This window comes from Pongo abelii, chromosome 4 (assembly GCF_028885655.2).
Source record: "Pongo abelii isolate AG06213 chromosome 4, NHGRI_mPonAbe1-v2.0_pri, whole genome shotgun sequence".
Lineage (NCBI taxonomy): Eukaryota > Metazoa > Chordata > Mammalia > Primates > Hominidae > Pongo > Pongo abelii.
The window spans coordinates 156,837,482-156,981,660 of NC_071989.2; the positions used below are offsets into that span (position 1 = coordinate 156,837,482).

General features: G+C 36.8%; 2 protein-coding genes and 1 long non-coding RNA gene across 11 annotated transcripts; 2 read left to right on the top strand and 1 right to left on the bottom strand.

Annotated features, from left to right (window-relative positions):
* The first annotated feature begins 45,240 nt into the window (after positions 1-45,240).
* On the top strand, positions 45,241-61,671 carry SPINK13 (serine peptidase inhibitor Kazal type 13). The gene is made up of 4 exons (XM_002816053.4): positions 45,241-45,447; positions 49,674-49,711; positions 57,441-57,568; positions 61,426-61,671. The coding sequence occupies exons 1-4, from the start codon at positions 45,378-45,380 to the stop codon at positions 61,472-61,474; spliced, it is 285 nt and encodes a 94-aa protein (XP_002816099.1). The 5' UTR covers positions 45,241-45,377; the 3' UTR covers positions 61,475-61,671.
* Positions 50,973-68,633, bottom strand: LOC134761439 (uncharacterized). Its single transcript, XR_010140050.1, has 2 exons — positions 68,116-68,633; positions 50,973-58,926 (listed from the first exon to the last, which is right to left on the bottom strand). It is a non-coding gene; the product is annotated as an uncharacterized LOC134761439 (long non-coding RNA).
* Positions 66,924-94,726, top strand: SPINK7 (serine peptidase inhibitor Kazal type 7). 9 transcript variants are annotated; one of them, XM_054556041.1, is made up of 7 exons: positions 66,934-67,137; positions 77,803-77,909; positions 79,069-79,190; positions 84,314-84,483; positions 92,180-92,205; positions 92,910-93,034; positions 94,443-94,726. In XM_054556041.1, the coding sequence occupies exons 4-7, from the start codon at positions 84,447-84,449 to the stop codon at positions 94,486-94,488; spliced, it is 234 nt and encodes a 77-aa protein (XP_054412016.1). In that variant the 5' UTR covers positions 66,934-67,137; positions 77,803-77,909; positions 79,069-79,190; positions 84,314-84,446; the 3' UTR covers positions 94,489-94,726. The 9 variants fall into 9 exon arrangements, 7 of the variants coding, with proteins under 7 accessions (XP_054412015.1, XP_054412016.1, XP_054412014.1 ...); XM_054556039.1 differs by having other exon boundaries at positions 79,069-79,132; XM_054556038.1 differs by lacking the exon at positions 77,803-77,909.
* The last annotated feature ends 49,453 nt before the right edge of the window (positions 94,727-144,179 follow it).

The window sequence follows — 144,179 nt, forward strand, 5'->3', positions numbered from 1 at the left end:
AGAACATACAATTATCCCAGGCCACAATTCTTGCTACTAAAGACAGAAACCGAAGCTTTGCAGCCATGCCACTCCTCATTTTCCCATGAAACAGGTATGCCCAGCTGCTGCACCTGTGGTAAAAGCACACTTCCCACTCATCCCTCAGTTTTGGCCAAGCAGTTTTTTCTCACTTGAGATCAGATTGAAAACTTAGATTGGGAGACACTAGAAAGTTCAAACCTGTGACCACCACCTGAGTTAACTGGCAGACATCTCCCAAGTCTGGTAAGACGTAGGATCAGGAATGGCTTCCTTCCATCCCTGATGGGTTCTGGGAGTGCATGCAAAGCAAGTCCTGATGCTGCTCCTTCTCATATACTCTCCACCCCTCACCAGATCAGCTCCAGTGCTGGGTATGGTTAAGGTACTCCACTGTGGCCTGGATTGCCCAGCTCCCCCATAGGAGATGTGTATCCCAGAGACAGTCTCCCCCATTTTCACTCTCTGAAGACACAGTTTTCCACTTGGCTCACAGTGCAGGTTGCTGATCACCATTTCTCTCCAAGAGTCTGTGATTTCTTTCTTTTTTGTTCTGTTGAGTTCCTATGTTTCTTCTTGGTTAAAAGTTCACAGCATGAATTTATGAATTTCTACACAATCTTATGCTCTGTCCAAGTAGGTGAGGCATGCTAATGAAGACTTCAATCCACTATCTTGGAAAACACAAAGAGTTAAAAAATATTTAAGTGAGCATTTGGACTGTTGCTTAAGCATAATTCTCATTGGCTGAGAGGTGGAAACTGACTACCACTGGTATGGTACCCCAAAATGTGAGACTTTGTTTGTGGATGGCAGGGCTTCCTTCACTCCAAGGCTAGCAATGTATCTTAGACCCAATACATAAAAATAAAGTAACAACACAAATTAGTTCAGGTGCATACTCTTTCATGTCTGTTATACTGACTATGCCTATAGCTTAACAAATGCAGTACAGTTTTCCCAAATTCTGCACCAAAGCTGGATTTTTCTCAATGCTAAGCACATTTTAGGACTAAAAGTCTATATTATTTTTGCCTACCTTGGATGCTGGATAAATTTTAGGCACCAGATCTTTCTCCTGAAGATTCTGATTCATGAAGACATGGGGGGTCTTAGGTATCCATACTTTTTATAGACACCAAATGCAAGTTTTAAGAAACATTGTTCTAAGTAACATTCCTGTATTATACATGTTTGTGACCCTATCCTGCAATCACAATAGTCAAAGTCAATTTAATAAAGTAAGTACCATGAAACATGTTTATTCAGCAAAGTATTCAATGATTGAGAAATGTGTCTGCTTCATCATTTAAACATATAATTAAACTACTGATTTTTCAGAGCTTCATCAAATATTTGGACATCAACAGAGAACTAACATTAAATTTTGAAATTGCAAGAATATTCCAATTCTTATAGTCCAATTCCAAGTCTTATAGTCTATCCTGTTTCCAAAGCAGGATTCACCTCCTTGTGTAGGAAGGCACTATGTTATAGCATTCTCTAGAATCCAGCAGCAGAAAAGGATTACGAGAGGAGTCATAGGAATGTATAGCACCACATCATAAAGGTCAACATGGGCCCCAATGGTCGTAAGTAATTTCACCATTGCTTTCTCAGAGAGAAAACATAACAAAATGTGTCAGATTCCTTTATGGTGTCCAAAATGCTTCTCAGTGACTTGGAATTGGAAGAGTACATGAGCTGGAGAGCTTGGATTCTACTTCTTCAGTAGCTGTACTCTGCTATTCCCCAGACCCTTCACATATCGTTTGTCCTGTTGTGGGGCTATTTTGTCAGTCCTGATTCAGTTTGGAGACCCATCCTGAGTTGAGGAAGGAGAGAATGAGAAGGAAACAGTTTAACCCTCAGGTCTCCCACTTTACAGCATATTGACCCAGTTCTGATTATTATAAAAGATTCTATTCTGTTAATCCCAGCACTTTGGAAGGCCTAGGAGATCTCTTAAGCCCAGCAGTTCAAGACTAGCCTGTACCATACAGTGAGAGCTTTGTCTCTTCCAAGAAAAAAAGAAATAGCTGTCTGTGATGGCAGCACCTGTAGTCCCAGCTACTGGGGAGGCTGAGATGGGAGAATTGCTTAAACCTGGGAGGTTGAGGCAGCAGCGAGCCATGATTGTGCCACTGAATTCCAGCCTGGGCAACAGAGTGGGACACTGTCTCAAAAAAACAGTATAAAAATAAAATAAGATATTATATCAAATTAAGTATGGTTAACCTGAGTGTTTGAAAACAAGCCAGCATCATCATGTACATAGTTCAACTTAACCTACTTTTGGAAGTAGGGGGATCTTGGGTAAAGTTTGAGTGTTTTCTCAAGCTTTAGTGGGGAAAAAAAATACAGCTGTTTACTGTGTATATGATTGTACATTAAAAGGAACTCAGTAATTCCTAGGATATTGACACTGTTTTTTTCTATACGAAGAGAAAATGTTTACCATTGTGCCCTTACCTTTCTGTGACACAAAACAGGCATGGGTTTTCATAGGTTTTGCCATTGGATCCACAGATAGAAGGAAATTTCCTGGTGCAATCAAGTTCTGGGTGTTGGTATATGTCACAGTTTGGCTATAAAATCCAAAGACAAAAAAAATAATCAGAGAGTGCACATCTAAAAAGTATTCCTAACATTTTCATAACTTTTGTAGACTTCTCTATCAATTGGTCTCCTCAAAATCCATTCCACTAACTTTTGTAGACTTCTCTATCAATTGGTCTCCTCAAAATCCATTCCACTCCCATCTGAGAAGTAAACATTAAACACAATTTTTAATTTATAATTCAGTTGCTTTTCTAATACTTTCACCACGTATGCAGTTATTCTGAAAATTATGTGTTACTTAATTTTAGAAGTTTTTGAAATGTATATGCATAAATATTATAACTTTCTGGTTTTCTAAAAATATTTTTGCAAGTATAGGTTACTTTCATTGAAACCTTATATAATTGCTTATTAAAATAATACGTTTGCTCATCTTTAACACATTAATATGGTAAATCATTATATACTAATTTGAGTATATATTTTACTAACAATAACAAACTTAGTAAAATGAACTTTCTTATAAAAATAAATTTCGTTATATTTTGTCAACTTTTTATACATTACTGTATCGTGTGTGCTAAAATTTTATTTAATATTTTTGAATCTATGTCAATAATGACATTTTTATCCATTGGTAAAATTGAAGGGTTGGCTGTGAATTCAATTGTATAAATTTCTAGATAATTGATCGTTCTTTCAAGCTACTCTTAAGAGCACCTCTTAGAATTCGTTGGTTAGTTGTTTTGTTACAATAGGTTTAAATGTAGATTCTTATATAATGGTTTTGTGGTTAGAATGCATTGAGACCCTTAAATTATTCACAATAGCCAAAAAGTAGAAACAATAAAATGTTCTTCAATTGATGAATGGATAAATAAACCTGCAATATCATCCATCAAAGGCATTCATGGATAAAAAGAAATGAAGTACTGATTAATGCTACAAAATGTATGAATCTTGAAAACGTTATACTATGTTAAAGAAACCAGTCACACATATTGTACAACTCCATTTTATATGAAATGTCTAGAAAAGGAAAATCTATAGATACAGGAATTGCATTAGCAGTTCCCTGGAGTGAGAGATCCTGAAATGGTGGCCAGTAAATGGGCATTTGGAACCTAATAAGAGTAACAAAAATGTTCTAAACCTGAACTAGAGTGACAACTTTACGAATTGATAAATAAATTTTTAAAAGATGTTAAATTACTTATTTTAATTGGGTTAATTATGTAAATATATTACAGTAAATTTATTCATAAAAATGTATACTGATAGTATAAATTTAACCAGACTTTAAAAATTTACTTAACTTCCAAGCTGCCCAGAAGTAATGAGGATCACATAAATCTCTCTGTGGGTCCTCCAGACTTATATAAGTATCAAGAAAAACTAATAAAATTGCACAAATCACTTGTATTATACATAATTTGAAGACAGAGTAAAAGTACTCACTTCCCATTAGCTGTACATATAAAAATGAGCGTCAAATTTTGGAAGAATTATTACTTAATATCCTAGTGCAAGCAAGCTTCTTACAGAGAACAAAAGGTGAAGGAACGAGCTTGAATGGAGGCCACAGAAAGAAAAAAGAAAACCTACAAAAACCACAAAAGAGAGAAATGGAAAACTGAAAACACAATTCAGGTAAAATCTAGGGAAAGTCTATAATTCATACTAAAAAGCGTAAAAAAGACTTGGTAGGCAAGAACATGTTTAGCATGAAAGATATTAAAAGTAAATGAGATTCAAGATGGAGGTCTCAGAAAGGCATCACCTCTCCATGAGAAAAAGTAAAAAAGAAAAAAAAAGGAGGGGGAGTAGAGAGAGTGGAGAAAGGCATCTTTCGGAAACAGTGTGGAAAAAGTAAAACGAAGCACATAGAGGACCTTTAGAATAAATGCAATACAATAGAGAACTAGAGTAAAAGGATAACACCACATACACACACACACCCCTCTCATTACTCCAGTGAAGTAACTACAATTTGCTTTAGCGACTGAAAAGGACATTCTTTCAGTATGAACCTTGTAAACCAAGCCACATTGACAGCTACTGTTTCTACAAAAAATGTAAGAAAAAATGTCGTCTTCATATAAAAATTTATAAAACTCTTACAAGATGAAAACAAATCAGCAACAAAATTGGGAATCACACAGCTTCACCTGAAACTCCCTGGCCTTGAAAATAGAAAATCACAAGTAAGATGAGACTTTAATGAAACACCTAAAACAAAATGAATTAAATAATCTCCAGGAATCATTTGCAGATGTTAAAACAAACCCCTTGTATCTAAAGTCGAACTCCAGAAAAAAAATCGGTATCTTTAAAAATGTGTGAAATAACACTTGATTGAAAATAGAATAAAATCAAAGTTAATGCAAATATATTTCAGAAATAAATATTAAATTGAAAGGTGCCCAATGAAGGATAGATTTCAATAAACATCTAAGACAAAAGAAAATGTACAGTTAGTGAATATTGGGCCTTATTTTAGCATTTTAGTAATGAATGCCCTTTAGCCAAATGAGAGATTATTGGACAATGTTTGTCAAAGGAATGATTGCAAGTATTTGACATATTTATTTTTATTTAATATAAAACACAGATAAGACATAAAAGAATGTAGAAAATTTTATACATTCTAAAAATTTTAAAACAAAATTTACCCAAACAAGAAGAGAAAGATAGACTATAAAGAGGTTGTTGATTTTCTATAGGGAATAGATAAAAGGGAAGTAATTCCAGGAAACCTAGAAAAAACAGACATAATAAATAAATAAACAAATAAACAAATAAATAAATAAATAAATATTTTTAAAAACAAAGAAGTGCATTAATTTAAAAAGTAAAATGAAACTTTTCTAAATGTGAAAGGATTTATAGAGCACCAAAACAAAGAAATCACATAGGCTAGAGATAATAATAGCATAGCATAATAAACATAGTAATTTTAACAATGTATTATATAACATTATTGAGACTACATTCATTTGTTATATTAAGCATGAGTGGAACATACTCACGAATTAAATTAAACAGATTTTCAATTTGACACACATAGCAAGACCCGCTGTATGCTATAAATGCAATATGCACCCAAGTCTAAGTGAATTAAAAGCTTACAAATAAAAAAATATGCAAATGTGTTCCAAGAATAAGGATAAAATTAGAAATCATGTATTGCTCTTCCATTATCAAAGAAAGTATAGTTCAAGCCAAATGTCATTAACTATGGCAAGGAATGATACTTTATAATGGTAGAAGGTACAATTCACAATAAAAATAAGACAGTTCTGAATATCTATATATTACACAGCTAAGAAGGCATATCTATGAAACAAAAACTAAAAAAGGTGACAGAAATAGATAAAAACAGAATAGTAATAAGAGATTTCAACATACCACCCACGGTGAAAGACAGATCAGTGCATAAATAACAGATTAGAATACAGATTTAAAAATGTAATCATAAATAGGTTTATGGATATATCAAGTGATATATTCTGATAATAAGCATACATCTTCTTCTCTAGAACACATTGGATGTACACAAAAATTGTTCTATATTAGATCACAAAAAACCATCAGTAAGCTCCATTGGGTAAAGGTAATATAAGCAAAATTGTAATCACAATTGAATAAAATTAAAAATTAGTATCAACATAAAACAGTCCATCACACCGAGAAATAAATAAAAATATTATAAACAACACTTGGAATTTTTTTAAAAGTGAAAGAATTAGATTATTCACAAAATATAATGAAAATGATAATGATCTTTATTAGAATCAGTCTGATGCATTTTAAGCAGTGAACAAAAAAAAACCTCATAGCATTAAACACGTGCATCAACAAAAATAAACAGAATAAAAATAGAATTAAAATTTCCATTAAAAAGCTTGAAATGAATAATGAAACAACAGAGGGCACAAAGATAACTACAAAATAAAGCCAAAATTCAATACAGTATATTTTATTAAGTGTAATTGATAATCCAGGGTTTTTGAAAAAATAACAAAATAAAGAAACCAACATAATGAGGAAAATAAAGAAAAATGTGAGAGACATAACAGTGCAATGTATAATAGGAACAGTTATTGAAGTGTAGAAAATTGAAATAATACAAAAGACTAATTTGCATACCTCATTACAAATAAACTTGAAATTCCAAAAGAAAGAAATAAGCTTTTACAAAACCACAATCTGTCCAACTTAACCCCCTGAGATGTAAAAAACTTGCAAAGACTAGTTTCTTTCTCTTAACAAATGTTCCAACATTTATTAAGGGAAAAACCACACAGAAAAGAACAAAGCCCCAATGGATTTCAAAAAAGTTCAACTCTCAAAATTAGACAGCCCTCTATGTTGTATAAACTGCTTCAGCAAATACAAAAATCCAAGAAAATGTTCATATTTTAATGAAGCAAGTAAAATATACATACCTAAACTTGATAAAAAGAATACATGATAGTAAATTTGCAGGCTGATATCACAAATGTTAACAAATAAAATATTACTGAACAGAATCAGAAATAAATTTTTACAAGTAAGCAATGTCCATATGGGATTTACCATCATTAAAGGTTGATTCAATATTAGAAATTCATTCATTATTACATATTAATAGTTGCTAAGAAAAAAATTATATAATTATCTTTATAAGGGCTATAAAAGTATTTGAAAAACTAAAGACAACTTTCAAACAAAAATATTTAGGAATACAGCATTTACTTAACAATTTCCAGTCACACACATACAGTCTCACACACACACACATATCTCTTCTTATGTCAGCACCTTACTACAAGCGTTTTTGCTAAATAGAAAAACAACTAAAAGAGCAAGGATGTTCGTATCTATTGTTTAGCTATTAGCCAGTGTATTAAACAATATAATTCAATTAGAGGCATAAGAAAGAAAAAAATAAAATTGCTAATTGCATCTGTTTGCAGATACCATTACAGTGCAACATGGAAATATGGGGAATCATTGAAAATGAACTTCAATGGTGAAAGAACATAGTACTTTAATAGAATATAAAGTTAACATACACGACTTGATGACTCCTATATATATAAATCTAGTCTGTTGGAAACTATAATTAATGCTAGAGAAAGCCTCTTTAAAATTACATCAAAGATAAAACAGTTAGGAATACAATTAACAAGTGATGTGCAATTTTAAATAAAGAATAATTGCTGTGATTTTGCAAGATGGCCGACTAGATGCAGCCAGATGGAATAGCGGCCACTGAGGGACCAGGACGACTAACACACTCCTAACAGATCTTCAGGGGGAAGGCACTGAGAGTGGATGAAAGGAAGACACAGAATCTGGGCTGCAGGTGGAGGAAGCTGGGAACACTGCACAGGGCTACCATGTACCTGGGACTCATTCCTGGGCCCCAGTGACTCCAGGAGACCAGGTGAGTTGAACTAGCAAGCAGCAACCCACAATCATCATGAGCCTCCAGAATCCTGGCAAGATTTCATGGTGCCAGGATTTTGATGAGGTGCGTGAAGGCAGGCACTCCAGCACCCATTAGCACCCTGTAGCAACTGATGATGAACATACACCCTGCATGGACGGATCCCACTGCCACCACCCTACAAACACATTGGTCGGCACCACTCAACCACCACAGATAGCTGAGTTGACAGGGAGACCTGCTTAGAGAAGTGTTAGGGAAAGCAGGCCAGCCTGTGTGGAGCCCAGAGGGTTTGGTATAGGAGTGTCTGTAGCGGAGCATGGCCCAGAATGTCCATCCCACTAGGTTTCACTTGCTCTCCTAGGATTCTTTAGCCTTAGGAGAAATGTAGGACCTAAACTCTGCAAGGCAGTCTTTCCCATCAAATGGGGCCAGTCTGACCCAAGCACCCCTTGGTCTGGTGGCCTTTCCCAGGGCCCTGGCCTGGGTGCACCTGCTTGCAGTGCAGCCTCAGGTGCCTTGGGGCCTGCATCACAGCTCCTGCATTGGTGGACCACATCTCCTGCATAAGTGGAGTGCTCCACGGAGGCATCCTGGAAGCCACACACAAGCCCACCAGCTCCATCCTTCAACTGCTGCTTCCCCAAGGTCCACAGACACACCCCACATCACTTTTCAGGCATCTGCAAGTGCAGGCAGATTTAGCCTTTCTTTCCTTGCCAGTGCATGTAGGCACATGCCCCCTCACCCTGCACTGCCTGTGCTGCTGGTGTGAATGAATGTACTCCACCTCCCTCACCCCACTTTACCACCATTGCAGTAGGAGCCTTGTCAGGCATAGCCTGCCAGCCCCACCCTTGCCAGTGCCCTGCCCCAGTGCCAACACTGCCACAGGAGTGAAACTAGGCATGGAGAACAGCACATACTCCCCTGCCCTGAGTGGTCACCCTCACCTGGATAAACAGACCTGCAACCACCACATTAGCACCCCACCCCTGTACTAACACAATCACCAGCAAGACCATGCACACAGTCAGCAGGGGCCCTCTGACCCCTGAGCCATGCTGCTGTGAATGCCTGCATGAAGGCAGGCAACCCCAGCACCCACTAACATCCTGTAGCAACTGATGATGAGTATGCACCCTGCATGGATGGATCCCATTGCCATCACCCTATGAAACACATTGGCTGGCACCACTCATGGAATGTAGTGATCAGTGGTCTGGGAACACTAGTTGATGCAGCACAGCAGTTTCCTAAGGTCAAGGAACCGGAGAACAAAGTTGGGGCCTGATACAAGTCTCTCAGCATTAAAGCACACAGTAGTGAGGAGCTGGGAGCTGAGCCTTGGCCCCCTAAAATCTGCCATTAATGAAGCCAGTGAACTAAACCCACCTTATACCACAATCAAACCCTCAAGGTCATCAAATAAAATCAAAGTAAAAAAATTTTGAAGGACAGAAATGTCAAAGATGGATAAAACATTAGCCCACAACATGAGAAAGAACTAGCACAATAACTCTAATAACTCAAGAAGCCAAAGTGCTGTCTTTTCTCAAAACAACCACACTAGCTCTCCAGTAACGGTTCTTAACTGGGCTGAGGTGGCTGAAATGACAGAAATAGAATTCAAAATATGGATAAAAACAAAGGTCATTGAGATGCAGGAATACATAGAAACCCAAGCCAAAGAAGCTAAGAATCACAATAAAACAATAAAATGGCCATACTGCTCAGAGCAATTTAAAGATTCAATGCTATTCCTATCAAACTACCAATGACATTCTTCACACAACTAGAAAAAAATTATTTTAAAATTCATATGGAACCATAAATGAGCTCAAATAGCCAGTGCAATTCTAAGCAATAAGAACAAAGCTGGAGGCATCATTCTACTTTACTTCCAACCATAATACAGGGCTACAATAACCAAACAGCATGGGACTGGTACAAAAACAGACATAAAGACCAATGGAACATAATAGAGAGCCCAGAAATAAGGCCACACACCTACAACCATCTGATCATTAACAAAGCTGACAAAAATAAGCAATGGGGAAAAAACTCCCTATTCAATAAATGGTGCTAGGATAACTAGCTAGCCATATATAGAAGACAGAAACCAGACTCCTTCTTTACACCATATACAAAAATCAACTAAAGATTTATTAAAATCTTAAATGTAAAACCCAAAACTATAAAAACCCTGGAACACAACCTAGGCAATACCACTCTGATCACAGAAACAGGCAAAGATTTTATGACAAAGGTGCCAAGAGCAATTGCAACAAAAGCAAAAATTGACAAATGGGATTTAATTAAACTAAATAGCTTCTACACGGCAAAAGAAACCATCAACAGAGTAAAGAGACAACTTACAGAATGGGAGAAAATATTTGCAAACTATGCATTTGACAAAGGCCTGATATCCAGCATCTATAAGGAACTTAAATTTACAAACAAAAATCAAACAGCTCCATTAAAACTAGGCAAAGAACATAAACACTGTTCAAAAGAAGACATACACACAGCCAACAAGCATACGAATAAAAGTTCAACAACACTGATAATTAGAAAAATGAGTCAAAACCACAATGAGATACCATCTCACACCTGTCACAATGGCTATTATTAAAAAGTCAAAAAATAACAGATACTGGCAAGAGAGCAGAGGAAAAATAATGCTTATACACTGTTGGTGGGAGTATAAATTAGTTCAACCACTGTGGAAGCCAGTGTGGCAATTTTCCAAAGATCTAAAGAGAAATGTCATTCAACCCAGCAATCCCATTACTGGGTATATACCAAAAGGAATATAAATCTTTCTAAAGACACATACTCACATATGTTCATTGCAGCACTGTTCACAATAGCAAAGACATGTAATCAGTGTAAATGCCCATCAAAGGTAGACTGGATAAAGCAAATTTTACACATATCATGGAATACTATGCAGCCATAAAAATGAATGATATTATGTCCTTTTCAGGAACATGAATGAAGCTGGAGGCCATTATCATTAGCAAACTAACACTGGAGCTGGAAACCAAATACTGCATGTTATCACTTGTAAGTGGGAGCTAAATGATGAAAACACATGGACACATAGAGGGGAACAACAGACACTGGGGCCTACCAGAAGGTGCAGGCTGCAAGGAAAGAGAGGATCAGGAAAAATAATTAATGTGTGCTAGGCTTAATACCTGGGTGATGAAATAATCTGTACAACAAACCTCCATGACATGAGTTTACCTATGTAACAAACCTGTACATGTGACCCTAAACTTAAAATAAAAGTTAAAAAAAATTTTCTGAAAAGCACAAACACAAAGGTATATTTGGACAATAAGAAAGATATTTTATGTTCTTGGATAAGATGATTGAGCATCTTTAATTGATATCTATTTTACAGGGAAAAATAGATATTTGACAATAGTTAAAAACTGGAAAATAAAAACTATACGCTTGATGAATTTGCTTTACTAGATGTTCAACATTTTTTAAACTTCTATAATTTGACAATATCATACAGATCAAAGAGGTAGAGTAAAATAGAAAGTCAATAAATAGATCAAAGTGCATTTGGAAATCTAATATATAATAAAGGTAGTTTCTCAAATAACTCAAGCAAAGGTGTACATTTCAATAAATTATCCTGGGAAACCTTATTTGCTTCTTGGAAAAAGATAAAATTGAAGATACATCTCATGCTATATTCAAAAATACACTCCCAACATATCAGAGCATTAAGTGTAAATCATAAAACAACAAGAACATTAGAAGTCAACAAGGGTGAATTTCTCTAAAACCAGAAAGTTGGAAAGTTTCTAAATATGACTTAATGTCAATATGTTATATACCTAAAGAACAAAAAATTTAACCACATAAAAAATTTGCATGGCAAATAAACGCCATAATCAAGTTATAATGCGTTGATATTTTTAACATATGTAGCATAATATAGTGATGATATTATTGAAACTCATAAATAATAGAGAGATATTTAAAACGCCAAAGAGAACAGTGTTCAAAATGTATGATCAAAAATTTCCTAAAGGACCTGGAAAAGTGATTCTGTAATATAAGAAACGATGTTAAATTTTACTTCTAATTAGAAAAATTAAAACATAATATTCACTCCCACATACAAGATCTACAGAAATTTTAAATCTTTGAAAAAGAAGACAATTTCACATACAATAGACCCAAAAACGTTAAATATCTAGGAATATAATTAACCAGGGAGGTGAAAGATCACTACAAGGAAAACAATAGAACACCAATGAAGGAAACTGTAGATAACAGAAACAAATGCAAAAACGTTTCATGCTTATGGATTGGAAGAAAATAATTAAAGTGACCATAATGCCCAAAGCAAACTACAAATTCAAGTTAATCCCTAACAATGTAAAAATATACCAGTGTCATCATTTTTCACAGGATTAGAGAAAACAACTCTAAAATATATATAGAGGCAAAAAAGCCTGAATAGCCAAAGCAATCCTAAGCACAAACACGCAAACAAAAACAGCATCATTCTAGGCAATGAATTTGTGACTAAAACCTCAAAAGCAAATGAAAAACAAACAAACAAACAAAAAAAACCCCAGACAAATTGGACTTAATTAAACTAAAAAGGTTCTGCACAGCAAAATAAATAAACAACAGGATGAACAGACAACCTGTAGAATCGGATAATGTATTTGAAACTATGAATCTGACAGAAGATTCATATCCAGATTTTATAAGGACCTCAAACAACTGAGAACAAAAACAAACCCAAAATAATAATCTCAATAAAAGTCGGCAAAGACATGAATAGATATTTTTCAAAAGAAGACATACAAATGGCCAAGAAGCACACACAAAAATGCTCAACATTACTAATCAGGAGAGAAATGCAAATTAAATCCACAATAGGATATCATCTTTCACTAATTAGAATGATTATTACTAAAAAGATAAAAAATACCAGGTGTTAGTGAGGATGTGGAGAAAAGGGAACTCTTATATACTGTTGAAGGGAATGTAAATTAGTAGTACATCTCTGAAAAGCAACATGAACTTTACTTAAAGAAGTAAAAATAGAACTACCATTCAACACAGCAATCCAGCTTCAAGATATCTACATAAAGGAATAGAAATCATTACGTCAAAAAAAAAACACATGCATCTATAGGTTTATCACAGTACTAATCACAATAGTAAATATATAAAATCAATCAAAGTTCCCATCAATGAATGTTCGGATAAAGAAAATGTAGTATACATACACAGTTGATTTCTATGCAGCCATTAAAAAGAATTGAACCATGTCTTTTGCATGGATAGAACTGGAGGCCATCTTACATGAAAGTCAAATGAAGAAAGACAAATACCACATGTTCTCACTTATAAGTAGCAGCTAAATAATGTATACTTGTAGACATAAGAGTATGGAATGATAGAAAATGGAGACACATGGAAGAGTGAGGGGGTGGAGAAGAATGATGAGAAATGACTTAATGGGTACAATGTACTTTATCTGTGTAAAGGATACCCTAAAAGCCCTAGCTTCACCACTACACAATCTATGTGCATGTAACATATAAATGTACCCAAATAAACAGAAAATTTTTGACAGCCCACTATGGTGACAAGACTATGGAGATCAAGACACTCTCATTGTTAATGGGAATAAAAACTAGGAAAACTCTTAAAGAGGATATTGTTTCCAATATGGTAAAATGTATAACAAAATTATCTATAGTTTTACATTTCATACTAGCATTCTCACAGCTAGAAATTTAAATCATAAATATATATGCACAGATTATTCACTGAAATATCATCTGTAATTGCAAAATCTGGGAAACAATTTAAATGCTGAAATATAAAAGATTGAATTATCTCTTGAAATTCTGCAAAATAGAGTACCATAGAGCTAGTAAATAAGGAGAAATGTCTGCATAAGTAGAAGCACTTCTGGGATGCTGAGATTGCTGTATCTCCTCCCGGAGAAGGGCAATAACTTAGTGTTTTACGTTGTAATACATAACTTTTGTTGTGAACATTTTCCATATAACAGTTAGTTTTTGGCTAACAGTTTTTTAAAAAATTTACTTAAAATTTTAGTGATTCCCCCTCAAAAATATAAAATAAACAAGAAATGATTATTTTAGCTTATTATGACCTAAGAATCTGGCGCCTGACAACTGTGCTAGAAGTTTTGAATATGAGGCATAACAAGTGAATGATCTTGTAAAATTTCATATATCCTCTGGGTATAAGCTTGTACTTATGGGTATGTCACTTGTACAGAGGAATAAATATAGCATGCTGCTCATAATTATTAAATGATTTATTGTATGTCAAATGCTTTAAACAGTGCCTGACATAATGCACACACTACATAAGTGTAGAATACAATTCTAAAAAGAAATTGACTTTTAAGTAGTGACTGAAAGCTTATTATATAAGGCTATATCATTTATTGACAACATATCAGCAAATTAAATACAGTAATGCTTTTTTTAAAAACTATAATTAGTAGGATTTTTTTTGCAGGAATACAAGACTATTGTAATATCCTAAACCTGAGAAATGTAATTCACTACATACACAGAGTAGAAGAGAAAATCATATGACCACATCAATCGACAGCTTATTAATGATAAAGGCATCTTAGAAACCAGAAATCATGTTGGATGTATTTAATCTTATATAGGATATCATGAATCACCTAGAGCTAACATTATAATTTATCCTGAAATCTTGTTAGATTTTTTCTATAACATGAGGATATCCATGCAGTGAAATAAGGAAAGAATTTAAAAAGCAAGTAGGAGAGAGGTAAAGTATTCAAGATTAAAAATCAGTCCAGGCAGGGTGGTTCACGCCTGTAGTCCCAGCACTTTGGTAGGCCAAGGTGGGCGGACACCTGAGGTCAGGAGTTTGAGACTAGCCTGGCCAATATGGTGAAACCCCGTTTCTACTAAAAATACAAATACAATAATTAGCTGGGCATGGTAGTGCATGCCTGTAATCCCAGCTACTCAGGAGGCTGAGGCAGAATTGCTTGAAACCAGGAGGCAGAGATTGCAGTGAGCAGAGATAGTGCCACTGCACTCAAGCCTGGGCGACGGTGTGAGACTCTGCCTCAAAAAAGAAAAAAAAAAAAAAAAAGAAAAGAAAAAAAGATTGAAAATAAAACAAAGTAAAGTAGTCACTATTAGCAGACTGCTTAAAATAGTCACTATTAGCAGACAGCTAGAGAGTTAAAGTGTTCAAAAAAATGTATATTAAAATATATAATTACCAGAATTAAAATGAAAGTACATTATGGTAACAGGGTATAAGGTCAATATACAAAAATAAATTCCATTTCAGTATACCTGCAAGAAAAATTGGAAAATAAAATTTAATAAAATTAACACTAGACAGCCAGGCAAATAAAGAGTGAAATAGAACATAGCTTTCACCAAATGGCAAAGTTGAAGCAAACTGGCTCTACTGCTCCATGCTCGAAGAAAACCAAAAAACAAATATATAGAACTGAGATTATTTCTAGCAACATCTCAAAACTCAAATATGAGAATGAGACATTTCCTGAGGCCATAGAACAGTGAAAAAACTTTGTACAGATTACAAGAGAATCAGGCTTTTATATCCACAATGTGTCTCCTCCAATCTCCCATGCACTAAGTGTGTGTAAAATTTCCCCCCAACTCAAGGTTGAAATAAGTGAGATTGAAGGGGACAGCCAGCCTCCCCTCCATCTTGGGTTTTGTGACAAGAGACCTGTCCTTTCCTCAAACCACAGGAAGCATCAGAAGTGCTTAAAGGGAGAAAAATTCCTGAGGACAGAAGGAAACAAACAGGGGAAGCAGGACTGGCGGCCCCAGCTTTGGAAATTCTGCTCTGTAACTCAGCCAAAGGAGATTCCAAATCAGATTGGCTGTTCAGCATCACAATATAAGATGCATATTCCATGATTCTCCAGGATATGAAGACCTGGCAAGCCTTCAACACTACTGTGGTATTCACTTTGGGCCCACCCACAGATGGACGTGCAGTGCACTGAACATTTTGTAGAGAGAAGGGAAATCTGGGCTTAAAGCAACATCATGTGCCAAAAAGGAGGCAGTGACCTAGCAAAAATGATAGTCAATATCTAAATTGCAAAGAAATCTTGAAGCAAATGTATTCAATAAAAACCAAAACAAACCAGACAGAGAAGACTGGAATAATTAGCTGATCTTTGAACGCAAAGACATTGGTGTATGTCCACAAGAAACAATAACAAACAGGGGAAAATGAACTCCCCATTTGGACAAGGAAAGGAGCCAGTGACTAACCCTAATGAGACGATGATAGGCAAGCTCTCTGATCAATAATTTTAAAAAGTAGTTTTAAAGAAATTAAGTAATCCCCAAATTAATACAGAAAAGCAATTCAGAAATTTACTGGAGAAATTTCGCAAAAAGATTGAAATAATTTTAAAAAACAAAGAGAAATCCTAGAACTGAGAAATATATTTACTGACCTAAAAAATTAATTGTGGTCTGTTAACTGCAGAATGGATCTGCAACAGAGGAGAGAATCTGTGACCTCAAAGACAGGCTACTTGAAAATTCACAGAGAAAAAAAGAAAGAGAATGAAATGGTATAAAGAATGCCTAAAAGATATAGGAAATTACCTAAAGGAAGCAGATCTAATAATTATTTGTTTTTAAAAAGAATCTGAATAAGAGCATAAGGTAGGAAGTTTATGTAATTAAATGATAAGAGAAAACTTTTCAAAACTTGAGAAAGATTTAAATGTCCACATAGAGGAAGGTCAGAGATCACCAAAGAGATTAAACCCACGTAAGACTGACTCAAGTAATACAACAGTCAACTTCTCAAAGGTCAAGGACAAATAAAGTATATCCTAAAAGCAGCAAGAGGAAAGAGGCAAATAACATATGAAGGAGCTCCAGTTAATCTGGCAACAGACTTCTCAACAGAAACCAAACAAGCCAGGAGGAAATGGGATGACACAAGGTGCTTAAAGAAAACTACTTCAACTGAGAATACTGTACTTAGCAAATTATCCTTGGAATATGATAAAGTCTTTCTCAGACAAACAAAAACTGAAGGAATTTATTAACACAAGACCCATCTCACAAGAATATTAAAGGGAGTTCTTCAACTTGAAAGAAAAAAATATTAATGTGCAAAAAGAAAACATCTGAATGTACAAAGCCAATTGGTAAAATTAAGTACATACACAAACTCAAAATACTTTAATACTGTAGTTGTGTTATACAATCTATTCATAACTCTAGTATGAATATTAAAAGACAAATGTATCATACATAATAATAACTATACAACCTGTTAAGTGATGGATAATATGAAAATACATAGAGACAACAATAATTCAAAATGCAGGTATGCAGTTAAATATGCCTTTTTTTAGTGTTTCATCATTTATTTGTATCATTTTATTTGTGATCGGATATAAATTATTATTTGTTTCAAATGACTTGAGATATATATATACACATTATATATACATATATACACATATATATATACGTATATATATATATGATGTTTTTGCAAGCCTCATGGTAAACCAAAAGGCAAAAACCTATAATAAATATACTAAAAATAAAAGTAACAAATTAAAACGTCCCATTAGAGAAAAATCACTTAACCAACGAGAAAGACAGTAAGAAATTAAGAAAGGAAGTGAGAAGTTACAAAACAACCAGAAAATAAGTAACAAAACGCCAGAAGTACATTCTTATCTAGCAGTAATAATATTGAATATAAATGAACTAAGTTCTCCCATTAATGGACATAGACTAAGTGAATGGATAAATAGACCCACCAGTATGCTGCCTTACAATCACTACACCTGTAAGGACATGCACCTGTGTCATTACATAATAACACAGGTTTCAATTCAACAAGAGGCTATAATACTTATAAATATCTATGCACCCAACACAGAAGCATAGAAGTATATAAAGAAAATATTAATAGATCTATAAGGAGAGCTAGATGGCCACAAAATAAGAAGATAATTCAACACCTCACTCTTACTAATGGACAGATTCTCCAGACCAAAATCCAAAAACATCAGAGTGAAACTACACACTAGACCAAATGTGTTTAACCAATATTTACAGAACATTTCACTCAACTGCTGGCAAAATACACGTTCTCCCCATCAATACATGGTAACTTTTTCAGAATAGACCATATATTAGGCCACAAAACAAGTGTCAACAAATTTTAAAAACTATAAATCATATCATGTATCTTTTCTGAGCATAATGCAATAAAACTAGGAAAAAATAACAAGAGGAACGTTGAAAGCTACACAAACACATGGATATTATACAACGTACTTCTGAATGATCAATGGGTCAACAAATACATTACAAAGGAAATTAATGAATTGTTTGAAACAAACATGGAAATTCTACATGTCAATATCTATGAGATACCATAAGAGCAGTGGTAGTAGGGAAGCTTACAGCAATAAATGCCTGTATCAAAAAAGTAGAAGGCTTAAAATAAACAATCTAATGATTTACCTCAAGGAACTAAAAAAGCAAGAACAAACCAAACCCAAATTTAGTGGAGAAAAGAAATAACAAAGATCAGAGCGGATATAAATAAAATTGAGAATTTAAAAACATACAAAAGATCAATGAAACAAAAACTTGGTTTCTTGAAAAGATAAGCAAAATCACAAATCCTCAGCTAGAATAATTAAGAAAAATAAAGAACACGTAAAAAAATTAAAACTAAAAAGTTCATTTATTATATGAACATCTACATGACATCAAATTGGAAAGCCTAGGATATATGGATAAATTCCTGGACATACTAAACACAACTAGATTGATGGGATCTGCTTACTTGTTATTGGTTTGTCAAAGTTTTCTATTTCTTTATAGAAAACCAGGCCGGGCGCGTGGCTCACGCCTGTAATCCCAGCACTTTGGGAGGCCAAGGCGGGTGGATCACCTGAGGTCGGGAGTTCAAGACAAGCCTGGCCAACATGGTGAAATCCCCATCTCTACTAAAAATACAAAAATTAGCAGAGCATGGTGACACATGTCTTTAATCCCAATTACAAGAGGCTGAGGCAGGAGAATCGCTTGAACCCAGGAGGCAAAGGTTGCAGTGAGCCAAGATTGCACCACTGTACTACAGCTACAGCTTGGGCAACAGAGAAAGACTCTGTCTCAAAAAAAAAAAAAAAAGAAAAGAAAAAGAAAAAAGAAAACCAAAGGTTTCTCTTTCTACTTAAAGAAATAGAAAACCTTGACAAAGCAATAACAAGTAAGAAGATCCTAGCCATAATGAAAAGTCTTCCATCAAAGAAAAGCACAAAATCTGAGGGCAGCTGTGCTGAATTCTACCAAATATTTCTATACACCAATAACGTTCAAGCTAAGAGACAAGTCAAGAACTCAATCCTGGGGGCAGAGCAAGATGGTAAAAGAGAAACTTACACAGTTTGTCTCCCCCAACCCATCCACCACCCACAGGAACACCAAATTTTAATAACTATCTGCACGCAGAAAAGCACTGTCACAAGAACCAAAACTCAGATGAGCAATCAAAGTACCTGGTTTTGACTTCATATCACGGAAAAAGGTATTGAGGAGGGCAGGAGAGACAGTCTTGAATTGCCAACACCACCCTTCCCTGATCCCCTAGCAGCAGCCCTGTGGTACAGGAGAGAGAATCAGTGTAGAACCTTTGGAGAAGGAGAGCACATCACTGAACTCAGTGCTTCCCTGTCACATCAGAGAATAAATATGTTATGGACTCAGCCAGTGCTCACAAATGGAGCAGCATTTGGACCAGCCCTAGGAAGAGGGGAATCATTCATCCCAGCAGTTCAAACTTCGTTTCTCAGCAAGCCTTGCCATCGTGGGCTGAAGTACTCTGGGATCCTAGGTAAACTCGAAAGGCAGTCTAGGACACAAGGACTATAATTCCTAGGCAACTCCTAGTGCCAGGCTGGGCTTAGAGTCAGTAAACTAGGGTGGCATGTGACCTAGGGAGACACCAGCTGGCATGACCATGATGGAGGGACTTGTACTATCCCTCCCCAAAACCCAGGCAGTGCAGCTCATAGCAACAAAAGTGACTCCTTCCTTCTGCTTAAGAGGAGACCAAAGAGTAAAGAGAGTAAAGAGTACTTTGTATTGCATCTTGGATACCAGCTCAGCCATAGGGCACCAGGCAAAGTCATGAGGTTCCCATTACAGGCCCTAGATCCTGGATGACATTTCTAGACACACCTTGGGCCAATGGGGAAGAACCCAGTCCTGACAGGATTCATCGCCTGGTGTCTAAAGAGCCACTGGGCCCTGAATAACCACCAGTGATACCCAGGAAGTTTGCCATGGGCCTTGGGCTGTGAGATGTGCTAGCTTTAGTGATGACCCAGCACACTCCCAGCTGTGACAGCTATGGTGAAAGACTTCTGTTTGAGAAAAGTAGACAGAAAAGTAAAGGGAACATTGTCTTGCAACCTCGGTATCAGCTCAGCTAGTTGGGTAGAGAAGCAAGCAGGCTCTTGGGGTCCCCAAGTACAGGCCTGGAATCTTGAACTCATTTCTGGACTTGCCCTGCACCAGAGGGGAGCATATTGCCTGAAGAGTGAGTCCCGGTCATGGAAGCATTCACCACAGGCTGACAGAATTGGCTGTCACTTAAAGACCCAGGGGCTTTAAGAGAACATCAGTGGTGGCCTGGCAGAAACCTCTATGGACTGGTGATGCTGGTGGCCACAGGGAGAGGCTCCTATGCCTGTGGAAAGAGTAGGGAAGAGTGAGAAGAACTTTGTATTGTTGTTTGAGTGTCATGTTAGCCAGAATAAAATAGAATATCAGGTAAATTGCTAAGGTTTTTTACTGAAATACTTGGCTCCCATGCAGCATCTCCGGACGTGTCCAAGGCCTGGGGGAACTCACCACCCTGAAGGAAAGGACCATGGGTAAGGCCTAGTGCTGTGCTGGCTTCAGGTCTGACCCACTGCAGTCCCAGTGGTGTTGGCCACAGGGGTGCTTGCATCACCTGCCCCCCAATTCTAGGTAGCTCAGCACAGAGACAGAACCTCCATTTGGGAGAAAGTAAGGAAAAAGAATGAATCTCTGCCAGGTAATACAGAAAATTCTTCCAGCTCTAATCCAAGACCACCAAGGTGATACAGGTGATACCTCTATGAGTCTTCAAAAAACACAGCATTATTAGGCTTGGGGCCCAAGTCTCTGAATACTTGGAAAGCTTTCCCAAGAAGGACAAGCACAAACAAACCCAGATTATGAAGACTATAATGTATACCTAACTCTTCAATGTCCGGACACTGAAGAACGTCTATCTACAAGCATCAACACCGTCCAGGAAAACATGACCTCACCAAATGAACTAAATAAGGCACCAGGGATAAATCCTGGAGAAACAGAGATATATGACCTTTCAGACAGAGAATTCAAAATACTTGTTTTGAGGAAACTCAAAGAAATTCAAGATAACACAGAGAAGAAATTCAGAATTGTCAGATAAATTTAAATTTAATAAAGGTTGAAATAATTAAAAATAATCAAGCAGAAATTCTAGCATTGAAAAATGCAACTGACATGCTAAAAAGTGCATTAGAGTCTCTTAATAGCAGAATTGATCAAGCAGAAGAAAGAATTGGTGAGCTTGAAGACAGGCTATTTGAAAATTCACAGAGGAGACAAAAGAAAACAGAATACAAATAGTGAAGCATACCTACAAGATCTAGAAATGGCCTCAAAAGAGGAAATCTAAGAGTCATTGGCCCTAAAAAGTAGGTAGAGAAAGAGAGGAGTAGAAAGTTTATTCAAAGGGATAATATCAGATAGCTTCCTAAACCTAGAGAAAAATAGCAATATTCGAGTATGAGAAGGTTATAGAACACCAAGCAGATTTAACTCAAAGATTACCTCAAGGCATTCAATAATCAAACTCCCAAAGGTCAAAGGTAAAGAAAGGATCCTAAAAGCAGTAAGAAAAAAAATAATAACACATAATGGAGCTCCAATGTGTCTGGCAGCAGACTTTTTAGTGGAAACCTTACAGGCCAGGAGAGTATGGAATGACATATTTAAAATGCTGAAAGAAAAACACTTTGCACTGGAATAGTATATCCAGCAAAAAATATCCTTTAAACATGAAGAAAAAAATAAAGACCTTCCCAGACAAACAAAAGCTGAGAGATTTCATCAACACCAGACAGTCCAGAAAAGTGGGACAATGCAACATCCTATGCCAAACCTGGAAGCTCTTTACAGAAAAGCATCACTCAGAATCATCAGAATTAATCATCAACAGGTGTTTGTGGGTACATTTTCTTCTTGATCTTGACAGGGTCTCAAGACAGTGGAGGAAGGAGAAAGCAAAGGGTGGCATCATCCCTTCAGAGAGAATAGACGCTCATAGAGCATTCTACTTGACAGAATCAACATTACCTGAAGCACTGAGGCATGGAGAAGCATCACCTTCCCTGAGAACAGTGATTAGTCTCAAGTGTTTGGAGTAGCTGCTGAGTTGGTGGGGAAGGCTGGAAAGAAAAGGCTTTTAAAAAAATTTATTATACTTTAAGTTCTGGGATACATGTGCAGAACATGCAGGTTTGTTACATAGGTATACACGTGCCATGGTGGTTTGCTGCACCCATCAACCTATCATCTACATTAGGTATTTCTCCTAATGCTATCCCTCCTCTAGCACCCCACCCCTCAACAGGCCCTGGTGTGTGATGTTTCCCTCCCTGTGTCCATGTGTTCTCATTGTTCAACTCCCACTTATGAGTGAGAACATGCAGTGTTTGGTTTTTGTTCCTGTGTTAGTTTGCTGAGAATGATGGTTACCAGCTTCATCCACGTCCCTGCAAAGGACATGAACTCATCCAAAAAGGCTTATTTTTTTTTGAAATGTACATATACCTCAAAGAAACAAAGAATTTATAACTCAAAGTGATCTAAAATTAATGATCTAAGAATAGAGAGGGAGGAAGCCTCTTCCCTTATTTTCGACAAGCATTTTTTAATTGTTCAATATGTATTTATTCATCCCACAAAACTCAGAAACCTCTCCAAAAAAGTAGAAGAGAAAGAAAATAGTATTATTGTTGAATACGCATTAAACAAGAATGTGATATGCATCTTAGGCAACTTGTTAAAGAGATTTCAAAGACAGAAAGAAATCTTAACCTTTTTATGTAGTCACGCAAACATGACTCATGTCAAACCTTTTCTCAAAAGAAGCAATAACTCTTTTTCAAGTAAGAGGACTGGAAGTACTATTTGTCACATTATCATAATTCATCCCAATTTCATCTGGTAACTAGGGTGGAAATTTGTTTTTGCTAATTGCCTTTATATAAATAATGGTAGAACTTCTCATATCTTACTTTAAATTTGCTTATGATTTCACATGATTAATTATTATTTTGAAGGTATGAAATCTTATCTAATGCAAGCCTAAAGAGTACGAATTCTGGAGCTTGATGATCTATATTTTTAGATAAGAGGGCATTTTTTGTTATTTTGTTTTGTTTTTGCAATACCTAATAACTTTCTTCTGAATTTCATTTGATCACACTTATGTTATAATTTAAGCTGTTCAAAAATTGTTTTATCTTTCCAAGCAATGCTTCTTGTGTATGAAACAAAAGCGCCCACAGCTATTATGTAGTATTAAGTGTTTATTTTGAAGCACCCATTGAATAATATATATTGAAATTCCAGTGTTTAATATACATGGCTTTAATTGTTCTAAGTCTTCAGAACAAACCCACCCTATGGCCTTTTCTGTGCATTGATGGAAATTAATACTTATATTACTTCAACAGCCAACTAAATGACTATGAATAATAAACATTCATCTGTGTTTTTATATTTACCCTGGTCAAAGAGAGAATTTGCATCTCTGTCTTCTGCAGTCTCTACCTGTGCATGTCAACTATTAATTTGACAGTATTTTTTTTTTTTGCTACATCATTCTTTTATCTCCTATGTTACAGGAATTGTCCCAATACATAATTGTTACCTTAAATATGACATATCTATAATTTTAAACTAAGATGATGTTTTGGGCTTTTTTATAGCTAATTGTTGCTGGATTGTACAAGTAGGTGTCTCTGAAAGCTTTACAAAATTTTCTCCCTTAGCATTAAACGACTAAGCAATCCAATGCTGATTTGTAACAAACCACAAGCTTGTTTTCCAGGAAGATGTGACTCTTAAGTACTTGAAATAACTCCACTGTGAAAAGGACAGCACGGATGTCCATAAGAATAGTAATGAGTTTTCTAGAACTCATCCTTTCAGTTACATTCAGAAACAGGATCAGCTACTCAAAAAAAGTTAAGTTTTATGTCCTTTTTTGGAACCACAGTCTAGTCCTCCTGCAGAGCTGGCTTCTTATGGGAAACACAAATCCAAAAGGATTTCCTTTTTTAACTTTGATAACCACATGGATGACTAGCAGCACCAGAAAACTTCTCTCCAGCATGATGACAGCATCTCTTTCTTGCAAAGCACTTTTAGGTGGACATAATGTCCCACTGACTAAGATTGGCAGACTTCTGGAAGGTCCTTCCAGATTCTTGCAACTTAATGTCTTAAGGTTTCTAGAGATGAGAAAAGTCCTTTAAATATTGCACATGACTGTGGCAGAATTAGATTAAATCAGGCACAGGAAATGTTCTCATACACAAATTCATAGCCCTGCCAAAAAGAAGTTTAAAGGAAGAGATTCTGTGCTTTATTGTGGGATTACATCTAACGGCAATAAGTGAATGGTAAAACTCTAGGTCTTCATAGTGTAGCAGGTACAGAATCTTAACCAATGGGCTTTGCAGTTTGATTTATTAGCTCTGTCTTTCAGAGAAATAAAGTTTATAAGAATCTGCATACTTATGCATAATTCCTGATGACAATAGAAATAAAATTATTTTCTCTGTATAATTTAATATGCTTTGGTATCCCTGAATCAGGAGTTATGTGCATTAAGAGAGCCTTTATCACTTCCTGAGCATTAGCTCTTGACAAGGGTAAGGCCTCAGGCCATCCAGACATCATATACACCAAAACTAGGAAAAATCTCCCACCTTCCATGTCCATTTATTCTATGAATTCAAGTGTCATCATGCTTCTAGCTAAACTAGCTCAGAAGAATGTCCTGTATTTGCCTTGGGAGTGGAGTGTAAATAAATCTGCTGACAAATAGTACATCTCTGTTGTTTTAAATGGTTTCATCTCTTGTCAAGTATATTAAGAGTCTAGTGCTCTTAAAATCATCTTTTACACAGATGATTTTGTTGATAGCATGACAACATCGTTACAGAGAACATCTCCTGGGAAGGAATGAGAGTCATTTGTGATGCTTGTGGAATGGAGTTTCCTTCAGTCTAAAATACATGTTCAATTTCTAGGAAATGTTCTTTAGTGGAGGGATGTACACTTTTTAAAGAAAAATCAGAATTTATTAGAAACTTTGAGGACTAATAATCATTAAAAGAAAAAAATCAGTCTCAGAATTTACAGGAACTATGGCACTTTTGGAGGTGATAATGCAGGTTTTTATTGATAAATATGGAATATATAATTTAAATAAAATTTAAATATATTAAAATAACAAATTTGAATAATTTTAATAGCTTTATTCGGATGTCATTGACATGGTGGATTAAAGACTTAAATGTTAGACCTAAAACCATAAAAACCCTAGAAGAAAACCTAAGCAATATCATTCAGGACATAGGCATAGGCAAGGACTTCGTGTCTAAAACACCAAAAGCAATGGCAACAGAAGCCAAAATTGACAAATGGGATCTAATTAAACTAAAGAGCTTCTGCACGGCAAAAGAAACTACCATCAGAGTGAACAGGTAACCTACAGAATGGGAGAAAATTTTCGCAACCTACTCATCTGACAAAGGGCTAATATCCAGGATCTACAAAGAACTCAAACAAATTTACAGGAAAAAAACAAACCCATCAAAAAGTGGGCGAAGGATATGAACAGACAGTTCTCAAAAGAAGACATTTATGCAGCCAAAAGACACATGAAAAAAAGCTCATAATCACTGGCCATCAGAGAAATGCAAATCAAAACCACAATGAGATACCATCTCACACCAGTTAGAATGGCGATCATTAAAAAGTCAGGAAACAACAGGTGCTGGAGAGGATGTGGAGAAATAGGAACACTTTTACACTGTTGGTGGGACTGTAAACTAGTTCAACCATTGTGGAAGACAGTGTGGCGATTCCTCAAGGATCTAGAACTAGAAATACCATTTGACCCAGCCATCCCATTACTGGGTATATACCCAAAGGATTATAAATCATGCTGCTATAAAGACACATGCACACGTATGTTTATTGTGGCACTATTCACAATAGCAAAGACCTGGAACCAACCCAAATGTCCATCAATGATAGAATGGATTAAGAAAATGTGGCACATATACACCATGGAATACTATGCAGCCATAAAGAAGGATGAGTTCATGTCCTTTGTAGGGACATGGATGAAGCTGGAAACCATCATTCTCAGCAAACTATTGCAGGGACAAAAAACCAAACACTGCATGTTCTCACTCATAGGTGGGAATTGAACAATGAGAACACTTGGGCACAGGAAGGGGAACATCACACACCAGGGCCTGTCATGGGGTGGGGGGAGGGATAGCATTAGGAGATATACCTAATGTAAATGATGAGTTGGTGGGTGCAGCACACCAACATGGCACATGTGTACATATGTAACAAACCTGCACATTGTGCACATGTACCCTAGAACTTAAAGTACAATTAAAAAGTACATACTTAAGATGTACAATGTGATGTTTTAATATACCTATACATTGAAAGATTATCCCCACAATCAAACTAAGAAACATATCCCTTGTCTCTACATAGTTACCATTGTGTGTCTGTGTATGTATGTTTAATGAGAAGATTCAACTTGGTTTATCCTATCCTCTTAGCAAATTACAAGTATGCAATACAGTTATATTGCCTTTCTTCACCATGCTGTGCATTTGCTTTCCAGAAATTATTCCTTGCATTACTGGGTTTTGTACTGTTTGACCAGTGTCAGAGGGGTGTGCAAATCTATCTCTCTTTTCTCCTGCTGGCTGGTGTTTGGAAATAAAAAAAAAAAAGTCTTTACATGTTAAGTTTGAGATATATGTTAGATATATATCTTAGTTTGGATTCCTCCAGAAGATGATTCTGTGTAAAGATTTGACTATAAAGTAGTCTGTTTGGGAAACATCAGTAGGAGATTCAGAAAGTGAGGCAGAAAAGTGAAGGGAGTCAAGGAACAGGGTGTCATCCAGCAGATTATCACAGTGGGAAAATGAGTCTTTCTTCCACAGTGGGATTCTAGAGATAATATGAAGCATCAACACCAGGTTTATCCTACCCAAAAGGCAAGGGTGGTGGCATATTTGTACACCAACTCTCATCACTCATTGATGGAGAGATGCTCACAGGGTGTGTTGACTGCATGTAGCTTCTGGCACAAGGTACATGGACAGAGTATTCAGAGAAAGCCCATTAACAAAGAGATACAAGATGCTAGCAGTTGGAAGTGGAGCCACACAAACCGATGCACAAAACCCAAAAAGATATAAACAGAGCACTGACAGTGAGGTGGAAAATTAAAGAAAAATAAAATTAAAAAGAAATAGAAATAAGCTTTTCTGTATTAGGCTGACTTGTCCCAGAGGCAGCAACAAGCACAGCTCAGACCCGGGAAAAGTCTTACTAATATTATCTAATGTGCTCTGGAGACTCTCCCAGCACTCTCTCAACACAGGGAGAAGAAAAACAAATTTTCCTTTGTTTTATGGTATGAGTTTGTATATTCTTGTTCTCTGTAACTAGTAACTTCAAGTACTCTGTTTTATCTAAGAAGTACAGCGAAGGTCATGAGAAGCCTGAGCAGGCCTGAACTACAGCTGTCTAGGCACCATAGTGAAGGTTATAAGACAGACCTGTGCAAGCCTTGTTAGAGCAAACCTAGATAACAGACATCTGGGTTGCATAGCAATGATCATGTGCAATCCTGAGTTACGAACCTGTTACAATTTGATTAAGAATCTTTGTCCTGCCTCTGTATCCCTGCTTTCACGCCACTGTAAGCTTGCTTCAAGCTAGCCCACTCCCTTTTGTGAAGTGTGTATAAAAGTCAAGTGCTGTCTTTGTTTGGCGCCCAGTCTTTGGACGTTGAGTCTGCTGAGCCTGAGTGCACTCAATAATAAAGATACACTCCTGTATACACCCCAAGGTCTCTCTCTAGTCCTCCTGATTCCACACCAACAGCATTACAACATCATAGTGGGGACATAAGAATCTGAAGTTCAGGAACAGTCATTGGAGATATAAATTTGGGAGTCACTGACACATAAGTGGAGTTAAAATTCATGAGATAGATGTGATCACTTAGGGAAATAGAGAAAAGAACTCTTTTCTTCTAGCACAGAAACAACAACAGCAGAAATTAAGATCTTGTTAAAAAGAAAGAAATTATACATTATATAATTATATCATTCAAGATAATGAGAACTATAAACAAGATTATATATAATACATATACATGTGTATATATATGAAGGTATATATACATATGAGTACATATGTATTCATATACATGCATGCCTAAGTATACATACATATAAGTGTTACAAAACTCCTTACAGCATTTTTTAAGTACAAATTAAGTATAATAATGTTATGACCAATGTTTTAAAAATAAACCACGGAAATATCTAGCATATATTAAGCTATTAATATATGCTTTGATTTTTTTTAAGTTTAAATCTTTCAGTTAAATGCTAGTATTTTCAACTGTAATATATAATCCCTCTTTGAGTAATTAATTTACCATTAGTTCCAACTAAGGTTTCATAACTCCTAGATATATCTTACTCTTGCCCAGCTTATATACAGGCTATAAGAAAGTTTCCTACTGGACATCAGATGAAATCAAACCATCAACTTCACCAGAATGAACTGGGATATTTCTATTAAATCAATGTATGTCAATTTTGTTTGATTATCCAAATAATTTCTGTCCTTAAACTTTTAAATTTTATTTGTTCTTATGATTATAGTCATTAAAATATTTGTCTTCTAGTGATACCATGAGTTCTTATTATTTAGCTTCAACCTGTAAGTGAGAAAATGCCGTATTTACTTTTCTGTTCCTGCATTAGTTGGCTAAGGATAATGCCCTCCAGCTCCATCCATGTTCTTGCAAAAGACATAATCTCATTCTTTTTTATGGCTGCATAGTATTCCATGGTGTATATGTACCACATTTTCTTTAATCTGTCATTGACAAGCATTTAGATTGATTCCATGTCTTTGTTATTGTGAATAGTGCTACAATGAATATACACATGGCTGGGTCTTTATGATAGAATGATTTATATTTCTTTGGGTACATACCCAGTAATGGGATTGTTGGGTTGAATGATAGTTCTGTTTTTGGCTCTTTGAGAAATCGCCTACTGCTTTCCACAATGATTAAACTAATTTACACTCCCACCAATGGTGTATAAGTATTCCCTTTTCTCTGCAACCTCACCACCATCTGTTATTTTTTGACTTTTACATAATAGCCATTCTGATTGGTGTGAGATGGTATCTCATTGTGGCTTTGATTAGCATTTCTCTAATGATAGGTGAAATTGAGTTCTTATGCTTGTTGGCTGCATGTATAGGTCTTCTTTTGAAAAATGTCTATTGATATCCTTTGCCTATTTTTAATGGGGTTTTTGTTTCTTGTAAATTTGTTTAAATTCCCTATAGATACTGGCTATTAGCCCTTTGTCAGATGCATAGTTTGCAAATATTTTCTACTATTCTGTAGATTATGTTTACTCTTTTGATAGTTTTCTTTGCTCTGCAGAAGCTCTTAAGTTTAATTAGATCCCACTTGTCAATTTTTGCTTTTGTTGTGATTGCTTTTCTATTTGATGTTTTATTTTCAATAATGAATTGTTTGAATTTAATTGTACTTTTTATTTGTCCTGATATATTTGCATACTAATTTAAATTATTAAACTGGACAGGTTAATTCATTTCTTTGGAGAAAATTAAATACCTTAAAGCAAAAGACTTGTGATTGCTTTTGACATCTTTGCCATGAAATCTTCGCCTGTACCTACGTCCAGAATGGTAGTGCCTAAACCCCAAGTCCCCTAGGGTTTTTATAGTTTGGGGTTTTACATTTAAATCTTTACTCCATCTTGAGTTGATTTTTGTCTATAGTATAAAGAAGAGGTTCAGTTTCAATCTTCTCCATGTGGCCAACCAGTTATTTTAGCACTATTTATTGAATAGGGATTCCTTTCCCCATTGCTGGTTTTCATTAGCTTTGTTGAAGATCAAATGGTTGTACATGTGTGGCCTTATTTTGGGGCCCTCTATTCTGTTCCATTGGTCTGCATGTCTGTTTTTGTACCAGAATCATCCTGGTTTGGTTACTGTAGCCCTGTCATACAGTTTGAAGTCAGGTAACATAATGCCTTCAGCTTTATTTTTTTTTGGCATGGGTTGCCTTGGCTATTTGGGCTCATTTATGGTTCCAAGTGAATTTTAAAATCTTTTTTTCTAGTTTTGTGAAGAATGTCATTGGTAGTTTGATAGGAATAACTTTGAATCTCTAAATTGCTTTAGATAGTACAGCCATTTTAACAATATTCACTCTTTTTTTAAATGATCATGGAGTGTTTTTCCTTTTTTGTGTGTGTATCATCTCTAATTTCTTCGAGAAGTGTTTTGTAATTCTCATTGTAGAGATCTTTCACTTCCATGGTTAGCGGTAGTCCTTGGTATTTTATTCTTTTCGTCGCAGTTGTGAATGGAATTGCATTCCTGATTTGTCGGTCAGCATGACTGTTTTTCATTTATAGGAATGCTAGTGATTTTTTTATGTTGATTTTATATCCTGAAACTTTGCTGAAGTTGTTTATCAGCTGAAGGAACTTTTAGGCCAAGACTATGAGATTTTCTAGGTACAGAATCATGTCATCCGAAAACAGAGAGAGTTTGACTTTTTCTCTCTTCCCATTTGGATGCCCTTTATTTTTTTCTCTTGCCTGATTGCTCTGGCCAGGACTTCCAATACTGTGTTGGATACGAGTGGTGAGAAAAGGCATCCTTGTCTTGTGCCAGTCTTCAAGGGAAATACTTCCAGCTTTTGCTCATTCAGTATGAGGTTGGCTGTGGGTTTGTCATACATCCTTCTTATTATTTTAAGGTATGCTCCTTCAAACTTAGTTTTTTGAGAGTTTTTAACATGAAGTGATGTTGAATTTTATCGAAAGCTTTTTTGCATCTATTGAGATAATTTGTGGTTTTTGTCTTTAGTTCTGATTATGCGATCAATTATCTTTACTGATTTATGTATGTTGAATCAACCTTGCATCCCGGGATTAAGCCTACTTGATCATGGCGGATTTGCTTTTTGATATGCTGCTGGGTTTGGTTTACAAGTATTTTGTTGAGGATTTTTACATCAATTTTCATCAAGGATATTGGCCTGAAGTTTTCTTTTTTTGTTGCCTTTCTGCCAGGCTTTGGTATTAGGATGATGCTGTCCTCATCAAATGAGTTGGGGAGAAGTCCCTTCTCCACGATTTTCTAGAATAGTTTCAGCAGGAGTGGTACCAGCTCTTTGTTGTACAACTGGTAAAATTCACTTGTGAATCCATCTGGTCCTGGGATTTTTTTGGTTTGTAGGCTATTTATTACTGATTCAATTTTGGAGCTCATTATTGGTCCTGGTTCAGTCTTGGGAGGGTGTATGTGTCCATTTCTTCTAGATTTTTAGTTTGTGTTTATAGAGTGAACATAGTACTACTATATTGACATTTTTCTTTCTGTGCAATCAGAGGTAACATGCCCTTCATCATTTTTAATTGTGTTTATTTTGATGTTCTATCTTTCTTTCTTTATTAGTCTAGCTAACAGCCTATCTATCTTAGTGTTTAAAAAGAAACCCAACTCTCATATCTGTTGATCTTTTGAATGTTGTTTTGTGTCTCAATTTCCTTCAGTACAGCTCTGATTTTGGTTATTTCTTGTCGTCTGCTAGCTTCAGAACTGATTTGTTCTTGCTTCTCTAATTCTTTGAGTTGTGATATTAGGTTGCTAGTCTGAGCTCTTTCTAACTTTTCAATGTGGGCATTTAGTGCTAAGAATTTTCCTCTTAACACTGCCTTAGCTGTATCCCAGAGTTTCTGATATGTTGTATCTTTCTTCTCATTAGTTTCAAAGAACTTCTTGATTTCTGCCTTAATTTTATTATTTACCCAAAAGTCATTTTGGGAGTATGTTGCTTAATTTCCATGTAATTGCATTGTTTTGAGTGATCTTCTTAGTCTTGACTTGTATTTTTATTGTGCAGTGGCCCTAGAGTGTGTTTGTTATGATTTTGGTTCTTTTGTATTTGCTGAGGATTCTTTTATGTCCAATTATGTGGTCGATTTTAGAGAATGTGCCATGTGGCAATGAGAAGAATGTATATTCTGTTGTTTTGGGGTGGAGAGTTCTGTGGAAGTATATCATATCCATTTGGTCCAAAGTGGAGCTCCAGTCCTGAATATCTTTGTTAATTTTCTGCCTTGATGATCTGCCTAAAACTGTCAGTGGAGTGTTGAAGTCCCCACCATTATTGTGTGAGATTCTCTGTCTCTTTGTAGGCCTCTAAGAATTTGCTCTATGAATCTTTGTGTTCCTGTGTTGGGTGCATATATAGTTAGGCTAGTTAGGTCTTCTTGTTGAATTGAACCCTTTAATATTATGTAATCCCCCTTTTTTGTCTTAGTTAATCTTTGTTGGTTTAAAGTTTGTTTTCTTTGAAATTAGGGTTAAAACCTTTGCTTTTTTCTGGTTTCTTTCATCCCTTTATTTGGAGTCTGTGGGTGTCATCTCATGTGACATTGGTCTCTTGAAGACAGCATACCATTGGGTCTTGCTTTTTTATCCATCCTGGCCCTCTGTGCCCTTTAAATGAAGTATTTAGCACATTTACATTAAAGGATAGTATCGATATGTGTGGATTTTATCCTGTCATTGTGTTGTTAGCTGGTTATTATGCTGACTTGTTTGTGCGGTTGGTTTGTAGTGGCGGTGGTCTGTGTACTTAAAGCGTGTTTTTGTATAGACTGGTAACAGTCTTTTATTTCCATATTCAGTGCTCCTTTCAAAATCTCCTGTAAGGCAGGTTTGATGGTTAAAACAAAACAAAAACAAAAACAAAAAACCTCCCTCAGCATTTGCTTATCTAAAAACAATCTCATTGCTCTTTGGCTAAGGAAGCTTAGTTTGTGTAGATATTAAATTCTTGGCTTAATAATTTTTCTTTAAGAATGTTGAATATAAACTCCCAAACTCTTCTGGCTCGTAGGGTTTCTGCTGAGCAGTTCACTGTTAGCCTAATGGGCTTCCCTTTGTAGGGAAATGGCTGCTTTTTCTTGCTAGCTGCCTTTAACATTCTTTTTTTCATTTCAACATTAGAAAATCTGATGGTGATGTGTCTTGAGGATGATCTTTTTGTGTAGAATCTCACAGAGTTTTTCTCTGTTTCCTGAATTTGACTGTTGGCTTCTCTAGCGAGGCTCAAGAAGTTTTCATGATGATATCATGAAATATGTTTTCCAAGTTGTTTGCTTTCTTCCTGTCCCTTTCAGGGATGCAAATGATTCACAGACTTGTCTTCCTTACATAATCCTATATTTCTCAGAGTTTTTGTTTCTTATTTTTTATTCTTTTATCTTTATTTTTGTCTGACTGTCTTATTTCAGAAAGTCACTCTTCAAGTTCTGATGTTCTTTCCTCAGTGTGGTCTATTCTGCTGTTAATATTTGTGATTGCCTTGTGAAATTCTCATCCTGTAGTGTGTTTTTTGCTCTATCACATTAGTTAGATTATTTTTAAAATTGGCCGTTTCATCTGTCAGCTCCTGTACACTTTTGTTGTGATTCTTAGTTTCCTTGGATTGAATTTTGGTCTTCTGCTGAATCTCGATGACCTTTTCTATCCAGATTCTGAATTATATTTCTGTCATTTCTCCAGATTGTCGAGAGTTCACAAGGACCAGGGGCCTGGAGACAGCAAGGACAAGTGTTGTGAAACAGCAAAGACCACAACCCACCCTTCCTACTTGGAGCTCCAACCCAGGGAACTGCAGAGCTACTACTGGTTTGATACCCCTGGTTGGGGGAGTGGCTGGAGACTCAGCCCAGGAAGGATCCACTCAGTGAGAAGATATGGGATGGGGACCCACAGAACAAATAGTCTGGCTGCCTTTGTGTAGGGCTGCTGCAGTATGCTGGGGGTCCACCACACTCTCTAGTCACCTCAGATTTTCCAGTATCTGAAGGTATCAACAGTGAAGGCTGTCAAAGAGCAAAGATAGTGGCCTGCCCCTCCCTCTGAAAGCTCTGTTCCAGGGAGGTATGGACGTGTTGTCAGCCCAAACACACCTGCAGGATGTGGCTGGAGACCTCAGTCAAGAGAGGCCATCCAGTGAGGAGAAACAGGATTGGGAAATTGCGTAAACAGGATTGGGAATCTGGCTGCTTTTTTTGTAGCACCTGTGTGCTGCACTGGAGGCCTACTCCAGCCTCCAGTCACCTCAGACTTTCCAAAGCCCAAAGGCAAGAACAACTAAGGCTGTCAAACATCACAGATGGTTATCTGTCCCTCCCTCTGGGAGCTTCATCCTAGGTAGGTATGCAATCACTGTCGGCTGGAGTTTGGATGACTGGAGACCCCAGGTGGGCGATTTTGCCCACTGAAGACAAACGGGATCTGGGATGCATGTGAATAAGCAGTCTAGCTGCCTCTCCATAGAGTTCCTGGGCTATGCCCTGGGACCACTCCAGTTCCTAATTGCCTTGGACTCCCACTTCTTTGGGTTGGGGAAGCTCCCCTGGCTCCGGGTCACTCTTGGTAGGATTATCATCCTGCCTTGCTTTTCTCCCTTCTCCATGGGTTATTTATTTGATGAGTCCCAATGTGTGTACCTGGATCTTTCAATTGAAGGTGCTATATTTATTATTACTTTTCCCTTCCTTTTCTCTTCATGAGAGTGGCACACATTAGCTCCTTCTAGTTGGCCATCTTGGCCAACCTCCTTATAATTGTTTATAGTTTCATATTTTCTTTTTCTCTCTCAAACTCTACAAGTACTTGACCAAAGGATGAAATTTTTAATTTGGTTTTAACTTTATTAATTTGAATTTTAAATCAGCAGCAGAAAAAGCTGAGCACTGGGGCAGAGTGCATGACATTTTTATGTGTGAGGATTATCTGGAAAGAGGGGGCTTATAGTGAAGAGAGAGTCAGAAGCTAAAAGTTCCTGTCTTGCCTCCCTATGTGTTTAACATGTAATAGGTGAAAGATCCCTCCCTACTTTGAGCCTTCTGCTCCCCGCATGTCCAATGAAATTAACCTCGATTAGGGCTGTCAAATTTTTATTCAGCAAAACAATCCTTTCCTCAAATAAATCATCCTCAAAACACCTGTATACATAACAGATTAATATGCCTGAGAGATGAAGGTCAGGCTGACTTTGGATGAGATTGGAATCTTACAACTGGATACTTTTTTCAAACCTAACACACACTCTACTCCACCCACAATGCTTTCACAGATTTTTTGTAGTCATTTTTGTATTACTGTTTTAGATTTGGCAGACTAGCTCTAACCTTTTATATTTCCCCTCTTTCCTTTTTCCTTCCATTTGAAACATGGTATGTCTAAGAAACTTAACACTTTTTTTTAAATTGTATTAATTTAAATCTAAATTTAAATTGTCACAGGTCCTTTGGCTAGTGACTACTGTGTTGGATGTGCAGGTCCTCAGTTCATCACATGAAACTGAGAAAGGGTACAAGCTTTATTTCTGAAAGCTTTTTTTCTGAAAGCTCTTTCCTGAGACACTCCTGCTCTACTGTGCCTCCTGTAGTCCTGGTAGGCTAACTCTCTTCTGCTTTTCCTCCTTTTACAACTGCTCTCAGTTCCCAGAACCTGAGTTTATTCTACTCCATTATTTTATTTTATCTTATTTTTTGAGACAGAGTTCCATTCTTGTTGCCCAGGCTGGAGTGCAATGGCGCTATCTTGGCTCACTGTAACCTCCACCTCCTGGGTTCAAGCGATTCTCATGCTTCAGCCTCCTGAGTAACTGAACCCCATCATTTTTTCTGCTGTTTTTCAATCATAGGTTGCTTCCAGGTCCCATCTGCTCTTGCATATGGAGCCACTTCTAATTCTTGAATTTCTCAAATACCTCACCTATTACAATTTCTTGTGTTTTCCTATCATTTCAATTCTCATTTTTTCATCTTCTCTTGTCTCCCCTGTGGTATTCTTCTTCAAAAATGTTCTCATAGCTTTACTCTTTATACACCCTCAAAATCTTAAAATGGGGTCTTAAAATAGAAATCATAAGGCTAAAATAACAGATTCTTATGACAATAAGATACCAAATTCTAAACACGACCTAAGGCCATGCCAGACAAGGGTCAATCACATACCCCTATAGGTCACCCTGACCCAGTGTATTGGTTAATAGACTTCCTGATTTTAACTTAAACATTCATTTCTGCTGACTCCATATATTTAGACTAAGCTTTATTCCTTTAGCCAATAGCAAATTAAATGATTTCTGAAACCACATATGACCTGTAAGCCATTTCAAGATATCCCATCTTTTAGGCCAAACCAATATATACAGTTCATGTATTAATTTATGACTTTGCCTGTAACTTCTGCTTTCCTAAAATGTAAAAAACAGTTGTGACCTAACTGCCTCAAGACCTCATACTCAAGGCTTCTTAGGTTTGTGTTGCCCTCTGGCTGTGGTCACTCATGTTGGCTCACAATAAATCTCTCTAAAATATTTTACATGGTTTGGGTTTTCCCTGAACAAGTCAAGTGATAAGAGTGCTCCCTACTGAATTAATAAATATATGAGTATTTTGTATTGCTCAATTTATTTGAGAAAAGAAGATATTTTACACTGAATATTGCCTTAATCACTCTTCCATTCAGGAGTCCTAGTGACTTCTTCATTGTCTAAATTTCAGTCTAGGGAACATGAGGATGATAGTCTAAATTTATTGAACACTGACTATTCACCAGGCCTTGCAAAAAGTGTTTTAAATCTGTTATTACACTTACTTTTCTCAAAACTACTTTGAAAAAATACAGTTATCTTCTCTTCTTTCTATATGAGAAAACTGAGGTTTGAAGAGGCTAAAAATATTTCTTAATTCCAGAAAATTGGTTAATGATAGTGCTGTTCCCGACCTCATTCTTCTGACTTTAGAGTCCATATAATTACTTGCTGCAGTCTACAATATGGGTACGTGAATGCTCCTTTTCTCCTTGCAGCTGGATTGTGAGAGATATAATTCAAGGCACAGGAACATCTTGACATTCTGAGCTAATCCTCACCTCTGTGTGTGGTACAGATAGAACAAATCAGGATAATCCTAGCCAACTCTCCATGGAAATCAAGTGAGGATATTAATAGGAGTATGATGTACAGTATAGGCTAATTATGCATGTCTACTTAGAATTCTTGCTTTTTAGAGCAGGAAGAGAGCCAGTCAACCACCCCATTTTACAGATGGACACACTGAGCTCCAGAGAGGGAAATGATTCCTTACTCATATTCCTTACTCATAATGATTCCTTACTCATGTACATTAGAACTAGATCCCAGGTCTGCTGACTCCCAATTGAGGGCCCAAGTAGTATTGAGGTCTGCATCATGAGACAGTCAACTGTCAGGTTGTGGACCTGAGACACAAGGTGTGTTATATTTCTACTGAATATAATCCTAATCTCATCAGATTGTCTAAATATAAATTCTTTCCTTTTTCAGTGATTTTGTCATCTGTGGCAACTTAGTTTCCTTCTTTTTAGCTAACCTTGGGAGTGACTTTGGCTTATGATGGCTGTATTTTCTAAGCCTTTGACAGAGACAGTTCTTGTGTCCATGAGTAAGCCATAAAAAGGCTTATTGATATCAGTCACATTCAGCATGAGTATACTCTCTGACCTTCTTTGTTTGAGGAGTATTTTGAACTAGAAATTCTTTCTGGTGTTTTCTTTTGAGGCTTCCCAGTTTCTCTGATCTATCCTGCTCCTACCTCAGAAATTTCTCAGTTGACTGGATCCCTTCTCCTCCTCTTCTCCAACCCCTGCTGACTGTATGCTCCACTACTATGACACCAATTCTGTCCACTTTCTTCCTTACTGATATGAATATACTAACTTTAAGCCCTCTGCCTCCAATGGGTTCAGTTTTTGAGAAATTCAGAAACCCCAAAAGCAATCACATATGGCCAAAGCCATTTTCTCCATCAAATTATATGTTAGAACAAAATATTATATTAAGAGTCTCCTCCATAATATTAGAGGAAAGTTTTCACCCTCATTTAAGCAGATAACCTTAATATGTCCAATCTTCCAGAGAAAGAATTCTAATAAAAATGTAAAGTGGGAACAGATGAGAACCAACTTTTATACAAATTAGTAAGTTTTATGCTTTTGCATTTGTACCTAACTCATTACTAAAATTTTTAAATGAAATCTGTAAGGTTTCTATTTGTGTCAGTCTATATGTTTATACATGTTTGCTATGTATATCTGACATTTTTCTACCCCCAGATGGTATTGTCTTTTTTGTTTGTTTGAGACAGAATCTTACTCTGTCACCAGGCTGGAGTGCAGTGGTGTGATCTCGGCTCACTGCCAATCTCTGCCTCCTGGGTTCAAGCAATCCTCCTGCCTCAGCCTTCTGAGTAGCTGGGACAACAGGCACACACCACCACGCCCAGCTAATTTTTTGTATTTTTAGTAGAGACGGGGTTTCACCATGTTGGCCAGGATGGTCTCGATCTCTTGACCTCATGATCTGCCTGCCTTAGCCTCCCAAACTGTTGGGATTACAGGTGTGAGCCACCATGCCCGGCCTGGTATTGTCATATTAATTTATAAAATATCTGTATTAGTCCATTTTCATACTGCTGATAAAGACTTACTCAAGACTGGGCAATTTACAAAAGAAAGGTTTAATGGACTCACAGTTCCATGTGACTGGGGAGGCCTCACAATCATGGTAGAAGGTGAAAGGCATGTCTCACATGGATGGTGGCAGGCAAAGAGAAAGAGTGAGAGCCAAGTGAAAGGGATTTCCCCTTATAAAACCATCGGATATCATGAGACTTATTCACTATCACGAGAACAGTTTTGGGGAAACCAACCCCATGACTCAATTATCTCCCACTGGGTCCCTCCCTCAACATGAGGAAATTATGAGAGCTACAATTCGAGATGAGATTTGGGTGGGAACACCGCCAAACTATATCAATCTCTTAAAAAGAATTCTATTCTAATAGGCTTAGAAAAAAATAAGCACTTCCTTAAAACTCCCAGAAATTTAGTAACTAATCCAAATGTTTTTCAAGGGTATGTAATTTGTGTAAATCTTTGATAAATAAGACAGATTTGATAGTATTGGCTAAATAAAAGCAGATATGTGACTGAATTGTCAGCATGAAGTATAATGGAGACATACATTTTATTCTACTTGGGTTTACTAGCCAAATAAGCTAATATTATATTTGCTAGGTGTTTAATATTATAAAACTTATAAATCTGATTTTAATCAAAGTGAGTAATTACGCTAACAACTTTTTTTAGTGATGATTGTGTTTTCAGCTAACATTGTACTCAGTGGTGAAAATTGAAAGCTTTTCTTCTGAGATCAGGAACAAGACATGATACTCACTTTAACCATTTATTTTTGATGTAGTAGTACTGGAAGTCCTAATTGGAAAATTAAGCAAGAAAAAGAAATAAAAGTTACCCAAATAGGAGAGGAAAAAGTAAAATTGTCTCTGTTTGCTAACGACATTATTATATATATAGAATCCCTAAAGACTTCATAAAAAAAAACGTTAAAACTGATAAACAAATTCAGTGAAGTTGGGTGCAGGATACAAAGTCAACGTATAAAATCAGTAGTGTTTCTGTATACTAACAACAAACTGTTTGAAAAGTAAATCAAGAAAATAATCACTGCCATGGTCTGAATGTGTCCTCCAAATTGTGTGTAGAAAACTTAATCCCCAATGTAACCACGTTGAGAAGTGTGGGCTTTTGGGAGGTATTTAGGTTATGAGGATTTTGACCTCATGAATGGATTAATGCCATGATAAAATGGGCTTCAGGGAATGGGCTCATTCACTTTTATACATACACCTTCTGCCATGTGAGGATGTAGAAAGAGTAAGAAGGCCCACATTAGATGCTAGTACCTTGATCTTAGACTTCCCAGCCTCTAGTACCATTAGAGAATAAATTATTTTCTTTATAACTTATTTATAGCAGCACAAAATAAACTAAGATAATCTCACTTACAGTAACATAAAACAAATAATAAAATACCTAGGAGTAAGTTTAAACAAAGAAGTGTAAGATAAGTATACTGAAAACTATAAAACATTGATGAACAGAATTAAACACAAGTAAATGAAAAAATGTCCCATGTTCATAGATTCAAAGAATTAATATTGTTGCAATATCCTTATTACCCAAATCAATCTACAGATGCAAAGCAATCCCTATCAACTTTCCACTGTCATTCTTCACAGAAGTAGGAAAAAATTTCTAAAATTCATATAGAGTAACATAAACCTCAAAGAGCCAAAGCAATCTTGATCAAAGAGAACAAAGCCAGAGGAACCATGCTATTAAATTTCAAAATATATTACAAAGCTATAGTAATCAAAACAGCATGGAACTACCATAAAAGTAGACACCCTAAACAATGGATAGGATAGACAGCCCAGAAATAAACCCACACATATATGATTTTCAACAAAGGTGCCAAGAATCTACAATGGAGAAAGAACAGTCTCTTCAATAAATGGTGCTGGGAAAACTGGATATTCACATGCACAGAAACAAAAGTGGATCCTTAGCTCATCCCCTATACAAGAGTCACTCAAAATTCATTAAATACTTAAATGTAATACCAAAAACTAAAACTACTAGAAGAAAACAGAGGGGGAAGAAAGAGCTCCATAACATTGATCTGGACAATAATTTCTTGGGTATATATAACCCCAAAATCACAAGAAGCCAAAGCAAAAATAGACAAATGGGATAATACCAAACTAAAAAGCTTTACACAGCCAAAAAAAAAAAAAAAAAAAACACAGAGTGAAGTGACATGGAATGAGAGAAAATATTTGCAAAACATATATCTGATAAGGGACTAAAACTTGAAATATACTAGGAACTCAAACACATCAATAGCAAGGAAACAATAAACTAACTAAATAGTGGGCAAAGGACTTGAATAAAGATTTCTTAAAAGAAGACACACAAATGGCCAATAGATACATGAAAAAATGTTGAAAGTTATGTTAAGTAACGGATATTTATTAAATACGTAGATCATTTCTAGCTAAGAAACTACTGAAACATTCATTGCTAAACCTAAATTTGAGCTTATATAATTTTGGCTTCTAATTTTTATAGAAATATTAATATTATTAATTACTAAACGTGATCTTTTTCCACATTGAAAAATTGCACTATTACAGCATATTTATAAAATTTGCTAATCTGCTATAAAATTCTTATATATGACATAAATTATGACAATCTACTTTCTCATTTTCTCTGTAAAAGAAAGGTTACTAATGATTAAACATTATAATCAATATATGTGCATAAAAACACTAGAAATAATGAGGGTGAAGGGAAGCAACATGGCATACATGAAAAGTATGCAAGGAATATTGTATGTGTTTCTATTCAGGGGGAAAATAAAGGGTAACTTTATCCTTAAGTAAAATGAACAAGTTGATTTCAGTTACACAAAGTAAAACGTTACTTTTGTCATACCCGAGTATTATTACCATAAATAATAGTACCATAATATAAGCAATAAAGAGCCAATGGAGGACTTGAGTAGGGCAACAAGATCAGATTTGTATTTAGATTTGTGTCCACCACTGAGGTAATATCTGTATATAAATAAAATGGATAAACTACCCTGCAGGTCAAAAAGAAGGCCCATCATATTCATGTATAAAGGAACTATATTATAAAAATATTACTTTTCCAAAATTTATGTGACTCTTTCATCAAAATTAGGTGTTTTTTTTTTTGGTGGACTAGATACAATGTCTCTAAATTACATCTGTGAAAATGCATTTTAAAAAATATCCAAGAATACAGTAAACAACCGAATAAAAAAAGGATGGGTGGACTACTTTATTTCTCCTTATATCTATTTACTGAATACTTACCATGTGGAAAATTCAATGCTCTTCACTATGATTACAAGGTAAAAATTATGAACAGATATAGGCAAGGCCTTTTCCTTAACAGAGCCTATATTTTAATTAATTAGAAGGCAGTATTTTGAAGAGATTAAAATCACTGGCTTTGGGAAAAGCAAGATTTAATGAAAGGAAGAGGGGTAGTTTTTCTTCTTTTTTTTTTTGCCAGAAAGGTGAGATGTGTCATACAAGGCATCCATGGTAGGGTTCTAAGAAGACTGTTGGAGGATAAATTGAAGGGATTTTTTTTTTTCTAAACTTAGAGCAAATGTAGAGATAGCAAGTGAACATGGTCTTTGGCATGAATGTCATCTCTGTCCATTGTAACATGGTTAGTAGCTAGTTGGTAGCTTCAGCAAATGAATTATCCTTTTGAATTATCCCTATCTCAGTTTCTTTTTCTCTTATACAAGACTCAGAGTGGTGTATACCTCATAGTATTATTATGAGGAGTAAATATGATGAGAAATATAAACTCTATAGCCAGGTGCCGACAGAATGAGAAGAATGAATGAAGGTGTAGATCCCTAGGTAAGTTGATATGGAGTGAAGAATAAAAACAGAGGAAAAAAAGTAGATCATAAAAATTCCAGAATTTTAAAGTAAAAGGGAAAATAGTGGACAGGGCTTGTTCATCCTGAAGCTTGTTTACTCAGCAATGAAGAGATGAAGTTTTCCACTCAAAGTCATGTGGGTGGAATGGGATCAGATAGTGGAAACAAATTGCATAAAACAAAGAAAATGGTATGGGACATGTAGCATAAAGTAGGAACATGACATTAAATAAGAAGCTTTCACTGGAGTCTAAAGAGCTTAGGTAAATAATGATGTTAGCAGGATCACAGAGTCCCCTGTACAGAACTTTTTCTATCTTTCTCCACAACCAAGGTCTGGAGCAGGAAAATAAGAAGCTGTATTTATCCCAACTTGGAAGAAAGAAGGAAAAATAGAGAGCAGGACATCAAGAGAGGATGGACATGTTGAGGAGCTAAATATTAACGTCAGACTATGGAATTCAAGCTAGTACAGGAACACAAAGATACAAAAGAGTACTAACTACTCTAGGAGAGATTAAAGCCTGTGAAATAGAACTTTTCCAGATAATGGCGAGTTTTTAGGCTTGCTCATGCTGAAGCTTAATATAAGCTAATAAGTAGAGAAATTAGGAGGCTTGGATATTGCAAACCTTATTGGTTGGGGTGTTCCCCAGGATAATAGAAAAAAAAATATATCCTAGAAAGACAGAACAGGTGCGACTTCTGAGAAGAAGGGTTAGAGAAGACTAGAAAGGCTGGAACCACCTTGAATTTGGCACACACACACACACACCCACACACAAAATCACCAAATGATCTGGAATGTGAGAGGTCATTAATCTGCTTTGCAAATGTCAGAACTTTAGGATCCCAGTACTTCTTGTTCTCAGGATCCACAACCAGAAATCACAAGTATGGAACCTCCAGGTCTGTCTCTTCCTGCTGGAACAGGACACATCAGAGGGGGTGGTTCAGGAGAGGGATCAAACTCAGAAACAGCCATTAAAGTAAACTCATGCCAAGCAATTGGTCACTCAGCTATGCGATGAGTCAGCCTCCACTGCGGCACGTCCTTGGCTACAGACTCCCGGAACAGCAGATCTTATCAAGGCTAGTTGTGGCAGACTCCTGGAACAGCAGCTCTTCTCAAGGCTAGTTGTGACACCCAAAGTGACAAGAGCAGGCCCACATTCAGCCACCTCATCCAGGTAACTACTCTTTGACTTCTCTCTCCTTAGTCCACGTCAGTGGTGGGATCTCTTCAGCTTTCCTCTCTGTCAGTGGGTTTCCCTCTTTTTCCTCTAACACCCTCCTTTTGTTTCCTCTGCATATTAGAGTAGAGAAAACGTCACGCTTATCTATGGTTCTCCTTCATTTCTCTATATGCCCCTGCTACAATTTTGAAAGGAGACAGAATGGATAGAGTAGGGCATGAGTAAGTTAAGGAAATGGACTGGGAAGGTATCTTCTCCCTGGGCCTAAATATTTCACTCCCAGCAAAGAAAAGTTGGGCTAAACAAATTGTCAATTTAATATGTTTAAACTCTACTTATATTAATACCAGTTGATTCTTTCAATATCCTATGAAGTTCATACTTTCTGAGGCCTACACTTCTCAGAGACGTTAAACCAAGAATTTGAACTCCAGTCTCTCTAACTCCAAACTCTCTGATTTCTAGCATCTCACTCAATTCAAGGTCATATGTTTTTTGTTTCTTTTTTTCTGATTCTTGCATCAGGGAAGGTATACACAATTTTTATTAAGCATGACCAACAATTCCATTTTTAACCCATTCTTTATATTTGAGCCCATGTGACTGACCTGGCAAAGAGAAATTTAGCTGGGAAATAAAGGGCTTAAGTGTGGGAGAAACTGGTCCATCTCAGGGAATCACATGTTATAGGGTGATATGTCCAAGATTGCAAAGGACAGCCCTCAGTTTACACCTGTTACCTCAGAATTCTTATGAATTCTTTACATGTCCGTGTTCACTAACAAGAAGGCAGCAGCTTAGGTAATTAACCGTGAGATAATTAGATAATTGTAGGGTGAACCTATGTATACGTAATAGACTTTGAGTCAGCCCTGATGAATCTTGGGCCTAATTTTTCTTCCAGGCCAGAACTGTGATTGTCAGCTAGTTTTAGGCAGAAAAAAAAAAAAAGTCATTTTTTTATGCTTTTCATCTTCCTCTTGAAAGCAAAAGGGCTCTCTCAGGCCTGAGTTCCTGGAGACCAGGTCAGTATAAGAATCACCAGGGCAAGTGTACAGGAATGGTATCACCTTAGGGTATTGTGTTCTCTCACATTGGAAAAGCTAGCTGTGTGGGAAACTAAAAACAAGCAATCTTGGGCATGTTCACAGGCCTTATCAAAGAAAAGTCTTATATGAGATCAAATGGCTGCCTTTCCCCACAAGATTATATTTTTCCTGGTATGCTCTACTTTGACACATGTGGCTTTCTCAGGTGAGTAACCTGAGAGGTTTTGGGAGATAAACTCTGATTTTCTTAAAGTTATAGGAAAGAAAATGAGTAATTTTTTACTTTTATGGGAAATATTTTGCTGAAATGTAAGCCAGTGTAGTCCAAGCTGGGTATAATTAAAATGTATATTCTTAAATAGAAAAACCAGACTTGTTTTCTACATGGTGGAGTCACAACCTCGTGTCTATTCTGTCAATTCAAAAGAAATCCTCTAGAGCAGAGAAAATTGTGATTTTTTTATTGTAAGCAATATACAGTATAATTATTATTTTTTCCTAGAAAAAATGATGCATTTTCTTATGGAGTTCAAATATGATAAATGATATGATAAATATGATAATGAAAAATAAGCCAATGAAAAAAGCTATTTCTGTGATTGATGTTGGGTTGACATGCGTCTTTAGAGTTCAGTAGTAAAAATCATGAATGTATAAAAACAAAACCTATGTTACCTGCTAATTATAGATGGAATAATGCCTCCGCAAAACCTCCAAGTCCTAATCACTGGAACCTGTGTATGTTGCCTTGCATGGCACAGGGGACTTTGCAGATGTAATTTAGTTAAGGATCCTAAGATTGAAAAATTTTACTGGACTATTCAGGTGGAACAATATAATCACAAGGATTCTTATCAGAGGGAGGCAGGAGGGCCCAAGTCAGAGAAGATGTGACAATGGAAGCAGAAGTTAGAATGGTGCAGTAAAAGGGCCATGGGCCGAGGAACCTGTCAGACAGCCTGTAGAAGCTGGAAAAGGTAAGGAAATTAATTCTTCCTTAGAAACTCCAGGAGGAATGCATCACTGCTGACATCTTGACTTTAGGACTTCTCACCTCCAGAATTGTAAGATAATAAATTTGTGTTGTTTTAAGTCACTAAGTTTGTGACAATTCATTACAACAGCAATAAGAAAATAGTACACCTGTGAATAAATTACAGATTAGTAAAGCAGACACTATAACCTCATGTTTGCATTTCCAGATCATCCTTAAATACATGGTACAAAGTAAATGCTCACTAAATGAATGTTTAAAAATGTAGCTATTATCAATTGATTGCCTGCTATGTGTAGGTTCTCTGTAATATACTTTATTATTTTAAATATGCCTCAGTTGGATAGAATTGGATTAATCACAATACTTGATTCAATAAATTTCACTGGGTTCAATCAAAAAGCACCATGAATATATCATTCCTGCAAAAATCTAGACTACTGACAAAAGTTCAAATCCGATAATGTAGTGTTCAATCAACCAATTCTCTTGTCTATCTTCATCCAAGAAAAACACAATTCCACATCTTTTTTTTAAATTTATTTTTTCCCAAAATTCTTACTTCAGTTTCAGTCATTCTAAATCTTGTGTCCATTCTTCTCATGCTCTTATTTTTAATATAGTCTTTTATTTATACACATCATGGAAAATATATTTTTATAATTATTTTAACATTTATGTAACATTTATTTAACTTTTATATAACTTGTCATAGAGGACTTTTTGTTTTGTTTTTTTGGAGATGGAGTCTCACTCTGTCGCACAGGCTGGAGTGCACTGCAAGCTCCGCCTCCTGGATTCACGCCGTTCTCCTGCCTCAGCCTCCCGAGTAGCTGGGACTACAGGTGCCCGCCACCACGCCTGGCTAATTTTTTGTATTTTTAGTAGAGACGAGGTTTCACCGCGTTAGCCAGGATGGTCTCCATCTCCTGACCTCGTGATCCGCCCGCCTCGGCCTCCCAAAGTGCTGGAATTACAGGCGTGAGCCACCATGCCTGACCTATTATTAGGACTTTGTAATTCAATATTATATGAAGAGAATATTTTCATCTTTTGAAATTTGCTTTTTCCTACATATTGTTTAAATTTATAAATATTCATGTGTGCAGTTGTTCATTTAGTTTCACTGATGAATAATATCACATCAATGAATAATATCCCAATGTGCGACTATACCCTAATTTCATTACTCTTTTGTTGATGGACATTTGGTTTGCTTACAAATTTACGATGTTAAGAGCAGAGCTGGCAGAAATATTCTTATACATGTTTTTTGGTGCACATGAACAAGAGTTTCTCTTAGGTATATATCTAAGAGTAGAGTTGCTATGCTACAATGTGTGTGAATTTTCTATACTAGAAGATGATGCCAGATAATCTCCAAATTTACTGCATGAACTAATAACTTTTCATTAGAAAACTAAAATTTAAAAAATATTAGATAATAAAAAATGTTGCAGATGATGGTGCAATATATAAATTGAGATTCTTCTTTTGTTTTCCTTCCAGAAGCCCAATTGTTTTAGTATGGTTTGTGGAAAGGATGATTCTTTTTCCACTAAATTGTTCTTTCTCCTTTTCCAAAGAGCACTTGTCCATAGAAGTGTATATTTTTGAACTTCTTAGATGCCTATATTTCTGGACTCTATCCTTTTCACTGATCTATTTGTTTATCTTTATGCCAATCTGTTATGAAAATGTCAGACCTTTAGGATGTCAATACTTCCTGTTCTCAGGATCCACACAAGAAATCACAAGTACAGAACCTTCAGGTCTGTCTTTAACAAATTAACTAAACCATATTTTAAAAGAAAAATATGTTTACACCAAAATGGGAGGAATGGAACTAACCCAACTTATCTTTGAATCTATTAGTTGAACTATATATTCTTATTCTAAAGACAAAAAAGTCATTTATACATTGAACTCTAATTTGTAGGCTTACATTTTGCAAAAGCATGGAATAAGAATTCTGTAAATGCAGATATAGTTTTGTTCAATATTGCCAAATTTTACTTCATAAACATTCTTCCAATTTGGATTCCCACCAGGAACCTCTTTCTCAACAGCTAATCTGATACGTGATAAACGGTATTTCCATACAGTTTTAATTAGCATTTTTCTTAGCATGAGTAAAGCTGAATTTCCTTTAGAGATTTAAGGGTCATTTCTGTATCTTTTTGAGTATGTATGCTTGCGTAAATTATATTTGCATGTATATTGTCTGCTCTTCAATTAGGTTTCTTATTTTTTTCTTCCCTCAATTTTAATGAGTTCTTTATAAATTAGGCATATTAGCCCTTTATCAAAAATCTTTTTAGATTGTGTATGTTTATTTTTTGCCAGGAAGTTGTTTTTATTTTTAAGTAAAAAAAAAATGCATCTGTGTTTTCTCTTATTGTATTTAGATTAATGAATCTTTATGATGAAAAAGGAATTATGTCATTTTAATTATCGCATAGTTTTATTTTTTTATGTTTAGATCCTGATTTATTTGGAGTTAATTCTTATGTATGATGTGAAGTATATACATGTAATTTTGTTTCATTTTTACTAGATGAAGACCTATATTTTTCTTTTCTTATAACTATATCCAGATTCTTTTGTCATAAAAATATTCTGACCTTTCAGAAGTAGATAAAAGCATTCTATCTTTTTTGTTCTCTGAAAGAGTGTACATGTAATCAGCAAGACCTATTCCTCGAAAGGTTAGTAGTCTTTTCTTTGTGGGAAGATTTCTAAATATCGTGCAGAATTTTTCTTTTAACTTTTGAAAATTCTAACTTTTAGAAAGTCAGAATAGTCTATGATATTTTAAATATCACTTAACAGTGACAGATAAGTAAGAGCAGAATACAATAAGTACTTTCTTATTTCATTTTCCCACAGGCAGCTAGTCACCCTCTGTCCCAGGCAACACCAGCACCCCTCATACAACCAACCCATAAAGTTAGTATCCTGAAAGCCAGGGAACTCCCTCAGTTTTCTTACCATCACTGTGCCCACTTTAATTCAGCATCTTGGTAGGAACTGGCCTGATACATTACTTACTATATCATATTTACTTTTTTAAATTTTAAAAATGCCTGTAATTACCCCAATTGCAGTGAAGAGGAAGCTAAAGCCAACAAAAGTGAAAATAAATAAATAAAATTATTTTAAGTTATATATACAACCTCAAACAGTTTTTACTCTTTCCTCACTGATACAGCAAATTTATAAATAAAATCAATACTGTGAAAAAGAATAAATGGATAAAGTAATTTAAAAAGGAATGTTACTGCAAATTCTATTGCTATTAAAATTCTTTTGTATACATTTTTGTAAATGAGTAATTAAATTAGTTTACATTATTCAATCAGTGACTTCAGTAGGTGATATTATATCCCATGGAGAACTATTTCCTTTAACTTACTGTGTTTGTTCTTTATTAGCAGGAATTTTCAATAAACGTGACTTCACTAGGTGGCCTAAGGTAAATTTAAATTTCTCTGTTCTAGGTTGTAATTCTAGTCTAATCACTCTCCTGACATGAGAGATCTAAAACTTTATGGAAAGTCAGGCACAGTGGCTCATGCCTGTAATTCCAGAACTTAGGGAAGCTGAGGCAGGAGGATCACCTGAGCCCAGGAGTTCAAGGTCGGCCTGAGCAACATAGGAAGATCCTGTGTCTAAAAAAATACAAAAATTAGCCAGGTGTGGTGGGGCAAGGTTGTAGCCAGCTACATGGGAGGTTGAGTTGGGAGGGTCACTTGAGGCCAGGAGTTGGAAACTGCAGTGAGCCATAATGGCACTACTGCACTCCAGCCTGGGCAACAGAGTGAAACCCTGTCTATAAATAAATAAATAAATCTTCATGGAGGTAAAGCAGAACGGAAGGATTCTATGTGACCTTGCACATAGATCTCTCCATATTTAGATTGTCTCCCATGTAGCACAAGCTTTAAAATATAATATTTTAGTAAAATAAGTATCTTTATAGTCAAATAAAATATTGAGTAAATATATCTCTGATCATTAAGTAAAATAATACCTGCCATGTGTTCAAAGTCACAAAGCTAAACCATGGTAAATCCAGGGTTTATTCTCAGTTTTAATAAGTTCTGGGATACATGTGCAGAACATACAGGTTTGCTACATAGGTATACATGTGCCATGGTGGTTTGCTGCACCCATCAACCCGTCATCTACATTAGGTATTTCTCCTAATGCTATTCCTCCTCTTGTCCTCACTCCCCCAACAGGACCCAGTGTGTAATGCTCCCCTCCCTGTGTTCATGTGTTCTCATTGTTCAGCTCCCACTTATGAGTGAGAACATGTGGTGTTTGGTTTTCTGTTCCTGTGTTAATTTGCTGAGAATGATGGTTTCCAGCTTCATACATGTCCCTGCAAAGGACATGAACTCATTCTTTTTCATGGCTGCATAGTATTCCATGGTATATATGTGCCACATTTTTTTATCCAGTCTATCATCGATGAGCATTTGGGTTGGTTCCAAGTCTTTGCTATTGTGAATAGTGCTACAATAAACATATGTGTGCATGTGTTTTTATAATGGAATGATTTATAATCCTTTGGGTATATACCCAGTAAAGAGATTGCTGTGTCAAATGGTATTTGTAGTTCTAGATCCTTGAGGACTCGCCACATTGTCCTCCACAATGGTTGAACTAATTTACTCTCCCACCAACAGTGAAAAAGCATTCCTATTTCTCCACATCCTCTCCAGCATCTGTTGTTTCCTGACTTTTTTTCTTTTTTTTTTTTTGACAGAGTCTTGCTCTTTCGCCCAGGCTGGAGTGCAATGGCGTGATCTTGGCTCACTGCAAGCTCCGCCTCCCGGGTTCACGCCATTCTCCTGCCTCAGCCTCCCGAGTAGCTGGGACTACAGGCGCCCGCCACCAAGCCCGGCTAATTTTTTGTATTTTTTAGTAGAGACAGGGTTTCACGTTGTTAGCCAGGATGGTCTCAATCTCCTGACCTCGTGATCTGCCCGCCTCGGCCTCCCAAAGTGCTGGGATTACAGGCGTGAGCCACTGCGCCCGGCCTGTTTCCTGACTTTTTAATGATCGCCATTCTAACTGGTGTGAGATGGTATCTCATTGTGGTTTTGATTTGCATTTCTCTGATGACCAGTGATGATGAGTGTTTTTTCATATGTTTGTTGGCTGCATAAATGTCTTCTTTTGAAAAATATCTGTTCATATCCTTCACCCACTTTTTGATGAGGTTGTTTTTTTCTTATAAATTTGTTTAAACTCCCTGTAGATTCTGGATATTAGCCCTTTGTCAGATGGATAGATTGCAAAAATTCTCTCCCATTCTGTAGGTTGCCTGTTCACTCTGATGATAGTTTATTTTGCTGTGCAGAAGCTCTTTAGTTTAATCAGATCCCATTTGTCAATTTTTGCTTCTGTTGCCAATTGCTTTTGGTGTTTTTTAGTCATAAAGTATTTGTCCATGCCTGTGTCCTAAATGGTATTGCTCAGGTTTTCTTCTAGGGATTTTATGGTTTTAGGTCTTGCATTTAAATGGTTAATCCATCTTGAGTTAATTTTTGTGTGAGTTGTAAGGAAGGGGTCCAGTTTCAGTTTTTGGCATATGGCTAGCCAGTTTTCCCAACACCATTTATTAAATAGGGAATCCTTTCCCCATTGCTTATTTTTGTCAGGTTTGTCAAAGATCAGATGGTTGTGGATGTGTGGTGCTATTTCTGAGGCCTCTGTTCTGTTCCATTGGTCTATATAGCTGTTTTGGTTACTGTTGCCTTGTAGTATAATTTGAAGTCAGGTAGCGTGATGCCTCTAGCTTTGTTCTTTTTGCTTAAAATTGTCTTGGCTGTATGGGCTCTTTTTTGGTTCCATATGAAATTTAAAGTAGCTTTTCTAATTATGTGAAGAAAGTCAATGGTAGCTTGATGGGAATAGCATTGAATCTATAAATTACTTTGGGCAGTATCGCCATTTTCACAATATTGATTCTTCCTATCCATGAGCATGGGATGTTTTTCGATTTGTTTGTATCCTCTCTTATTTCCTTGAGCAGTGGTTTGTAGTTCTCCTTTAAGAGGTCCTTCACATCCCTTGTAAGTTGGATTCCTAGGTATTTTATTCTCTTTGTAGCAATTGTGAATGGGAGTTCACTCATGATTTGGCTCCCTGTTTGTCTATTATTGGTGTATAGGAATACTTGTGACTTTTGCACATTGATTTTGTATCCTGAGACTTTGCTGAAGTTGCTTATCAGCTTAAGGAATTTTTGGGGTGAGATGATGGAGTTTTCTAAATATATGATCACGTCATCTGCAAACAGAGATAATTTGACTTCCTCTTTTCCTATTTGAATACCCTTTATTTCTTTCTCTTGCCTGAATGCCCTGGTCAGAACTTCTAATACTATGTTGAATAGGAGTGGTGAGAGAGGACATCCTTGCCTTGTGCTGGCTTTCAAAGGGAATGCTTCCAGCTTTTGCCCATTCAGTATGATATTGGCTGTGGGTTTGTCATAAATAGCTCTTATTATTTTGAGATACATTCAATCAATACCTAGTTCATTAAGCATTTTTAGCATGAAGGGGTGTTGAATTTTATTGAAGGTCTTTTCTGCACCTATTGAGATAATCATGTGGTTTTTGTCATGGTTCTGTTTATGTGATGGATTGTGTTTATTGATTTGCATATGTTAAATGAATGTTGCATCACAAGGATGAAGCCAACTTGATCATGGTGGATAAGCTTTTTGATGTGCTGCTGGATTCGGTTTGCCAGTATTTTATTGAGGATTTTCCCATCAATGTTCACCAGGGATCTTGGTGTGATATTTTCTTTTCTTGTGTCTCTGCCAGGTTTTGGTATCAGGATGATGCTGGCCTCATAAAATGAGTTAGGGAGGAGTCTGTCTTTTTCTGTTGTTTGGAATAGTTTCAGAAGGAATGGTACCAGCTCCTCTTTGTACCTCCGGTATAATTCAGCTGTGAATCCATCTGGTCCTGGGCTTTTTTTGGTTGGTAGGCTATTAATTACTGCCTGTATTTCAGAACTTGTTATTGGTCTATTTAGGGATTCGACTTCTTCCTGGTTTAGTCTCAGGAGGATGTATGTGTCCAGGAATTTATCCATTTCTTCTAGATTTTCCGGTTTATTTGAATAGAGGTGTTTATAGTATTCTCTGATGGTAGTTTGTATTTCTGGGGGATTAGGTGGTGATATCCCCTTTATCATTTTTTATTGTGTCTATTTTATTCTTCCCTCTTTTCTTCTTTTTTAGTCTGGCTAGCCGTCTATCTGTTCTGTTAAGCTTTTCAAAAAACCAGCTCCTAGATTCATTGATTTTTTGAAGGGGTTTTTGAGTCTCTATCACCTTCAGTTCTGCTCTGATCTTAGTTATTTCTTGCCTTCTGCTAGCTTTTGAATGTGTTTGCTCTTGCTTCTCTAGTTCTTTCAATTTTGATGTTAAGATGTCGATTTTAGATCTTTCCCACTTTCTCCTGTGGGCATTTAGTGCTATAAATTTCCCTCTGAATACTGCTTTAGCTGTGTCTCAGAGATTCTGTTATGTTGTGTCTTTGTTCTCATCAGTTTCAAAGAATATCTTTATTTTTGCCTTAATTTTGTTATTTACCCAGTAGCCATTCAGGAGAAGGTTGTTCTGTTTCCATGTAGTTGTGCAGTTTTGAGTGAGTTTCTTAATCCTGAGTTGTACTTTGATTGCACTGTGGTCTGAGAGACTGTTTGTTATGATTTCCATTCTTTTGCATTTGCTGAGGAGTGTTTTACTTCCAATAATGTGTTCAATTTTAGAATAAGTGCGATGTGGTGCTGAGAAGAATGTATATTTTGTTGATTTGGGGTGGAAAGTTCTGTAGATGTCTATTAGGTCCACTTGGTCCAGAGCTGAGTTCAAGTCCTAAATACCCTTGTTACCTTTCTGTCTCATCAATCTATCTGACAGTGGGGTGTTAAAGTCTTCCACTATTATTGTGTGGGAGTGTAAGTCTCCTTGTAGGTCTCTAAAAACTTGCTTTATGAATCTGGGTGCTCCTGTATTGGGTGCATATATATTTAGGATAGTTAGCTCTTCTTGTTGTATTGATCCCTTTACCATTATGTAATGGCCTTCTTTGTCTCTTGTGATCTTTGTTGGTTTAAAGTCTGTTTCATCAGAGACTAGAATTGCAACCCCTGCTTTTTTTTTTTTTTTTTTCTTTCCATTTGCTTGGTAAATCTTCCTCCATCCCTTTATTTTGAGTCTATGTGTGTCTTTGCACGTGAGATGGGTCTCCTGGATACAGCACACTGATGGGTCTTGACTCTATCCAGTTTTCCAGTTTGTGTCTTTTAATTGGGGCATTTAGCCCATTTACATTTAAGGTTAATATTGTTATATGTAAATTTGATCCTGTCATTATTATGCTAGCTGCCTATTTTGCCCATTAGTTGATGCAGTTTCTTCATAGTGTTGATGGTCTTTACATTTTGGTATGTTTTTGCAGTGGCTGATACTGGATTTTCCTTCCCATGTTTAGTGCTTCCCTCAGGAGCTCTTGTAAGGCAGGCCTGGTGGTGACAAAATCCCTCAGCATTTGCTTGTCTGTGAAAGATTTTATTTCTCCTTCCCTTATGAAGCTTAGTTTGGTTGGATATGAAATTCTGTATTGAAAATTCTTTTCTTTAAGAATGTTGAACACTGGCCCCCACTCTCTTCTGGCTTGTAGGGTTTCTGCAGAGAGATCCACTGTTAGTTTGATGGGCTTCTTTTTGTGGGTAAACCGACCTTTCTCTCCGGCTGCCCTTAACATTTTTTCCTTCATTTCAACCTTGGTGAATCTGACAATTATGTCTCTTGGGATTGCCCTCCTTCAGGAGTATCTTTGTGGTGTTCTCTGTTTATCCCAAATTTGAATGTTGGCCTGTCTTGCTAGGTTGGGGAAGTTCTCCTGGATAATATCCTGAAGGGTGTTTTCCAACTTGTTTCCATTCTCCCCATCACTTTCAGGTATACCAATCAAACGTAGGTTTGGTCTTTTCACATAGTCCCATATTTCTTGGAGGCTTTGTTCATTCCTTTTCATCCTTTTTTCTCTAATCTTGTCTTCACACTTTATTTCATTAAGTTGATCTTCAATCTCTGATATCTTTTCTTTTGCTTGATTGATTTGGCTGTTGATACTTGTGTATGCTTCATGAAGTTCTCATGCTGTGTTTTTCATCTTCATCAAGTCATTTATGTTCTTCTCTAAACTGGTTATTCTACTTAGCAGTTCCTGTAACCTTTTATCAAGGTTCTTAGCTTTCCTGCATTGGGTTAGAACATGCTCCTTTGGCTCAGAGGAGTTTGTTATTACGCACCTTCTGAAGCCTATTTCTGTCAATTTGTCAAACTCATTCTCCATCCAGTTTTGTTTCCTTGCTGCCAAGGAGTTGTGATCCTTTGGAGGAGAAGAGGCTTTCTGAGCTTTGAAATTTTAAGCCTTTTGGGGCTGATTTTTCCTCATCTTCGTGGATTTATCTACCTTTGGTCTTTGATTTTAGAGACCTTCAGATCGAGTTTTTGCATGGTCATCCTTTCTGTTGATGTGACACTATTGCTTTCATTTGTTAGTTTGCCTTCTAACAGTCAGGCCCCTCTTCTGCAGGTCGGCTGGAGTTTGCTGGAGGTCCAATCCAGCCCCTGTCTGGTTATCACCAGTAGAGGCTGCAGAACAGCAAAGATTGCTGCCTACTCCTTCCTCTGGAAACTTTGTCCCAGAGCGGCACCTGCCAGATGCCAGCCAGAGCTCTCCTCTTTGAGGTGTCTGTAGACCCCTGCTGGGAGTCGTCTCCCTCTCAGGAGGCACGGGGGTCAGGGACCCACTTGAGGAGGCAGTCTATCCCTTAGCTGAGCTCAAGCACTGTGCTGGAAGATCCACTGCTCTTTTTAGAGCCAGCAGGCAGGAACGTTTAAGTCCGCTGAAGACGCACCCACAGCTGCCCCTTCCCCCAAGTGCTCTATCCTAGGGAGATGGGAGTTTTATCTATAAGCCCCTGACTAGGGCTGCTGCCTTTTTGTCAGTGATGCCCTGCCCAGAGAGGAGAAATCTAGAGAGGCAGTCAGGCTACAGCGGCTTTGCTGAGCTGCAGTGGGCTCCAACCAGTGGGAACTTCCCAGTGGCTTTGTTTACACTGTGGGGAAAACCGCCTACTCAAACCTCAGTAATGGCGGACACCCCTCCCCCCACCAAGCTTGAGTGTCCCAGGTCGACTTCCGACTGCTGTGCTGGCAGCAAGAATTTCAAGCCAGTGGATCTTAGCTTGCTGGGCTCCGTGGGGATGGGACCTGCTGAGCAAGACCACTTGGCTGCCTGGCTTCAGCCCCCTTTCCAGGGGAGTGAACAGTTCTGTCTCGCTGGCATTCCAGGCACCCCTGGGGTATGAAAAAAACTCCTGCAGTTAGCTCAGTGTCTGCCCAAACGGGCACCCAGTTTTGTGCTTGAAACCCAGGGCCCTGGTGGTGTAGGGACCTGAGGGAATCTCCTGCTCTGCAGATTGCGAAGACTGTGGGAAAAGCATAGTATCTGGGCTGGATAGCTCTGTCCTTCACAGCACAGTCTCTCATGGCTTCCCTTGGCTGGGGAGGGAGTTCCCTGACCCACTGCACTTCCTGGGTGAGGTGGCGCCCCACTCTGCTTCTGTTTGCCCTCCGTGGGCTGTACCCACTGTCTAACCAGTTCCAGTGAGATGAGTCAGGTACCTCAGTTGGAAATGCAGAAATCACCCACCTTCTGCATTGGTCTCATTGGGAGCTGCAGACCAGAGCTGTTCCTATTCAGCTATCTTGCCTGCAGTTTTAATAAGTTTTAATACAAAATCCTTATTCTGACCAATGACACTTGAGGTCTGTCCTCTAGAAGTTCACAAACACATAAGTATCTCCACTCATAAACGTCCTACTGGAACTGAAACATGAAGGCTAAGTGAAAACTTTGCATTCAAGGTTAAACAGGGATAATAAAATGGTTATGACTTGAAGAGATGATAGGATGGGTGGGGACACTACAATCAGAAAAAGAAACTGGCCTGATAGAAGGCCACAGAACAGTGAATCCTTGATAAGATCAATTGACTGGTATGATTTAATATTATTTTTAAGTGGGGCAGAAGTGACAGGAAGAAATAGATGGGAGAGAGTCTATTATTTGTTACTTTATGGTATCATGTATTTGCAGCCCCGATGTAAAATGTATATCCCACTGGACCTTGATTACGATGCAAACTGCCCCAATGTGACAGCACCTGTTTGTGCCTCAAATGGCCACACTTTCCAGAATGAGTGTTTCTTTTGTATTGAACAGAGGTAAGTTCAGAATAAAATGCCATTATTTTTTCCCTCTACTTCTTCACAGAAATTTCAAAGAAACATAGTCAAGGAATTGGGTTTTACTGATGCATACTTTTTTTAAAAAAATAGCCTCATTATTTACAAAAACTGGGGACAGACTACAGACAGAGTGAAGAAAGAAAGTCTCCTAGAATTTAGTTAGTATTCAAAGTTGAATCATTTAAAAAAGAAAAAAGGCTTACGTAATGTTCTGGGAGAACTATACAGAGATTATATTTGTAGGTAATCTGTAGATTATATTCAAGCAATAAATGGAAATCTAGTTATTTAAAAAAAACACTCAACATTTTTTTATATGTCACATTGACAAACCTATGACTAGCATCTATCAGTGTTTGGTAGTTATTAAGAGGCGTAGAAAAAGATGCAGATGCAGCTATAGACATAGACAAAAGGATAAACATAGATGCAGGTATAGATACACACACGAGTAGCAAAGGGGTTTTGTGGTCTTACATGCATAAAAATTGATAGTCAACTTTTCATATTGTTTTTGCCTTTCAAATAAATTCAGTAGGAAATTTAGACTAAAGAATTAATAATATTCCTTACAATGTATATTTAGCTCCATTCAAAACTGTCTTCACAAATCAGCCCTGTGTCTTGTCAGTTAACTTCTTCATGACCTGTGAGATCTCCTCTGTTGGGGTTCCCCAAGACTATCTTCAGGCTTGAGGATTCAGGAGGACTCATAAAACTCAGAAAAGCTGTTATATTCATGGTAACTGTTTATTATAATGAAAGGATACAAATTAAAATCAGCAAAGACCAAAGATGCATGAGGTGGAGTCCCCGAGAGAGCAGGCACAAGTTTCCAGCTGTCTTCTCCCAGTGGACTCATAGAAGCGATACTTAATTCTCCCTGCTACCAGGACAACACACATGAAGTATTGCTTACCAGGGAAGCTCACCCAAGACTTGGTGTTCAGACTTTTTAATGGGGTCAGTCAGGTAGGCACAGAATACCTACATGGCTGATCTTAAATACTTAATCTCCAGCTCCTCCCCAGCCAGAGATCAAACTGATATGGAGTGCTCCAGGACCCTAGGTAAACAACAACAGGTGCTCATTATAAATTTCATGGCTAGCATAAACTCTTTGGCAGATCCAGGTCCTAGATATACAAACATACCCTATTGTACAGACTATTCCAAGGGCTCATAGGTTATCTCCTAGGAGCTGGTTTGAGCATGCCAAGCCTGCTGAGCCAACTCTTCTGCACAGCTTTCTTTGAAAATAATCCTCATGAGCTTCTAGTGTCATGCTGCCCTTCCATGAGGATTATTCCATTTCAGAGGATAATTGAAATGTCCTTTAAAGAAAAAGAATGTAAATGCAAAAATGTAAGTTAACCAGGTCTCTACTGTTGGCTCTACTGTTCTCATTAAAAGATGAATGAGATACCACACTATATAGAATAATTAAGTTACATTATCCTTCCTTCCTAATGCTGTTACTGTTGATTTCTTAGAAATGTGATAGTCAGAAAAGAGACTTGGAAATGTCTTTGTAGCTCTTCCATGTAATATTTCTGTTATACTCTGTGGTGTCTGTACACACACTACTAAAAAGAGCAGTGTAAGAGAGTCTTGCTCATAATGCCCTGGCCTTTGGAAAATCACATAGATTCAGACAGACACACAATGTGGGCCTTGATCTGCTGGACTATTACTTCACAACTTCCCACAAAGATCATTCTGAGATTCCTTTCAGGCTCATCTAGGCAATGTGAGGAGGCTGTAACCTCACAGAACAGTGTTAGCAGCTCAAAGATCAGGCCTCAGATCTCCTTGGCAAAAATGGGGAAGAGGTTAAAAAAACAATCCCTTCTTTCCTTCCTTCCTCCCTCCCTCCCTCCCTTTCCTTCCTTTCTTCCTTCCTCTCTTCCTTCATCAATTCCTTCCTTCTTTCCATCCTTCCTTCCTTCTTTCCTACCTCCCTCCCTTTCCTTTCTTCCTTCCTTCCTTCCTCCCTCCATTTCCTTCCTCCCTCCCTCCTTCCCTTCCCTTCCCTTCCTTCCTTCCTTCCTTCCATTTTTCCTTCCTACCTTCTTCCTTCCTTCCTTGGGCTTCTAGGTCATCCTCCAGAAGCTGGTAATAATTCCTGGTGTAGTAATTCCTTCCTTCCTTCCTTCCTCCCTCTCTCCCTCTTTCCTTCTTTCCTTCCTTTCTACCTTGTAACTCTGAGAGATGTACTGTGAACTCTCTAGATTTATTTCTCATTCTAAGAATAAATGAAGAGCCCGGCTGGTTAAAATAGTTAAAAACCGTTCAGTAACATTGTAGCCAATAGGAGCACAGTTCATATCAAACATATCTTATTCTGGAACACAGAAAATTAATTCCAATGGCAGGAATGGTGCAGTGACATGCATATTTGCTTAATTCTCCATATGACCTGAATGTATAAACTTAATTTTCATGCCATTTCTATATCTTGGGGCAAGAAGAATAGTCCTAATGCACTTTTGAACAATGGGAGGAGAAGGGTAATTCCTTGGTCTCTGCTCTTGGCAATGTTTTGAGGAAAAAGCCCTGGCAAATTGGACTCACTGCTCTCAGAGATATCTGCCACTTGTGAACAATGTAAAATCTTTGAAAAATAATGATGAATCCAAACTTGGCTAGAATTTATAGAGTCATATTCACTCTCCTTAATGAATCCCTCAAGCCTACTCAGTCTAGCACTCTGGTAATATATGCTAAGAAAAGAGAACATTACATGAAACAGTCCATACTCTTAAAAAGCTTGTGGTCTTATTTGGCAAAAAGAACATATGCATACAAAGTTGATGAAAATACAAAGCAACCTTGGTTTTGTTGGACAAAAATGATGTTTTAATATATTTTGAAATCATTGATAGAATTTACCCACAAATACAGATTTCAAACTTGCTTAGTGATACTAAGCAAGGATTTCTCAGGCAATAAATAAGCAACAGCTGCCTCATTGTAGCTCCCTGTTCAAATGGAGATCATGTGTTCCAAACAACCATAGTTCTTCCTCTCTCTTTTGTGATGGAAGTGGCTCACATCACTTATTTATATTACCCACTAGGCTCCAAGCATTTATGTTTGCAATTCCTGAACCAAATGAGTGCATTCGATATATATCAAAGGTGAACCTGATTATAGGGGTTGGCGTGGGAAGTCTCTTGAAGAACGAGAGGGCTAAAGGAGTTTTAAAGAAATGGAACACAAAAAAGAAAATGGATTGTTCAATCTACACAGTGCCAACTGTTTGGGAAAACACTTGGAATCAAATAAGTGTGCAGTGTCTTTAGAGATGTAATACAAATATGATGCTGAAAGGAATATTATGTATTTAGAGAACAGTAATATGTAAAGATGGACAATAATGCAGAGGCTAGTCTTTTGTGAAACACAAATACCCAAGTAAGGGGAATAGACTACAATCAATGGACAGTGTGAAAACAGTGAAAAATTTGAGCACAGAGTGAATTGTGTGAATTATGCATAGCATTATTGCCGTGGTCATCTTTTACCTCTTGGTAAAAAAAATCTGGTATTTCTATGTTGAATGGAAAGGTATTGAGATGGGAATGGGTTAGGGGATGAAAAACTCTACATAAACAATGTCATAAGACACCTTTTGAATAATCAAGACTTGGAGAAAGAATGTAAAAACTATAGTGGTAACAAACAAAAATGAAAAAAAAAAGAAGGATGTAAAAGGAATTTAAAAGCAGCTCCCTTTTCAGGGCCTCTTTTAGAAGATAAGGAAAAGTACATTCAATACCAATGTTCACTTTCCTTATGATACTAATCGTCTTTTTTTCTCTTCTCTTTAGGGAATTTCATTATCGTATAAAATTTGAAAAATATGGAAAATGTGATTAATGGGTACTGGAGTACCTACACTTGCTTATTCTTTTTCTACTTAATTCAGAATAGTATTTCTTTTGGAGTGTGAGGATGTAAATTAACATCCCTATGCTGTACTTAAATGTCAAACAAAATGGGAGACAAAAACGAAGGAATCAAACTGACAAGAACCAAATATCACATTTACTACAAATAAACAACAAAAGAGCTGATATTCATTTCTGTGTATTGATTGTTTTAAGTCATCTTACTCCCATTTTGGGTAGTTTAAATTCTCTTCACCAGTTGGGCTTAACACTACCTAAAATTATACTTACCACCAATTGCAGGCCTATCTGCAGAATTAAACCCTACCCCACTAATATAATTAAAAGACATGGAGAAAAAGAGAAAATATCCTTCCTACAAAAGACAGAGTCCAAAGGAAGGAATCACTGAGTTACCCAGGTCTATTGCTATTTTTCACCATTCGCAAATGGATGTTATACTTTCTGTGGTTGGAGAAGTAAAATATCATGGAGAGAAGAGGAGTATTAGGCTACTGGATGATTCCTACTCAAAGAAAGAAAGGACACTGGTATGGAAATAAGGAGATATGAATTTTGCCCTCAATTTTGCCACCAATTAACTATAATTTTGGGTCACATTCACTATCAGTGTCTCTGGCCACAGTGGCTTTAAATTTTTCTTGGTTCCACTTACTGTTTTGTTTATACAAAAGAGTAAGTCATCCACTTTACTGGTATCTAGCCTTATATATATTGAATATCCTGATGAAATACACTATGGCTCCTCCATTTGTTAGCAAGATTGGGATTTGAAAATCCACTATAGGTTTACATCAGATAGTAGAAATAGTCTAGCAATGACAATGAGTGTTGTTAGTAGCTAGTATGGGAACTAACAAGTAAAAAAGTCAAATAGAGTAGACATCTTTTGCTGATGTCTCTATATCCAGTCATCCATATTCTAGAAACTAAAATTCAATTATCTTTTTGTGATTACCCGAACCCTCAAGGTTGTGTCTTCATTTGTGTTAACTTCATCATGATCTGGGGTGGAACACATAATCTGGGCCTATGCACATCTACAAATGGAAGTCCCTTGGTTACAGACATTAGTGCAGGCAACAGCACATGATTAAAACAGATCCATTGATATTCTGGTCCTTACCTAGAAATCCTAAGAGAAAGATTGTCACTCTTTTTTCCTGTAATGTGTTTCCTCAGAGCCACAGGCAGCAATCTTGTAAGAACAAATGGGAGCCCCTTTAAGAATGAAGTTAAAGAGCAGAGCAAACAGAAACAAGAGATACAGGGAAAATATATTCTGATGGCATCGATTTTCTGTCTCCAGCCATGCCATGCCTAAATTAGATCCACTCTTTGACTTTTCTTTTATAGGTAATAATACATTTCCTCTTCTCTTACATGGTTGGCATCATGTTTTCTGGTCTCTGAGATAAGCCAAATGATAAATTAAAGAACAATGTACCAAAGGAAAACAGACTCCCTAGATTTTTCACTTTTGCAAAGATCCTTTCCTAAAGCCTATTTGTATTGGAAACCTGAGCCTTTTCCCTGGTTACAAAGGCAGTATAGGCATCCAAGCCCAGACATTTTTTAATATACATAAAATGTTAACATCTAACTTCAACATAATAAAAGTCATATATGAGAGACCCACCGCTAGTATCATACTGAACAAGGAAAAACTAAAAGCCTTTCCTCTAAGTCTGGAACAAGACAAGGATGCCCATTTTCACCACTGTTATTGGACATAGTGCTGAAAGTCCTAGCTAGAGCAATCAGACAAGATAAAGAAATAAAGAGCATCCAAATTTTTTAAAAAGTTAACTATTTACAAGTTGAATATATGTTGCATGGTTACAGAAAGTCATCTTCCTGCAAAAAGAAAGGTTCAAAATCTGTATACTCAATTAGAGAGCTCATAATCAGGACAACAGAGCCTTTTTTGTCCAAGGAGACTAGAAGACCAGCTTGACTGCTGCCTGTGCAGAGTTTTGGCAAGCAGCCTTTTCTTAATCATATTACATTCTCTTACAATTTTGTGCTTCTTCTCCCCAGTCCTTCTTTCCATGGCTCTCTTCCCTCATGAATATTTCCACTGTGTTCTACAGATGTTTTGTGTTGTTTACCAAATGCTACTTGCGCCTCCTTGCCCCTGCTGACTCGGGTGTTTCCCCCAAGGACACTCTTGACTTTGGAATAGTGAGAGTAGGGGATGCCCATTCTCCTCCAGGGTTGTGGAGAACAGACTGGAATCATCTTGATTTTCTGAGGCAGTTTTCAGGCCATCATTTGTGTGCCCTGCTGGAAAAGCAATGTTAAGGCACATGCCAGGTGAATCGCTAATGATGCTTCATCTCTGCTGTCTAGATACTGGTCATAACCCCATAAGTTATTCAGGCCTTTTGGCCTCTAACAAACACAGCCTTTCTTGACAACATTCATGTCATTGTCCTAGGAGGCTTCTATGTCCATGTAGTTTATTCATCCAAACCTTTGACCTCACATTTTCTTAGTCCAGACATTTTAAATGTCAGCCATGGTATGCTTGAGTGTGTTTACATGTTTGTGATACACATTTGTGCCATTCTAATTTAAGATTCATCTCTAGTCTAAGAGTTCATGACGCAGAGAGCTTTCAAGGCACTCAACACCTCTAGGATCAGTACTGGTGGATAAATTTTACTTATGAAGGAAATGCTCTCCCCCTAACAGAAAATAATGCCTGTTCTTGAAAACTGTAAAGGATGCTACCCCAGTGAGTGTCCGTGGGCAGAGGAGGTTTTCTCAGGGCTAAGTGTGGCATTGAGGTGCAGTGAGCTGAGGGATGGACATGCAGAACTGAGGCTTAGGTTCACTTCCTCCTGCCACATATGTGACTTCCATTCTTGAGTAGCCCCTTCTCTACCTTTAATGCCACTTTTTACACCTAATGTATGGGATTCCTGCAAACACTAAAAAGAGCAGGTTTGGGAAAATGCCTTTTATAGAGATGAGTGTGTAATATCACTCACTACATTTTACATTATTAATAATTGGTTTATTTCCATACATATAACCATCTATATCTATATCTATATCTATATCTATAGATAGATAGATATAGATATATACATATATGGCCATTCTTTTCATACACTCAACTCATTTCAAATGGATTCCAGGCTAAAGTGAAATATGTATCTAACAATGCCCTGAGATGCAGTAGAGACATCTGCATTTACGGGCTTACCTGAGGCGGGAGAAGTTTTCTTCTCTCATTTATATTAACAAATGCAAACAAACACTTCAAGGCACAACCTGAAGTGTACTAAAGGATGTTTTGGTGGTAAGGTGACTTTCCCTGCGTGTGAAAAATATCATATTCTTCCATGTTATGAATTCACTTGAGAAACTATAGGATAAAAGACACAAGCTTAAAAATATCTTTTGTATCCTCTTCATTCATTGGTTGTGAAATTATGCATGTCAAGCACTTTACTGAATGTTTTTCATATGTTATTTCATTTAATCCTCACAACAAAATTATGTTACACATGATGCATCTCCACTTTGCATGTTCAACATATATTTATTTAATGAATATGTATCAATCAACTTATAAATTCTGATCTCTGATGAAGATCCAAGGGGAATTTAAAGATAGTGTCACCATCAACATGGAAGAGAAACACAAATAACTAAGGATAAAACATAAGAAGAATAGCACCTTCTATTTTGACTGCTTTATAGTTGAATGACTTATTAGAAATCTAGGCCAAATTGCCCTCTAAATATCTAGATCTGGGAATCAGAATTAGGATGGGGCTGACAAAAAGTTTAGAAGTCATCAGTGGATAGGTATTGGAGCAGAAAAGGTAAACTAAGCCCTCCAACCCCTCCCCCCTCCCTCAACACACATACACATATACACATAGCTGTGGCCTTTCAACTCATTTCCTGGGTAAAGCCCATATTCATTAGGATAGAATAGTGGCCACATGTTAATAAAAGGAAGAAGAAGAGCCAAGCATTTTTGGGGAGTAGGTATGTTTTTGAGTAGGAGAGAGTGAGTTGATATCATTTGGTCCCCTAGTTCCAGCATACCTAATGCTCACTCCATCTCATCCTATTCCAATTATATCATTGTATTACTCCGTTCTTTCACTGCTATAAAACAATACCTGAGACTGCATGATTTATAAAGAAAAGAAGTTTAATTGGCTCATGGTTCTGCAGGCTATGCAGGAAGCATAGGGGCTTCTGCTTCTGGGGAGGCATCAGGAAGCTTCCAATCATGGCAGAAGGCAAAGGGGGAGAGAGGTGCCTCACGTGGTGGGAGCAGGAGCAAGAGAGAGAGAGAGGTGAGGTGCCACACACCTTGAAACAACCAGATCTCATGAGGACTCACCATCGCGACGACAGCACCAAGGTGGATTGCATTACACCGTGAGAAACCGCCCACAATGATCCCATCACCTCTCACCAGGACCCACCTCCAACACTGGGGATTACAATTCTACATGAGATTTGGTCAGGGACACAAATCCAAACCATATCAATCAGTCAATAAATTCATTTACTTTTTGGTTTAATCTTGTTATAATTCGTCACTTATAATGGGAAGATCTTGACTAATACAGAGGAATGAGATCATTATTATGTATGAAGACTGCAGAGAATAAAAAGTGAAGCAGCTCTCTGCCTTTGGCTCCCTTGTGCCCTGGAACATTACCCGTTACTACCTCTAGATGGAAGCCTCATTCTTCTGTCTTGCCTTATTTAACTAGTTCTTTATTTCACTAGAAGGGTCCAGAGAGCTGTGCATAACTACATTCTCCATCAGCTTTCCAGTTAAACACACAGTCCAGTTCTGCTGGCAATAGAGACCCTCATCTTCTTTCATCTCCCTCCTCTTTTCTTTTGTGTCCCCCTGGTCAGTAGGTTCTATCAGGATGGCTCTCTCTGGAGCTGGAATGAAAGAGTTTCAGATTTTTCTAGTTTCAAAAAGTAAAGCAGCTTCTAAAATACAGACATTTGTGTTAATATTGGCTGTCTCTTATAGCCTAACACTATTTCCTTATTTAGTCTATGTCTCTGCTTTACACAAAATAACAAAAACAAAAATGAAATCTTCTCCTCCAAAGACAGATGCAGAGGAACAATCCTGTATTACCACAGAAAACAAAGAAAAACATCAAAGAAAATTGTATCCTTTCTTTTTCTCTCTTCAAAATATAGAGCTCACAATTATTCTATTTTAGTACGAAAACAAACATGCAAAGTCTAGAAACCCCTGATTTATAAATGTCTTCACTATTGTGTGAAAATCCTGTGCTGGTTGAAAGACAAACATGAACACAAATGTAAAAGCAAGGACATTTGGAGGGGGCTCTGGGTGTGAGCTGACAATGGAAATAATCATCCAAGGTTCCAGATGAGAACACAGGTGTTCCATTACAGGAACAGGCAGTGTGACACTAAGGCACAGCACATAGGCAGAGATAGAGCTGTAACAATAATTAGCCCAGGTTCAGGGAACACACGTACCATGCCAAGTGCCATAGCATGTTTTATATGCCTTGTGTCAATTGATCCTCTCCACAGTCTTATAAGCCTAATACCATTATCACCCCCATACTACAAATGAGGGAACTAAACTCACACAAGGTAAGTAAACTATGTAATCTTGTAGTTCATGAAGAAGGACTGAGATTCAAACTCAAATTATCCTGCTTCTAACCACAACCTTATGTTGTCAAACCCAAATGGAACCAGAAAAAAAGAGGACAGGTAGAGGTGATTATAAGAGATTTTCAAAAAAGTACAGACCCATATCTTCTTAAAAATATTAGTCTCTTCTTTAAGAAAGTATTCTCCCTAGATGTAATAATGAATTAATAGTAGTTTCAACAATTTAAGGACATTGAGCAAGAGCCTGACTCCTCTAGATAAAAGTGCAGAACATAGTTTATCTCTAACCACTAGGACAGCTTCCTCATATCTTCATCTGCCTCCTGATTTTGCAGACCCTTGATCTTCAGAGTGTGCGTAAGGGCCAGCATTGGGAGCTGTTACCAATGAAGAATTACAGATCTCACCTCAGACCTACTGGGTCGGATTCTGTATTGTAGCAAGATCTGCAGGGCGCTTGACCTGCAGGGCACATTGCAGTTTGAGAAGAATCGGTTTAGAACTCTTAGGGCAATTTTTCAGAAAAATGAGTGGATTATTAAAAAATGGCTTTGTTTTTTCCCTGAAAGACACAAATACTTCCAAGATATTGTGGAGCTTGTTGTTAATGACTCTGAGAAAGATTTACTTCAGCATCTTTAATGGTTAGCAGTCAATGGTTAAAAAAACAAGCTCTAAATCCAAACAGTCTGAATTCAAACCTCAACTCCACCACATATTATTTAAGTGACCTCCAGCAAGTCATTAAACTTAACCCCTCTGTGCCTTAACTTTCTCGTGTGAAATAAACTGCCCTTGGTACATAGGGACTACATAAGGACTTGTTTTTATTATTACTATTGCTTTACAATGATATCATTATTATTTTATTATCCTTATTGTTATCATCACCATCATCATAATTATCATTGCTCTGTTACTTTCTCTTGCTACAGATAGGAAAATTTACATTACCTGGGAGAAAAACAACCTTGATAGGAGGTGTAAATCAATTTTATTTGAAGCCACTGAATGAAAAAATATAGCTGCTCAGCTCTCATAGGACATCATTCTCTTCTTTGAATCTTACAATTACTATGATTCAACTATGACTTCAGGCAAATGATCCTGGTTTTATCTTTTCTATGACCTCAGCTCCAGTTCCAGAGCTCCAGTCTCCTGGTAGACCCTGTATCTGAATTTTCTACCATCATCTTACAATACAGAGATCTAAAACTCAAACAAGCATCTCTCACCACAGGCCAGCTCCTCTTCCCTATTTCAGGCCATGGAGCTTCATTTTCCCAGTCATGAGGCTGAACAATTTTGCTCTTTCTTTGTCCCTCCATGGCTCTACCTATGGCCATTACAATCGTCAAACTCTCTATTGAAGTTCTTAAACCATTTGTGTTTAAGGATCATTTTTTCAAAAACTTTCAAGCCATCAAAGACTAATATTTGTATAAAAGACAATAAAATGGATCACTAGAAAAGGAAATAATAAAAAGTCAAAGAAAGTATAAGACCAAAATTTATCACATTCAGATATAAAATCAATTTCAATAAACCCAGTAAGTACAAATACAGGGAAAGAAAAAAATGAGAAAACTGAACTCATTTATAGAAAGTATGCATACAGGTGATCAATATACCTAGTTATTACACTCATAATTTTTGCTTTTCTGCAATTATAAATATTGAGTAAAATAGCAATTTTACATATGAAACACCTATATGAGTATTTTGAAAGAATATGTTCTTATAGCTGTTAAAAGATTTAGTGTACTCCTTGATTATTAACTCATCTAATTTATTGGTATCAATGCTGCCTCCAGAAGAGTCTATATATTTAAACTCTTTCTGTGTTGTTCTGCTTAAATAATGCTCATGTTTGAAAAGCAAATCTCACAGGAAATATTTATGTTAAATTTAGAAAATACATGTTAAAGCAATTTCAGCAAGCTCAGGATATTCTATTTTAACTGTTAGATGATATTAAGAAAGTGATACTGTATTTTCAAAATTAATCTTCAGTCCTCATTAGTATTCAGTTCTAAAAAAAGTGGTATAAAATTACAGTTAATAAATTACATCTGTTCCTATGACAGATGTAATTTATTAACTGTAATTTTATACCACTTTTTTTAGAACTGAATACTAATGAGGACTGAAGATTAATTTTGAACACTTTTACACTGTTGGTGGGACTGTAAACTAGTTCAACCCTTGTGGAAGTCAGTGTGGCGATTCCTCAGGGATCTAGAACTAGAAATTCCATTCGACCCAGCCATCCCATTACTGGGTATATACCCAAAGGACTATAAATCATGCTGCTATAAAGACACATGCACACGTATGTTTATTGCGGCATTATTCACAATAGCAAAGACTTGGAACCAACCCAAATGTCCAACAATGATAGACTGGATTAAGAAAATGTGGCACATATACACCATGGAATACTATGCAGCCATAAAAAATGATGAGTTCACATCCTTTGTAGGGACATGGATGAAATTGGAAATCATCATTCTCAGTAAACTATCGCAAGAACAAAAAACCAAACACCGCATATTCTCACTCATAGGTGGGAATTGAACAATGAGAACACATGGACACAGGAAGGGGAACATCACACTCTGGGGACTGTTGTGGGGTGGGGGGAGGGGGGAGGGATAGCATTGGGAGATATACCTAATGCTAGATGACGAGTTGGTGGGTGCAGCTCACCAGCATGGCACATGTATACATATGTAACTTACCTGCACATTGCGCACATGTACCATAAAACCTAAAGTATAATAATAATAATAATAAAAGAAAGAAAAAAAAAAATAAATTACATCTGATGAAAGAAATAGATTCTGGTTCTGTAAAGTTGTTATGTATAAGTATTCTTTTGACAGAAAATAACATTTAAATTGGAAACAAATGTGTAAGGTTTTGCTGCTAACTTTTCACAGATGTTTAATATCAAAATTACCACTACCACTTATTGCTAATTGTTGAATCATTTACATATGTCATAAGAAGTTGTAGAAACTGTTTATCCAAGCATCTAACTTTCATTTTTTTGTTAGTTCATGAAAAACATTCTACATTCTTTCCTTGAATGGAAGTATTAAAATCATTAAAAATACCGAAGATCTCAGACAAGTAAATAAGTATGGCTCATTCATATCCTTAAAAGTCTGAGATCAAACTGGTTTCAAAACTTGCCATAACAGGACATTTGTGTGGTAGTTGAAATATTTAACAGAGCATTTCTACTTAAAAGCTATAAAGACAGTAACTATTGTTCAGATCAGCATCCATAATATTACATAATAAAGATAATAGTATTCAAGAAGTAATGCTGTAACCTTATGTAATTCAGTTTTTAATGTCATTAAGAACACTTTAGTTCAACTGCTTTTCTTTTCCATAGTGAGACTTTCTCCATGAAGGTAATAGTGATTTATATTCTAGTACGAGTTCTTTCATCTAGGCAACCACTCCAGCATGTTTTCTTGTCATCATAGGTTCAGTATCAAAGTATAGAACTATGCAAAACTTCAGTTTAAGACCATATTTGCTTACAATGTAATCTTTCAGAATTTTAGGTAGCTCAGAGTTAATCACATTTGTTGCCAAAGAGGAAAAAATAAATCTTCCTTCATATTTACATCACCATGTGTAAATTACACAAGTGCTAGTCAAGTTACAGTGGAAGATGTTTCAGCAGCTTCACTTATTCTATGAATTAATATTTTATACCACATGTCAGCATGCTATGGTGTTACTAGAAACTGATAGCTGAGCAACCATCTTTGCCAAAAATTCACCCAATATTTCCAAGTAAACATCTTTGATCCAATCTCTCACTGATGTCTCAGCAAATGTATATGCTTATACTAATCTGCGCAACCTGTAGTGACATTTAATAAGAAGCCCACAAAGCACTAATACACTTATGTGAAACTTTAAACTTTTTTTTTTTTTTTTTTTTTTGAGAGGGAGTCTCGCTGTCTCCCAGGCTGGAGTGCAGTGGCGCGACCTCGGCTCACTGCAAGCTCCGCCTCCTGGGTTCACGCCATTCTCCTGCCTCAGCCTCCCGAGTAGCTGGGACTACAGGGGCCGGCCACCACGCCCGGCTAATTTTTTTTTTTTTTTTGCATTTTTAGTAGAGATGGGGTTTCACCGTGTTAGCCAGGATGGTCTCGATCTCCTGAGCTCGTGATCTGCTCGCCTCGGCCTCCCAAAGTGCTGGGATTACAGGCGTGAGCCACCGCGCCCGGCCAAACGCTAGTGTTTTCACTGCTTAATTTGCCAAAACATTTCCATAAGTGATGAAACACTATGGTTTAGCTGTTCATAATGGCTATGAAATTAAATTCAATTTTATATGGTAACATACATTGGAGTAAAACCAATACAAACTCATTTCATCTTTATTTCTTCTGAGTCAATTTTATCATCATTTGTTTTACTACTTGTACTGTATTCAGAATAGGTGTGTCTATTTCTTGTTAAAAAAATCCAGTTAGGCTTATTTTTCTATATATAAATTATGGGTAAAGTGAATACAAATTTGAGTTTCCTAATTTATCTAATAAGGTTAAATAAATAAATTTTTAAAACAGGTTTATCTAAAATTAAGATAATTCTAAAAATTAAAAAGATATAAATTATTCTTTTTTTTGGACTGTTATACATTTTGGGGACAAGTAGTGCTGGAAGAAGCATGAGCAAAAGCCCTAATTTGTACCATTTATTCATTTTTGCAGTGTAAATACTCTCAAGTGGTCAAATTCAAGCTGCCCTTAGCAATCAGTTTGCAAAATCCCTGAATACTTGAGGGATTCTCAAGGGCTGATGTAAGCTGACTCTAGCACACTACCTTAAGTAAAAAAACTAAGCTTAAAATACTACATATTGTATCTTATCGAAATTTAAAGCTATTTAATTCTTTCGCTTTGTTAAATAGCCTATTAAAAAGATGGAAAGACAAACTCTAGACTGCAAGAAAACATTTGTAAACCACATATCCACTAAGAACTAGTGTTTAGGATATATAAACTCAACAGTAAAGAACAAACAACCCAATAGAAAATGGACCAAAGTCTCTCTCAGGGTGTACTGTCTATTCTGCACCTAACTTCCAAATATTATTTTTCCTTTGTAATAAATTGCCCTATGCTGCACCTCATTTGCTGTGTGTCTCTTGTTTCAATTCATTTAAACTATGAAGACAAGAACCAGGGTCTCACAACAGCCATCAACATTGTTGGTGATAGGTTATGTTATTTAAACTTTTATATACTTAGCTATATTTTATCCCCTTTGACAAGCGAATGTCTAATACTAAGAGTGATGTGTTAAAGTTTTCTATTATTATTTTGTTTCTGAACACTTCTCCTTGATAGTTCTGCATCATAAAATTGGCTGTATTTATTGTAATTGGAGTCTTTAGCATTGTAAAGTGTTCATATTTGTCTTAATTTGATGACTTTTGGCCTAAATTCTACTTTGTCTGTTATTGACTAAGGATCAAGGGGCTAAGAATAGCAGAAATAAGCATCACTGGAGGATGGAGTTCATACATACATAATTTATCTTCCCATGTTTCTTCCCTTGCTGTATTACTACAGTTGCCAACAACAACAACAACAACAAAATTTGCCACCTACTACTATGTTGCTTAGGAGAGATCCCTGATCCTCTCTGAGATCTACCTTCCACATATGTAAAATGCCCGTATTACTTCTTAGTGTTGTTGTAAAGACTAACAGCACTGACAGCATTGGCAAATTGTGAACTTTTTTTATGGTTGTATTTGAAAATGAGAGTGATACAGGCTTCATTATCAATGATAAGGTAGAAATTTCTTCTAGAAAGGGTACTGCGTTGTCACAATATCCTGGATCAGCCTCCACTGGTAGAGGAACTCACAGGAAATCATCCACCCAGATTGGGCCTAGATTTACTTCCATGGCACTTTGATGTTCCCTTCATGTGCTCCAGAATTAAAACAAAGATATCCCAGACAACCTGCAGGGAACTCATTGAACGTACAAAAGACACATGGATATATCAGTCACACTCACAGGAGAGTGAGGGAACACCTAGTTGTATTGACTATTTCTTTCCTGTCTCAGAGAAGAGACATGGGTAAGAAAAAGACTCAAACAATTGAACCAACCCTTTATTACATACTTTGCTACCAATAAGTGTATACAAATCCCATGGATACAGATTCTATCTCTGTGACTTACCATGACACATGACACACAGAATTATTAAGTAGGTTGATAAAGTGTGTTATGGAAGCATGAATGTCACAAACCAAAAAGAATACAGAAAAGGACTGAACAATATTTCTAACAAGCACAGTCATGGTTAAGAGCATGAAGACAAGACAGATTCCAGCCCTTTCCTCTTAATCCAGGAAGGCTTCTTAGAGTAGGCAGGGTTTCACAAGCCAATTGACTATACAAACAGTTGAGCTAGGTTGGTTCTTGCATTGCTATAAAGAAGTGCCTGAGACGGGGTAATTTATAGAGAAAAGAGGTTTAATTGGCTCACGAGTCTGCAGACAGTGCATGAAGCCTTGTGCCAACACCTTCTCTTCATACCTTCTGAACTCTGTTGCTGTCTCAGATGCAGCAGCCCTTTATGCTCTCTGGTTCCAGTAGACTTGACTGCCACTGTCTCTTTCACTTTCCCCTCTTGCTGTCATTTCTAAGTATTTATTTCTGGAAGGCAGATATTCTTCTTCTACTGACTTGTATCTCCTAAGATCATTTGGTTTATTTTCCTTCTTGGCCTTCAGGGGCCAAACTGCCTAATTCTCACAGCTATACCATTCCCTGTAAGTCTCTTGCCTTAGGCTTTAACCCATTTTTCAATGACTCAAGCCTCTTCTAATTGGGCCAGTCCTGCCTCTTGGGCTCCTTTCATCATCTGGGGTGTAATCTAAGTTTTCCCTTCTGTATTACTAAATGTTCCCAGCTCCTCATCTCCTGCTATCTTCTGTGGCCTCACCATTTGTTCTTTCGTCATTGCTCTAGCTTTACGTGTCACTTCCATCATTCTGTCTCTTGCACAGCTCTTATTCATTTAGCTACTCCCTCACTTCAAATGCTTTCATTTCCTCACTGCCCCAGTTGTCACCTCATGGAGAACTAGAGCAGAGCTTCATACGCACATTAGAATTCCTAGGAATTTTATAGACCATATCTGTCTCCAAGCTCCTCCATTCACTTTGTTTCTCTACTCTGTTTTCATATCAGCGAATGTCTATTCTCTCTACTGTCCTTGTATCAACTTTCCCTCTTTCTAAATGCTATTCATCTTCCTTGAGCTGATTTGAAAAGTGCTACGTTCCACCAGTGCCATTTCTTGCTTTGGTGATTTAGCTCTTCTCAGCTACACAGTTTGTCAGCTAATCTCACTGACCAGATCTACGTCCCTTCCTCAACACACACTTATTTTGCCCTCAGCTACTTTTTACTCCTCAGTTGCTCACCTATCCCAGATGCTCCTATAGTATGGAACCACATCCATTTCCTGAACTTTTCTTATCTTCTCCACTATTTAATCCACCGTTGTGCTGTCCACCATTTCCACTCTGCTCATTTCTTCAACTTGTCATATATCTTACTAAAATGTTCCTGCAGCTATAATCTCTTGCCCTTGCCAAGCCACTTGAGTTGTCCTGATGTTCCTGATCAATTGTCAGAAACTGTCCTCAAGGGCTTTTAAGAAATTTTTTTCCTCATTGCTCATTATACTAATTGTCTCCTTGTTCCTTTAATTCTTTCAAATTTCTAGTTGATTCTATACTTCAGCCTTTCTCAGACTCTTAAAACTGTTCCCAGCTGTTCCTGCTGACCTCAGTCACAAAGCATATTTACTATCTTGCTCTATGCCCTAAAAAGTGCACTTTCCTGTTGTTTGCATTTTATTGTATTTGTTTTGCTTCTAATTGATATTTAAATTATGCACATGTTCATTTCCTAAATTGTTCCCATATCCCACATTACTCCCAAATTCAGTAATTATCCCTATCTGGAGTTAGCCAAACTATGGAGATCAAGGGCATAGTCCTTCACAAGACTGCTCTCACTTCTGACACAAATTGCAAGTTCAGAAGTTCCTATAACCACTCACAGGTTCAACAATTTGCTTGAAGGACTCACAGAACTCCCTGAAAGCTATTATACTCATGGTTATATTTTATTATAGCAAGAAGATACAGATTAAAATTAGTCAAAGGAAGAGACACAGGGCAGGGGAAGGCAAAGCTTGCTTTGTCCTCTTTCTGTGGAGTCAGCACACATTACTTTCTGTGTAGCATCAATGTGTGACAATACATGTGGAGTAATACCAACCAGGGAGTTTCCATAAGCCTTGGTGTCCAGAGTTTTTATCAGGGCTTTATAGCAAAAGCATGATTGATTGATTGCTTGATTGCCCACATGGTCGAACTCAGTCTCCAGGTCAATTGGAGCCCTCACCCTAAATTACATTGTTGGTCTTTCTGGTATGAACAGCCCCACCCTAAATTGTCAGGTGTGGCCAGCAGCATCCTAAGATCTGTTGTGGCCAGATGCTGCTCTAAACAAGGACACTCCAACTTAAATTACATCTCAGAAGTCAAGAATAAAGGCCAAATCCTTTTTTGGAAAAGACCAATTTCTTCATGACACAATTCCGTATCTCTTTACTACACAATTCCATATTCTCTGATGCTACCATGTCCTACACAGTGTTCGGGTTAATTTAGTACTCATTTCTTCAACTCTTTCTTCTCTGTATTTGTGCTATTATTACTCTTTAGCTTTTTTCACTTTTCCTATTTCTCAGACATTGCCCAAATAATCTCACTTCTTTTTCATGGTCCCCATTTCATCATATACTTTAGTTTTTTTCATCTCCTACATAAAACTGGAATTGGAGTTTGTAAGGAGGTCCCATTTTTTAAATTGAAAAGCTACCACTACCTGGCTGGTCACGGTGGCTCACACCTGTAATCCCAGCACTTTGGGAGGCTGAGGTGGGCGGATCACGAGGTCAGGAGTTTTGAGATCTGCCTGGCCAATATGGTGCAACCCCATCTCTACTGAAAATACAAAAATTAGCTGGGTGTGGTGGCGTGTGCCTGTAGCCCCAGCTACTCAGGAGGCTGAGACAGAAGAATCGCTTGAACCCGGGAGGCGGAGGTTGCAGTGAGCCAAGATTGTGCCACTGCACTCCAGCCTGGGCAACAGAGCAAAACTCCATCTCAAAAAAAAAAAAGAAAAAAAAAAAAGCAAGCAAGCAAGCTACCACTACCTTTACCTATATGTTTCTAATCCTCTTGCCATCATCAGGAATGCATTTTCTGTTGCAGTGCTTTTCCTTCAGTATTGTCCCAGGGTTCATAGAGCCTGATTCCTTTCTTTCATGCTTTCTTTTTCTCCCCCCAATCCATCTCCTGCATCAAGGCTTTTATCTCAGGGTCTGTCTCATTTCCCATTATCATTTTTTAAAAAAATGTTTTCCAATGTGGAAAAAAAACCTAAGGATGTTTTTCATAGTTTAAAATTTTGGTCAAATTATAACAAACCCATCAAACAATAATGTCATTAGTAACAAAGAACCAGCTGAGATGGGTGGTATGATAACACCCATCTCTTAAAGTTAACAAGACATTTCATTTTTATTGCATCAATGCATCATGGATTTTTCCAGCAAAGCATTTTGATTTATAATATTTATTTGTATTCAAAATGGAAGCATTACCTTGTCCTGTTTAATAATTTAAAATATAATGCATTATGTTAAGGCAAGTTAAAAAGTACCACTAAATTTTAATAATTTTTCTTTAAGATGGTTTTCTTTAAGGTTTTCTATATCGAAGATGAAACATTCAGTAAAACACGTACATTTATAGAAATGTTAGGGAACTTCCATGCACCTATGTGAGTTCTATAGGTACAAAGACAAAAAACTATTTTAATGAAAAATCATGAGAAAAATTAACATATACATATATAGCATGTAAAACATCTATCACAAACCTTTTTATAAATATCGCATTTTTAAACTACAAATCTCTCTTAAATGAAATATAATAATTACATGTTTAACATTTTCAAAATAAGCTATTAAAATACCTGGCATGTATTAAGCTATTAATTATAATCTTTTGACTTTCACTGTATTTTTTACACCAGTTTGTTAAAACGTATTGTTTTTTACTGCAATATACAACCATTGAGTATATAAATGTAAAATCTCTGGGAAATTTATTTTCTAAATACACTAACTAAAGCTTCATAATTCCTAGACAATTCTTCTTCATATGATATGATTTTTATTGTTACATATTCTGCTTTATTATGTGATGTTTATTTCAGCCAGAAATATCTCATTTTTGAATTAAACAATTTTTATAGAATTATATTGCAAATAAAAAATTCAAAAGTTGTTCCACTACACTAAAAACAGTCTATCTTTAAATATTCTGATTAACACAAATGTCATGAGTTCTCTCACTACTAATTTGTTCCACTTTCTTCTGGAGGACAGTTTGTGTTTATTTTGTGAAGTCTGTCACTAGCATGTTGGAGAAGAGCTGTGGGCTTTGGTTTCTGCAGACTGATGACCTTGTGCTTCTCTGGTCTTTGGGAGTTCTAGGAAATGATGATAAGATCTTACCACCACACCCAGTATCCTGGGTCATAAGCCTGAATCTGGAAAGACAACATATAACAGCAAAGATATGTCTCTACAGATAAATACAGGTAGCTCTGTATCCTTATTCAGCATCTAATTCTGTCCAGGTCCCAAATACCAACTCTCATATGTAACACCCCCTTCTCTCCAGTTCAGTCCAACCACTCTTCAAAATCTCCTTAATCCTACTTTCACACACTCCTCATGGGAAAACCTAAGTCTTTAAGGCATGAAGTGCATGATCTGTCCCATCTTTGATTCTGGATTATGGCTGTGACCAACCCCATTATCTCTATTCAGAATTTGGAGTAATCTATCAGTATGTGGAAGAGATATCTGCATTCATGTATTCATTGCAGCATTATTCACAATAAATGTGGTATGTACACACAATGTAATACCATTCAGCATTAGAAAGAAATTTTGTCATTGGGACAATATGAATGAACGTGGATTACATCATGTTAAGTGAAAGAAGTCAGGCACACAAAGATAAATACTGCATGATCTCACTCATATGTGGAATCTTCAAAAGTAAATCTCATACAAGCAGAGAGTAGAATGGTAGATACCAAAGGCTAAAGAGAGAGGAATTGAAAAGATGTTGGTCAAAAGACACAAAGTACAGTTAGACAGGAGGAATAAGCTCAAGAGATCTATTGTACATCATGATGACTGTAGTTAATAACGATATACTGCATACTTGAAAATTGCTGAGAGATTTTTAAGTGTTCTCATCACAAATGATAAGCAGGTGAAGTGCATATGCTAATTAGCTTGATTTAGCCACTCTACAATGTATATATATTTCAAAGCATCATATTGTATAATATGAACATACACAATTTTTATCTGTCAATTAAAAATAGAAGAAGGGAAAAAAGAGTGAGAATGCTTTAAGAAGAAGCCACTGTCCACACGCTCTGCCAAATACCCACATGGATTGACTCTTCCAAACAGGAGCATGGAAGCTCCTGATGTCATCAGTCATCTTAACCTGGCAACCAGGGCAGTTGGAAGGAAAACATTGAGGGATGACTCACTTTTCCTGGAGAACAGAGTTAAACAACATCCCATGACACTGATGCAACCTTTTCTAATCCTCCAGCACCATCTTTAATAACTCACAGACATTTTTTAATCCTTTCCCCACAAATGCCACATTCTCTCCATTTAAAACACAAAATATTTTGGAGTCCTATCTACTCCTTTCCATTCTCATTTCAGACCTCAGAATGTTGAGAGGAGGACATTTGACAAGGAATTGACAAAGTTGACAAGGAAAGTTACGGTAAGAAGAAATGGTAAAACCTCACAAGAGGGAGACAAGTATATAAAAAAGACTCCAGGTACATTGTCTTATTGAATGAAAAACTTTGCCCCAAATACTATGTCTTGCAAAGCTGTTTTCCTTGCCATTTACTAACATTTATGTGCATGGCCCTGTATTAGAGAAAACTATACGTTAGTCCAAACTGCACCATTTTGTAAGGTCCCCCTCCATTTTGCAGACCTTGGTCAGAGTGAAACATTCCATGGGGGTTCAGGCCATGAGAAACATCCTGCCTAGCCACCTGACCCCAAAGCACAGGAACATCCTTATCATACCCTGCTGGGCAAAGGCCCACCTGAAGGAACATCCCTATTATATCTTGCTGGGCAAAGGTCCAGGGAACATCCTAATCACATCCCACCAGAAAAACGGCCAAACCATCGGATCATATAAACATCTTATCAATATTTTCACAGGCAGCAAGCCAATACTGCCCAGACCCCTCCTACCCAGGCCTATAAATTACCCCAGCCTGTAAGTGGCAGTTGGCTCTGGCATTAAGCTGGTCCCCAACTTCCGCAGGTTGCACCAGCAATAAACCTGCATTGCTGTAGAAACACCAATTCTCTCTCTCTCTGCCTTTCTTTAACTCTTGCCTTCCCTTCAAAACCTAACATTATATACAACCCTATTCTCAGGATCTTAAAGTCTAGGACATGTTTTGGGATTAAAGAGAAACCCCATTGAGATTCTAATAAAAAGCCAGAAAATTATACATATGTTCACATATACTTCATATTGTGCATAAAATTTAAGGGAATCTGTAGGTACCCTAATGACTGTCTTTCACTTATAACTCAAAAACTTTAGCTATAACATTTATAGATATATAGATACTTTGATCCAGAAATTTCACTACCATTGATGTATCTAGTATAATATCACCTATACAAAAAGACTCACAGGAAAAATCTCTATTTCAAGGCAGAATATGATGCTTTGGTGCAGGTGGGAGAGAATGCCATGAGAGGACAGATTTTTTAAAAGTGAATGTCACCATCACAGAGTGTATCATCATATCCGGGGAAGCTTCTACTGACACTCCTAACTTGTCATTCTAACAATCTTAAATACATTCAGCTTTCCATGGCGTCTTTAAAGTCCTGATTGTGATCCACTGCTTGAACTTTGGCAATAACACATCTAACATTTCCACCTGTAGCAAAATTTTATTTTGCATTTCTGTCACTTAGAAGTTACTAATAAAACATTGTCAAAACTAAACAAAGCTTGATACTATTCAAGTGGTCAGAAAAAATTTTATCAGTAATACTCTTGCTATAGGGAAATAGCTCAGCGTAAACCAAACTCAACTTTGATTTGTACAGAAGTGACTGAGTGTTTTAAGAAGAGGACGAGGAATCGAGAGTAGAGAATAGTAGGGGCTTGAGCAGTCAAGAAGGTCAAAGTTCACAAAGATCAGGGCAAGAGGAGTTAGTTAATGTGGCCAGGCCAGCTGGGTTTGTTAACTGGTGCTTATTCCAAGAAGAAACAAACTTTTTTTATGACAGGAGCAGACATGCAAGATAAAGTGAGGCTCCCACTTAAGTAAGGCCCTTATCCTCTCATGGGGACTGAGAACAAGATGAAGTGGTATCTCCCTGAAGGCTTGCAGTTCAAAGAGACAGTGCTCAGGTCTTTGAGGAAACAAGTTTTGAGTTTATATTTTAAAGGGAAGAGAAAGGATTTCTAATTGCAAGCTTTCTAAAGTAACTCCTTTAAGAGGGGTTTTAGAAGTCTATCTGTCCATCACCAGGTTTTGGCTGGAACAAAGTAAATTCTCCCAGCAGTGTTAAGCTTTTGTAGGCTAGCATTTTATGGAAGGCTGGAGTCATCCTAGGGATGTGATCTTGAGCTTTTGGAAACTATGCTAGGGTTTGTTCAGAACTCTTAGTGCATTTTGGTAAATATGGGGAGGAATAAACAAAATCTTAGGTGTTGAGAACCTGCAGTTTCTCTAGGCCTAGGTGAGAAGAGGACTCAAAGGAGCCTGACTAGGTTTGGTCTAGGAGGAGCCTTTGTCACTACAGAAATACCTCATTTTGCTGCATTTCATTTTATTGTACTTTGCAGATATTGTGCTTTATATAAATTGAAGGTTTGTGGCAATCCTGTGCCAAAGAAGTCCATTGGCACCATTTTTCCAATAGAATATGCTCATTTTGTGTCTCTGTTTCACATTTTGGTAATTTTCACAAGATTTCAAACTTTTTCATTATTATTATATCTGGTATGGTAATAGTGATCTTTGATACTATTGTATTGTTTTGGGGTGCCACAAACTATGACATATAAGATAGTGAACTTAATTGACAAAAGGGTGTTGTTCTGACTGCCACACTGAGTAGCTGTGCTCCCATCACTCTCCCTCTCCCTGGGTCTCCGTATTCCCTGAGAAAGAACAATATTAAAATTAGTCCAGCTGAAAACTATACAATGGCCTCTAAGTGTTCAAGTGAAGAGTTGTACATCTCTCATTTTATTTTATTATTTTATTATTATTTTTATTATTTTTGAGATGGAGTCTTGCTCTGTCACCCAGGCTGGAGTGCAGTGGAGCGATCTCAACTCACTGCAAGCTGCGCTTCCCAGATTCATGCCATTCTCCTGCCTCAGCCTCCCGAGTAGCTGGGACTACAGGCGTCCACCACCACGCCCAGCTAATTTTTTGTATTTTTAGTAGAGACAGGGTTTCACCATGTTAGCCAGGATGGTCTTGATCTCCTGACCTCATGATCTGCCCGCCTTGCCCTCCCAAAGTGCTGGGATTACAGGTGTGAGCCACCGCGCCCAGCTGCACATCTCTCATTTTAAATCAAAAGCTAGAAATGATTAAACTCAATAAGCTTAGAAGGCATGTCAAAAGCTAAAACAGGCCAAAAGTAAGGCCTCCTGCAACAAATAGCCCAAGTTGTGGATGCAAATAAAAAGTTCTTGAAGGAAAGTAAAAGTGCTACTCCAATGAACACATGAAAAAGAAAACAAGGCCGGGCACGGTGGCTCATGCCTGTAATCCCAGCACTTTGGGAGGCCGAGGGGGGCAGATCATGAAGTCAGGAGATTGAGACCATCCTGGATAACACGGTGAAACCCCGTCTCTACTAAAAATACAAAAAATTAGCCGGGCGTGGTGGCAGGTGCCTGTAGTCCCAGCTACTTGGGAGGCTGAGGCAGGAGAATGGCGTGAACCTGGGAGGCAGAGTTTGCAGTGAGCCGAGATCGTGCCCCTGCACTCCAGGCTGGGTGACAGAGCTAGACTCCATCTCAAAAAAAAAAGAAAGAAAGAAAAAGAAAATAAAACAGGCTCATTGCTGATATAAAGTTTGAGTGGTCTGAATAGAAAATCAAACCAATCACAAAATTTCCTTACGCCAAAGCCTAGTCCAGAGCAAGGCCCTAATTCTCTTTAATTCTGTGAAGGATGAGAGAGGTGGAAAGCTGCAGAAGAAAAGTTAGAAGCCAGCAGAGGGTATTCATTAAGGAAATAAGTCATTTCTATAGCATAAAAATGCAAAATGAAGTGTTGATGAAGAAGCTACAACCAGTTATCCCAAAGATTTGCCTTAGATAATTGATGAAGGTGGCTACACTACACAATAAATTTTTAATGTGTACAAAACAGCCTTTCACTGGGAGAAAATGCTATCTAGGACTTTTATAGCTAGAGAGTGGAAGTCAGCGCCTGGCTTCAAAGCTTCAAAGGCCAGGTTGACTCCCCTGTTAAAGGAGAATGAAGCTGGTGACTTTAAGTTGAAGCCAGTGCTCATTAACTACCCTGAAAATCCTACTGCCCTTAAGAATTGTTAAATCTACTCCATCTATGTTCTATAAATGGAACAACAAAGCCTAGATGACAGCTCATCTGTTTACCACATAGTTTACTGAAAATTTTAAGCCCACTGTTGAGAACTACTGCTTAGAAATAATGACTCCTTTCAAACTATTGCTGCTCATTGACAACGCATTTAGTCACTCAAGAGCTCTGATGGAAACGTATAAGAAAAAGAATGTTGTCTTCACGCCCACTGACACAACATCCATTCTGCTGACCATGAATCAAGGACTAATTTGACTTTCAAGTCTTATTATTTAAGAAAAACATTTCATAAGAATATAGCTGCCATAGATGGTGATTCCTCTGATGGCAAAGTAAATTGAAAATATTATGCAAAGGATTCACCATTCTATTTGCCATTAAGAACATTTGTGATTCATGGGAGGAGCTCAAAAGAACATTAGCAAGGGTTTAGAAGGTGAATAAAACTGTCATGGACAGAGGGGTTCAAGACCAGTAGAGGAAGTCGCTGCAGTGTGGTGGAAATAGCAAGAAAACTAGAATTAGATTGGAGTCTGAAGATGTGCCTGAATTGTTGTAACCTCATGATTAAACTTCAATGGATGATGAGTTTTTTCTTATTAATAAGTAAAGGAAGTGGTTTCTTGAGATAAAATCTACTGCTGATGAAGATATTGTAACAGTGTTGAAAACACAATAAAAAATTGAGAATATCACCTAAACTTAGTTGATAAAACAGTGGCAGTTTGAAAGGATTGACAATTTTGAAAGTTCTTTGGGTAAAGTTCTATCAAAAATCACTGCATGCTACAGAGAAATCTTTCTGAAAGAAAGAGTCAATTGATGCAGCAAACTTTACTGTTGTCTTATTTTTAAAACTTTCCACAGCTACCCCAACCATCATCAATCACCACTCTGATCAGTAAGCAGCCATCAACATCAGATCCTCCACCGGCAAAAAAATAACAACTTGTTAAAGGTTCAAATAACTGTTAGCATTTTTTAACAATAAAGATTTTTAAATTAAATTATGTCTATTGTTTTTAGACATAATACTATTGTACATTTAATAGACTACAGTACAGTGTAAACATAATTTTTATATCTACTGGGAGACCAAAAAAATCTGTGTGGCTTGCTTTATTGCAATAATCACTTTATTTTTGTGCTCTGGTAATGATCCTGCAACATCTGCAAAGTATGCCTGTATATCAGACATAAGTAAAGGAAAGTCTTTTGAATCCACAATACATTGACTGAGTTTAACTTGGGTATAACCACAGGTTTTCAGAGTTGAATGAGGACTCAGAGACCATCTAAATCATCTCTGATTTCTTTTGCAGTATTCCTAGTGGACCAGCATCTACAGGATTTTCCACAAAAAGGAAACACACCTCATGATGAAGCATGAACGTTGCTGTAGAGATCTGATTGATAGGCAGCTCTGCTTACCTTAAATTCACAGCTACATTTGTGATGCTTTCAACCTTCAGAGCCTTTCACGACAGAACAGGTTTTTACTCTCTCTCCCAGTTAGTCATATAAAATGCATATTCCTACTTCTACTTAATGCATTCTCAAATTTTTCTTCTCCACTGAAAACAAAAACCCTCAAGTTACTAGAGTCATTTCTCATGACCTTTTTTTTTTTCTCTTTCTACCCTGGGCCATTTGATCTGGACATGCTACATTTAGGTAGTATCCATGTTTTAAATAAGTAGATACAACCTTAATTAATAAAGCCTTTTGATTAGCTGATAAATCTTTTTATAGACTATGTTTGGGCACTGCTAGGACTGGTGTATTCCTTGTATTGATGCAGTGGTGGTAGCCGCCAAGTGGGAGTAGGCAATGGTTCTCCCTCAGCCCTAAGGCATACATTTATCCTTTGGCCTTCTCTCCTAACAGCAGCTCTGCAAAGGGGTCTCATGTGGCGATTCCTCAAGGATCTAGAACTAGAAATACCATTTGACCCAGCCATCCCATTACTGGGTATATACCCAAAGGATTATAAATCATGCTGCTATAAAGACACATGCACACGTATGTTTATTGAGGCACTATTCACAATAGCAAAGACTTGGAACCAACCCAAATGTCCAACGATGATAGAATGGATTAAGAAAATGTGGCACATATACACCATGGAATACCATGCAGCCATAAAAAATGATGAGTTCATGTCCTTTGTAGGGACATGGATGAAACTGGAAATCATCATTCTCAGTAAACTATCGCAAGGACAAAAAACCAAACACCGCATGTTCTCACTCATAGGTGGGAACTGAACAATGAGAACACATGGACACAAAGGGGAACATCACACTCTGGGGACTGTTGTGGGGTGGGGGGAGGGGGGAGGGATAGCATTAGGAGATATACCTAATGCTAAATGACGAGTTAATGGGTGCAGCACACCAGCATGGCACATGTATACATATGTAACTAACCTGCACATTGTGCACATGTACCCTAAAACTTAAAGCATAATAATAATAAAAAAAAGAAATGATATCAAAAGAGATCTTATAGATAGCTAAGGCAGCAAATTATTCTGATGAATTTACAAATGTCACTAGATATATATCTGTTATCTAATTTTAAACATCTGGATATTTTGTAAATAAAAATTCAATTATTTTTAAGCTAAAAAAAAAAAAAGAATCTTTAAGCTCTTTACCTTAAACTAGTCATATCTCTTAAGTTCCCATTATTGCAGCTAAATAGCAGGGAGAATAGCCATTCCTATTTCCTAAGATTGCTTTAAGTATGAAATGAGATAATGCACACAGCAGGTGTAGTGCAGTTCTAGCACTTCATAAGTGATGAATATATGGTTAATTTTCTTATTATAACAGTCCATCCTTAGAGCCACTATTCTATACCTGGATTCCTGCACAGCTACAGTGCTGACTTCCCTATTTCCCTTCAGCTAACTAACCCAAAAACTCCTCATACAGGCCTTGCTCCAATTTAATTCCCTCACCCTTCTCTAACCCTCTAATGAGTTATCCCACTCTTCCTTGTGACACCCCAAATCTATAAGGGAATAAATCCTCAATACTCTCAATTTTTTATATTAATTTTTTATGCTTTTCTTCAAAACCTTTTCCTATTTGTCCTGAGAATACTCGCCGGTAGCAGTTGTGGCTGCAGCATTTACCCCAAGAAGAAGGAGGTGACAATGCTGTCAACATTCCACAATTGTCTTAGTCCATTCTCACAATGCTATAAAGAACTACCTGATACTGGGTAATTTATGAAGAAAAGAGGTTTAATTGACTCACAGTTATGCAGGCTTAACAGGAAGAATGACTGGGAGGCCTCACAAAACTTACAATCATGGCGGAAGACAAAGGGGAAGCAAGTACCTTCTTCTAACGGTGGCCAGAGAGAGGGGGAGCGGGGAAGTGCCACACACTTTTAAACGATCAGATCTCATGGGAACTCACTCACTATCATGAGAACAGCAAGGGGAAATCTGCCCCCATGATCCAATCACCTACCAGGCCCCTCCTCCAACACATGGGAATTACAATTCGAGATGAAATTTGGGTGGGGACACAGAGCCAAACCATATCAACCATGATACTGTGATTGAAGTAGACAGCAGAAATGGAAAGAAAACTAAGGAGCCATGTGCCATGTGGATTATAACAAGAATATGGGAGCGGTGGATTTGGCTGATCAGATGCTCACTTCTTAACCAACTGAGATCAAATGTTTGGTATAAGAAATTCTTTCACTACCTTCTAAAAATTACAGTGCTGGACTCCTACATCCTGTTCAAGAAGGACAATCCTGAGCACACAATTAGCCATGTAAACTTCAGACTGACATCGATTGAAAGAATGCTGGAAAAACATCACAGACCATAGCTGCAATGTCTTTGAGGTCATCCATGCTCTGATGATGTCACTCTTCTTTGCCTGTCTGGAAGACATTTCCCCAAGAGCATAACACCAACATCAGGGGGGTGGAATCCAACTGGTCACTCCAAGTTTGCTGCTCACACAATGACAAGCATAGCAAGATCTGGAGAAAAATGGAATATTTTTGTGTATAATATGATGTTCTGCTTTGTGTTATTCTGTGCTTTGAAATTTACCAAATAAAAAAAAAACTACTAAATACTGATCATCATTTACATTTCTGTTACATTAGGATTAGAGATAAGTTCTGTTTAGAAATAACTCCAAGAACAGTTTTTGTATTTTATTTTCACATCGAAAATTAGATTTACTTCAGCCTCAAAGAGCATGTTTATGTAAAATTAAATGAATGCTGGCAGCAAGCTGCACTTTTTTTTTCTAAATGGGAAAAGAGCTAATTTTATTCTGCCTTCTTCATGATGAAACCAGGACCATAGTTATTCTCTCTTACAAGGCCTCAAGATTTTCTCCTTGGAGGACTATAAGGATAAATGAAAAAACTATCCTGAAATGGACTGCTTTTATCTTCACAGGCTTTGACTCTCATTTCAAAAACCTCCTCCATAATTTGTGCCTCAGTATCCGGCTGGAAAATTTCCTCTCTATGTAAACGGCTTCCAAAACCCAAACCAACCCCTCTCCTGATCCCTTGACCTTACCTTTCCTCATCCTTTTCAATCGAGAGACATTTATCTCCACCCACTGGATACACCCTAAGGATCATTATCTCAGCCCCACCCCTGAGAAACAGTATCCGACAACTTGATTCCTAGCCCTGTCTCAATAAACAATTGTTCTTATTTCCTATACCTACCATATTTTGCCTAAACCTTGATCTCTAAACACTTAAATGCCTGTACCTTGTGTAGCCCATCAGAAACTTCTGGAACATTTAACTCTCTTTCAAGCTTTGCCACCTCCTAATGCAGTCTTTAATGGTATCCTCAAGCCTCTGATGTATCCATTCCCTATCTATAAAACCACTGTTCCCTATTTCTCACTCTGTGTCGCACAAACTTTGGGAGAAATACGAGGAATAGTACTAATTGGGCCTCCTAAAATCTAGTTCTAACTTTTCTAGTGGCCATTAATCTTTAGATCCATTGCTGACTATCTGACATGCTGCCAAGTCTTCTATCATCTTTCTCAAGCTCCCAAACGAACCCAGTTCTCCCAGTGCAAAAAAGCAAACCAGCACTGAACAACTAGAGCCTACCTTACAGTGGGCTTCCCCCATCTCTCCTTCCTTACCCTTCAAAATATGCCTGTCTCTACATTTATCCACTCTTCTCTCTCATGTGTCAGAGAAAATGGTTTTTCATCTGTGCTCTTAACCTTATTTTCTATCTTTCTATATGTCTCTAATTAGCCACTCTCTACCATGTATCTAAAATTTCTTCTTCTCTTTGATTTTAAGACATGCTCAGTCTATCCTAGATCTTTCTGTAGCCTCAGCTTCTTCCATTCCTCCTTTGACTATCAAACATTTAAAAAAATTCTGTGATCCTATCTTTTACCACCATTTTGACCACCCTTTGACCCTGTTCCCACTCCTCTTTGATAAAAGTGCATTTTCAAACTGCAATAAAGATACCTCATCTTGAAACATAATGGCTTTTTCTTAGGATTCATTCTTTTCAAACATTCACGGCAAACAATGAAACCTACAATTACTTCTCCTTATTGGAACCTTCACTTTGCTTCTTTTCCTTGACTGAACTCAGCAGTTTCCTCCATTAATTCTATCACGATCCTTGGAAGATTACTTAAATCCTCTGAGTCTTAACTTACTCACTGGCAAAACTAGGGTAACAAAAATTCCTTCCTTAATGAGTTGTTATGAAGAGCACATTCCATATTATTAGCTACCATATATCAAGATCTAATTATGAGCTTGGCACCCTGATACACAAATACACACAAACCACACAAACATACCACACAGACACCTCACAGACATGCATCCATAAGTGATTATATGCACAGTTGACCCTTGAATAAAATTGGTTTGAACCGTACAGGTTCACTTATACATAGATTTTCTTCTACCTCTGCCACTCCTGAGACAGTAAGATCAACTTTTCCTCTTTCTTCTTCTCCTTAGTCTACTCAAGATGAAGACAACAAAGATGAAAACTTTTATGATGATCCATTTCCACTTAATTAATATAAATATATTTTCTCTTCCTTATAATTTTCTTAATAACATTTTCTTTTTTCTAGTTTACTTTGTTATAGGAATACAGTATATAATACATGTAACATACAAAACATGTGTTCATTAACTGTTTATGTTATTAATAAGGTCAACAGTAGACTATTAATAGTTAAATTATTGAGAAATTGAAAATTGTATGTTAATTTTTCAACTGTGGTGGTGTCGGCACCCCTGGACCCCATGTTGTTCAAGAGTTGACTGTATAATGTGTGTGTGTGAGAGAGTGTGTGTCTGTAAAATCTAACACTCAAAACAACCTATGAGATAAATATTATTTCTGTCATAAGGATGAAGACACTAAAGTATCAGATGTTAACATAAATACTAAAAAACACACAGTCAACATTTTTTAGAACAAAGATTCTAAATGAGATCTACTCAATGCCCATGCTCTTAACTACTAGATTACATTGCCTCCCAAACAGATATAGGAGTAAAATATTAGGAGATTATGAAATATCATTTATTAGTCACTTAATATGTCTTGTAGATGCTAGTTTTAGAATGTAAAAATAAACCCGCCAAGCAGTAAACTAGTGGGACAGTCTACTGCCTTCCCCCAGGTCTTCATACATATGTCCTTAAACTCAATAGGCAAACTGCAGCTATTTGGACAGTTGTGCATGGACAATACAGTTTACAATCTAATGTCAGCAACTCATAGCATTAACTTTTGGTTTGTCAATAATAATAACAATCACAATAATATTATTAAATGCACTATGCTTTAGAGCAGACTTTTATGTATATGATTCCAATTATGTGAACTCTGTTGTGGCTAACAACAGGCCCTCCGACTGGGATGAAACTCAGTCTCTGGGATGGTCTCTGCTGTTTGCCAACTATTCTAGTTCTTCATCCTACCTTCAGGTCAGGAACAGGTCAGGACAAGGTAAGACTGTGTATTAATCTGTTTTCAAGCTGCTGATAAAGACATACCCAAGACTGGGTAATTTATAAAGAAAAAGAGATTTAATGGGCTCACAGTTCCACATGGCTGAAGAGGCCTCACAATCATGGCAGAAAGTGAATGGCATGACTTACATGGCAGCAGGCAAGAGAGAATGAGAGCCAAGTGCAAGGGGAAACCCCTTATAAAACCATCAGATCTCGTGAGACTTATTCACTTCCATGAGAACAGTATGGGGAAACTACCTCCATGATTCAATTATCTCCCACCAGGTCCCTCCCACAACATATGGGAATTACAATTCAAGATGGGATTTGGGTGGAGACACAGCTAAACCATATCAGATTGATGGCACTCACTCCATACATAACAAAGAATGTGATGGCCACAAGACCATGAGAGGAAGTGACAGCAGTATTGCTCTGGGCTGCAAGTTTTAATTGCTAAAATGAGAACTCCTTGAGAACTAACTCCACTTCACCTTGACTACAGTATTCCAAATAGTGATGACTCTGCCCACTTGGCATCCACAGTGAAGGCAATGTAGCATGATCAGCTGACTACCATACAAGTGTAGCTTGAGTAAGAAACAAAGTTTTGTTTTAATTCACAGAAATCTTGTGGTTACATGTTATCACAACATAACCAAGCCTTTTGGATTGATAAAGGCTCACAGAATATAACGACTTATCCAAGATTATACAGGTAGAAAACATCAGAAGTATTATGTTAGTGCTTTTCTCCATACCTCATAAATGCTAACGTCAGTGTTCCTTCCATTAGGTCCCAGTTTGCTTCATTGGTTCATTACCTCAAAAATAAACAATATTTCCCCAGGTTCCAAGATATAAACGTAGGTGTAATCAGTCTAATCTGGGTTTAATAGATTCCAGTTTTGTAAAATAAAGGAGGTTTGAGATTTTCACTTATTTCATAAGTAAGTCAAGAAGCTCATACTTAGTCCCTTCTAGTTCATGATGTTTAGAATTCTTAACAGTCCCACCTTTGGGGAAGATAGAAAATACCTCTTACCTCAAATAATCAAATCATTGGTCAGATAAGAAGCAGCAATTCAGTAACAAGGACTGTAACACAGCCCAGGGTGTGGCACTATGCTTTGAGATCCTCTGGATGACCTCACAGGAAAGGTGGAGAAACCAAGCCTTGCATATATATAAACATGACCCCTTTCCTGGGATATGGTCGATGCAGCTGTAGTGACAATCTCAGAGCAGCTTCTGCACCACAGCCATTTCCAGCATGAAGATCACTGGGGGTCTCCTTCTCCTCTGTACAGTGGTCTATTTCTGCAGCAGCTCAGGTAAGTTAAGGTCAGACAGTGCCCTATATAGCCATTAAGATTGTTTTCACAAATAATCCCTCCTGGGATGTGAGCATTTCAGAAACATCTGGTTGTAAGAATTTAAAGTGTACTGGTTTGTAGTAGGATCTTATGTTCCATCTGGAGTTTGAGAGACTTGAGTCCAATGTCTTCACTTTCAAGGATTCTTATTTGCATCCATAGAACAAAAAATGATCTAATTTCTCTGTAAGTCTTCCATTTCTATGTTCATATGGACACTGAAGTTGTCAGTGTTATTAGATATACCACTTCTTAGTGCAAAGATACAGAAAAACTTCGATGTCTTCCCAAATCAGTTTGGAGGGATTAAAATAAAACACAAGTCTCAAAAAGCCAAGGGTCAACAATTAGACTTTTATACTGTGAAAAATTAATTAAAGTGTTTCCAGCCCCATAAAGACATTCCATTGCATTTCTTTATGTCAATTGGGAAGGAAAGGATATCAGAGATGATCCTTCAGGCTCTTAGGAGTGATGTTTTTAATACGTCTTATTGCTACCTGACTTTAGCCATTATCAAAAACACTATGAGGTTCAGAAAACATCCCGTGATCAATAAATAAAGGAAATTTTGATAATTCTCTTGCCTAAACCAAGGGTTAACCTAACCCATTGGCCATTCAACTGCCTCAGCAAACAACTAGGATTTTGCATAAGGATGGACAGTGTGCTGAATCTCATTGCTAAAGGAAATGTAGAGTAATTATATAGGATGAAACTTATACTAATTAATGAGATTTAAAGTTTGCTTTATTTTTAACATTTTCATCTGTATCTCTTTTTCAGAAGCTGCTAGTCTGTCTCCAAAAAAAGTAAGTATGTTGAATAACATTTTAACGTCAATAACTATTGACTGTCATTTAGTCAACATATATGTAGGATAAATTCAGTATGTTTAGGGGGATTCGAGATGGCAGCAAACACACATGGAGAAATAGTATCTGTTCTCCAGAAGGCAACTGAAGAAATATGACATACATATAAACAACCATATTTTAAAAATGTTTTTAAAATATTCCAGAGTTAAAGAAGGGAGAACTGCCTTCCAGCTGAGAGGCTGGTGATGTTTTCATAAAAGGCATAACGTGTAAAAGGCAGAGCAAAAGTACCCTGATAAATTGCAGAGGCTCTGGATTCAAATCCTAACTCTACTACTTACCAGCACTTATCTTCAACAAGTTATCTCTATTTCTAAGCTTTAATTTCCACATTTGTAAAGAGAGGTAATAGTAGCATTTACTCTAGTTGTTCTGAAGATTAAACAAGAAAATTCATGTAAGATTTAAGTTTAACGCCCAGCCCAGAAATGCCCAGCAATTGTTAACTGAGTGTAGCAGAAAAAAACAGAATACTGGTAGTGCTAGTATTTGTCATACTGATAACACTAGTACTTAAAGAAGTGGCCAAGCAACATCTGAATATCTGAGCTGGGACTTCCAGCCCTTGTAGTGTATCTAATAGCGGCCTAGCTTGGGGTCTGGGAGAAAAACAGGACATTTGCTTGTGTATGACACAGGTGGACTGCAGCATTTACAAGAAGTATCCAGTGGTGGCCATCCCCTGCCCCATCACATACCTGCCAGTTTGTGGTTCTGACTACATCACTTATGGGAATGAATGTCACTTGTGTACCGAGAGCTTGTGAGTACCTCATAAGAAGAAAATGAGATCTGGAGCCAGTGCTCTCTACTACAAACGCTTCTACTTTCCAGGATCCAGCTTAAATCTCTATAAGTTGTAATTTATAATTATTCCCACCCAGAACAGCAGGTGGGGATAGAAAACCGACTGTTGCACAATCAGACAGGGTAGAGTCACCTGCTTTGCCAGCTTGGACTAGTCCCATCCCATCACAGAACCTCCAGTTCCTGTCTGTCAATTGTGAGAATCCAGTAAGACTGTGAATTCTCAAACTGCTGTCCCCAGAGCACAGAGGTTCTATAGAGGCAAGTCAGGAGTCGCCATTAGGGTTAAAGGGACCATTTGGGGTAGTTTACAACATAAAGTTCAGCTTTGACTATTTTAAGTAGTGGAGTGCCATACAATATCATGTTTGAAGAAAGGGCCCTGAATCCCCACCCCCCAAAAATAATTGAAAACTACTACACTACCTGACTTAGATTCTAAGATACTTAACATTCTCACTGAAGCTTGATTCTTAGACAAAGTGTCCCTAGAGGTTATCTTCAAATTCCTAGAGGCTCCAAGTATCTGTAGCTTTAAGGGAGAATAAGGCTACAAAAATGATTGCTTTTCCTTTATCTAAAATAAGGGATGCAAGCTGTCAGTATTTGGACCAGAATACCACGGACATGTTTTGTTTAGGTATTTTGTTTGGCCCACAAAATGTTTTTGCAGAAATGTAGCTAGGCAGATGTCACTTCTTTGGTACAAGACATGCAAATTGCACTTAACTGTCTCATACCGAGTCCGCTGTGATCATCGTTAACTCTTTTAGGCCACTGGATTTTGGACACTTAGATCTTGCGTTTTCATCTTTGTGATTATCTTAACAAGTGAGAACAACAAGCCCTGAGCCCAAAAGGACATATCTACGTATTTATTCCTATTTGGGAGGTTTTATTTCACAAAAGGGAAAATTCTGTAACATAGGCAGACTGGGAAACTAGCCCTTGGCCAGGAAACTAGCTGTTTTCAAGGGACACTGGAGGGAAACATGATGAAAGTCCTCCTCACTAATGCAGGATCCAGTTTTGTCAAAGGACTTGCTGACCAGGAAAAGCTGAGAGATAGGCCCTCTTAATTTTGTCAGAGTACTCTTTCTTTGTTGTTTTAAGACACTGGGTGGTCAGCGGGGATCTGGAATCAGAGGAGGCAGCAGAGGGGTGGAATTATCACCGGACTAGGGAAATTCTGCTCTTTCCTCTGTCAGAATGTGCTTTGGCAAGGTCATTCATTTTCTGAGACTCAGTTTCCTTATCTGTAAAATGAGGTGCTGCCTCATAATCTCTATAGTTCCTTTCAGCACTAACATTACATAAAATTTCCTCTTGTGCTAATGAATCTTGTGAACTGTGTCTTCCCTTAGGAAAAGTAATGGAAGAGTTCAGTTTCTTCACGATGGAAGTTGCTAAATTCTCCATGGACATAGAGAGAAAGGAATGATATTCTCATCATCACCTTCATCGTCCCAGTCTCTGACTGAGTTTCTTTCAGTTTTACTGATGTTCTGGGTGGGGGACAGAGCCAGATTCAGAGTCATCTTGATTGAATGGAGAAAGTTTCTGTACTACCCCTACAAATGCATGCCTCACTGACAGACTAGTATTTTTTTTAACACATCAATAAAAAAATAATCTCCCAGAAAGTTTATCTTTGCTTCTGTTTGTGTTTGTTTCTTAGATCGGGGTATAAAACAACACAATTATAAAAGAAAATTGAAAAACACACAAGTCTTGTTGTTTAGGAAAAACTTTTACACAAAGAATCCCAATCAGCTTCCAAGAAACACATGCACACCACACACACAAACACACACACACACACACACGATACACAGACATACACACACACAAATGCCAGTGAACACCACACCTTCTCCTGGAGTCTTTATCCACTAGAGAAAAGCCTTTGTACCATACTGTTGCTTTACGTTGGTCTCCTTTTTTAAAAGATCCCTAAAAGAGAACCTCTCTTGCTCCAAGAAGTCACTTCTAGAAGGGAAGTTTTTCTTCCTATTCCTTTCCAGAAACACACCACAATTTCTCATAGGCCAGCTCTTCTAGAGTACTGATGGGAAAGCCACTGCTTCAACAGGAAGCATGTCCATTGTTGTAGAGATCTGATTGTTGAGATGTTCTACTTGTCTAGAATTGAAGACTACATTCATGAGGCTATCAACCATCAGCACCAGTGAGACTATATAATAAAGAAGTTCACCCTTTTTGCCAATTAACAGACTTTTCATTATTAAAAATGAATATTCTGTCTCCATTGAAATTTATTTTCTCCAGGATAAAAATCTCTGGTTAATTCAACCCTTTTTTCTCAAGTGTTATTTCCCTTATAATATTTCTATCCTGGACCATACTCCTTGGATCTGTTACAATTAGGCATTGTCCATCTTAAAATATGTCGGTATGTTGTCCAAAAATAGACTAATCACCGAAATTTTTTTTGTCCGACAGATACAGAGAAATTAAAACTACCACCTCTCTACTAAACCTTCCCTTCTATTAATGCAGCTGAATACACCAAGGATCATGTTTATAATATAGAAACATCATTAGAATAAAATCTGACGTTTGCAAATACCAGGCTTGCTGCATAAGAATAATGAGGAATGAACTAAAATAAAGATGTCAGGACTCCACCCTACAAATTATCAACAGAACTGAAGAAAGCCCTAAACAATCTAATTTTTTTTAATTGGGATACATTCAGAATTAGAAAATTCAGAGATAGATGTCCGACCCAGCTCAATACAAGAGGGTCCTGGCTGAAAGCAACATCACTACTGCATGAGATTAACAGGAAATATCTCTTAGAGAAGGTGAAATTTCATTTGAGCCCAGTGTGGCAGAACTGTGGTTATTCACCAGAGTCCTTCCTGGCAAGTGAGAATGGAACCCAACCTCTACTTCTCTTACTAATTGGCTCATAACAACTCACCCTCTCCCAGCAGCCTCTGTGCAGATCCATGCAAATAGGTCTATTTGGACGATAATTTAGCCAGAACATTCACTCAATACAGTATCCACAGCAAAGAAACAGTCTTCTCCAAGTTGTTGGTCACATCCTGCTTGTCCTCATTCTGGTATTTTGGTTTTCCTCTGGTAAGCATCTGGTTATTAATGAGCACTCCCTCTCTGTCATCCATAAAGGACAATACTTAGGGGAAAAAATGGTAAGTGCTAAATCACATCACAAAATTGTCTGATGGAAAATGGAAAATAGTTCTTACATTGACTACAAATTTTAAAAACTTCTTGTCTGCAAATAATTTTAAAGAGCAAATTTTGATCCTTATCTTTTTCACTGTTTTCTTCTTTTTTAGATATTCTTAGTGAGACCAAACATTAGTTTGAGTCTGTATATGATTTATCAAGTTTTGTAAAAGTTGTTTTAAAGCTATTGCATTCATTTAAATTTTTAAATCTTGTTTTCAAACAGAATTTTATCATTTTAAAACATTTTAATAAGAATTTCTTAATTTTATTCTCTGTGATAGGCTGGACTAGTGCAATTTTTTTTTTTTTTTTTTTTTTAACAAATGAGGGAAATTAAGCTAGAAAGCATAGGTGGGGACCTAGGATTAAATGCCATATATTCTAATTCCAAGTCCAAGTCCAATCCTCTTTTCATTATGCCACCCTGATTTTCAACATCAGTATGGTATCATTGACTTAAAATCTAGGGAAAATAAGTTATAACTAAAATATCTTTACATTATGTCTAACATATGACCTGTACGAGCAAAAATCAGTTTTGAGAAAGAATCAACAAAGCTGAGATCTCCCCAAGTCATTACTTACCCACAAAGAAAAGCATCAATTATTTCCCAATGAATAAATAATTGCAAGAAATAGTTTGTAGTAATCAATTTGTATGAGTAAAAATAAAGATATTTTATATTGAGTATTTCCTCACAATGACCTTATACTATTCAAAAGCCCTAGCAATTTTTTTTGTCTAACTTTCAAATAATCTAATGATGGCTAACACTTGTTTTACACTAGAACTTGTGAAATATGTTTTATGTTTGTTATTTCATTTATTTCTCTCAATTATACTATGAGAAATTTCCTGTTATCCACTGAGATTTGGCAAGAAGGAATTTATACAAAACCACAAAGTTAGTTAGCATTTTTGCCTTGATGATTTGACTTTATACCCCATATGTTTAATCACTATAGTCTACAGCCTGCGTACATGAAAGCTTGCAGGTAAATTGTAATAGATATATTGATATGACACAGGTATACTCTGTAATAGATACATTGATCATGACACAGGTATACTCCGACACTGGGAGCTCATCTTTACCCTTGTGTGTGGTACACATAGAAAGACTTATGTCAATCCCTGCCAACTGTACATGAAGATCAGGTAAAGATATCAATGGAACCATGATATAGAATGTGCATGAAATATACATCTTCACTTTAATAATTCCTCATTGTCAGGAATGGAAGAGAGCCAGTCAACAGCCTCATTTTATGGATGGAAACACTGAGCTCCAAAAGCTGAAAATGCTTCATTGCTTATGTGGAAGACCAAGAGAAGAACCCAGGTCTGCTTACTCCCAATCAATTCAGGGACCAAATACTATTTCCAGAGTTTTATCCACTATAGCTTATGATCCCTGAAAATCAAATTCCTTCTACTATGATATGACCTAGTACGTATATCTATAAAGCACTTTATAGTTTACAAAACACTTTCATAGCCCAGTTGTAGGGCTGTAAGTGGCAGACGGGTCTACTGGCTCAGGGTCTAAATAACGTTTGTTCTGCAGACTTAGATAAGAAAGCTAAGGAAACATCTAGCTTCATAGGAGACCAGGGCAGGCTTAGTTCTGCAATCTATATGACATCCAAAGTGGACACTAGACTGTTGATAATGCTGACCTTTTTCTTCCAGCATTTATGAAAACTCACGACCTTAAAAGTATCCCCAATCTTTCTGAAATTGAAGTCTAGATTTGGTCTACAATGGATACATTCCCAGAATCCTTTTAATATTTATAAATGAATTTTAAAATAGTTATTGCTGTTCAAATTTTAAAACCTACCTATAAGCAAAATATAGAAGATACAATTATGGAATACAGAACAGAACATGCATATTTTCAATGTATGAAATATAAAAGTAAAAATAGAGGTGAAAAATCCCTAGACAAAAATGCTGATTGAGGGAAGTGTATGGAGACAGATGAAGTACTTATTGGGTTATGAGATACTGTCTAAAGATGATGACATAGAAATAGTGACTGAAGTACATTACTTTAGGTTACAAAGTTAACAAGCAGAATTTTAAAAAGTCATGATATGCCTATCAAAAATTGGGATGAATGAAAAGGAAATGTAAATTAATACTTTTTTCCTCCATAGATGGGAGTCAACAAATAATTAATTTTAGCTAGTAAGGCACTAGATGTATATTATTAAGAATTATGATGGCAATAATCTAAAAACAGAAATGGTTCAAATGAGTTCCCACTGAAGTGTGACGCTGATGATAAAAGACAAGTTTTTCATTATAAACTGTTTAATGTCAATGGAATTTATAAGTATTTCTTACAATGACATATATATTAACTTTATTAACTTTCTTTCCTTCTTTATTCTTAGGAAGAGTAAATCATTCCCACATGGGAAGCTGCTAACTTGCCGTCATATGAATGTGAAGTAAATTTGTTTTTAAAATTTTACCTTTTGAAGTTTAGGTATTGGAGAAGAAGTGATTTCATTGAGATTTCTCTCTGTGTGATCATCAGCATTTGCATCTTTATGGTCTTTATGAATCCTTCTCATCATTGTTTTCATTATAAAACTCCACCAAGCAGCTCAGGAGAACACAATGAACCCAGGAGACTCATGGGCTTAACCCAACCTGAACATTTACAAGGTATGTAGCCCCGCGAAAGTAATTTAATGTGTATCTAAAGTATTTCTTTCTTTACTTATAAAATAAAGAGAATAATCACCCCTAATTAGACATGTATATTGTGGGAGTCAGATGAGATAATGCATGCAAACATGCTTTGTAAACTATAATGTCCTACAAAAATCTAAAGAAACAATTATGATCTGAATGCCCATCCTTCTCCAATATTTACTACGGCCTAAAAACATAAATCACTTTCTTTGCAACATGCATGGCATATTAAAGAAATACAACCAATAATTTTTCAAGTTTTTTTCCCCTTGCTTGAAAAATGAAAACATTTCTATTCGTTAGAAATTGATATTAGAAAGTGAAAAGGAGAATGTATAACTTGGAACATACAAAGATTATACACATTCGTTTACATAGTTTGTCCCATTAAAACATGGCCTATTGAACTCAATAGTATGGGTTTGCAACATAAAATGAGATATTTACATAATCTCAAAGAATCTCGTCATAAAGTGTTTATTAATTATGAAAGAAAAGAATAACTTTATAGTAGAAAAATCATTCAGACACTGCCCTTACTCAAGTGATCAAAGTTGACATCATTAATGATAGGCAAATCAACATCATATATACTGGCTGAAAAGATACAATATGCAGAACACAGAATAACGTTTGGATTTCTCTGACAAAAATGCACAACCTGAATATAATCATTATGAGATATCAGACAAACTCAAATTCAGAAACATTCTACAAAATCACTGGTCTATAACTTCCAAAACCAGGAAAGCACTGTTTCAATGTTATGCCCTGAAGAAGACTGAAGAACATGGCAATGCATGATCCTGAATGGGTCTTATTATTATTATTATTAATGGGAAATAATTCACAAAGCATAAAATTCATGGCTTTTTGTACCCTCAGAGAGAGAGAGAGTCAAAATTCATGTTTTTAAAATATAAATTTCAGTAGTTTCTGGTCTGTTAACAAAATTGTGCAATCATCACCACTATCTAATTCCAGAACATTTCATCACACCAAAAAGAAACTATTCCTTTAGCAGTCACTCTACCCCCTACTATCCTCCCAACCCCTGGGAATCACTAATCTAATTTCTGTCTGTGGATTTGCTATTCTTGACATTGTATATAAATAAAATTATGCAATATGTGCTTTTTGTGTCTGGCTTCTTTTACTTAGTATTAAGTTTTTAAGGTTAATCCATGTTGTGGCATGTATCAGTACTTCATTCCTTTATACAGCTGAAATATATTCCATTGCATGGATATATGACATTCAATCATTCATAAATTGATGGATAGTTGGGTTGTTTCCAATTTGGGGTTTTATAAATAAAGCTGCTATGTACATTCATGTACAAGTTTTGTGTGGACATGTTTTCAATAATCTTGAATAAATACCTAAGAGTGGAATTGCTAGTAACTCTACGTTTAACTTTTCGAGGAGCTACCAAACTATTTTTCAAAGCAGCTTCACCATTTTACATTTTCATTTACATTTATACCAGCGATGTATAATGATTCCAATTTCTCTACCTATTCACCAACACGTCACCTGTCTTTTTTATCTTAACCATCCTAATGGATGGGGAGCGATAACTGATGTTGATTTTCATGTCCCTAATAACTAATGGTGTTAGTGGTCTTTTCATGTGCTTATTGACCTTTTGCATTTCTTTGGAGAAATGTCCATTCAAATCCTTTGCTCATTTTTAATCAGACTGCCTTTTTATTATTGAACTGTAATTTTTTATATATATTTTAGATACTAGTGTCTCATCAGATACATGATTTGCAAATATTTTCTCTCATTCTGTAAGCTGTCCTTTGAGGCACAAAATCTTTCAATTTTCATACTGTCCAATTTACCTATTATATCTTTTGTTCTTGTACTTTTAGTGTCATATCTAAGAAATCATTGCCTATTCAAAGGTTACTAAGATTTACACTTTGGGTTTTTTCTAAAAGTTCTTTCGTTTTTAGATTTTACATGTAACTCTCTGATCCATTTTCAGTTACTTTTTATATGTGGTATCTTACGTTATTTTGCATGTGGATATCCAGTTGTCCCAGCCTGAATTTTCAAAAAGATTATTCTCCAAAGAATTGTCTTGGCACCCTTGTCAAAAATCAATTCGCCATATATCCAAAATATACAACGAACTCAAACAATTCAGTGACAAAAAAACTACTAAAATTGGGCAAAGGACCTGAATAAACATTTCTTGAATGAAGACATACAAATGGTCAACAGATATATGAAAAAATGCTCAACATCTCTAATTACTAGAGAAATATGACTTAAAACCACAATAGTATATCACTTTGCACCTGTTACATTGGCTAGCATCAAAAAGATGAAAGATAACAAGTGTTGGTGAGAACATGAGAAAAAGGAATATGTACACTGTTGGTGGGATTGTGAATTAGTACAGTCATTTTGGAAAATAATATAAAAGTTTCTCAAAAGCTAAAAATTGAATAACCATGTTATCCAGCAATCCCACTTATGGGTATACATCCAAAGAAACTGAAACCGGTAGTCAACGAGATGTCTGCATTTCCATGTTCATTGCACCATTATTCACAATAGCCAAGATATGTAAATAACCAAAGTGCCCATCAACAGAGGAATGAATTATTATTATTATTATTATTATTACACTTTAAGTTTTAGGGTACATGTGCACAACGTGCAGCTTTGTTACATATGTATACATGTGCCATGTTTGTGTGCTGCACCCATTAACTCATCATTTAGCATTAGGTATATCTCCTAACGCTATCCCTCCACCCTCTCCCCACCCCACAACAGTCCCCGGTGTGTGATGTTCCCCTTCCTGTGTCCATGTGTTCTCATTGTTCAATTCCCACCTATGAGTGAGAACATGCGGTGTTTGGTTTTTTCTCCTACAGATAGTTTGCTGAGAATGATGGTTTCCAGTTTCATCCATGTCCCTACAAAGGGCATGAACTCATCCTTTTTTATGGCTGCCTAGTATTCCATGATGTATATGTGCCACATTTTCTTAATCCAGTCTATCATTGTTGGACATTTGGGATTTGGGTTGGTTCCAAGTCTTTGCTATTGTGAATAGTGCCGCAATAAACATACGTGTGCATGTATCTTTATAGCAGCATGATTTATAATCCTTTGGGTATATACCCAGTAATGGGATGGCTGCGTCAAATGGTACTTCTAGTTCTAGATCCCTGAGGAATCGCCACACTGTCTTCTACAATGGTTGAATTAGTTTACAGTCCCACCAACAGTGTAAAAGTGTTTCTATTTCTCCACATCCTCTCCAGCACCTGTTGTTTCCTGACTTTTTAATGATTGCCATTCTAACTGGTGTGAGATGGTATCTCATTGTGGTTTTGATTTGCGTTTCTCTGATAGCCAGTGATGAGCATTTTTTCATGTGTTTTTTGACTGCATAAATGTCTTCTTTTGAGAAGTGTCTCTTCATATCTTTTACCCACTTTTCGATGGGGTTGTTTTTTTCTTGTAAATTTGTTTGAGTTTATTGTAGATTCTGGATATTAGCCCTTTGTCAGTTCAGTAGGTTGCAAAAATTTTCTCCCATTCTGTAGGTTGCCTGTTCACTCTGATGGTAGTTTCTTTTGCTCTGCAGAAGCTCTTTAGTTTAATTAGATCCCATTTGTCAATTTTGGCTTTTGTTGCCATTGCTTTTGGTGTTTTAGACGTGAAGTCCTTGCCCATGCCTATGTCCTGAATGGTATTGCCTAGGTTTTCTTCTAGGGTTTTTATGGTTTTAGGTCTAACATTTAAGTCTTTAATCCATCTTGAATTAATTTTTGTATAAGGTGTAAGGAAGGGATCCAGTTTCAGCTTTCTCCATATGGCTAGCCAGTTTTCCCAGCATTATTTATTAAATAGGCAATCCTTTCCCCATTGCTTGTTTTTGTCAGGTTTGTCAAAGATCAGATAGTTGTAGATATGCGGCATTATTTCTGAGGGCTCTGTTCTGTTCCATTGGTCTATATCTCTGTTTTGGTACCAGTACCATGCTGTTTTGGTTACTGTAGCCTTGTAGTATAGTTTGAAGTCAGGTAGCGTGATGCCTCCAGCTTTGTTCTTCTGGCTTAGGATTGACTTGGCAATGCGGGCTCTTTTTTGGTTCCAGATGAACTTTAAAGTAGTTTTTTCCAATTCTGTGAAGAAACTCATTGGTAGCTTGATGGGGATGGCATTGAATTTATAAATTACCTTGGGCAGTATGGCCATTTTCACAATATTGATTCTTCCTATCCATGAGCATGGAATGTTCTTCCATTTATTTGTATCCTCTTTTATTTCATTGAGCAGTGGTTTGTAGTTCTCCTTGAAGAGGTCCTTCACATCCCTTGTAAGTTGGATTCCTAGGTATTTTATTCTCTTTGAAGCAATTGTGAATGGGAGTTCACTCATGATTTGGCTCTCTGTTTGTCTGTTATTGGTGTATAAGAATGCTTGTGATTTTTGCACACTGATTTTGTATCCTGAGACTTTGCTGAAGTTGCCTATCAGCTTAAAGAGATTTTGGGCTGAGACGATGGGGTTTTCTAGATATACAATCATGTCATCTGCAAACAGGGACAATTTCACTTCCTCTTTTCCTAATCGAATGGCCTTTATTTCCTTCTCCTGCCTGATTGCCCTGGCCAGTACTTCCAACACTATGTTGAATAGGAGTGGTGAGAGAGGGCATCCCTGTCTTGTGCCAGTTTTCAAAGGGAATGCTTCCAGCTTTTCTCCATTCAGTATGATATTGGCTGTGGGTTTATCATAGACAGCTCTTATTATTTTGAGATACGTCCCATCAATACCTAATCTATTGAGAGTTTTTAGCATGAAGGGTTGTTGAATTTTGTCAAAGGCCTTTTCTGCATCTATTGAGATAATCATGTGGTTTTTGTCTTTGGTTCTGTTTATATGCTGGATTATGTTTATTGATTTTCATATGTTGAACCAGCCTTGCATCAGAGGGATGAAGCCCACTTGATCATGGTGGATAAGCTTTTTGATGTGTTGCTGGATTCAGTTTGCCAGTATTTTATTGAGGATTTTTGCATCAATGTTCATCAAGGATATTGGTCTAAAATTCTCTTTTTTTTGTTGTCTCTCTGCCAGGCTTTGGTATCAGGATGATGCTGGCCTCATAAAAATGAGTTAGGGACAATTCCCTCATTTTCTATTGACTGGAATAGTTTCAGAAGGAATGGTACCAGCTCCTCCTTTTACCTCTGGTAGAATTTGGCTGTGAATCCATCTGGTCCTGGACTTTTTTTGGTTGGTAAGCTATTAATTATTGCCTCAATTTCAGAGCCTGTTATTGGTCTATTCAGAGATTCAACTTCTTCCTGGTTTAGTCTTGGGAGACTGCATGTGTTGAGGAATGTATCCATTTCTTCTAGATTTTCTAGTTTATTTGCATAGAGGTGTTTATAGTATTCTCTGATGGTAGTTTGTATTTCTGTGGGATCAGTGGTGATATCCCCTTTGTCATTTTTTATTGCATTTATTTGATTCTTCTCTCTTTTCTTCTTTATTAGTCTTGCTAGCGTTCTATCAATTTTGTTGATCTTTTCAAAAAACAGCTCCTGGATTCATTGATTTTTTGAAGGGTTTTTTGTGTCTCTATCTCCTCCAGTTCTGCTCTGATCTTAGTTATTTCTTGCCTTCTGCTAGCTTTTGAATGTGTTTGCTCTTGCTTCTCTAGTTCTTTTAATTGTGATGTTAGGGTGTCAATTTTAGATCTTTCCTGCTTTATCTTGTGGGCATTTAGTGCTATAAATTTCCCTCTACACACTGCTTTGAATTCTGGTATGTTGTGTCTTTGTTCTCATTGGTTTCAAAGAACATCTTTATTTCTGCCTTCATTTCGTTATGTATCCAGTAGTCATTCAGGAGCAGGTTGTTCAGTTTCCATGTAGTTGAGCAGTTTTGAGTGAGCTTCTTAATCCTGAGTTCTAGTTTGATTGCACTGTGGTCTGAGAGACAGTTTGTTATAATTTCTGTTCTTTTACATTTGCTGAGGAGTGCTTTACTTCCAACTATGTGGTCAATTTTCGGATAGGTGTGGTGTGGTGTTGAAAAAAATGTATATTCTGTTGATTTGGGGTGGAGTTCTGTAGATGTCTATTAGGTCTGCTTGCTGCAGAGCTGAGTTTAATTCCTGGGTATCCTTGTTAACTTTCTGACTCATTGATCTGTCTAATGTTGACAGTGGGGTGTTAAAGTCTCCCATTATTATTGTGTGGGGGTCTAAGTCTCTTTGTAGTTCACTAAGGACTTGCTTTATGAATCTGGGTGCTCCTGTATTGGGTGCATATATATTTAGGATAGTTAGCTCTTCTTGTTGAATTGATCCCTTTACCATCATGTAATGGCCTTGTCTCTTTTGATCTTTGTTGTTTTAAAGTCTGTTTTATCCAAGACTAGGATTGCAACCCCTGCCTTTTTTTGTTTTCCATTTGGTTGGTAGATCTTCCTCCATCCCTTTATTTTGAGCCTATCTGTGTCCCTGCAAGTGAGATGGGTTTCCTGAATACAGCACACTGATGGGTCTTGACTCTTTATCCAATTTGCCAGTCTGTGCCTTTTAATTGGAGCACTTAGCCCATTTACATTTAGGGTTAGTACTGTTAAGTGTGAATTTGAGCCTGTCATTATGATGTTAGCTGGTTATTTTGCTTGTTAGTTGATGCAGTTTCTTCCTAGCCTTGGTGGTCTTTACAATTTGGCATGTTTTTGCAGTGGTTGGTACCGGTTGTTCCTTTCCATGTTTATTGCTTCCTTCTGGAGCTCTTTTAGGGCAGGCCTGGTGGTGACAAACTCTCTCAGCATTTGCTTGTCTGTAAAGTAATTTATAAAGTATTTTATTTCTCCTTCACTTATGAAGCTTAGTTTGGCTGCATATGAAATTCTCGGTTGAAAATTCTTTTCTTTAAGAATGCTGAATATTGGCCCCCACTCTCTTCTGGCTTATAGAGTTTCTCCATGGGCGTAGGACCCTCTGAGCCAGGTGGGGGATATAATCTCCTGGTGTGCTGTTTGTTAAGCCCGCTGGAAAAGCGCAGTATTAGGGTGGGAGTGACCTGATTTTCCAGGTGCTGTCACCCCTTTCTTTGACTAGGAAAGGGAATTCCCTGACCCCTTGCACTTCCCAGGTGCGGCGATGCCTCGCCCTGCTTCCGCTCACACACGGTGCACTGCACCCACTGTCCTGCACCCACTGTCTGGCACTCCACAGTGAGACGAACCCGGTGCCTCAGTTGGAAATGCAGAAATCACCCATCTTCTGTGTCACTCATGCTGGGAGCTGTAGACTGGAACTGTTCCTATTCAGCCATCTTGGCTCCACCTCTCTAGAGGAATGAATTTTTAAAATGTGATATACACAATGGAATATTATTCAGCCTTAAAAGAAGGATATTCCGTCATTTGTGACAACACGGATGAAACTAGAAGATATTATGCTAGGTGCAATAAACCAAGCACAGAAAGACAAATAAATACTACGTGATCTCACTTATATGTGGAATCTAAGAGTCAAACTCATAGTAGGAGAGAGTAGAACGGTGGTTACCAGAAGCTATGGGTCAGGAAGTGGAGAGGGAAAGGGAAGACACTGGCCAAAGGGTGCAAAGTTTCAATTAGAAAAGAGGAATCTGTTTTGGTGATCTATTGCACAGCATAATGAGTACAGTTAATAATAACATATTCTATATTTCAACATAGCTAAAAAAGTGGATTTTAAATGTTCTCCAAAAAAATGATGAGTATTTGAAGTGATTGATATGTTAGCTAACCAGATTTGATCATTCCACAATGTATACATCCATCAAAACATCACATTGTACTCCATAAATGTATATAATTATTATTTGTCAATTAAAATAAAACTATATTTCAAAAAATCAATTCACCATAAAAGAATTTATTTTTGGACTATCCTTATGTCTCTATTATACTGTTTTGATTACTATAGTTTTGTAGTAAATTTTAATATTGGAAAATGTGAGTTTCTTTATCAGATAGGCAACTGAGATTTTGATAGGGATTATGTTGAATCTGTAGATCAATTTGAGGAATATGACCACTATAACAATAGTACATCTTGCTCTTTGGGGTCAGTTTTCTATAAAGGCATTGATGGCAAATGGCACAGATGGCAAAATTTGAATGTGGCCTTAAGGCAAAGACTACATATGAAGTTCTTTGGTCTATTCTTGCAATGGTAAATTCCAAAGAAAAAGTTGTAAACTTAAAAATGTGTTCTTCCTGCCTGTTGTGTAAAGTGGGTACTAGTAACATGATAAATCTGTTCCTATGAAGGAGGTCAACCTCCAAAAGAGCAACCTCAAAGCACAGCAGTTACTTCAGAATGTTAAATGCCAAAGAGAATCTGAGGGGATTTGCCACACAGGCTGAGTTGTTCAGTAAATTCTCAAGTAAACCAGGAGGCTGTGCTCACTTACCCCACTCCCAACACACACTTATTACAAATTAAGTTGTTTAATCTGAAACCTTGGAAATGTGATTTAACCTGAGACTCATTTACCTTCTGTAAAATGGAAGTAAATAGCGATACCAATAGGTTTTTCTAGGATCTGTGCTAGATGAGCATTCACGACAGATAAAGTGGGGGACATTTGGAAGATTATAATTGGAAAAGTGGTGCAAAAGCAGTAGTACATAATGGGAACTCAAGTTCACCAGGCTTTTTGAAATATTTCTCAAGAACAAAATATCAGTGTTAAATAGGCTTTCTCCCTATTTTTCAGTATCTGTAATTTTACTGGACTCTCCTCAGAAAATACCATGGACTATTCTAAAGTTCCACTAAAGTGAAGAGCTGGACTCACCATAGAGGGAAAAGTGGGACTGACAATGAGGCTGCTAAATAACTCACATTAACTTGGATTTTTCTACTTGCTCTCTGAGATGCTTCCTGACAAGTCAGTGAGTAAAGGTCATCTTCTCTCAGTGTCAAGGAATTATACCCACTTCAAGTCAGAAATGGGACATTAGAGATCATCTTTACCTCACCTGGGAAACTTATACAGTAATATTTTTTTAAATTTAATGATGAGTCTTAAATAAGGTTCCCAAATAATGAGTTGGTAGCATTTAAAAATTTTTCATATTTTGCCTCATAATAACAAAAACTTTATCACAGTCCGGATTCTGAAATTTGGGAACTTCTCATCTGGACTAGTGATCTTCCCATTACTCCAAGTAGCCAAGAGGACTCCATGAGCATGATCCAGGGGTCATTGTGGAAAGAGGGGTACAAGGAAACCAGGCTGCCACATTCCCACATTCCCACTTCATCTAACAGCACACTTCTTTTATCTGTTTAATATGTCATGTTTTTACATAGCATTTTCCAACTCTACTGATGCAGGACAGGCAAGCACCAAAATTGTGGCTTAGCCAGGGAGGGTTCTTGGTTTCGTGCAGGAAAGAATTCAAGGGCGAGCTGATGGTGTTACACAGCATCTTTTACCGAAGTGGCAGTACACAGCAGCAGCACAGTTACTGCTCCTTGCTGAGTTAAACGGGGCTAGCCCATAGGCAGTGTGCCCAGAGTAGCAGCTCAGAGGCAGTTCCGCACTCATATTTTACCCACTTTTAATTATACGCAAATTCAGGGACAGCTTATGCAGAAATTTCTAGGATGAAGGTGGTAACTACGGGGTTGTCATGTCATTGCCATGGAAAGGGGCAGTAATGGCTGGGTGTTGCCACGGCAATGGTAAACTGACATGGCATACTGTGAGGCATGTCTTATGGAGAAGTCCTTATGCTCCGGACCTGTTTTGGCTAGTTCCCAATTTGTTCCAGTGTCCAAGCTCTGCCTCAGGAGTCTAGTCCCACCTCTTCCCTGATTACTACTTACTCTTATGACCTTGAAAACCTTATTTCTCTGTAACTCACTTCATTCACTTTTAAATTCTTAATTGTAATAATACTTGTCTCATTAACTTGTTTTGAAATTTAAATGAGTTAGTATACTTACAGCAGTTACAATAGTACCTGAGGCATAATATGTGCTCAGTAAGTATGCTTACCGTTATTGCTATTACCATCACCTTTGCAGGGTGATTCCTTTAATTCTAATATAATAGAATTATTATAATAGGAAAGAGAGATTGGGTTCAACTCTGGACACAACAGGGACAAGTGGGGATTTATAGCCAAGAAGAAGAATGCGGGGGTCAGTGGATAGAAAATTACTTAATAGAAGACATTAAGGGTAGGGGAGGATTCTTGATAAAAGGACCTAATAGGATTCTTGCTAAAGGCAGGCTAAGCAATTACATGTCAGAGGTGGAGGATAAGGAACTTCATCAGATATCAAGGGTGATCAGATATCAAGAGTGGGGGGGATGATTATGATTTAGTAGGATTCTTTACTAAAACTAAATTTAGTAAGTTATTTACTAAATTGGGACCTGGGGAGGCCAAAGACAAAATAAGGGCCAATGCCAAGGCCTAGTCAAGAAAAGGGTCCAGAGGACCTTAAATAAGTTTGATCAAGAAGAGAAGAGTCTTTCGGTTGGGCACAGAGGCTCACGCCTGTAATTACAGCACTTTGGGAGGCCAAGGCAGGCAGATCACTTGAGGTCACGAGTTCAAGACCAGCCTAGCCAATGTGGTGAAATGTGGCCTCTACTAAAAATGCAAAAATTAGCCAGGTGTGGTGGCATGCTCCTGTAATCTCAGCTACTTGGGAGGCTGAGTCAGGAAAATCCCTTGAACACAGAAGGCAGAGGTTGCAGTGAGCTGAGATCCAGCCTAGGTGATAAAGCAAGACTCTGTCTCTAAAAAAAAAAGAAGACAGTCTTTCTCAAACTACATGAGAGCAGTCACAGTTTTTCATGGACTGTGGCATATTCAAGATAAAATAGTCTCGAAGACAGAGTAAATGCTCATTAATATTTATGAGATGATCAAATGAAGATTAAAAAAAGCCAAGGCTTATTGCGGATAAATAGCTTGCACAAGGTCACATAAAGAGTGATGTAGCTGGCAATTAGTTCAGGTGTGCAAGATTCCCAAAGTTTCAGCTCTCAGAGATAGTATGACAATCTTGTCCCCAGATCATACCAGAATAAGTTCCAACTATCTCTTTACTTTAGAAGGGAAATAAATGTGAATTTCAGCCTTAGATACTAATACTTCCATTAGTAGTATAAAGTGTCCTCCAATTCTACCTACAAAACCTGCAAGAGCTTCTTCCAGAGTTTTCTCATAGAGTCACTCTATCTGAAAACTAGCACATTCCAAAATCAGCACTTTTGTAGCCTTTATTAAAGAATTCAAATGACTCATGGTTTAATTAAGGAACAATTAAAACTTATTAAACCATGGCCAAAAGATTGGTGGCTTGTCTATTGCAAGTTATTGTATGCAATGAAAAATGCCACTGATTATGTACGTAATTGTAGTTCAAAGCAAAGTTACCATCCCATTCTTCATCTATCAGCCTGGGTTTGGGGACTAGCTATTAAAATGGCATGTGCAATTACCTGTCTTTCACAAGAAAAGAATCCCCATGGCTTGCAGACATTTCTGACCTCTTTCTGGAGTTGTACTACTTAGAAATTGCTATTTCACAATTGAGGCAGGAATTATTGAAAATATATAAGGCAGGATCCAAGTGAGCTGGACAGACACCAGGTCACTTCTTTTCCCTACATCTGACTGCCTTGGCCGCTTCAGTACTATGAGAGCAACAGCCATTGTCCTACTCTTGGCTCTGACACTTGCAACCATGTTCAGTGAGTATCTCTGATAATACTGCCCCTGCCCTTGTACTAATAGCTCATGCAGTCTTCTGCCTATGTAATTCTGGGATATATGTAATTCATCACACAAATAATAAGGGAAACTTTTTAAAATGCAACTTTTGCCTCAACCAACAAATCGCTAAATCACATCACCTCAGGGGTAGAGTGGATGTTAACAGTCAGTTAAAGTCCAATGCTTATTCATGAGAATACTTTGTGTAATTTTTTAGGGAGATGATCATCCAGACTCTGCTTTGACTTGATGTCGCCATTTACAGGGAATTCATTTATTCATAAAACATTACAATCAATTGTTTGGCACCATGGGCTATTCTTCTGAGTTAAAATTGGCCTCCCTAGAATTTTCAACCACTGTTCCAACATCTGTCATCTACACCTGTCCACAATAGCAGATCTCCCTAAATATGACTCACTTATTTCTTCTGTCTCTACTGAGCTCTGGTTATGAAGTAGAAAAGATTAAGACAAACTTCTCATTCATTGTGGCATCTTTTCCATTTCTTTGACTAGATTCTACTCCCACTCCAAAAAAGAAAAAAAATTTAAAGACACGTGTGAAGAGCTTCAACCTTTGATACAATGCTGATACACAGTTGTGAAGAGAGACTTACATTTTTATGACAGGCTGAAAGCTAAAGCATAAATCAAAGATTATTTTTCTAGTAACATTAGGTTCTTCCAGAGTTTAATATTGTCTTGTCTTTGTTTTTCTTCCAGGTATAGAATGTGCCAAACAGACGAAACAGATGGTCAGTACACCCATCCTACTTTTATGTAATTTTGAAGTCAATATCAGTAAGGAAATATTTGATACTACATAGTAATTAAATTTCTATATGTTTGAATATTTACTTTATGTGTATCAAAACTGGTTTTATTTCAAAAATTGTAGGCAGATCTTTCTAAAATGGAGAGAGTAGAACAAGGTGGTGAGACACTAGCAACAAAGTTAGAAAGGCCTGGTCTTTAATTCCACCTTTTTGATCACGTGGCCATGGGCAACATACTTATAACATTATTCCAAGACTTGAAGCCATAGTATTTGAAAAGAGCTTAGCACAGTGCCTGGCACATAGTGAAACTCAATAAGGGCAAGTCATGATTCTTATAATTTTTAAATGGGTCACAAATATCTTTGTTCTCTTAGAAAATAAGGACTTTAATTTAGCCTTCCATTCATGACTCAGGTTAGAGTAATGAGTATTGTTGAAAACATCTAGGTGTGGTAGTAAAAATCTTATTTGGCACTCAATTTGAGTTTCACTCTAAACTCTGTTGCTTATTAACTGTGTGACACTGGGGCCTGGGAAATTTATTTTATGTCTTTGAGGCTTTTGTTTTACCTATTAAGGAAAATAATAGGGTTAAGGATATAAATTTTGGAGTCAGATGGGCCTGAGTTCAAGCCATCCTTCATGATTTAGTAGCTGTGAGAGGATGTAAAGGATTACTGAAAGTTACGAGCTTGGTAGTTTCCCATCACATTGTTGAGTATCACATAAACTCTGTCTCCTTGGGATTTGAGCAGGCAAGAAGAGGAAGTGAAATCACACTGGCATATACTTATCATCAGGCACTGCTGTTTCTATTCTGCTGCACTAGCTTCTAAGGTCCTCCTGCCATTATGCCATGCATACCTATCTTTGCATCAGCTCCACTAACCTTAGCCCGAAAACAGGAGGTGTATGGAAGCTGATGAATGAATGAATGAATGAATGAATGAATGAAGCATATCTGGAGGGAAAGAAGAATTCAACTTTAAGTTTGGGTATATTCCAAGCTATTCGAGTAGAGATATTCAACAATTAATAAAATATCATGCCTAGACCTCTCAGACAAAACAAGCTGGAGATGCAGTCTTTTGTATACAGCTGGAGTTTGTGTAGACCTGAAAGAGACATCAAAAGATAAAAAGTTGTGCCTATTATTCATTCAATATTTTCCATGCAATGTAGTGCTAAGCATTGTACACATATCTTTTCATTTACATATTTTTTACTTCCACCCTACAATGTGGTTATTGTCTTTATTTTACAGGTAAAGAAACTAAAGTTTAGAGAGGTAAAATAATTTTTACAGGGTCACATAGAATTTGCATTTAGATGTGTTTGACTTTATATGCTCTTCTATATGCTCATAGATTTTTAAAAAAAATATGAAAAACTTTTCTTGGGAATTGCCTACCTACTTCCACAGGCTTTGCTCTAGGAATTTAGAACACTGGTTCCCAACTACAATATTAAGATACATTCATCTATGTGCTGGTGAAGTATATAACAAGTAAATTGTTACCAATAATTAGTAGTAAAAATCTGTCAATAATGTACTAGTCATTAAAATGATAGTAGTTATCCCTATATTTCACACTTGCATTCATATTGAGCTTTTTCAGTGAAAGACAGAAATAGTAGGATAATTCTTACAGAAAATATATCACACTTCTGAGTACTCCCATGAGAATGGTTGCATTTGAGAATATGCCATGTATTTTAAGAACTGATACATCAACCAGTATAGTGAGAAAAAAAATCTATTTTTACATTAAGCTATGATTTGGGAACCAACTATGGTAAAGATGTTTATCAGTCATGATTTTATATCTGACATAAAACATCTTTACATTTGAAATGTCTTGAAGGGGGTAGATGAGAATCAACAATTGTAATAAGAAACACGCATTGAGAGCCCTCTGAGCTTGCTTGGAAAATCCTAAATCATGATAATAAAGATTTGGTTGAAAGAGTTGAAGGTTTTTAATATGTTTTTTCAGGTTGACTGCAGTCATTATAAAAAGTTACCACCAGGACAACAGAGATTTTGTCATCATATGTATGATCCAATTTGTGGATCTGACGGAAAAACTTATAAAAATGATTGCTTCTTCTGTTCTCAAGTTAAGTAAGTATTAAAATGTTTTCTTTTTCATATTTAAGGTAAAAGTATATATTAAGACAAATTAGAAGGTGTGATGTAGGGCCTAAGGAATATGTGAATCATATCATATTGTCTCTAACAAACAGAGCCTTCCAGTTGGTAGAATTTGGGAGTCCCTGATATCACAATATCCCCACATATTCTGGAAGTAAGAGTGAATCAGAGAATTCTAAAATCTCCAAGTTGAAAGGAAATATATGATCATCTAGTTCAACTTCCACTTGATAATCTATTGCTTAAACTTCCTCTACAGAAAAGTTACCAAGTAGTCTCACAGTCCATCTGGATTATTTCCAGAGACAAGGAACATCCTCCCTCCTAAGCATCCCATCCACATCTGGTAGAATGAGCCATGTTTTTGTTCAGCTTTAGCAACTAGGCTTGGATATGTTAGAGCCCCCTAATGCCTGGTACAACAGGGGATAATATCTGCAAAATCTGAATAACTTCTTCTGTTTCAGAGTATTATATCTCAACAGAATATATGTTGGTGCTATACTAAAAATTACACTTAAAAAAATCAAGTGGCCAAAAGTAGTTTAAAGATTATAAACTAATCATCTCCAAGATATATTAACATTAGTTCAAAAATTATAAAATAATGAATGATATACTGGAATGTATAAAAACATATGGGTCATTTTAAATATTTTCAAAAATATAGATGAAATACAAACGAGCATCTAACATATGTGGCATATTGTTCTGGTTCTTTTTTTAATAAAAGAAAAATAACAATTTTTATGAAAAGAGACTTCTAAGTATGTGTTTCCCTTAAATTAAAAAAAATTAAAACATTTTCAGGGATATAAATTGTGATGTATTTGAGCATCATCCTTATATAATCAGCACCAGTTTCAAAAATATTTCTAAATTGCAGTCACTCCTTTTAAAAACATCAATAAGTGGGGAAACTTGAATACATTTTTAGGATTCATTAGTGAAGTTTGGATGCTAATGAAATGCCTATGGGCTAGCATTTCTCATTTGTTGCTATATTCTCTCCACAGGAAAACTGACGGCAAACTTAAATTTGTACATTTTGGAAAATGTTAAATCTATCTTGTGAGTCCAAAATATCTTTTAATGCATCTATTCACAAGAGACACATTTCTGTTCCCATATTATCTATGCCACATTGCCTACTCATCACCATATGCAGATTTCTTTGCAGAATAAAGCAGATATAAGGGAAATAAATGTGCACCTGACTCTTTTTTGGGGGGGAACTGAGTTGAATTTTCTAGATTTGTTTTTTACTTTTGGGTGCTGTCTAAGAGATAATTTTAGGGAGAAAAAAAGGGCCAATTAAGACTAGTAATAGGAACTAGAAAATTAAAGGCCCTGAAGCTGATGCATTGTTCTTTACCCAGGCTAGGAAAACACTCCATGTACATCACTCAGTTATTGAACATCCCTGAAATGTGAACAGATAAAGAGAGACCCTTCAGGCAGAAGAATCAGAAAACACTGCTTTGCTAGATGTCTCTTGGGTTTAAGACACTGAGAATTGCTCTGGATTGGGACTGCTCTCCAACTGTTTCCTACCAGAGAATATGTTTGTAAAATGTGGCTGGTAAAAAAAAAAAAGGTTGGTAAAGTTGTGCAACTTCTCACACATTAGTTGACGTCTCTGATATTTTTCTTTCTTGAAAGTTTGATCTCAGGTCTGAGACCTGAAATTAAGCTTATCCTACTATTATATCATAAGTTTCTTAAAGACCAGAGAATATGCCTTGTAAATCTTTGTAATCTATTTGTGCATATATTCAATCACAAATATCTATTAAGGCCTACTTTGTCAGTGTCAGTGTTCTGCCTTGGAGAATACAATGTTGAGCAGAGTAGATATGGTCTTGCCACCTTGGAGTTTATATTCTGTGAAGGAATTTCCTATGCTTGGTACAGCATCTTGCATAAAACTGATATAGAAACATGCTTAATAAATTGAATTGAAGTTAAGCAACATTTTCCTTAGATTATAACAGAGTCACCCATGAATTTAACATATGAAAACCTACCTATATATTATGTATAAAGAGGGAGAAAGAGAAAATGTAGTCAAGCCCTTTTTGAGCTATGATCTGGTCTTGCAAATTCATCAGAGATTTAGGGAACAAGACTGTCTATCAGAATGACCCATGTTAACCTCCACAGAATTCAGGTACAATGGTGTTTGTTGTTTCTTTTATTTTCTTTTCTTTCTATTTTACATTTTTTTTTTAACTTTCAGAATGATGCAAGATCATCACTAACATTACTTAAAAACACTCTCTTTAAATTTGTTGATTGGAATTTAGGGAGGGAAAAAAAGTGCGCTTCAAAGAAACTCTTTAAAGGAATTAAAAATATTAACCTAGAATTTATTCATACATCTTTTCACCAAATATTTATTAAATATTCACTCTGCCAGATGCTGCTAGAAATGAATCAGCAAACAAATATAAACATTAGTCTTTTCTTCATGGAGCTTTAAGTCTAGAGGGGAAGAATTATGTTAACAATACATCAATCTTAAATATACATATTTGAAAAAACTAGACTTAGACTGAGTAATCAGGAAAGACTTCCCTGAGAAGGTAACTTATAAGCAGAAACCTGAAGGATGGATAGAAGTCAGCAAAAGAAAATGGTGGGCAAGAGCAGTGAGTTGGAGTTGGGGGAGGTTGGCCATGGGGTTGAGAAATGAGAAGCAGCCAGGCACAGTGGCTCACGCCTGTAATCCCAGCACTTTGGGAGGCCGAGGCAGGAGGACTGCTGGAGCCTAGAAGATAAAGACCAGCCTGGGAAACATGGTGAAATGCCATCTTTACAAAAAATAGAAAAAATTAGCTGGTGTGGTAGTATATGTCTGTAGTTTCAGCTACTTGGGTGGCCGAGGCAGAACAATCAATTGAGCCTGGGAAGTCCACTTGAGCCCGGGAGGTTGAGGCAGGATATCAAGGCTGCAATGAGCTGAGATTGCACCCCTGCACTCTGGTCTGGGTGATGAAGTGAGACTCTGTCTCAAAAATAATAATAATAATAAAAGGAAAAAGAAAAGAAAAAAAAGAGAGAAGCATCATTCCAAGCAGAGTGAACACATGAAACTGCAATGTAGAAAACCAGCATAAAGAGTTGTTGGCCAATTCATGTTTTCCAACCACTCTTCCTTGTTATCCTCTCTACCACCCACTTCCCACAATCCATTTTCTAACAGCCTTCAGAGTGATATTTCTAAACACAGACCTCATCATCCATTCCCCTGGTAAGGTTGCTTCAGTTATTCTCACTGCTTACAGCCCCATCAATATCGGCCACCTCACTCTCCAAACTCATCTCTCTCCATTCCACACTTTGCCCCAGACTGGTCACCACTCTCAGAACCTCCCATGCACTCTGAAATTTTGCACATGCTCATCCCTCTTTCTACAATTTTCTCTTTCCCACTTTTCCATCTTACCAATTTCCACATCATCTTTCAGCCTTAATGTCATTATCTTTAAAAAGCATCTCCTATGTATTTGGTCCTCCTAAATTAGCATACTTTATATTATTTTCACTTTAGCTCTGTAACCATCTGTTTCCACTGGCATATTGCAGGCTTGCAGTTGGCATGCCATAGGTGTTCAATTAATACCTTATAAATTAACTAAGTTAAATTAAAATGAATTGAATTTGGCTTCTGTCAACAAGTAAGCAAGGAAACCATGATGTCTTTTCCCAGATAACTCTGAAGTCAAGTGTCTTCACTCCCGATCCAGCTCCAACATTAGAATATATATCTATTTGCACTCTGCATCAACCCAAACTCTGCTTCTTCAAGCTCCCTATAAAGAATCCACAAACATACAAACAATAGAGAGCAATAAATGCTTTTCTGGAGATTGTGGAGGAGTCACCAAAATGGCCATTACCTTGCACAGCCCACAGCCCAATATTCCTTATTACATTCCTTTCATCTCTTGCAAAACCACCTTGTAAAATCCTTGTCATTTGTAACATGAAAAAAATTACCATAAAATTTTAAAGATATACAAATAAAATATGATGAAAACAATTAAATAATTACCAAAACCTGTTGCTAGAACTGAAGCCTACACAAATTCTAAGAAATCTCACTTTGTTTCATTTTTAATTAGCTCTTCCTCACATTTAAGCAAAGCACGCTTTACTATATCCAATAAACCAGTCCTTGTAAAACAGGTAACTCATGTCTGTCAGAGAACAATTTTAAGCTGAAGTATTGACTTTGGAATGTTGATTAACAATAAGAGTGCAGATCAAGGAAATGGAATCCAGAGTTACAAATACGTTCCTTAACAAAACACATCCACATGGACACATTCTGAAAATATTTCAGAATTTCTTTTAAAAAGAACTCTAAATCCAAACACAGCAGTCAATATAAAATTAAGCTTTTTAAGAACACCTGCTTAAAAATAGGAAAAAGGCTACTGGAGTTCTAAGAGATGCTTCTAGAGAGTTCAGGAAACTGGTGCATCACTCCCAGTTGCCAGACTCGAAGTGCTCCTTTCTAGGACATGAGGCATTTCATGCTCACAAATAGGTGTGGAGGTTAAAACAACTGAGGCCCCACCCAGCCAAGCCCTGCATGACTAATCGAAGAGTAAGCCTGGCTTTGGGTTTCTTTCTATCCTTGTGCCCAGTTTCTGAATCTTATTCTGCCTGCCCGTGAAACTCCTGGTGACTGCTGCATCCCCAGCCTGAGCCCCTGACTCTGTAATGTGCCCAGAAGCCTAGTCCTCTGGTACTTTGCACCTCTAGGTTGTGCTCCTTGCTTCTCTCTTCTCCACTTTACTACTTCTAGAATGGCAGCCCAGTGGCAAACATCCTTAAAACACTGGCCACACTACTTCTGTTTTGGCTGCCTGTCTGGGCTCCAGTTGTTTCTTATACATCTCTGAGGCCCACCAATTGCTTGAACTACCATCTGTTTGCTGCCACACCCTTTAGATATTAACCTGTCCTCACTGTCAAACTAAAATTATTTGTGAAGCCTGTAGAATATAATGGTTAAGAACTAAGGGGCTTTGGGCAGAGAAAGCCCTGGGGTCAAATTTAGGTTTGCCACTTCTAAGTAGCCTTGAGTTAGTGGCTTAATCTCTGAGTTTCGGTTCCTGCATTTCGAATGGAGACAATAACAGTTCCTTCCAGATTAGCGTGAACTAATATGTATACAGCACATAATATTGTGCCTGGCATGTAATTAGCTAACAAGAAATGATAGATTTAAAATATAATAACAAAAATCTGTAGTTGTAATAAGTTTGCCCCGTAAGCCTATGGGTGGTTCTAATTTAGGTTCTGGCACTGCCTAGTATTTTCTGCAACCCCACCCTATCGCAACCACCACTCCCACTTGACCCTATCCTGAGATACAGCACTGAGAGCCTCCTGTTAAAGTAGATAATCACAGGGACAACCACAGAGGTCAGCAGAGCGGCTTGACTGCAATGAAATGAAGACACAAACCTCCATTAGGGTTTCTGGAAGGACATTTAAAAAATTATCCTCAGTGTTTTTTAGAAATAAAATAAAATTATATATGTATCTTCTGGTTTCGAGCCCCTTAAGAGCAGGGAATTGGGTCTTGTTCATCCCTGTGTCTCAAATAAATATTCATCTCTTCTGCCTGACGCATCGTAGGCAACGCCTGACACATCGTAGGCAACGCCTGACATATATATGTAATTTTTAAACTGTCAGGGTAAACGACATCAAAACAAACTCTACTGTGAGGGAAAACAATATCAAAACCAACTCTTGGATAAATATATTTAAAAACACATAGGTAATATCCTAAAGGCACAAAGAGCCCCATAGTGAATTCTACATTGCCTGAAAATTACAAAAGAGACCAGTATTATTTAGCCAAGGCCAGAGAACAAAACCAACTGAATACCTCCACAGATGAAGAAATGTTTCTAGAATCTGTGGTTGCATGAGTGTTCTTCCTAAAAGAGAGGAAGATGGAAATAGAATTAGAGGAGAGCTGGTAGCCTGAGCAGCAGTAAAGAATGGCAGCTGGAGGGGAGGCATACAAACAGTTTAAAAGATAGAGTGCACGTGCTATTTCGTAAACTGAGTGATAAGACGTATGAGCATGTGTATTGTCATTATCATTATTTAAACTGTATGATAATTATATACATTGTGTATATACAATATACGACGAAATAGAGAAAAGATTAGAAGGACAAGGAAAAAATAAGTAGGTGTTCTCAGGAATAAATTGGCCATGAATTTGAAAACATTTGCTTTGTGAAAAGCATCAATATATTTGCATTTAAGGTATTTTCTTAAAGACATTTTCTCTAATATCTTCAGGCCTCTTTGATCACAAGGACTTTTTTTCCCTCAAGGGAATTACTTTTCTACTAAAATAGTATTAAGTTGACCAGGAAATCCATACACATAGGGGCCCACTTTACAGAGAATGTAATGCAGACTGGAGTAGGGCATTACGTTGCTTAACTGTGGTGAATATTTCCACTTTCTCTGTGACAGCTTCCATGAAGAGCAAAGCAAAGCATCAAGAGCATTTTCTGACAGAAACTTTTGGTCAAAGAAGACATCTTACATATTGAACCAGTGATCAGAAATCTAAAGATTTCTGGATATCACAGACCAATTATATTTTTTATAATTATTTATTGTAAAATAAAGCAAAAACCAAAGTAGAAATTCTATTTGTTGCAAGACAAAAATCACCCACAATTTTTAGGAAACTATGTCATCATTTTAGCCCTTATCTATATAAAGGCACAAAATTCACATATTGGCAATAATATAATAAAATGTTGTATTCCCTTTGGCTTAATGTTAAAATGCAAGAATACTTTTAACATTTAACTTGCATTTTCGGGTCTGTTTTTCTTTCCTCCCAAACAATAACCTCCTAAAATAACTGAAACAAGCAGTAAACATAATATTTATATAAAGTAACTACTGGAAGAGTAATAGTGGCATTTAACAACCACTGAGGAAGACCAGTGGTCCTCAAATGGCATTCTAAGGAAACTTAGGAATTCCCAAGTATGCTGCAGCAGCTCAGTAAAGAAAAAGCAGGACCAACAAACTAGACTTCTCTACTCCAACTTCAATTCAGAGATGCATCTCTTTTATATATATTTTTTATACTTGGTTATGGTTAGATTCCCAGCTTCACTACTGGCTAGCTGTATGAACTTGGGCAAGTGTTTAATTTCCGGGATTCAGTTTCCTCTTCAGTTACATAGGGATCCTGTTTGTGCCCGCTTTATAGAATTTGTGTAAGCATTAAACAACTTCATGAATGAAAGTGCTTAGAATATTTATGGTACATAATTAGCATTCAACAAGTATTAGTATTACTGTTAAAAAGTACAAAATACTGATGGCTACAATCCTCACACTCAATGCAGGAATTGTCTCCATGGGATTCCTAACAGATATTCATGTAACTTCATGGATCCCTGGAGTGAGCAGGAGCTCATCATTTCTGGAGGCAGTAATTAATGAGGAATTTTACTACCAAAAGGTCATCAAGTTAAATTGACCATGTATTATTTATCCCCTCATGTGTCCTAAATGTAGCTCTTGGGGCCACAGAGAAAAAGTCTAGTTGAGAACACTTTTGGTATTTTTAAGATAGTTCTTGCATGCCTCCTGAGTTTACTAACATTCATAGAAGAATATCTGATACCAGGTTCTTACTAAATGCTTTACATCATAATCTTATTTAAATCCCAAAACAACCTTATGAATACAGACCTTTTAATGTCACCAGCTTGGAAACTTCCTTGAAGACAGTGTTTATAATGTTTACTAGGGTATACCTAACACCTAATATAGTAATGAACATAGTAGGAGTTCAAAAAACCAAACACCAAAAGTAGTAAGTTAATGAATGAGTCCTCTTTTTTCTCACTTGTGAAAAATGAGGTTCAGTGAAGACAGACTATGTTGTTCAACGCAAATAGGAAATGATGGAATTGTGATTGGCAAGGGCATTTACTGGGTCCAGAACCCAAGCTTTTAAACACTGCTGTACTGTGTTCCCTAGGCAACATCATAATTCCTATCCCCACAGCAGCTCATCTGAACAGATTCTGGCTGTTTTATTGATTTACAGGGAAATAAATGTAAGTAAGCTCTCTGTAATCCAACCTTTTCAGGCTGTAGGTGCTACGTTCATTAGTGTCACAGAGTGCCTTCCAGCCCATGAATGCAAAAGGCCAGAGGAACTGCCAGTGGTCTTATTGCAAAGCCATAGAATGGCTCTTTGAAAATGCCATTTAGCATAGTCAAAGCCAAAGGGCATAAATAAAGAATATTTTCTTAAAATCTGCATTCCTGGTAACTAAGTTATTTCCTAATGTTTGGCATAGTGAGAAGCGCAAATGTTGCCCTTCCTTTAGAAATGGCAATGCAGTTGATGATCACTAGCTAAGTATGCCCCTTGAGACTGAACACAGTGGAGGTCTCTTGTTTTTGATGCATCAAAATATATGTGGCCTCTTAGAGTTAGCCATGTTTGGAGATATGGCAATCATGGTCAAAGCCTCAGGGACAGTCCAGCTTCTGTACCATCTGATTCTTAAGATATACACATAGATCCTTATTCTAGTGCCTGAGAATGCTACTGATCTTCCCTCTAAGGAAACTTATATAAGCAACTTCCAACAGAGAACAGGTAGATTCATAGCAGTTGTTCCGTTAGCTCTCTCCCTATCTCCATTCATTGCACCACCAAATTCTACACTCTTAGCAAAGTCATTCTCTGTTAAAGAACATGGGTTACTAGTTGAGCCTTGTCAACCAAGATCAGTGAATGGATTCCTCTGCTTTATGACCAGTGTAGAACTTGACCTGACAGGGTTCCAGAAGAGGGATCTGGGTGGAGAACCAAGACAGCTGGTGATGAGAGCCTTACTGATCATTGCAGCAGACTCACATGAAAATGGTGCCATTGTAGAAAATGAGTTCTGAACCCAAGAATCTATTTTTAAGACTTATTTTAGAAATTCACTAGTTATGAGATTTTGAGCAAGTTATTTAGCTTCTCTAAGGGCCAGTTTCCTCCTCTATAAAATGGAGATGATGGTAATATCCACCCCAGACTTATATGTGAGTCTAATAACATAACATAATATATGTGAACACAGTAAGAATTATTCATGTACCATTCAAATGTAACATACCATTAATTTGGGTCATATTATGTAATAATATTCCACAGGAATTATTTCCAATGATTCATTATTTTAAACCTGTTCTAGTGCCATGATCTGGGAAACAGTCATTTCTTAATAGAGATGACACATCTAACTAGGACATAATTCAAGCCTTTAATGGGCTAGGTTAATAACAGCAGGTTAATTCTTTTGCCTCCACCTTTAGCCACTTTCAGCATCATGGAAGCAATAACCTCTCTTGATCCTACCACTTTGATTTATCTTCTGAACTGAGAACCTGAGTCCAAGAAATTCTAAGATTCTTTCATCTCAAAAACGAGCAAGTTTATTTTGTTTTTGTTTTTGTTATGCATTTTTCTCTCTCCAAGAAATCACTGAATCACATTGTCTCAGGAGTGGAGTGGAGCATAAAGCTCATCTAACCCAACTTCTTACTGTATAAGAAAGTTTCCTGTGGGATCCCTGAAGGTGATCACAATCCAATCTCTGCTTTGATGCAACAACTCTCTTGTCAAAAAAAAAAAAAAACACCCAGCCCATTATTGACCCGTTTGTTTATAGAATATTCTTACTTTATTGAGTAGAAATCAATGTTGATTCAACTCATCATCTATGACTGACACAAGATTTTAAAGGTTTAAAAATATATCATGCTTTTATCCATTCCATATTTATTGAGTACTAAATATGGTCTGGCATTATTTACTAAACTCATCTCTCATGATGATGATGGTCACTTTCCCAGGCCAAGGCCCTTTTTCCTGTATTCTATTCTCCCCTCAACCTCTCTCAAAGAGCAACCATAGCATTCCCACACTTGCTGAGTAAATCAACCCTGATAATTATTTTAATTCAAAGCCTTCAAGAGAACCCTATTTCAGTGGCACAGACTAATAACTGAAGCAAATAACCATATTTTTTTTCAAAAAATGGTTTTTATTTTATTCTAGATGGAAAACGTGTGTCACAGAGAAAATGGTCATTCCACAACATGTAGTATATAATTATTATTTTTATGTAATCTAAAAGTTGGGATAAATTTTTCCATCTCAAAAATCAAAGGCCCTTTCATATATTTTTCAACATGTAAAATACATGATTTAGAGTCACCTATAAGAAATATATTTGATATGCCATATAATTTTGTTATGTAGCTAATATTTACCCATTTGAATATCAACGTTGGTTTCACTGAAAGTATTTTAGATTCAAATCATTATTAAATGAAGTTAATAGAACATAGTAGCCATACATGTACTGGCTTTAGAGTCAGGCAAAATTCTGCTGATTCCCAGCTTTGTCACTATGTGGCTAGAATAAATGACTTTTTCTGGACTTCAGTCTCCTCATTTACAAAATGAAAATAATTATAATACCTGCCTCATTGGATTGCTAGGAGCTTAAATGCCATAAGTCTTACAAAGACCTCAACATAGCCCTTTGCACATTGTAAAAATTCTAGGAGGGCTCCCATGTTAGGCCATTCTTGCATTGCTATAAAGAAATACTTGAGATTGGGTAATTTATAAACAAAAGAAGTTTAATTGGCTCATGATTCTACAGCCTATACAGGAAGCATAGTGCTGGCATCTACCTGGCTTCTGGTGAAGCCTCAGGGAGATTTCAGTCACGGTGGAAGGCAAAGCGGGAGCAGAAACATCACATGGTGAAAGTAGAAGTAAAGGACTGGTGGTGCCACACACTTTTAAAGGACCAGAACTTGTGTTAACTCAGAGCAAGAGCTCACTTATCACTAAGAGCTCACTTATCACTAAGATGGCCCAAACCATTCATGGGAGATCTGCCCCCATGATGCAAACAAATCCCAGCAGGCTTCACCTCCAAGACTGGGGATTACATTTCAACATGAGATTTGGGTGGGGACAAATACCCAAATTATAGCAACTACCTCGTATTATTACAAAATGGTCATATATGTCTTTACTTACCCAACAAGGGATGAAGAACATGATTTAGCCTTTCTATTTTGATTCATTGTGAAAACTGTTAATACATTTTAGACAATTCTCATATAAGGCAATAAAAACTTTCAATTAGTGGGCAAGAAATCTAAGCATCACACTTAGTTGTCTTTGAGGCTGAGACTTGTAAGTAAAACAGTATAAAATAAGCATACAAATCAAGATTATTGACTTTAAAGTCATAGGGTTGGGCTCAAGTAATAGGTTCATCAATTAACAGCTATACGATCCTGAAAATTTTACTTAACTTTTCTGTTTTGGTTTCCTTTTCTTTAGGAAAATTTATAGTATTTACCTCAAAGGATTGCAAGAGTTAAGCAGTAACCACATGTAGGGTTTTCAGAGGGCTCCTGGTAGCTAGCCAGTGTTGGATAAATGTCAGCTATTGCCATTTTGTTTACCCAAGATGCATGCATTCTGTAAAAGAAGTGGCAGAGGAATGTTTGTGAAATGATGAGTAAGTTGGTTTTGAACAATAAGTAGGAGTTTTTTTCTAAGCAAGCAATGAGAGGCTGCAAATCGTAGGGATTAAAGTAGTTTACCTTGATTTGGGAGCAGTGAGAATTTGACTGGAACTACAATGAAGTATTTGTCTGAGGGCTGTGGGTACAGGTTTGGTAGTGGGACTCAAGAGCTCTCCTAGGGCTAGAAGAGCCCTGAGGTAACTTGGGGTAGTGAAGACCACTCCACAGTGTTGGGAAAGTCATCCTCCATCTTGCAGCCACAGCACCGTATATAGTATTAATAGGGAGTTTCTAGCAAGCCTGTGCTTGAGAAAAATTTCTCTTCAGACAGAAGTAGTAAAAATAATGATAGAAAATACATATAGTTCTTTTTTACATGACAACTACTATTCTAAGTGCTTAATTCATATAAATGCATTTAATGTTCAAAACAACTATATGAGGTAGGTACTATTCCCCCATTTTACCTATGGAAAAGGTCACATAAAGGTTAAGCAATTTGCCCAAGTTTAGGTGAGATTTGAAACCAAACATTTAGCAGCACAGTCTCTACTTTTAAACACTACACCATACTGCCTCTGCATAGTAGTGAGGTGAAGAGATGCTGAGAAATAAAAAAAGAAAGGAGAGGAGAGGGCAGCTCTCTGCTGAGTTATGGAGGATGGAGGATGGGTAGAATGAGGAGAGACAGCAAAGGAGAAAAGTTAGAAGACATTTGGAAATTATAATGTGGATCTAAATAAAATTAGTCAACAGGAGAAAAAAGCAGGGCATGGAAGATTGGAGATAAATTTCAGAAACAGAACTTAAAAAGAGTTGGCAAACCATTTATATGCATGATTAGGAGAACTTAAATATTTAGGTTAGTGTTGATGTTTTTGGTTTGGACCACTGTTTACACGGTGATGTTATTACTTCTCAGTCAGTTTTCTATAAAACTAGGTACAGAATTTGTTGTCCTTAATGTGTTCCAATCCTTCCTACTTAATGTGCAATGCTGCCTTACATTTTTGCAAGAGATTTTGTCATTCTTGTCTCCACTAGAGTCTGTGGTGGTATTTGGCCAGCACTGAGTCTTATATAATCTCAGAACCCTTCCCAGTGCCCTAAAAACAATAAGGTCACAACATGTAGAAGAATAAGTAAGTGGTAGGAGCAGGTTGAGAGGAAGAAGATGAGTTAAATTTTGGACACCTTAAGTCTGCAAATACTGCAAGATACTCAAGTAGAGATGTTCTGCAATTGATTAGAAATTCAGAGTAGGTACTCTGGAATAGTAAAAAATACTGATGCAAATTTTGTAATCATCTGGGTGGATAACTTAAGACAAAACTAAATATAATGACTAAAATTTAGTCCTTACTATTTGTAACACACTATACCAATCCTAAACATGTTTGATTTCTTTTATTATTCCTCACTACAAATACATGAGATAGATGTGATTAGATCCACATTTTATAAAGAACAAGAGCTTTGAGAAGGTTAGCAATTCACAGAGATTTGCCTCTTTCATTTATCTCATAGGAGGTAGATAAGACAGGATTTTTTTGTACTTACAGTCTGACAGATTTAATTGAAAAATCCAAATCCCTGAAATTAATAACAGCTCAGAACAGTTAATATCCATCATTTAAAAATATAAAAATATTTTCTTAGAAGAAGCTGTCACTAACAGCGGTAATTTACAAAAGATGACAAACCTATAGGCAAAATCTATTCCAAAAATTAACATTTTTGCTCCAAAGTTAAATATATAAAGGGCTTATTTCCTATACTTAAGTTTTAAAGTAAACTTCATTTCAGAGATTTCTTTTAGAATTTAATGTGTCATATAGTCCCTCTAACGAATAGTATTCTGGTGATGTACAGCAGGTTTAGAAAAATTATGTTGCTTTTCCCATAGCACAAGCTGGTTACTAAGATGAACCAGATGATCATAAAATATCCTCTCATCAAATCTACTGCTTCAATTCTTTCCCCAGGAAGCCCACCAAGTTGCCTACCAGGCCACATTAAATACTTCTAGTGACAGGAACTCACTTTCTCTATTTGCACAACACATTCCTGAACAGCTCTGACAGCTAGAAAGAGCTCAGATTTTTTGTTCTTATACGTTAAAAATTAGCAAATGGCTTAAATGTTTTGCTAAACCTAAGACACTTTTGTTGTGCTAGCAGCCTCAAAGGTGGATATGAAGGATTTATGATATAGACTGAAATTGTCTAATAGTTTCGAAGTGATCATCTCAAAAGACACATTAGTACTATATCAAAAAATTAATAAAATTACAGTCAAATCTGAAGAAGTACATATCCTTCATTTTAATTATTTGCAAGACATAATATTTGTGAAGAAAAACAAGCATAAACTATATCTAACAGTTTATTCAGATCCTCTCACCCTCTACCTACCCCCTGAGAAAACGCTAATAATCTAGAATAAAAGGAAGCTTCTAAGCTATTTTGATCACCTTGAAAATAAAAATTAATAAAAATAATGACAAAAGTTATTAATTAAAAGATATTTCTATTTAATACATTACATCAGTCACTAAGATATTACTGGGCTGCAGTCCTTTCCATTAAAATTGACAAGTTGCAAGGAGTTTTCTGAGTCATAATGGTGAAGTGTAATGCTAAGAAAATGCTTACAGGCTTAGTATTTAGCATTTGTCTTTCTTTTCATGAAGCAAGTATTAACACATTTAAGTGTTTACAAATGGGAAGGTAAAGAGGTTCTAAAATGTCTTATAGTGCATTCTGAGCACAAGAGACAATTATTTTTCAGGAAAAGGATGCTTTTTTAAGTAAAAGGCTTAAAAACTATTTTTTAAGTAAGATGCTTTTTAAGTAATTGCACCTAAAGGAAATTCTTTTGAAGTGAAGTGCTTAATTTTAAGCACTGCTTAATTTGATTTTTAAATAAAATGGAACTTAAGGAAATTCTTTCTAAAAATTTTGGTATGCAGTTATATCTTTTGGATTTACTTTAGTCATAAATAATGGCTAATAGCCTCTTTCTGCCAGAAATTTCCCGCTTGGCAAATCATGGGAATCAGTAGCTCAAGAGTCCAAAACATGCTTTTTTCTAACCCAGGCCAGGGAAATAAACCCTATGGTTTGCTTGCTTTGTGTAGATTCTTTACTGAAACCTGAAAAAAATAAAGGAAAATGTTTCATAAATAAGAAGATTACAGCCTCAACTTCTGATAACCAGAAAATGTACTTTTACCAGCAGCAGCTGACATCCCCTGAAGTATGGCATAGAGAACTGCCCTAGATTAGGATTCTGACCCTTCCTATCCTCCCAAGTGGATTGGTCTGAAGTGTAGAGAAAGAGAATCAACATAAAGTCATGCGTGTTCCATTGGGTCTTTTTTTTTTTTTATCTTTCCACTACTTTTTAAAATTTTTCATCCCTAAGACCAGGTCTGAAATTTGTCTTACACCCCTAGTTGGATACGTAATTTTTGCAGATCAAGGAAGGTGCCTTGATCATCCTTAAAACTCTTTCACATATTAGTCATCAAACAAAAATCACTCAATTCCTAAATACATGGTATTGTGCTGACATCTGGGGATAAAACAATGAACAGTATCGACATTATTTCTGCCCTTACTGAGTTTCCTTTGTAGTTGCGAAGATACGATGTACTTGGAAGATATAACCTAAATACAATTCCTTACATTTAATTGCCAATCAATAAATACTTTTGAATGAACAATAACTGAGTTTGAGCAGCATTTTCATTGTGTTATTTCTTACTTGAAAATTTCCAATGGCTACTCTTTAGGAATTCAAAGAAACATAAAGTGTTCCTGACTTTATGGAACTTGCATTTGGGAGACAGGTCATTTGCAAAAACAAATAAATAATACCAAAATCCAGAGGATAAATACAAAATAACAGATTCTACATATTACAGGCGATCAGAGGATGACACAATCACTAGCCAGAGACACTGGGAGAATGTTTTTGGAAGACATAGGCCTTACCCTGTAAATGTGACTAAAGACTGCTTCCCCATCCTTCAGCTAGAACCTCTTCTTTGATGACTTATTCGCTCACTCTCCTCCAACAATATTTGCTGTCTCAATTTTTGATACCACTACTATACTAAATGTTATATATTTTTCTGTTATTTGCCACATTGAAATGTAATTGTCTGCTGATAAGCAAAACTCCACTACTGGAGTATGGACCTCTTGAAAAGTGGAATTGCATCTAAATCATCTCCCGCTCCCGTGGCCTAACATAGAATGTAAACAAACTTAGAGGTCACATTTAATAAACACGTGTTGAACAAATGTTAAAGATTATTCTAGAAGACACACTCTGAAATCACCACAGGATATCGCTGGACCCAGCCATGTATTCAGTAGCCTGATAAAATAGTTCATCCTCCTTCCATAATGGGTTCCTAAACACTTGATGATGGGGTTAAAGAAATAAATGTTAGTGAGTTGCCAAAAAAAAAAAAAAAAAAAAAAAACAGAGAGTATAACTGTTACTTGATTTCTCCAGAGGCAAAAAAAATATTAGGGTCCTTAATAAGATGAGGTCTCCAGAAGTAAGGTAGGACTAATAAAAAATAAAAGCTAGGTAGTTCTCATATCTTGGCTATTGCAAATAATACTGTAACAAACATGGGAGTGTAGATATACCTCTAAGATCCAGATTTCAGTTTCTTTAGATACATATCCAGAAGTGGGATAGCTAGATCAAATAGTCCTATTTTTAATTTTTTGAGAACTTTCCTACAGCAGATGCACCAATTTCCATTCCCACTGTCAATATACAAAGGTTCCAACTTTTCCACATCCTTTCTAACACTTCTTTTTTCTTTCTGTTTTTTCACTGATAATAGCCATTCTAACAGGTGTGAGATGATATCTCATTGTGGTTTTGATTTGCATTTCTCTGATAATTAGTTATGTTGAGTACCTTTTCACGTACCTGTGGGCCAGATGTTCCTCTTTGGAAAAAAATGCCTATTCAGGTTATTTTTCCCATCTTTAAACAGGTTATTAGGTTTTTTGCTATTGAGTTATAGGAGTTTCTTAAGTATTTCGGAATTTATTCCTTATTAAATATATGGTATGCAAATATTTTTTCTTATCGTGTAGGTCACCTTTAAATTTGTTGTTTCCTTTGCCATGTAGCAGCCATTTAATTTTATTTAATTCTACTTGTCTATTTTCCTTTTTGTTATCTGTGCTTTTAGTACCATTTCCAATCAATCATTGCCTAGTCCAATGGCTATAAGCTATTTCCCTATGTTTTCTTCTAAGAGTTTTATTGTTTTGTCTAACATTTAACTTTTTAATGTATTTCAAGTTGACTTGTGTACATGGTGTGAGATAAGGGTCCAATTTTATTCTTTGCAAGTTGATATCTAATTTTCCTTACATCATTTATTAAGGGAATTATCTTTTCCCCATTGTGTATCCTTGTCATCCTTGTCAAAGATCAATTGACTATATATGTGTGGGTTTATTTCTAGGCTCTCTACTCTGTTCTATCAGACATCAATAAATGAATGAATTTTTAAAATGTGCTATATAGCACATATATAATGAAATATCATTCAGCCTTTTAAAAAAGAAGGAAATGCTGCCATTTGCAATAACATGGATGACCTGGCAGACATTATGCTAATTAAAATAAGCCAGACACAGAAAGACAAAATATCACATGATCTCACTTATATGTATAAACTAAAATAGTCAAACTCATAGAAGCAGAGAGTATAATGGTTGTCAGGGAATGGAAGGAGAAGGAAATGAGGAGATGTTGATCAAACGGTACAAAGTTTCAGTTATGCAAAATAAGTAAGTTTTAAAGATCTACCCTACAACATAGGGCCTGTGGTTAACAATACTGTATTTTATATTTAAAATTTTGCTAAGAAGATAGATTTTTATTTTAAGTGCTTTTACCAGAAAAGGAAAAACAAAAGAAAACAAAGCACACAGTAAAAGGAGGCAGAAGGAAACTTTTGGAGATACCGGATAAATTTATTGCATTAATTATTATGATGGTTTCAGAAGTATATACTTATCTTCAAATACACTAAGTTCTATATTTTAAATATATACAGATATTTATGTCAATCATATTTCAATAAAGCAGTTTTAAAAATTTTAGTCTCACTTTATGATCATAACAAAGTTACTTGGTATCTATCTCAGAATTTTTAACACACTTTTAGAGTTAGAGTAATACCCAGGCCCATTCCTAACATGTGCTGGGCTCCAGGCAAGAATTAAAATGTAAGCTCTTGCATTCTATATCTACAATGTATTTAGAAACTATTTAAAATTTATAGCTAACACATGTTTAAATACAATTCTATTCTTATATCTTGGCAAATATATCTTCATTCCAACATGAAAGCTCAGACTCAAATTTAAGATTCTCAAACTCCTTAAGTGTTTCTTGTGGGAATCTAGCAGCATGAGAGAAGTTAGCCACAGAGCATCAGTCTCTCTCCTGATCTGCCACTAGTCTCTATCCAACTCAGTTCTGTTATGCCTCATAAGAGCAGTGTGAACATGGGCCTGCATACCAAAGCCTGCATGTCCAATCTTCATCCAAACTACTGCAAATATTCGCCCTTAGGTCATACTTTGGAGTAAAGAAGGTGCATATCAGAAACATAGTCTGCCTTGAGGGAGATGACCTGAAGAAGAAGTTTACATAGGCCCTGTAAGCAGGTTAACGTTTGCTTACGAAGCGAATTCAGAAGTTTAGGATTCCAAATTATAAACAAGAAGGGGATTACAGTTTTGTGCTGGGCAGATGTCCTTGACCTACAAGCTCCAAGCCCTTTGGAGAGAGGCATGGATGGAGAAGGCCTGGAGGGAGGCTCTTTAAAACAGGGCTCTCGGGCAAAGGAGACCCTCTTGCATAGATGTAAAAGTGGTATTAGTGATACCTACTTTTCAAAACTATTATGAAGATTAACAGATATGGAAGGAAAGTACCTAGAAAATATAACAATTTCAAATTATGTAAATGATGTTGTTTATGTTGTTGTTATTGTTGGCATTGTTATTAGAATATGCTTGTAAAACCATTAGGTGATACAGGAACACAGGTAGTATTTCAATAAAACTAATTACCATGGACCCTATAACACATTGAAAGACATTTTCATTAGTAATTATATGAAGGTGAATCTACATTTGTGATGGCTGTTGATTTGAAGAAGCTCTCCAGATCAGCAGCATAGGGGGTATTCCTGAGGGATTTGAGGTCATGTATCCCCATATCTGTTTTCTGATTCTAAGCATTCTTTTTCTAAATGAAGCCTTCTCATAGGTCCGCAAATATAGTTGGCCCTTTATATCCATGGGTTCCACATCCATGGACTCAACCAATTGCATATCAAAAATATTTGGAAAAATAACAGATGATCATATCTGTACTAAACATGTATAGATTATTTTGTTTTTATTCCTTAAACAATATAGTATAATATTTACATTGCATTTACAATATATTAGGTATTATAAGTAATCTAGAGATGTTTTAAAGTATATGGGAAGATGTGTGTAGATTATATGCAAATATTATACCATTTTATAGAAGGGACTTGGGCATCTGTGATTTGGGTATCTGCAGGGAATCCTGGAACCAATTCCCCATGGATACTGAGAGACAACAGTATTTGTAGCGTGTGTTTTACCACCTTGAATTACCAAAAGGTAATTTAATAACTGACATGGAATCTCTTGCTTGAATATAATGGGAGTATGGGGATTTGGCTGACATTACCAGGTCACCCCTTTTGAATCCACCTTACCACCTTGGTCACCTCAACGCAAGAGAGTGGCACTTGCCTCCTGTCCCTTTGTCTTTGCCTTTGCCTCTGCCTCTGTCTTCAGTGTATATCTCCCTTCCACCATTGTCATTACCCTTCCCAAGGCAACAGCAGTCCCTTGAATACCTTCTGTCCACAGAGTTTAGAGATACTGTCATCTCACAGATGGGTGAGTATACTTTCCAGCTAGAGGGAATTTTGGAAATTCATTTCTATGGCTATTGAGAAATCACTGAATCATAGAATCACAGCGTCTGAAAAAAGACTATGTAAAGAACTTCTCCTTCAACTTTTCACTCATAAAGAAATCTTATTCCACATCTTTGAGAGATCATCATTCACCTTTTGCTTCTGTCTCAATAGCCCTGAAGACAAGGTATTAAGGCCTCCATAAGGCAGATTGTTTTAATTGTTAGGCATCTTGAGTGTTCAGAAAATCATTCCTTCAAGACACCGTGGGTTGCGCCTATAATCTCAGCTACTTGAAAGGGTAGGTGGGAGGACTGCTTGAGTCCAGGAGTTTGAGAAAATTGCTTATTCACTTAATCTTTTAACCCATATAATGTCTCAGGCATTGGGCTAAGAGCCCAAGATGCAATGATAAACAGAATAGTCCGTATCTTCAATGAACTCTGTTTGTTGAACCAAAATGCTAAATAATATAGTAAAGTTGGCAAGCTCTGGAGTCAGTTTTCCTAGGTTTGAATTCCACCAATAACACTTGTTATCACTGTGGCCTTCAGAGAACAATTTAACCATTTTTGCCTCAATCTTCTCATCTGTGTATTGAAGATACTTATATTAATATTAACTACTAACAGAGTTTTTATGAGAAATAATGTAAATGTTAGCTATTTGTCCTAATCTGTGTCTGGAGACCAAAAATGAGCTTTTTATTCTACTTGAAGGCCCTAAGGAGCTGAAAGACACCTCATGTCTTCCTAAATATTTTCCTCTCCATAGTAAATTATCCCAGTTCTTTTATCTATTCATGAGACTTAGTATCCAGATCCATCAACATCTTGATCTCCCTAGAGCTTCACTCCAGGTATAGCATTCAGAACTACCTCAAATTTGGTCTGACTGGAGAGTATTTTCCTAACTGGTCTAGACATTATGCCTTAGAATTTTTTTTTTTTTTTGGTTTAGTAGTTGTTCTTTTTTTTTATTATTATACTTTAAGTTTTAGGGTACAAGTGCACAATGTGCAGGTTTGTTACATACGTATACATGTGCCATGTTGGTGTGCTGCACCCATTAACTCGTCATTTAGCATTAGGTATATCTCCTAATGCTATCCCTCCCCCCTCCCCACACCCCACAACAGTCCCCGGTGTGTGATGTTCCCCTTCCTGTGTCCATGTGGCCTCATTGTTCAGTTCCCACCTATGAGTGAGAACATGCGGTGTTCGGTTTTTTGTTCTTGGGATAGTTTGCTGAGAATTATGGTTTCCAGTTTCATCCATGTCCCTACAAAGGACATGAACTCTTCATTTTTATGGCTGTGTAGTATTCTATGGTGTATATGTGCCACATTTTCTTAATCCAGTCTATCATTGTTGGACATTTGGGTTGGTTCCAAGTCTTTGCCATTGTAAATAGTGCCGCAATAAACATACGTGTGCATGTGTCTTTATAGCAGCATGATTTATAATCCTTTGGGTATATACCCAGTAATGGGATGGCTGGGTCAAATGGTATTTCTAGTTCTAGATCCCTGAGGAATTGCCACACTGACTTCCACAATGGTTGAACTAGTTTACAGTCCCACCAACAGTGTAAATGTGTTCCTATTTCTCCACATCCTCTCCAGCACCTATTGTTTCCTGACTTTTTAATGATCGCCATTCTAACTGGTGTGAGATGGTATCTCATTGTGGTTTTGATTTGCATTTCGCTGATGGCCAGTGATGATGAGCATTTTTTCATGTGTTTTTTGGCTGCATAAATGTCCTCTTTTAAGAAGTGTCTGTTCATATCCTTTGCCCACTTTTTCATGGGGTTGTTTGTTTTTTTCTTGTAAATTTGTTTGAGTTCATTGTAGATTCTGGATATTAGCCCTTTCTCAGATAAGTAGGTTGCAAAAATTTTCTCCTATTTTGTAGGTTGCCTGTTCACTCTGATGGTAGTTTCTTTTGCTGTGCAGAAGCTCTTTAATTAGATCCCATTTGTCAATTTTGGCTTTTGTTGCCATTGCTTTTGGTGTTTCAGACATGAAGTCCTTGCCCATGCCTATGTCCTGAATGGTATTGCCTAGGTTTTCTTCTAGGGTTTTTATGGTTTTAGGTCCAACATGTAAGTCTTTAATCCATCTTGAATTAACTTTTGTATAAGGTGTAAGGAAGGGATCCAGATTCAGCTTTCTACATATGGCCAGCCAGTTTTCCCAGCACCATTTATTAAATAGGGAATCCTTTCCCCATTGCTTGTTTTTGTCAGGTTGGTCAAAGATCAGATAGTTGTAGATATGTGGCATTATTTCTGAGGGCTCTGTTCTGTTCCATTGATCTATATCTCTGTTTTGGTACCAGTACCATGCTGTTTTGCTTACTGTAGCCTTGTAGTATAGTTTGAAGTCAGGTAGTGTGATGCCTCCAGCTTTGCTCTTTTGGCTTACGATTGACTTGGTGATGCGGCTCTTTTTTGGTTCCATATGAACTTTAAAGTAGTTTTTTCCAATTCTGTGAAGAAAGTCATTGGTAGCTTGATGGGGATGGCATTGAATCTATACATTACCTTGGGCAGTATGGCCATTTTCATGATATTGATTATTCCTACCCATGAGCATGGAATGTTCTTCCATTTGTTTGTATCCTCTTTTATTTCATTGAGCAGTGGTTTGTAGTTCTCCTTGAAGAGGTCCTTCACATCCCTTGTAAGTTGGATTCCTAGGTATTTTATTCTCTTTGAAGCAATTGTTAATGGGAGTTCACTCATGATTTGGCTCTCTGTTTGTCTGTTATTGGTGTATAAGAATGCTTGTGATTTTTGCACATTGATTTTGTACCCTGAGACTTTGCTGAAGTTGCTTATCAGCTTAAGGAGATTTTGGGCTGAGACGATGGGGTTTTCCAGATATACAATCATGTCATCTGCAAACAGGGACAATTTCACTTCCTCTTTTCCTAATTGAATACCCTTTATTTCCTTCTCCTCCCTGATTGCCCTGGCCAGAACTTCCAATACTATGTTGAATAGGAGTGGTGAGAGAGGGCATCCCTGTCTTGTGCCAGTTTTCAAAGGGAATGCTTCCAGTTTTTGCCCATTCCGTATGATATTGGCTATGGGTTTGTCATAGATAGCTCTTATTATTTTGAGATACATCCCATCAATACCTAATTTATTGAGAGTTTTTAGCAAGAAGGGTTGTTGAATTTTGTCAAAGGCCTTTTCTGCATCTATTGAGATAATCATGTGGTTTTTGTCTTTGGTTCTGTTTATATGCTGGATCACATTTATTGATTTTCGTATGTTGAACCAGCCTTGCATCCCAGGGATGAAGCCCACTTGCTCATGGTGGATAAGCTTTTTGATGTGCTGCTGGATTCGGTTTGCCAGTATTTTATTGAGGATTTTTGCATCAATGTTCATCAAGGATATTGGTCTAAAATTCTCTTTTTTGGTTGTGTCTCTGCCCAGCTTTGGTATCAGGATGATGTTGGCCTCATAAAATGAGTTAGGGAGGATTCCCTCTTTTTCTATTGATTGGAATAGTTTCAGAAGGAATGGTACCAGTTCCTCCTTGTACCTCCGGTAGAATTCGGCTGTGAATCCATCTGGTCCTGGACTCTTTTTGGTTGGTAAGCTATTGATTATTGCCACAATTTCAGCTCCTGTTATTGGTCTATTCAGAGATTCAACTTCTTCCTGGGTTAGTCTTGGGAAAGTGTATGTGTCGAAGAATTTATCCATTTCTTCTAGATTTTCTAGTTTATTTGCATAGAGGTGTTTATAGTATTCTCTGACGGTAGTTTGTATTTCTGTGGGATTGGTGGTGCTATCCCCTTTATCATTTTTTATTGCGTCTATTTGATTCTTCTCTCTTTTCTTCTTTATTAGTCTTGCTAGCAGTCCATCGATTTTGTGGATCTTTTCATAAAACCAGCTCCTGTATTCATTCATTTCTTGAAGGGTTTTTTGTGTCTCTATTTCCTTCAGTTCTGCTCTGATTTTAGTTATTTCTTGCCTTCTGCTAGCTTTCGAATGTGTTTGCTCTTGCTTTTCTAGTTCTTTTAATTGTGATACTAGGGTGTCAGTTTTGGATCTTTCCTGCTTTCTCTTATGGGCATTTAGTGCTATAAATTTCCCTCTGCACACTGCTTTGAATGTGTCCTAGAAATTCTGGTATGTTGTGTCTTTGTTCTCGTTGGTTTCAAAGAACATCTTTATTTCTGCCTTCATTTCGTTATGTATACAGTAGTCATTCAGGAGCAGGTTGTTCAGTTTCCATGTAGTTGAGCAGTTTTGAGTGAGTTTCTTAATCCTGAGTTCTAGTTTGATTGCACTGTGGTCTGAGAGACAGTTTGTTATAATTTCTGTTCTTTTACATTTGCTGAGGAGTGCTTTACTTCCAACTATGTGGTCAATTTTTGGATAGGTGTGGTGTGGTGTTGAAAAAAATGTATATTCTGTTGATTTGGGGTGGAGAGTTCTGTAGACGTCTATTAGGTCTGCTTGCTGCAGAGCTGAGTTTAATTCCTGGGTATCCTTGTTAACTTTCTGACTCATTGATCTGTCTAATGTTGACAGTGGGGTGTTAAAGTCTCCCATTATTATTGTGTGGGGGTCTAAGTCTCTTTGTAGTTCACTAAGGACTTGCTTTATGAATCTGGGTGCTCCTGTATTGGGTGCATATATATTTAGGATAGTTAGCTCTTCTTGTTGAATTGATCCCTTTACCATCATGTAATGGCCTTGTCTCTTTTGATCTTTGTTGTTTTAAAGTCTGTTTTATCCAAGACTAGGATTGCAACCCCTGCCTTTTTTTGTTTTCCATTTGCTTGGTAGATCTTCCTCCATCCCTTTATTTTGAGCCTATGTCTGTCTCTGCACGTGAGATGGGTTTCCTGAATACAGCACACTGATGGGTCTTGACTCTTTATCCAATTTGCCAGTCTGTGTCTTTTAATTGGAGCATTTAGCCCATTTACATTTAAAGTTAATATTGTTATGTGTGAATTTGATCCTGTCATTATGATGTTTGCTGATTATTTTGCTCGTTAGTTGATGCAGTTTTCTTCCTAGCCTTGATGGTCTTTACATTTTGGCATGTTTTTGCAGTGGCTGTACTGGTTGTTCCTTTCCACATTTAGTGCTTCCTTCAGGAGCTCTTTTAGGGCAGGCCTGGTGGTGACAAAATCTCTCAGCATTTGCTTGTCTGTAAAGGATTTTATTTCTCCTTCACTTATGAAGCTTAGTTTGGCTGGATATGAAATTCTGGGTTGAAAATTCTTTTCTTGAAGAATGTTGAATATTGGCCCCCACTCTCTTCTGGCTTGTAGAGTTTCTGCTGAGAGATCCGCTGTTAGTATGATGGGCTTCCCTTTGTGGGTAACCCAACCTTTCTCTCTGGCTGCCCTTAACACTTTTTCCTTTATTTCAACTTTGGTGAATGTGACAATTATGTGTCTTGGAGTTGCTCTTCTCAAGGAGTATCTTTATGGCGTTCAGAAAACCCTTAGGATCCTTTGGGATAGCTATATATTTCACAGGTAAGAAAACATGCCCTGAAATGAGGCAGAATTTAACATCCTATCAAGTACTGACAGACACAGAATGAGAGCCCAGGCCTTTTGGTTCAATCTTTCTTTCTACTCCATTGCTCTATAGAGGAATTTTCGGTTCTAAGATATTCCATTTTTGTTATCAAACTCTCCTATTAATGAACCAAATTGGGTCTGTTTGCCCATGTGCAACAGAAAGCCAAATACTAAAGTGCCAGGATTTTGCAGCAAGAAAGGTTTATTGCGACTTGACTGGCAAGAGGACAGGAGGAAAATGATCAACTCTGTCTCACCAAGCTGAGGGCTGGGTTAAGTTTTATAAGCATAGGATAATGAGGTGTGATCTGATTATGTCTTGCAATGAGGTGATGCCAGTAGGCAATGATCTGATGGGTCCTCGATCCCACCATGCAGTGTTCACTTTTTAATTCAATTCCCACTCCTCAATCCAAGCACTTAGGTTCTGCTTGTGGTTGCAACCTTGGTTCATATGGGCATGCTCACTTCAACCCAGGGATTCATAGCAACTGAAAAACAGCTTATAACTTTGTTACATATAAGTTGAGCCAAATTGGTCTGGTGCAGTTACACCAGCACTGAGAGGAACCTGGTATCCCTAGGAAATCTGAAAACCATTCATTTTTTAAAGACTTACTTCCTTAAGAGTTAGACTACATTTTCTCATGTCTTTGATTTGGTAACAATATGAACTAAGCCCCACTGCATCTGATCACAACACAATCTTCAGTATAGAATCACTGATTTTACAAGATCTCCAGGTCCTTTCCTTGTTAGGCCAGGTATTATACCAAAAATCATACATAATGGCCTTGAGTTTCCATGGATACTCTTTTTATTTATTTAATATGTTTTATGTTAAATATAAGATAGTAGGTGCTACATCTAGGGAGGTAGGAATCAGTACGATAATAAGGGAAAAAGAGTTTGCTCTGACAGAACAAATGCCTTTAGGGAATACGGGAGAAAAAGATCTAGAAAATTAGTCCTTTAGTGTAAAATTGTGGTCCCCTAATCTATCATTCCTTTATTAGAGGTGAATCAGAATCTCCTTACTCAATTCAAATATATACGTATATGTACACGTGTGTGTACATATACATATATATGTATATGTATATGTACACACACACACACTCACAAGCAGCCCTCCAGATCCCAGGGTTCAACTAACCATACATCAAATATTCTTTTAAAAGACCATAAAAACAATACAACAATAAAAAATAGTACAAATAAAAAATACAACATGACAAATATTTACACAGCATTTACACTGTATTATGTATAAGTACAGTCATCCCTCATTACTCTTTGGGATTCAAGGACCCCTGTATATACCAAAATCCACTCAAATTCAAGTTTTGCAGTCGGTCCTGTGGAACCTGCATATATCAAGTAGTACTTGTATACTCTACTTTCAGTTGAAAGTTTGAATGCAGATGTGGAATCTGTAGAAATGGAGAGCTGACTGTATTTGTTGGGAAAAAAAACCCTGCATATAAGTGGACCCATGAAGTTCAAACCTACCTTGTAGAGATGATTTAAAATATACAGGAGGATATGTGAAGGTTATATGCAAATACTATGCCACTTTATATAAAGGACTTGAGCATTCACAGATTTTGGTTATTTACAGGGTACTAGAACCAATTCCCTACAGCTACTGAGGGAGGACTATATATATATATATATGCAGTCTGAGTCATACTCTGAATCTACCAAATAAGAACCTTGAGATTGCTGGAGCAGAATTAGAAGGCAAACATGTAAATTTTGAAAACCTTCCCCAGAATTACTCATACTAAGTTAATCTTTTTCACATTTGTTTCTTGCAAGAAAAAGCAGAATGTACTTCCATAGAACTGAATAATAATCAAACCATCAAACAAAACAATGTTGAATCATGCTGTCATACCACAGCGCTACAGCCTGTTACAGATGAAATATTTTCCTCTGTAAAGGAAGAAGCCTTCTTGGTCTTTGATTGGCCTGATGCTATGGTATTGATGTGACTTGTCCCCATCAAAATTCACATTCAAATTTGAACCCCTTTGTGGTGGTATTGGGAGGTATGGCCTAATGGGAGATGTTTGGGTCATTAGAGTGGATACCTTATTAATAGATGAATGCCCTCTCTCAGGAACGGATGAATTCTAGATCTCCTGGGAATGGATTAGTTCCCTCAAGCTAGTTATTAAAAAGTCTGACTTCCGCAACTTCTCTCACTTGCTCTCTCCCTCAACATGTAATCTCTTTTCACAAGTTCACTCTCCTTCCATTTTCCACCATGAGAGAACACAGACTGAGGCTCTCACCAGAAGTCAAGTAGATGCCAGCACATGCCTCTTGAACTTGCCAACCTGTAGAATTGTCAGCTAAATAAACCTCTTTCTTTATAAATTTATAAACCCAACCTCAGGTATTCAGTTACAGCAACACAGAGCAGACTAAGACAACTGGTGACTTTGTCCTAAGTGCCACATGTAAATAGATCATTTGCCAAGTGACTTCATAATGGGGTCTGAGGTTCTCACAATAGAACCATAGTCTTAGATTCGGCAAGAGAACTCAGCCTTTAGGAATTTGCTAGAAAACTCTGGACTGAAAAAACTCAGGTGGATGAATCACTTTGTTCCTTATGGAAAAGATGGAAACATTCTTCGTGGTTATCTTGGCTACTGGCTATTTTTCATGTAAGGATTTGTTAAAGAAACTTGGGGAAAGAATAAACATTTGATAGTCCAGGGGAAGTAACAAGCTAACAGTAACTGCTTTCTAGATGTTCTAAGTTTTGAAACTTTGAGACATTTCTCAGAGATGAAAAATTATCTTAAATAGAGTAACTATCAGTGGTTTAATCCATTTTTTAATATTCCAAGAATTCTGCCAAAGATAGCTTCAGAATTAAGATATCTTAAGGAATGATCTATGAAAGTTGTACTCAATATCTGACTAATAATTTGGCCTTCTAAATTCATAATCAATTTTGGTTCTGCTCCCTCTTTTTCCTAATTATTTCCCATCATACTCTCACACACACTGGTATTTTGTTATGTTAGCCTGTACACAGAAATGCATTCTATGCAAAGCAGTGTCAGTTTTTTACATGGCTTACTATTAGGACACCACCAGATGTTATCAAATTCCAAGATAGCACTCGACTTTTTCTAATTAACTCCAACAAAATGGCACCAATAAGGTAAGCCCATGTAAGACTCAATCTGCTAGCTGAATGGTGCAGGTGGAATGAGAAGGCAAGGAGAAAGCGCATCTGCAGTAGCTGAAAGAAGTCAGGGCTCTCAAGTAAAACATAAAATACGAAGGTTAAATACAGTGTTAATGGTTCGGGTAAACGTATTTTGACACAGAGGTCCCCAGCAAAAGAGGCTTCCTTGTATGCCAGTTGAATTTAGAGAAGGGGTAAATTCGAGATGCAATAATCTGAAAACGAAAGCAGGTATCTAAGATTTCTGTCAGTAAATAACCAAGATGACTATGAAGAATGAAACCTTTCTCTAAAATGAGACTACATGATGTTTGAACAGCTCAGCAATGGATGATACTGCTGAGCCCCAGAGGATAATGCTTGAGTTTAAATACCCCCTGCCTAAGGTCAACATTAAACCTAGGAACAGGACAAGGTTGAATTCCCAGGTAAGACATTAGATGTCCCAGTAGGACATTAAGAAGAAGAAGGAAACAGTGTTTGGGAAACAGAGGACATGGCCAGATATTTTTTTGTGTGAAGAAGCCACTTATTTTTTCATGACTTTCATGGTTATTAATTTATCTGTGATTACTTAATGGGGCTAGTTAGCTATACACATTTCAACACTGCATTGTTTTATTTAATATTTTATTCCAGATATTTTTGGTAACAGTCCTTTTAAGATAAGTTTTCCACTTTCTGCCTAAGAATAATTTTTTTAATCTTAACCTTACAGAATTTCTATTAGGTTGAACATACAAAACTGTGAATATCTGACCGTTTTCAGTCTACATAATGGCAATTTCATACGGTCCAATTTAAATACCTCTGTCAAAATAGCTCCTGAGAAAATCAGGACACATCTCTGACTCTTACTGCTCCTGCATTCCCTTAGATACCACTGGCAATTCAAGCTCCTAATTTTTGTTTTTTAATGTATTTTCTTTCCTCTTTCTAACTTCAATACTTTTGCCTAGGTTAAATCCTCCTTGTTACTTGCCCATAGTGTTCTGATATGCATCTAGTGCATCTAGATACCATCTAGTGGTTTCCTTGCATTTAGTCTGATTCGGGAGTTGGCAAACTATTGCCACCTGTTTTTGAAAATAGACTTTTCTTGGAACACAGGCACACTTTGTTTATATGTTATCTATGGCCATTTTCAAGCTGGTGCAGAGTTGGGTTGTTGCAACAGAGGCCAAATGACCTAAAAATTATAAAACATTTACTACCTGGCTCTTAACCGGAAAAGTTTGCTAACTCCTGCTCTAATCTCTATAACCTTGAGAATGGACTTTCTAAGATGCAAATCTGATTGAGATTTCTCCTTATTTAAAACAATGACTCTCGGTATTCTCAGGATACATTTTTTGCATGTTTTACAATACCCCCGAACTTAACCCAGCCTCTTTCTACCAAAAAGGATAACTTCCTTAATAGTTAAACTATTTTGGAGTTCATGCTATTCCAGTTTTGTGTCTTGGTGCAAATAATTCCCTCTAATTAAATATCCTTCTTTCCATATACACATTCAATTTTCAAAGTCATTTGCATCTCTTAAAAGCCCAGTAAAGCATCTAGTGTTTGGTAAAGTCTTTCCAAGTCTATATCATGCAGGCTAAATCACTAAAACAGGAGATAAGAGACATACATTGTTTCTCCAAAGAATGATTTGAGTACCTTCTGATAGTATTAATAATAATTTTAGTTAATAGGCCAATGAATCTCTTTCATTTCAATAATTGCAGCTGTTCTTTCATGTGTCAGAAAAAATATATTTAAAACTTCAAACCCAAGATATCATGGACATTCACATTTAGGACAAATCTAAGATTGGTAGGCAAATTTAAAAAGTGAGCCAATTTAAAGCAAAATATTTGTAAAGAAAAATGACACATGAATTTGGAAGGAATCATAAACCAAGTTACTGAAGTTTGGGAAACACTGCTGTGATGAGAGGCAGTGAAGTCTTATAGCCCGATATACTGGATAAATGGACACACTGTAATCTGAACCACTAGAG

Bases quoted from the DNA above. Each gene is read 5' to 3' on its own strand.
- SPINK13 (XM_002816053.4), top strand. From the start codon at position 45,378: ATGGCTGCCTTTCCCCACAAGATTATATTTTTCCTGGTATGCTCTACT. The intron at 49,712-57,440 runs GTAAATTTAAAT...ATGTATTTGCAG, and splicing joins ACTTCACTAGGTGGCCTAAG to CCCCGATGTAAAATGTATAT. The intron at 57,569-61,425 runs GTAAGTTCAGAA...TCTTCTCTTTAG, and splicing joins TTCTTTTGTATTGAACAGAG to GGAATTTCATTATCGTATAA.
- SPINK7 (XM_024247294.3), top strand. From the start codon at position 91,291: ATGAAGATCACTGGGGGTCTCCTTCTCCTCTGTACAGTGGTCTATTTC. The intron at 91,352-92,179 runs GTAAGTTAAGGT...TCTCTTTTTCAG, and splicing joins CTATTTCTGCAGCAGCTCAG to AAGCTGCTAGTCTGTCTCCA. The intron at 93,035-94,442 runs GTGAGTACCTCA...GTCTTCCCTTAG, and splicing joins CACTTGTGTACCGAGAGCTT to GAAAAGTAATGGAAGAGTTC.